The sequence below is a fragment of the Arvicanthis niloticus genome, chromosome 25 (assembly GCF_011762505.2).
Source record: "Arvicanthis niloticus isolate mArvNil1 chromosome 25, mArvNil1.pat.X, whole genome shotgun sequence".
Taxonomy (NCBI): domain Eukaryota; kingdom Metazoa; phylum Chordata; class Mammalia; order Rodentia; family Muridae; genus Arvicanthis; species Arvicanthis niloticus.
In genome coordinates, this window is record NC_133433.1 from 24,429,026 (window position 1) to 24,573,204 (window position 144,179).

Genomic DNA, 144,179 nt, shown 5'->3' on the forward strand with positions numbered 1-144,179 from the left:
CAAGAAAAAAAAAGCCAGTTTCAGAACTAAGTCTTTTATTTAGGAGAGATGACAGAGGTTCTGCTTCGTCAACAAAATGATGGACTGGGTATTAGGTCTATCTTGCACCTTACTGACACAAATTGGTATAGTTATGTTCTAACTTTATTTTGAGAGAAAAGTTTTATTTCAACAGGAAAGGTGACATGTAGGAGGAACTAAGATGGGAGGAGTAAGGAGAGGCGGAGAAGAAGGAGAGGAGGAGCTAGGTGATGAGAGAGAAAGAGAGGGGGGGCAGACATGGAGGCAGATGTTCACATGTCTCCGCCAGTCAAAGATAGTTGATATATCTAGGTTGGGTATTAGGTTACACTTCTGATTGATATTGAGCATTACCAAATTTATAAAGCCATTGGTTAACATTAAAAAAATTGTATAAAAGCAAAAAGGAGAAGCGGGTATGGGATAGGGGTTTTCTAGGGAGGGGAAATGGGGAAAGGGGATGGCATCTGAAATGTAAATAAAATATCCAATAAAAAAAAATAAACTCACATACTGAACTTAACCAGACTATACTTCTCAATGAACTTCTATAAAAGAGCTAGTCTAAAGCTGTGGCAATTCAGGTTGGATTTGATACTTTCACTATTAAATATATTTTATATACATATACATCAACAAAAATGAAAATCCACATGGTAGTTTGAATAGGTTTGACCCTTATGGGCTCGAGTGTTTGAATGCTTGGCCCATAGGGAGTGGCACTATTAGGAGGTGTGATCTTGTTAGAGTAGATATAATCTTGTTGGAGGAAGTGTGTCACTGTGGAGGCGGGCTTTGAGGTCTCCTATGCTCAAGCTCTGCTCAGTGTGGTACACAGTCTCCTTCTGCTGCTATGGCTCAAGATAAAGGACTTTCAGCTCTGTCTCCAGCATCATGTTGTCCTGTGTGCTGCTATACTTTCTTTCATGATGATAATGGACTAAACATCTGAAACTATAAGCCAGCCCCCCTGAAATGTTTTCCTTTATAAGAGTTTCCATGGTCATAGTGTCTCTTCACAGCAGTAAAATCCTAAAACAATTCATGAGACAGAATTAGAAAACAATTAGTCTTATAACTCCTGTCCATCGCTATATCCAGTCCTTTCTCATCCCCTAATATTTAGCCCATTTTGTTTTTTATTCTACATGTCATATGTGGTCACACTTAATATTATACATTACATTCAAAGTCCATTCATTTTCCAGTAAATTGAATAGTACTCGATATATGTGTGTGTATATATGTTGGGTTGTAGCCTGCATGGGTCCATTGTTGGGTTGAATTATGGGTCCCGCATCTGTCTTGCCATGCGGCTAGGGCCTCTCCTGGGGACAGAGGTGTGGAAATTTAACTGTGTTCACTCCATGCTGGCGCCAGGTGGACTTCGGGCTATGTGAAGCTGCAGGACTCTGCTAGGGGTGGAAGCTCACAGTCTGAGGTCCCACGGGGAGCCAGAGCTCTTGGGTTGGGGTCCCCCGGCCAAAAGGCAGCTGGAAACTGGCTGGTTCTCAGGCCCTTGAGCTCTCATGCCCATGGAAGCATTGAGACCAAAGTGGGGCATAAAAGCTAGATGGGCCCGCAGCCGAAGGGTGAGGGGGAGAAGCTCTGGTTGTGTCTGACAAGGATGAGAGTCTTGTCGCAGGGACTTGCTTGGCTGGGTCACAGCTGGCTCGGCTTGCTTGGGTTGCTGGGCCTCTATGGCTGGAAACAGAGAGGTTGTCTATGTGAGATTAGGCAGCAGCTAAAGAGAAATAGGCTACGGTCTTAAGATATTTATTGTCATGGCAGAAAATGGGTGAAAACTATACCCTGGTATTTTCAGGGTGGGCCTGAGGTTAAATACCTTTTGCAAGGAGGAGGGTCTGGGAAGGAATGTTTAATTGGCTATGCCCTCTGGCCTTTAGCTATCTCATTAATATGGAGATCTGTCTTGAGGCTGTGTGGCCTGTAGTCATGCCCTCTACCTGTGGAGAGGCTAGTGGGGATGTTGTCCTATGTGCCTGAAAGGCATGGATCAGGGTCTTTGGCCTTGTGTCAGGAGCCTGGAGTCTGGGAGTGTAGCGAAATGCATGCCATCCCTTGCAGGGAAACCTGTGGGGTCTCCAACCTGCAGGGTCTCTGGTGATTTCCAGCCGGTGCTCGACCAGCAACCCTGTTGTCCTTTCACCTCTAATTAGAGGAAGGGGCCAGGGTTTCAGTATCTATTCAAAGGCATTCCACCCTCCAGGACCCACCTTCTACGGGTTCCACCACTTCCCTATAGTTCCTTCAACCAAAGACCAAAGTTTTAGAGATATTTAATTTCTTAAACAACACACCCACAAATGCATATGCACACACGCCCACACACAGACACACACACACACACAGACAGAGAGAGAGAGAGAAAGAGAAAGAGAGAGAGAGAGAGAGAGAGAGAGAGAGAGAGACCCTAACTCTTAAATAGACTTACCCACATCTTGGAGATATTTACCCTAAGACAGAACAAACAGCTTAAGACTAGTAGACATTTCTGTCTCCAACACCCCTTCAATTTCTCCCTTACAGAACTGGTTAAGTTATCAGAGCATCAACGTTGTGAAACCCAGCAAGGGGGTGGGGTGGAGGCAGGCACAGGGACCCAGGAGCAGGGAGTAAGGTAGGAGAGAAGCAAGGAAACCCTGAGAGCTTAGAAGCAATGGGGTGAAACTCTCCAGTCAGAAGCAGTGCTGAACGCTGCTTTCATGTGCTGAAAGTGACCAGTGAATGTGAAGCTCAGATGGGGAGGCCTTGTAGAGGAGACGTGGTAATGGAAGTCCAATCAAAACAGACTGAACAGATTGCAAAGAGAAAAAAAATGGAGACAGCATGTGCAGATAAGTATGTCAAGGAGTCCTGTCAGGAATGAGATGCTAGAAGGAAGTACAAGATAAGGGAAAGCTTATTTCAATCCTTGGAGCTCAGGGAACCACACTGAAGAAGGCACAGGAAGAATGGAAGAACCAGTGGTGTTGGAGGAGACCAGGAAAATGAGGCTTTCTTGTAAAAGAAAAAAAAAAATAATGTGCTTTTCCTCTCATCTCCTGCTTTGGGAATGATAAGTCTAAGACTAATTACTTATTATTAAATGTCTAGGCCATAAGCTTTGGCTCATTCCCTGACTAGCTTGTAACTTATTTAACCCATTCAAACTCTTCTACGTCTTCCATATGGCTAGTTACTCCTTCAGTCCCAGCTTGCTTCTTCCTTCGAGTCTCCCCTCAGTGTTTCCCTTGAATCTCTCTCAAATCTCTCCCGCATCTCCTTTTATCTTCTCATTTCCCAGAATCCTTTGTTCCTGCCAGGGTCTCACCTCCTATTTCCTGCCTCAGCTCATTGGTCATAGCCTTTTTTTTTTTTTAAATCAACAAATGTTGCTTATAAGACATTCTCTCGGGCTGGAGAGATGGCTCAGTGGTTAAGAGCACTGACTGCTCTTCCAGAGGTCCTGAGTTCAATTCCCAGCAACCACATGGTGGCTCACAACCATCTGCAATTAGATCTGACGCCCTCTTCTGGCTTGCCTGAAGACAACTACAGTGTACTCATATATGTAAAATAAAAAAAAATAAAAAATAAAAAATAAAAAAAAAAAAAAAAAAGACATTCTCTCTACACCCAATGAATCAACTAAGCCCATATCAGCTCACAGAGACGGAAGCACCAAGTACAGGGCCTACCTGGGTCTACAATCAAGTCCTCTGTGTACATACTGTAGTTATTAGCTTGGTATTTTTATAGGCCTCTTGTCTATGAGAACAAGTGCGTCTCTGACTCTTGTGCCTGATCTTGGGCCTCGTTTCCTCCTGCTGTGTGGTTATGTCCAATTTGATATGATAATTTTTGCTTCATGTTATTATATTTTATTTTGTCCTCTTTGGTTATCTCTTAGCGGCTTGTTCTTCTCTAGGGAGAGACAGGAAGGGAGTGGATTGGGAGGGCATAGGGAGGGGGAGAGGAACCTGGAGGAGTAGAGGGAGGGAAGACTTTAATCAGAATATATTAGATGAAAAAAAAATCTTGTTTTCAGTAAAATGAAAAAAAAATCCCATTGTTACTCAGATGGGAAGAATCTAATAGTGAGAGAAGATAGATGGACTAAGAATGACAGAAGCAAGCATAATTTCAGATTTTCAGTTGCTGGGGGGGGAAGTTAGCCTTTGATAAAAGCAAATATAACTTTAAAATATACATATAATAAAAAACAGAACACAAGAGAAGAGAAGCCAGTGAGGTGGACATTAAGTGTCAGGAAAGTGAGAGACTGCCAGTTCTCAGTTCTCTTAAATTCTTGTCTCTAGCAAACATCGCTCTTCTAGGCTAATGTTGGAGAAAGACCCCTTGAAAAATATTTCTCCCTTCTTTTTGTCCAAGAAAAAGCCTAAAGTAGGAAGGACCACTTATAATCAGAAATGCGCTGCTACAGTAGATATGGGAGCCGAACTGAGCTTTGATTTGTGGGAAAGTGAAGTAAATGTGGGACTCAGGGGGGGCTCGTTGGCTGAAGAGAGCTGGGCTAATCCATACAAACACAGTTAGGCAGCTGTGTCTGCCTGCCGGCAGGCAATTACAAAAGTCAGAATTCTGTCTTCCCACACCCATTTCAGAAGATGGTTCTCAGGACCTTGGAAAAGATGCTTCTGAGTTGCAGGAGATACATATGCACCCCCAAAGGGACGAAGGAGTGATTAACAACTGCAGGCAGTTTGGGAGTTATGTGAGGTACGTGTGGCATAGGGAATGGAGGGTACTTACGGTTGTGTACTCCTGGGCAGCGTGCACTTGGGAGGCCAGAGGTCAGTGTCAGGGTCTCCACTATTGCTATTACACTTTTATTCTTATTTTCTTGGGAAAGGGTTTCTCGCTGAACCCAGCACCCACCAGATGTGCTAGCCAGTTAGTTACTATCTCAGTGTGCTGAGGTTACAGGCTGGATCTGCCATGCTTGATTTCTTTTTTATTTTTTATTATTATTTTATTTTTTATTATTTATTATTTATTTTTTTCTCACATGGATGCCCAGATGCTCACTGGATGCATACTCAGATCTCCATCCATATGTGGCAGATACATTGCTGGCAGCTATCTCCCCAGCCCCGCAAGGGTTCCAGTCTGTGTAGATAGTGGGCTAGAACAACAATAAGATAGATCTCTTGGCAGCTTTGAGCAGGTCCTAAAAGGGGCTTAGGGCCGTCTGGGGGAACCATTAGAAATAATGCCAGGACTTTAAGGCCCTTAATATGGAAAGGGTACAAGATGGAAGGCTACAGTTTCTCTAAGCTAAGATCAAGGCCTACTTAAGAGGACTCAGAAGAACCTGGATAGAATTTGACCAAGGAGAAACACTACGACTCAACCTCCCGGGACCATATATTATATAATATATAATATATATATTATATATATATATATATAATATATATATTATATATATAATATATATAATAGTTATATATAATAGTTATATTATGATCTATTTTCTCTTACTTTATTCTAGCCAAATTAATTTCTCTCCTCTGACTCCATAGCATCTACTATACAATTTCTCATACAGAAAATTTTCAGATGGTACCTTAGCCATTCTCATAATCGTATTTCATTGTGCACATGTGCACACAAACACTTTCCCAAGGACCATTGAGCCAGTTGCAGCATCTGTGCAGCACTGAGATACAAGGAAGAGCTATACCTATACAGGGTATTCAGGTCTCTCAGTTACGACCTCTCATCTTCCCCCCATATTCTGACAATGATGAAAGACAACTAAGAAGCACTGAAACTTCCACCGCCATTGTTTTTTTTTTTTTCAATGCTGCAGAACCTGCTTCTTAAGTCAACACTAGAAGTGTTTCAACAAACACACACAACTTAGAGGCTTGCTAACTGAGAGTCCCTTAAAGGTAAGCAATATCCAGCTCATTCTTAGGGTACTGAGAAAGCAAAACCCCTTTGAAACGAGTCATAGTTAGTAGGTAGGACAGAGTTAATACAAAAGATAGTAAGTATTGTTGAGGGTCAGAACCTGTCTTTACTGCTAGTGGGAGTTAAATAGTGCCGATACTTTGAAAGCACTGTAGCCGACTTTCAGAGTTCACAAATCCGAGTTATTAAGACAGTCTAGCAACTCCGCTCTTTGATTTCAACTTCACTCATCAGAAATGAAAGTATGCTCACACAAAAACGGGTACATGAATGCTTATAGCTGCGTTATTCTTAATAGCCAAGAGGTGGAAACACTGACATGTCTGGCAACTGTTGAATATATTAATGGAAATGCAGTGTGTAATACAATAGAATACACTTCAGTGATAAAAAGGAATAGAATGTTGACTTGTGCTTTACCTCAGAGGAACCTTGGAAGCATGAAAGTGAAATAAATGAAATAAAAATGAAATAAAGACCACATATTTTAAGGATGTTTTTATTCCAAATGTCCAGGCTAGGCAAATTCACAGACATAAAGTTAAGTAGTGTTTTCTAGGGCAAAGGTTTGTGGAGATGCAGTAGTGATTGCTAAAACGGATAAGTTTCTTTTTGACATGGTAAAAATATCCCAACACTGTGGTAATAGTTGCAACCTGTGAATATTACTAAGAACCACTGACTGCTGCACCATACATGGGCGAGAAGAAGAAGAAGAAGAAAAAATCCCACCTATTATTTATTTCAAAGACTGAAACTTGGGACTAAACATCCCAAACGTTGTTATTTCAAAGCCCCGCCGCCAACGAACTGGGGGGCTCCGGGGCAGGTCCTGGCTTTCACGTGTGAGGTGTCCTCGCCGCAGCAGCGCCGCAGAGGTTAGTCGGGGCAGTCAGTGTAGGACGCGGCTGCCGCGGCCTCAGGTCACTGCGCGCCCCTCCTCCGGCCTGAGTCACGGCGTCGCCGGAGTCCCCACGCGAGGATGCTGCGGTGAGCGCGGTCCGGACGCCGCGGGCCCTGGGGCGCAGCGTGGGGCTCTCGGCTGCCCGCCCGCCCGCCCGGCGGCGCCGCTCGCTCGGGACTGCTCGGGATTGTCGGCGGCCTGCGCGTCCCAGGCCTCCATGGCGTTCACCCGGAAGAGGCAGCGCGAGCAGCAGCTGCAGCTCTACTCCAAGGAGAGGTGCGCGGGGTGGGAGGCCGGGCCGGGCGGCAGCCAGGAGCTCTCCTGCAGGCCGCGGCCGACTCCGGGGCCGCAGAGCCGCGGGTGGGCCGGGCAAGCCCGGGGAGCTCGGGACGCGAAGGCAGGGCCGTCCCCGCGCCCGCCGGCACGCCGTCCCAGCCGGCTTCTCCCCGCCGACCCTCCGCGCCCCGCAGCCGGCCTGCGTGAGAGGCTGTTGGGGAAGCGCGGGCGGCGGGGCGGGCGCGGGCAGCCGCGGCCCAGGGAGGACGTTGGTAGAGCTCCGACCTCCCTCTGATCCCGTCCGCTCACGGGAAAGCAAACGCACTTCCGCCCCGAGTGTCCTTCCCAGGGCGTTTTTGTGACCCACGCGCCTGCGGGTGATCCAGATATGGTTCCAACGGGAATGCGGGCTACATTGGGGGTTTTTGGATACGGGGCTTGCTTGTGGGAGCCGGGATCGGACGGTCACGTTGTCTCTCAGTGGATCCGGCAAAGCAGGTTATGCCAGGAAATGCAGGTGCAGCTTTTTATTCTGGGTGGCTTTACCGAGTCTTCACCTGTAGCTATTAAATCAACCCTTACTCTCCCCCCCATCCGTGCATCTCTTTAATCTGTAGTGGGCTGACGAGGTGGCCCGTTCAGAAATTACCATTTCCCACCAGATTTTAAATGGATTTCTTTGTCTGGCACCGTGGACTTGTTAAGACTTGTTGGTGCTCAGTATTACATTGATGGCCATTCACATTAACATTTGAAATGCTTTAAAAGCTTGGCCTGGCCTGTTCTGGACTTACTCTTTTGTAACAACCCTGTGGACTTCAGCAAAATCGGGAAGGAGGTGTTTTGTCTTAGATTCTGACTCATTTTAATCATTTTACCCTGTTCTGTAATGTTAGGAGACACCCTCCCTCCCACCTCCCCTTGTGATTTCCAGCAAATGCTGTTTTGTTTACATATTAGGTTCACTGTACTCCAAGGTAAAGAGTTCTTCCAGCCCTTTATCAGCTGGCAGCATCAACTGTTCCCCACACGCAACACCAACAGCTGAATTCTACTTCCTAGTCAACCCAAATTTTTATTTCTCTGCTTAATAGCTTTGCAATCTTAGGGTACTGTTCATAGATATCTGTTTGCATTAGAGGAACGTTTCTGACTGAGATTTGGACGTAAACCAAGCAGATTCTTTATAAATCATAGAATTCATTTTTAAGAAAAGGAACTTTTAAAAGTTAACTTTGGAAAACCAACCTTACTGAGACCGAAATCTACCATTTCTGTTCATTTGTTTCTTGGCTTATCTATCATTTGGCAACACTGGTCACAAATGGACAAGATGATAAAGTTGACTGCCTTCAGCTATCTCAGAGAACTGTTCTTTCCTGGAGCTTCAGAGATAACCAGGGACCTCTCTGCTCCGTGTACTCACTGGCTCTTGTCATACTGAGTTAGGGATTTTAGATTTCTACAGCTACCAGACAATGACCCCAGAGAAAGAGAAACTGAAGTTAGCTTGTGTTTCTCTGATTGCTGATTCAGCTACAGTTAGAATAAGTTACATTTTCCGGAATCACAGGAAGCTCCTGACTGGGGGATTCTGCCATAGTGATGACAGAAGAAAGAATGGAGAAAAGTCAGTATATTCTAGATGTTTAATGAGCTGGAGATGAACAGTGCTGGTGTTGTATGTGGCTGGAGAAACAAATCTGCCTAGAAGTGTTAGGTACAATATGAGACTCTCAGTTTAATATTAATTTCAGATAATGTTTTAGCATATTTGGGTACTAAAACTGCAGTACATACTAAATATATTGTTTATCTAAACTTCAACTTCCATCTGGACATCCTGTACAGTTATTGGCTAAACCACACAGCCTTGCACTAAATAACCATGCACTGGTGCTGTTGGCTGAAGTTTATAAAAAAAAAAAAAAAATGCTTTATTAGTTTTTAGGACTAGAAAGCAGATAGTTTAATTAAATACTCTTGTATCCCTACAATTATGTCAGGAGTCATGTTAACTTTTACTGGTTATTTCAAAAGACCACGATTGGGTGTCAATGAAAGCAAATGAAAAAAGTCAGGAGACAGTTCCAGTATGTTCTCTGAAATAGTTGGGTGTGGTGGGACTGCCCAGTGGGTAAGCAAAGGAGGGTGTTCTACAAACTGCCACTGAAGATATTGCCACTTGTGAATATTTCTGTGTAAGTTTTGTCGTCTCAACTATTCTCATCTTAGGTGATGTAGATGTTTAGATAGCTGAGATACCATGAGCCTTCAGATAAGAGAGAGAGAGAGAGAGAGAGAGAGAGAGAGCTGTATTCTGATCCTGTAATAGAATGTACAGCTTTGTGGTGTGTAAGCTGTCGTTTCAGGCTCAAGCATTACTGATTCTTAAGTTTCTGTTGTATGGCTGTGTGTCACAGGCATTCCAGAGACTTCCACTTTGTTCTACATAGTCCAGGGATGTGCAGTTCCTTGGCTATGCTGATATTAAATTTCTTTTACTCAGCATATTTGCTTATCAATTGAGTTTGCATTTATTTACAATACTTTTTTAGGATACTAAGTGGTTTGTTATTCTCCTGTGTAATCATTTCTAATGCGGAACATTCTGATTTTTTTATTTTCCTTTGTAGATTATGCTAGGTATTAGAAATGGAGACAAGTTGCAGAATCACTACTCAGTCAATAAGGAATGCTTGTGGATCACAAAAATTGTGCCTTTAAGGCAATTGGCTCATTCTTTTTTTTTTTTTTTTTCCCACATATAAATCATTGAGTGAGAAAGTAAATACTGCAGATATTTAGTTAACTTAGAATTTACATTGGCTTTATCAAAAATCCTTAGTAGCCTGTCTCCTTATTCTGTTATTATCTCAAATTAACTTATTCCAAAATAAGAATCTACCCACAAATAGAATTTGAGGCTTTTTTGCTGTATGATTTGCATCAGCTATGTCTTTTAAGTGTAATATAAGTAGCAATAGGCATTAAGGATTCAGTACTTAATTTTAGTTTCTTTCCCTCCATACCTCCCCCCTCCCACTCTTCTTTCTTTTATGAGATAGGGTCCCATGTAGTTCATCCCAGACTTGAATTATTCACCTCCTGCCCACACTTCCCAAGAGCTGTGATTACAAGCATGCATTATGCCCAAGATTGTATTAATCAGAGAACAATATTTTCTTTTTTTGCTACTGTTGACATGCTGGGGATCTAACTCCAGGCCTTGTGCACAGTAGTTAAACACTTTACCTCTGAGCTATACTTTTGGCCTGGTTTCTTCTAAATACCGCTGCAGTCTCAATTTTTATCACCAGATTTTAGAAATTGTCCTAATATTTTTAACTCAAAAGATTTTGAAAATTGGTGTTTTGTTTTGTTTCTTTTTTTCCCCTAGTGCTGGGGATTGAACACAGTGACTTTCAGATGGCAGGCAACTATTCTAGCCAGCTCTGTTACTTACTATTAATTTACATTTTATGAGGAACTTTGAATTGTTATCTTTTTCTTAAGTAAATCTTTTAGGAACATATAATAACCTCACTGTTTCTAGTAATATTTTTGGTCTGATATTAATGTACTGGGAGTTTTAGGTGATTTTCATTATACAAAGTTTTCCACTCTTAATTATTTCTGTAACCTTGTCTTATATGTTTCTTGTGAATAATGTATTATCTAGATTTTAAACTTAAAACCATTACATTTTATTCATTCATTTTATGCATGTGTGTATGTGTGCATGTATGTATATGTATGTGTGTGCACGTGTGCATGGAGGTCAGTTGCAGGAGTCACTTTTCTGCTTCCACCATGTGGACCCAAGAGATCAAACAGGGTGTCAGGTGTGGCAGCAAATACTGAGCTGTTTGCTGGCTCCTTATTGTTGGACTTGTTAGCAGTTCATTTTGAGTCTTTGTCTTAGGCAAAGTTCATTTAAATTATCATGACAGATTTATTTCTTCTATATTCTTTGACTAAATTCCCTCCCCCAGATCCTTTCCCTTTGGATTAAGTGAAGTCCCTATTTGTTTTTCTATTTTTCTGCAGAGTATGGGGTTCTATATTCTAATTTTATCTATGCTTTGGTGCTTATACTTGACATTTTAATATGTAATTTAATATCATTCTCCCTACCTTGCTCTCAATCAATGCACAGGCCCCGGAATAATTACTCCTGTTGTCCCATACTAAATTATAGTCCACTGTTGTTCAGTTAAATCTACACATTAGGACTGCCTGATTAATAATTGCATAGTTTTATGTGCATACTTGCTACAGTCTTTGATGGGTTTTCCTTCTTGCCTGTCATGTCTTCCTTATGGAAATTTTCATTCTTAGTAATATCTTGTAAACATTCACTCTGATCAGGGTCTGATGATAGGAAGCGATCATAGTTTCTGCGTGTCTAAACATATCCTTATTTTGCTCTTGCTTTGAGAACAGACTTGCTGGCATGTATCATTTCTGTAGCATTTCTAAACAAAGGCAGATGGCCAGGAGATAGCCCAAGACTTGCTGGAGAAGCAATATAGGTCATGATACCACTAGCAGAGAAATGGCCGGTCACTGGTGTGCCCTGCTCTCAACTTTGCCACTTAAGATGGGGAGAAACTTGAACCCTGCAGAATGACCAGGAGGCTTTGCATTGTCCTTATCCCCACTGGTCTGAGGGGGACTGGCTAGATCTGTAAGATCTGGCAGGATCTGAGGTATCCCCGTCTATAGTTGGGGAAGTATGAACACATTCCCTAGCTTTACTGGGAGCTAGTAAGGTCCAAGCCTGTGGACAGCCAGAACTGATGGTCTTAAACATAGCTGGATTCTGGGCAGCTTCACCGGCCACCACTTTTTCATCAGTGACAGACCAGTACTGCTGCCATTGAACTGTTTATAAGTAGACTGTCTTCTCTGGAAGCTGTGGAGGCCTCCTCTCTGTGGTGTTTGCTGCCATTTATCCAGTCCAGTTGATTTCCTAGACTCAGGTTTATTTGGTCTGTGTTCTAAATAAGCTCACCTATTCAGTATCTCCACTATGTTTCAGAGTTGAACTTACGTAATTAAGGAAATGTTTGACAAAGTCACATAGCATGGCTGTGTGTGATAGTTGATTGTGTCACCTGAATTGCATTGGGAAGCACCTGTGAACACACCTCTAAGTATTTCTGAGGACATTTCCAGAGAAAGTCAACAGAGAACAAGACACGTCCAGAATGTGAATGTCCATTGTGGGTTGAAAGGGGAAGGAAGGAAATGTACTGGGACATTGATGTTAACTGCTGCCGACACCTCCCTGCCAGCATAGACTAAAACCTATGAAACTCTGAGCCACAAAGACAAAACTAACACACTGTGTCTGAGCATGAGTGAGCACTAGCACTAGGTCTTGGGCCCAAGTTCAGCCTTTGTCCCACCGTGACTTACTAATTCTGTTTTAAACACAAGGCATGTGAACTGCTGGGCAGTACTTGCTGTTATGGTCTCTGAAGTTTAAAATGAGTCTGGAGTGATGGAAGCCTAGTTTATATGGTACTGGAATCTTAGTCTCCCTGCGTCCCCTAAGTAGCAGAATGAGTATTCCTGGAGCTTGCAAGCCAGGTCCACATTAGAATCCAGCTTTAATGTGATTCCTGAGTGACTGTGAGCACCTGAGAGTGGAAAAAGCTCATGATACTGTCAGTCAGGCATCCAGGCTTTCTGTTTTGTTTGCTTGTTCTTTCCAAACACTAATTTATCTCCAACAGGTCCCCGAGGCTCCCAGGGCTATGGTTTTGTGTGTGTACTTAAGATTGTGTACAGGGCCCTGAAGGTGCTGGGTAAGCAGTCTGTGGTACAGCTTTATCACCCAGCACACTGGGCTATGAGCCTGGGTGAGTAGGAAAGATGAAAGACTCTTAAGAGCGTTGGTAATGTTTCTTCCTACCTTTATTCTCATAGGCTGTGGAGACTTGAAATTAGAAGCATCAGGCTTATGGGTAGTGTTAGTGGAAGGGGGTTTGTTAGCTGAGCTGGGTCAGGAAGTAATTATCTCACCCGTTGAGAAGAGTGTAATTTCTTAAAGTCGGGCTAAGTAATGGAGTGGTAGACTTGCTGTGGAGGGGAAGGACTTCAAAAGTCAGCCGAAGTAGTGAAATTGGTTTTGCTAGGGACCCACAGCTTCTGCAGAGGAAGAGGAACCAGAAATTTATATGAGCCAGTGAGTACCAGAACTAGAAACACTATTTAATCACTCAGACATTTCTATGCAAATATGACGACTATGGATAACTTGACACTAACTAGAGACACCTGGGGAGAGGGAGCCTCAATTGGGGAACTGCCTCCATCAGATTGCCTATAAGCTGTCTGTGGGGTTATTTTCTTGATGACTAATTGATGGGGGAGCACTTAGCCCCCTGTGGGCGATGGTACCCTAAACAGGTGGTTCTGGGCTGTACAAGAAAGGTAGTTTTACATGAACCTGGACACAAGTGAGGAAGCGGCGTTCCTCTGGGAGCTATCCTGAGTTCCTGCCTTCCGGTGTTTCTAGCTCAGTGGTTCTCAACCCTCCTAATGCTGTTTCCCTTTAATATAGCTCCTCATGTTATGGTGACCCCCAAGTGTAAACTTATTTTTGTTGCTTCTTTATAACTGTAATTTTTCTGCTGTTATGAATCATAATGTAAATGTCTGTTTTCTGATGGTCTAGGTGACCTTTGTGAAAAGGTCATTTATGACCCACAGGTTGAGAGCCACTTCTCTAAATGACACCTGTAACCTGTAAGCATAAATAAAGTCCTTTTCTCCCCAAGTTGTTTTTGGTCATGGTATTTATCACAGCAAGCAACAGAAATCAAATTAGAACAAAGGATAATGTGTGTTTAGGTGTCACTGAAGCTTGAGAAGGTGGGAGTTGGGATTAAAATTCAATGCTGAAAAGCTGCAGATTTATGTGAAAGTATCAACCTGCTACGGGAGGCAGTGAGGTCTTCATACTGAGAAGATGCCACATTCAGGACCAGAGTGGGTGGGGCCCCACAGTGAGGACCGTTTAGAAAGAAAAACAGAGATAACATATTTGTATTCATTCATTGCAGGCCGGGTTAGTGGACTGGAAAAAGTGACAGATGTGTACCTGGGGTAGACCAGAAAACAGGAAGTGGCAATAGTGACAAGTGCTGAGACGCTTAGTGGAGCTAAAGACAGCTCCTCACTTCCCTTCTGACGCTTCTAATTTATCTTAATACAGAGAACTTGGGAAGTTTACTGGATTCTGAACATTAAAGAGAAAACTAGCGAAACAAAGAACAGTGAAAATCTTCAGAAAAGCAGTGATGCAAGGTGACCCATTTGAGTCAAGGGTTCAAGGCTGCAGCCTTACCTGAAACCTAGATTTTTATTTTTTTATTTTTAAGAAAGCAGAATTGAAAGTATCAAGTAAAAAAAAAAAAAAAAAGAACTCCCCCAAAACGATATATATATATATATATATATATATATATATATATCTCAATATCATCATCATCATCAAAAATATAAATCAGAATTTCTAGTCCAGGTTTCCTTTCCTAAAGAGTTACAGAAAGGAAGGCAAGCAAACACAGAATGGCTGTATAATAGTGTCTGTCCCTCCAAGCTGTTTTCCAGATCTGAGTCTAGAAGTTATAACTGGCTTCAAGAAGGTTGGAGCCTCCCCTGAATGGAGGCTTTGAAAACGGCTGTAGGTTAAAAAAAATAGACAAAACCAAAATGTTTTGAAGTTGTGTTTGCAATGAGGAGTATGTAGCTACTTGGCAGGACCACGTGGACTTAGGACAAAGAAAGTGACTCTTCCTTTGTATTCTTCTCATGGCAGTGACCTTCCTCTAAAAGAGAATTTCGTTTTGTAAGATGCAGACAACGCAGGTGTCTGCCGACATAAAATAATGTAGAGAGCTTCCAAGTAGAATGCAGTTGTCTAGTGATGCAGGAACTTTGAGAGTCGTTGCAGGAGCATGCATGCACTAGCTGCAAGCAGTTCTAGATAGACAGATGGTTCACAGACCGTGGAAAAGGAAACAGGAAGTTGTCATCATTTACCACCAGGCATTACCAATGAAATCCCACCCTGGTACTCTAATCTCTGTTGGTGGAGTTCTGATTGGTAGGTAAAATACGAAGTAAATGTCAGTCCTCTTCACTTGGGCAGAGGATAAAGCATTTCTTTTTTGTTGTTGTTTGTTTTTAATTTGTGTGTGTGCACAAAATTAAGATGGGGGAGACTAATGTTCCTGTCGTTAGATGGAATCTAATCAAGTGACTGTTGAGAGTCTGAAAGGAATACTGCAGAGCGTGCTCTTAGCATGCTGAGTGCTTTGAACTAAAGAGCTGAGAAGGCTGGAAATTCTGACCTGCCTCTACGCCCTTCTAAAGTGAGTCACGAATCCAGAACTTACCTTCGGCATAATGCCCGTCTCCGTAAACCAGCCACAGAAACTAGAACGGTCAATTTCTGTTCCTCTCTTGAAGACCTCCACTGTGAGGGGTCCTGACCACACCCTGGAGGCCAAGAGGACTCTAAGCAGAACGGTTGTTGGGTTCCCTCCCATGTTGCACCCTTCTGTCCGGCATGGTTCTGTACAGCTGTCTGCTTTGTTTGTGTCTCAGGGACTTAAGCCTAAAAGGAAGACAGTTTCCCCTGGGTCTTTGGAAGGCTCTCATCATGCAAAACTTTGATTAACTAAATTTGTTGAGCCGGGCGGTGGTGGCGTACACCTTTAATCCCAGCACTTGGGAGGCAGAGGTAGGCGGATTTCTTGAGTTCAAGGCCAGCCTGGTCTACAGAGTGAGTTCCAGAACAGCCAGGGCTACACAGAGAAACCCTGTCTCAAAAAACCAGAAAAAAAAATTTGTTGAGTTTTTTTCTTGTGTGCCTGCCTTTGTTATAGGAGAGTTGGGAGTGACTTATGATGGACGAGGAGAGGTTTTGTTTTTCTGCCTCGAGTACTCGATTCAGACTTTGCTGTTTAGGGGTGGGCAGTGTTTCCTGTACAGATCACCAACTATAATCTTGCTTTGTGTGTGTGTGTGTCTACCTATTTTCTTAATATCTTCCTTATTTCAAAATCCAAGAAGGGTTTTTCTGTTTTGTTTTTTAAATTTTAAACAGCCAGTCTGTTTAACCACCTCTCTAGTGGAAGCACAATAGCCTGGCTTAATCTGAGGGTAAGTTTGAGTATTCAGGTTATGTGTCTGTGACAAACCGTGGACAGTATGGCTTTCCTGTGTCCGGTGCAGTGCCACCCAGGTGTCAAAGCACTTTTCCCATTGAGCTTGTGCTAGATTTACACATATAATGTAGGCACAGGCCTGACTGGTAAACACTGTGGACCTACTATCAGCACAATTGGGAATTACTGAGTTGCTGAGCATGTAGAGTTATCCTTCTGGCTGTCCTCAGTGGTCAGGTGTTAAGTATATCAGTGTGCTTCAAGTTTCCGATGATGGGAAGGTAGAACAATGTGTTTAATATAATGACTTACTAAATGAGAAAATGTATCTAGAAAATGACCACGCTCTATAAAGGTGGGTTACACAAGTCTTCTAAAGAAGTAATTCATGGTTTGCTGTAATACTAGTACATGAGAGCATAAAATTATGAAACTGCGGACTGGAGAGATGGCTCAGTGGTTAAGAGCACTGGCTGCTCTTCCAGAGGTCCTGAGTTCAATTCCCAGCAACCACATGGTGGCTCACAACCATCTGTAATGGGATCCGATGTCCTCTTCTGGTGTGTCTAAAGACAGCTACAGTGTACTCATATAAATAAAATAAATCTTTAAAAAATAATTATGAAACTACATAACAGTGACTTTAAGATTTTTTCAAGCATTAGGTTTTATACTCCATAGAATATTGTTTAGAAATTATTGTTGAAAGTTTACTGAAATATTTTTTTACATACAAAATATTTAAAGCAGATACCAGTAAACACTAAAGTGAAAACAAATTAAACAGCTTCTTAAACTGTTAACATTACTTGTTAAGATTTGGTCAGAGCCGTTCTCTGTAGGTTTGTATTTCTTGTCAAACTTAAGTATTGATAAATGAAAGAAACTACTATTAATTTATGATAGATTTGGTGCTAAAAAGTAGATCCACATATATCTTAATTCTTATGTGGAAGGTGCTCTGTATGTGCTAGCTGTGAGATCACACATGTGCCTTGCTGAAGAGCAGCTTAGTTTCTTCTCCCCTTTCTGTGGAGGCTATGGACATCAGGGAACAGAAGGAGGGAGTGCACAGCAGCCCGTTGGGAGCAGCCAGAATTAGGAGTGGGCGGTCAGTAGTGAGTAATTCCCAATTGGTCCCTTCCTGGACATCACTCAGGTTCCTGACCTGACACATCAAAGGAATGCCCCACACTCCCGAATCTGGTGACTACTGAATTCAGATGGACTGAGGAACATTTCAGGCCGTGCTCTGGCAAGTTTAGCTGATGACTAATTTTTTTTTTTTTTTTAAATAAACTGGAGACTAAATCGAATTTATGACTAATTCTTGTTCAGAAATTTTAAAGTGGAGGCTAGATCAATAAAACTTAGATGGTAAAACTGGTTCCTGTACTCATTAATTTTAATCTCGTGAGTCAGTCTTTTGGGTCAGGCTGGTTTTTTGAGTGAACAATCTCTCCTGTCACTCAGGACATTATTAGAACGTTACGATTGTTTCTGGTGTTCCTGTGTTGTCTCTCGTCCTTTGCAGATACTCTTCAGCTAGTTTGGTTGTCACCTTGCCACTTTTGTCTTTGAAGGATTTTAGTTAGTCTTTGACCTTCCTTCTTCGAATTGTCTCTGGTCCTTCGGTTTGTAAGTGTATGCTTGTTTGAGTCTTGTGCTTTCACGTTAGAAGCTGCCTATCTGGGAGTGACTTGCGCACATTAACACATGCAGGTTCTGGATTTGGGGAAGTCCTGCTCTTCCATTGGTTTTCTGATGAGTGATTCTGTCTCCGGAAACATTGACAATGATTTCGGTGTGTGACTAATTCTCCCATCTGCTTTCTGCCTCCCGCAGATTGGCTCACATCTCTTCTTGGCATAGATTTCTCTCTAGTTTGCTGTTGTCTTTAGGTCTTGTCATGTTAAAATATTTTATTCACACCTTAGTATTGTTCCAGGAGAAAGCAAATTACACAATATTCTGTGTAGCTCACATTTAATCTAGATATCTCCCTCCAGGACGGCAGATCCATCTGAAGTCTGACCCTGCCTGAAAGCTTTCTCAGGGACTCGAGATGCTGTTGGTGTTCCCTGCCCAGACTCCACAGCCTGTGACATGCTTCTTTTCATTTTTTGGCCTCATACTTATTTCTGTGACAGTGTGACTAAATTATTACTTTATTTTTTTAGTTGTGTGTGCATGTGCATGCGCCTTGGTGCAAGTGCAGAGGTCAGTGGGCAGGTCACCAGGCTGGAGCAGGAATTGCCTCCCCACTTTACATCTCTGTCCTGTCCTTTTTTTTTTTTTTTTAAAGTTCAAAGCACTTAAAACTCAAGGACCTATTCATCAGTCCATTTGTTTTGCTTATTAAGCACATGTGGTGTCTAAAACATCAGGTTGGTTATAACCATCTTCACACCTGTCTCCCAGGGCTTATTGTTTCATGGGAGTCACAAGAACTGAAGTCAGTATGGGACATATGTCAGGCAGGGAAGCTTAACTTGGGGCATCAGGGGACATTGACATGAAACTTTCATGGGGGACTGGGGAGAGCACAGTCTTCATAAACAATTTCACACAGTTGGGAACTTGTTTAAGGAGAGTGCAATTACCTTGAGAAAGACTCTATCTGGGGCATGGGAGAGAGGAGTGTGGACTTCCCAGAGTGCTGCCTGGGGATTTGGGAGCAGGCGTTTATGTGTAAAGCCTTTAATGCTTTCTGTAAACCAGATGCAACACAAAGCTGTCTTCCTCTTCCATGCTTAGGTTTTCCTTACTGCTGCTCAACTTGGAGGAGTACTACTTTGAGCAGCACACAGCTTTCCATGTCCAGCACCAGGGCAGCCACGAGGAAAGGTGAGTGAGCTCAGAGAGCTCTGGGCACTAGCGGACTCAGGTCTGACTGCTTTACCCTAAGCACAGGGCTGCATAGGGGCCCCTCTTCCCTCCTTGTAGCTAGGCAGTGAGATTGGGGCACAACTTACAATGGGTCTGGCTCCCATGAAGCTGCTGAGCAGGCCCCTGGTCTAGCACATCACTCTGCTTCTGCATCTCCTTGTCACACGGTACACGCTGCTCCCGGTTACTGGGTACAGTAAAGTCATGCTCATCAAGCATGGAGCAGTGAGAAAAGTCACCCTCTTCAGTATGAACTAAGAAATACTACAGTGTGGACTGGAGGGAAAGCTGCTTTCTCCATCACTTCTAATTGCTCCTGTGAAAACAGATCCAGTGGCTTTGACTCACGTTTTGAAAGCTGTGAACCAAAAGCATGTTTTTGTCTTTGAATTTCTGTTTTCCTTGTATAAATTGTACTTCAGTGTCTAAATTTCTGATTAGTATGAGCTTATTCTTAGCTAGAAAAGTCTAGCTAGTGAATATAATGGAGTGATAGAATTTAACCCCGGATGAAGCAATGGATCTGTATGAGGGGGCCAGCAGACTAGATAGAGCCTTTGGACGCAATAAAAAAAGCAGTCACCCGATTTTATTGGTTGTTTTGGAACAGCTACTGCCATTTGTTTCCCTGTGGCCCACGTTTGATCACCCTGTGACTATATGTTCTATAAAGATACCTCTGTCTTGCTCTTCATAGCGACTATACCATAATTATGGTGTATCATAATCTTCAAGGGCTGCTAAAACCATTAGTTGAGAGGTTACTGAGAACTTTTGTAGTGGGCATGTCAAGATTAATCTCACCTCAAGTCCCTTGTATCTGCTGTAGACACTGTTCCTCCCCTGAGGTATTGTCAGATTAGGGAAGAGAACTGATCTGTCTCATGGATAATGTGAAGAAGGACATGGCAGAGGGATATCACACAGATGTCGTGAGCAACACCATGGGGCTGGGAGGTGACCTGCTGCTATACCTTTTATCCCAGGTAGAGGCAGGCCGATAGATCTCTGTGAGTTCAAGGCCAGCCAGGTCTACAGAGTGAGTTCCAGAACAGCCAGGGTTCTTATAAAAAGAAACTCTGTCTCAAAAAACCAAAAACCAAAAATAAAATAAAATAAAATAAAATAAAATAAAATAAAAATAAAAAAATAAAAAAAAAAAAAAAAGAATAACAGCCCAGAGAGAAAGCCATTGAAGAATTGAAGAGAACTCATAAATTGTGATCAGGATGCTGAGGTGTAGCTCTCCAGAGTTGATGGCTTCTGACAGTGGCACTGGCGGGGAAGGACTCAGTTTTCTCTAAGGATCTGGCCACCATGTCAGACCATTCTCTAGTGAGTATGTGGGCAACAGAAACTGGGCTTGTTTGGTTTTGTTTTCCCCTTCCTTCTTCTTTTTGGGGAGAGGTCATTGTGTAGTAGTGGTGGGCAGACCTGGGAAGACTGGGAAATGAATGTGTGCTTGGGGTTCAAAATGCTTTTGGCCAATTAATTGTACTTGTTTAGTGTTGTCTTCTGGGTAGTTCTTCCAGGTTCAGAGAATGAAGTCATTACATATTTAGCATGAGTCAGTGCTTCTGAGCCTTCGCTTCTGTGTAGAGCACTTGTGAAGATTCAAAATAACAATAATGATAATGTTAATAATTAATGATAATTAATGGGGTCATGAGGGTGCACTCAACAAGCAAAGCTATAACTTCAGTCTGTGTGTATTTCTCCAGCCTCCTGAGAGTGGAGATAAAGGGACATGGTGACTTATCACCCACCCTGCTACACCCTTTCTCTCGTTGCCAAGCTTTTATTAGCTGACACCTTAGCAATCCATGTTCTAGTTAAAGAAATAACTATTGAGGTTGTCCTAGCTTATCAGATAATCTTTCTCTTCTCCTCTGGCTCCAGGAAAATCAGAGGCTCCTTAAAGATATGTTCAAAGTCAGTGATTTTTGAACCAGATGCAATATCTCAGCCCATTCTTAAGGTAAAGGTATTTTATATGTGAGCAGAAACATTACTAATTGTGTGTGTGTGTACTTTCATCTTTACTTTTATAATAATCTTTCTCAATTTTATCCAGATTCCTTTGAGAGACTGTTTAAAAATAGGAAAACACGGAGAAAATGGAGCCAATAAACACTTTACAAAGTATGTCAGTTTTCACCTTTAATTTTATTTCAACAAAAAAAATGTTATATGTCTGATGATTTTTATCTTCATTTCAGGGCAAAATCATGGGGTATTTCACTCATTTTCAGTCAGGTAAGAAGCATGTAGTAAAAATACTTACTAAAATGCTAGTATGTATTTTTCTAAACTTGTGTGAAGATTTTTGTGTATGAATGTGTATAAGTTTTTTGCATGATGAAATTATTCACTTATATAAATCTCAACTGAAAACACTTGTAATAGATGTTTAAGTGCCTTGAGAATTTAATCATTGAGAAATAAGCTTTTTAAAAAATAATATTTTTCCACAGGACCCTCTATATTTACTGTGCAGTTTGTCCTTAGGAGCTCACCTTAGGAGGTTGGAATGAAAACACAGCAGTTCCCTCCGTGGCCTCCCAGGGTAAAGGTGGGAAGCCAGGGCCAGGCCACCTAAGTGACCTCAGGCTTGTGCATGACAGCCCAGCATGCCTTAGGAATGGCCCGAGCAAACTGCTGTCTTTTGTCATTCTGGATACATGCTGTATTCACGTATGCATCCATGGTCGTACTCAAATCAGTATTGGCATCACATGACAAATTAAAATGTAGTTTTCTGTTGGCATATCATTAATTATTTTGTAGATTGAAAAAACTAAGTAAGGAAAGAGCAGAGTTCTTTCTTTGTTTCTTTGATTTGCAACTTCACCTTCTTTGTCTAAGGATGTGTTGTCTGGGTTGCTTCTGTGCACTTCTGAAGTGTCCAGAGCGACATCATTCTGTGATCAAATAAATGAGTGCAGGAAATCTGTGGGGAACATGACGGCTCTTGAGCACTTGGTTCAGAGGATCCATAGGCCAGTGCCTGGAGCATCTTGGGGAGCAGAGTGTTGGGTAGCAAGAACGACCCTAGCTGTCTGAGTCACTGAATCCTTCATTCCTAGAACACTGTTAAACATGTGCTGACATTTATCTTACGAAATCTGTTAGATTTTGGATTAAGTAACTTCTGTTAGTACCTTCTGTGATTCCAATTTTAAAAAAAGAAAAGATTCATGAGCTGACTTCAATTTCATATTTAATGCCCCAGGTGCAAATAGGTCCCATCATCTGGTGCTTTGTGGAGCGAGCGCTGTTATTAAGCCTAGCTCTGTGTGCACAGGTTGTATTTCTGACTACATCTTGAGCTTATTGCAGGCCTTGTATATCTTGGAAGGAAAGGGTACTTTTTTTTTAAGTTAAAAGTAACATTTCTTGAAGAGAACTACCCATCTTAATAAAGTTGTAATAATTTGGTTTTACAAATAAAGCTCAAAGGCCTTCCTCTTTTAATAGTTTTGGGAAGAAATTTCAGATCACACTAACTCAAAATCAGGGGTACCTAGATACAAGCTACTCCTTCAAGGATTGTTTTAAGTTTCATATGTAAAGACTTTTACCAAGTCTCAGAAACAGACTTTCACTTTCAGGTTTTTGGGGTTTTTTGTTTGTTTTTTTTTTTTTTGCTGTAGTTGCTGTTGGAATAACATGTTTGTGTGTGTGTTATGTGTGTTTGTGTAAATATTAGTTTTAAGCCGCATGTTCAATAGTAGAGGTAGATGGTAAGAAAAGAAATCTCTCCTCCGGTGTTAATGATGAATGTTATGAAGGAAATGAAAGCAGACAGATATGGGGGCAGGTTAGGGAACACTGCTGTGCTGTTTTAGATGAGTGGCTAGGAAAGGGTCACTGGGAAAGAGCCACTTGACAGGTGACAGCAAGGTGAGCTGGCAGTGATCATGAGATTGAGGAATTGATCGAAGTCAGAAGATTCAGAGCAGAGCAAGTACTACAGGAAAGCCGGAGTAGGAGCAAGGACATTGTTGTGGTGACCTCTGAACAATCAGAAGGCTTTAGAGTCAGAGCAAATAAGGAGAAAAAGACTGACTGACCTGAGTTATATGTATTTGCAGTTTTTCTGGTGAGGGTCCAGAGTGGAGCCAGGAGATTCTGAGGGTATTCAGAAACCCTGGTGTTTCGTTTGCATCAGGATATTGAGAGCTAGTCTATCTGGATATATTCTGCAGAAAAGCCTGGCAATGTGCTGATGACTTAGTTGCAGTGCATAAAAGAGGACAACCCAGAAAGACTTGCAACCAGCTGGATCATGCTACCCTTTACTGAAATAAAAGGCAAGGGTTGGGGGTAGATAGGGAGGAACAGCACGTTGGGGAGAGGGGAGTTGTTGCATTGTGAGGGAAAAGGCAGGAAATAACTGTCCAGGCAGTTGATGCACTCTGGAGATGGTAGTGTTGATTCTATACTGTTTTAAGATACAGATAGAATGATGGTAGTGTTGATTCTATACTGTTTTAAGATACAGATAGAATGATGGTAGTGTTGATTCTATACTGTTTTAAGATACAGATAGAATGATGGCCTCATGCAAACACTGTGTGCCAACTCTCAATGAGGGAGGAGACATCTCTTAATGTCTTTGAATGTATCATACCTCCATGCCTTTGCTTGTCCCATTTGTTAGGAAACTGTCACCTGGACTGACAACTTCCTGGCCTTATGTGATTGGGTACTTGATACAAATGATAACACTTACAAGATATCTTGTATCTACTTGTTGATGATTCACTTTTTAATATAACATTTGTAATTTCAATGTCAGTATTTTAAAACCATACTAATGTAAGTATGGGTGCCTTTGCAAATAGAGATTGTGTATCAACTATTTAAACATAGAATTCATAGTACCTTTATAGGAATTCTTTTTTGTTTGGTTGGTTTTTTGGTTTGGTTTTTGTTGTTGTTGTTGTTGTTGTTGTTGTTGTTGTTGTTTGAGACAGGTTTTCTCTGTGTAGCCCTGGCTGTCCTGGAACTCACCCTGTAGACCAGGCTGGCCTCGAACTCAGAAATCCACCTGCCTCTGCCTCCCACGTGCTAGGATTAAAGGCATGTGCCACCACTGCCCAACAGGAATTCTTTTAGTGAAAACTTTTGATTATTATTTCAATGTCGACTTGTCTTTCTCAGGTATATTTCATTAAAGAGCACAATATTGTGGCACCATATAAGATAGAACGGGTAAGTAAAGTTTCTCACATATTATTGAAATCTATGCAGTGATTTTGATCAATAAGATTTTTATGATTTTGTTAACATCTCTAGTCTAATATGGTAATACTGAGTACTTCAAAGTTTATTAATAGTGATTGCAAAAGTACCCCTGCAATCCACAAGCTTTAGTCCTAATAGAAAAAGTGTAGAAATGACATTAGAAGTGAAAGAAATGGAGAGATGGTTCAGGGGTTAAGATGGCTGCTCTTCCAGAGGACCAGGGTTTGTTACCTACCTGGCAGCTAAACAACATTGGTAACTCCAGTTCCTGTGGATCTCATGCCCTTTCTGGCTTCTGAATGCACTGCACACACATGATACATAGACATGTATGCAGGCAAAGTATCCACATGTACACAATAAAAATAAACACATCTTTAAAAAAAAAAACTGAAGCTTCAATGTACAAACTTGTAAGCATATTTACTATGTATTGCTAAAAAAAAATTTTGCCTAACAAAAAAGAGTATTTTTTAAGAGTATTGAAGAAATACTTACAGCTTACAGTGTACCCTATATTTGATCGCTCAGTCTTTTATTTGCAAGTCTTAACTTTGTAGAAGTTACAAGGGTTTATCAAGGAAGTGTAGGCACTTCTCAAGCTCTCCTGTTTTTATCCAGTGCACTGCAGCATACTGTGATGAGATTAGTCCTAAAGGCAATTTTACAGGACTAGGGGGCATATGCAGCTAGCTCCTTGTGATGACACTTCTGTGAACTGGAAATGCCATATTCTCTGTGCAAACCCAGGCTCACATGCTGAGTCAGATACAGTATCTTATCCAGCAGTGTATGAAACACAAACTGCTTATGCAGTTTTATAGACAAGAAAACTTGCATGTGCAGTTCACATCTACTGTGTGACTGTCCCTGCCTACATGCTGAGTATGTCTCACCCTGGACTGTTCTCTTGTTGTGACACTGCCTCTACACTTTGACAAAAACCCCTATGGGCAATAGACTACTCACCTTTCAAGTTGAAAGCATTCCTGGGTACCCTGCTTCAGGTAGCTCCACTGAGACCATCTGAAGTACAGAGCTGTATTTCAACTGCCAGCCACATAGCTATTAGATCATGGGAGGGTTCTCTGAGAACACAGATTATCAGGATATTACATTTATGTATGTATGAGCATGTGTGTGTATGTGTACATGTGCATATTTGTACACAGGTACACTCGTGCATATCTGTGTATACATAGTGGCATGGGGGAAATTGAGACAGAGTGTGTTATAAGGAATTTATTACAAGGAATGATGAGATGAGGTAGATATCCAACCTCTGGAGAGCCGACAGTGTAAGATCATTGTGTCTCAAGGGAAGATAAGCCAGAGTCCCAGCATGGAGAGCCACAAAGGTGGAGATTTTGGTCTTTTGTTCTCCTTGGACCTTGACAGACAAGACTCACTTACATAGAAGAGGTCACTGTGTTTCACTCAGTCTAGTGATTCTGGTGTCAATTCCACTTAGATACTCCTTCACAGACATTCGTAAGCAATATGTTTGCACTTTTGTGACTGACTTTACATGTCAATGTGATTGAGCCACAAAATATTGCAGAGATTGGCAGTTGCTGTGCAGACGCTCTTCACACGTCAGGTTGACATGTTGCTGCTTCTGTCCTCATCAGGGAAAAATGGAGTATGTCTTTGAACTGGAAGTTTCTGGGAAGGTGGAAGATGTTGTGGAGACGTTGTTACAGGTAAGCCAGCCTTCCACACTAGCACCTGCAGAGCACAGAGCAGACCGAGCCCGAAACCCGTGGTTTAGTTTTCACTTTTGTTTGTTGAGGCAGGAGAGCTCATATGGCTGACGCTGGCCTCCCTCCTGCCTCTCCCTTCCTTGTACTGAGATTAAAGGCATACTCAAGAAACCTTGCATTTCATAGCACACAGCTAATTGTCACTTTCCTACGCATGCTGCAGATTTACTTGAATATGTTGAATTTGAAAACTTAAGTAGGAAAATCTAGACATACCAGAATCTTCACTGTGACTAAGTGACAAAGTAATCAGTAGTTTTCCATTGCTTCTTAACAAATATTTGCAATGATCTTCTCCAAGGAAAACTGATTGTGTGTATCTGTAACATTGTAGCTGCACAGAGCATCCTGCCTTGATAAACTTGGAGACCAAATGGCCATGGTGAGTGTCCTGAGCAATTGCTGTGTTTGACTAGGAGTTGATATCTGTTTATCTCACTGAGACTCACATCCATATTTTTAAATGGTTTTCTCATAGATAACAGCTATCTTGCAGTCACGTTTGGCTAGGACATCATTTGACAAAAACAGGTAAGATTTGGAGATTTTGTTTTCTGATTAGAATGCAGTGACCAGGCAGGGCTGTGAGAGAGCACTTGCCTAAAACACAAACAGAGCCGCCTTCATCAGCATCTTACTCCGAACCTGCTCCTCTCGGGATGGGTCAGCCTGTGCATGAGAGATCTCGGAGCTTCCTCTGCTTTCTCCTTTATGACCTCTGTCACTATAAAGCCGAGCACTCCCGCTGTGGCTGTCTCTCCAGCCCATCCACATGTCCTCGATATGATTGCTCCAGTGCACTCAGTGCTCCTCAGCCCATCTTCTCAGTGCTCGGCATCCCTCCTCGCTTCCTCATCACCCCTGAACCCAGTGACATACTAAATCTTGTCCTGGGTAAAGAACACATTTCTCACTTGACTGTTGGAACTTGCAGTGTACAAGACGACCTGCTGGCATGGTCTCAGCCTCTTCCATGGTGGTGCTTGCTCGCTGCTCACAGCTCCAGATGGATGTTTGCTTTTGTGAGTTTCTGGGCTTTGGCTGCTTGCAAAGGGAGCAGATCCTGCTGGTCACACACTTCTTGTTCTCTTGTCCCCTCACGTTCTTTCCTCTGCTCCTTCATCTTAGCTACTTGTTTCTCATGCTTAGAACGTGTACCTGCCTCTTTTGCTCCTGGCTAGCTGGACTTCCTGATTGTAGCTTAGCTGTCAGTTCTTCAGGAGAGTCTTTCTTTGACCCTTCAAATTTCATCGAGTACTTTCCTATCATCCCCACGGGACTAAGAAAGTACACTTACTGTTCTAATGGCTTCCCATTGATTTTCTTGCCTTTATTAAGCATGCAATGCATTTTCTGAAAGTAATGGTGCTTTTTTTTAATTATCCTAGTCTCTTCTTTATTTCTTGCCTTATATTAATTAGATGTGGGCTACTTGCCTATAATTTTATGTCATATTCTTCTGTATTTCTTTATCTTTGCAATAACTGTTGATACCTGGTGGTATAAGCTGTCTCTAACTCTACTTGTAGGGGTTCTGACCTCCTAGGGTACCAGGTACACATGTGGTACACAGATACATGTGTGAGCAAGACTCATGAACACAACATGGAATGAATACATCTTAAGAAAATTAAAAAGTGGTTCACTTTGAAAGTTTTAATTTACTCTTCCAGAACCTAGAATATTATACTGAGGGATTTAGAGGGGAATCTTTGTAGTATAAAATGAAATATTCTAGTTATGTGCATAATTTCTTAAAAAGTGAGAGTAAACTTGTGAACATAATCTTTCCTCATATTTTTGAAGTAATGCCTTTTATTGAAGAAATAGGACTATAGTTTCCCTACTTTTTATGTAGAAAATTTCAAATTCTGACAGCCTTAAAGGACAATCTAGTGGACACAGGTCCTGTGACCTATGCGGGGTGTTTGTTAATGTACTTCAGTTCCCTTTGGATCTTGCTATGCTCATTGGCATATTCATGTCACTGCTCTGCTGTGTGAGTGTGCATTTTGTTCAAGCGTTTTTCTTGTCGTCATCCCTTCGGTAGTGCAACAAGGCACAAGGAGCCTAGGTGGCACTTGGAGGGGATTAGCTGTTCTCAGTCATCAGTTCAGCCTGCAGAGGAGGTGGCTATAGCTCATGCAAATACTGTGTCCTTGTAGATAAGGAACTTAAGTGCCACAGGTGTGTGTGTGTGTGTCCCTATACATTCCTATGTATTTGCTTGATTCCATTTCTTTCCCAAATATTTATAACTGGCTTAGAAATGTAATAAATTCCTTTTTTATATTGGTTGCGTACCCTCCCATTTCTAAATTCACGCATAAGAGAACCCTAGATGTTTTTTGTTTGTTTGCTTTTCTTAGTTTGGTTAGGTGTTTTTTTTTTTTTTTTTTTTTTTTTTTTTTTTTGTATTTGTTTTTTAATCATTTCTGGAGAAAGGCGGTTTCACAGAAATTTCTGATTACTTTCTACTTGCTGTCTCACAGTACAACCTTGTTAGTGGATATCTTGGAAGCAGATGTCCTGCCTTATTCTTGATATTGAGGAGGAGGCTCTATGACTTCTCACGGAGTGGTGCTGGCTGAAGACTTCCATAAGCACTCATTGTCACAGCGAGGACGCTCATTTTTAGTTTGGTGAAACTTTTTTCACTAAAAAGATACAAAATTTTGTAATTTTTTCTGTACTTATAGAGATCATTTCTTCTGTTAATATTGTAAATTATATTGATTTTTTTAGTGTTAAATGAACTATGTAAAACTATTATTTAGGAGCACAGTGTGTGACCCTCTCTGTTGCTTTGCTGGCATTTAGTCAAATGTGTTTGCATGTATCTACTTGGGGACATTGCTCTGTCATTCTCGAATATTTGTTTTGGTACAATGATCTCTTGACCTCACAGAATGGATTCCCATGTTTGCTGTGATCCTGTGTTTACAAGATACTTTTTCTTACAGTAGTTTTATAATTTGTAGGTAAAGCTGTGTAACTGTACTGTATTCTTAGAGATGGTACTTAATGCAGCTTGTTGGTTTGTTTTGAGAGGGGTCTTGCCATGTGGCTCAAACTGGCCTGAAACTCACAATTCTTTTCCTTCCGTCTCCTCAGCACTGTGGTGTAAGTCAGACCAGCACACCAGCTTTTCTTACTTCTTTATGCTTTGTTGTTGTTGTCTTTTGTTTGTTTTAAAATATCTATGACTGTTTTGCCTGCATGTGTGTCCGTTTACCATGTGCATTCCTGGTACCTTGGAGAGCCCAGGAGAGGGTTTTAGTTTCCCTAAAACTGCAGTTACAAATGAATGTGAGCAGCCATGTGGGTGCTGGGAATCCAACCCAGGTCCTCTGCAGCAGTGCCCTAACTGCTGAGCCATTTCTTCAGCCCTGGTCTTATTATTTAAATTAGATGCAGGACTATTAATTTGCAAGTTGCTTCTTATATCTGTTTTGATAAATTGCATATTTCAATAATGTGTACATTTTATCTGACCCATGGACCACGTGTGTTTCTTAGATACCTTTAACATTTGTAAAATAAAAAAATAAAATAAAAACCTATTTATGTATCTGGGGGTAGTCTGCATGTGAAAGTCAAAGGACAAGTCTCACAAGTCACTTCTCTCCTGCCACCATGTGGGAGAGAAGTTGAGCCATCCCATGGTAGCATGTCTTCTTAATGCTAGCAGACTGTAGTAGTGCCTCCTTGTCCCTTCCTTGTGGTGAGACTTTTTGTTCCCTCGTTTTCCTTTGTCAATGTTGCAAAGGGATTACCAGTCTTATCAACCTCAAGTAATGACTTTGTCTTAGTTTTCTAGTCTTTCACTTTATTTAAAGCTGACGTCTGCTCTTTTGATTTCTTTCTCCAGCTTATAGAGAGCAAAGGAGGCTTCCTGTAGCTGCTAGGAGCAAGGCCGCAGGAGCGGCCATCAGACTTTCTTTTGTTACAGTAGCACTTCATCTTAAAAGGTCCCTGCTAAAGAACTGCTCCAGGACCTGTTTCAATCACCCATTTTGTAGTTAGCGCTGCCAGTTCTTCTTTTGCCCATAGGCGATTAGAAGTATGTTGCTTAGTTTTCACACAGCTGGGAATTTTGTAGTTATCTTTCTGTTCCTGGTTATTAATATTACTTGATCAGAAAATGTTTTGTGTTTCACTCTTCTGGTGTTTTAATACATGTTCACTCAGTGACTATTTCCTGCTTCCTGGCAGGAAATGTATGTAGCTCTCCAGTCTCTGCCTGCATTAGTGGCTCCCTTTCATCTGGCTGAGGATCCTTCTGAGGGCGTAGAGCGTTGTTGTGCTTTGTTGACTCATTTGTCATTTGCTGGAGAGATACAATAAAGGTGACAGCGATGACTGTAGAATTACTGGAGCTGTCCAAGCCTGCAGACTGTCTCACCTGTGAAACTGCCGTCCTCCTGCCTCTGACCTGTTGGTCTGGTTCTTCCCTCTTGCAAGTGAAGGCCATTTAAATATGTTTGCACTCTCAGGTTTCTGATTGGTTCTAAGGACTCAGAAGGACTTCAGGGGTCTCTTCAAGTTTTCACATTTCCAGTTAGAGGAAAGTTTGTGCCAGCATCATGTCCTGGGATTAAGAGATTTCTTTCTTTACTTATCTCAGTGCCAGCATTGAGACAGGGCTCCTGCATGAAACGTGTGTGCTCTAGCACCGAGCTGCACTTCTCTGCTGAGATTTACTTTTAATCCAGTCATTCAATTAAGTAATCACCCTAAAATATTGATAATTTAGTTGTTTCCACACTGCTTTTTTAATTAATAAATCAGAAATGGAGGTTTTTTTTTTTTTTTTTTTTTTAGTTAAGCATTTTAGCAGTAGAAAAGGCATCCTTGAGTGGTTTTATATGGAGAAATGAAACTGACCTAAAAGCACCTATGTGTTCTAACCCTGATAAAATTAGTGTGCTAACAATAGGTTATTTCTCTGTAGCTCAAGCTCCTGCCTCAGCCTCCTCTTTAGTGCTGGTATAAGAGGTGTACACTGCGGCTCTCAGCTCTAAAGTAGGTCTTAACCATATGAAAGTAGGAAGTCACATGGATAGAGAACAAGCTTCAGGACTGATCATTTGGGAGATATTTGTTTCTGTGATATGTAAGCTCTTCAATTAATAAAAAAGCCAGGCCTTCATTATGCCATTTGAAAGCGTGTCAACTTTATTTAAGCAGCCACTTCATAATTGCAGTGTTTAGACAGATAAGCAAGCACATTTACATTGTGATTAAGCCTGGGCAGTACATCAGTTCTTACTTTTGCTGCAAACCATCTTTGCAGGTTCCAAAGCGTTTCTGAAAAGCTGCACATGGAGTGCAAAGCAGAGATGGTAACGCCTCTGGTGACAAATCCCGGGCATGTGTGCATTACAGACACCAACCTGTATTTCCAGCCTCTCAACGGGTACCCGGTACGTAGATCACAGGGCCATGTGCAATGCTTGCTTCTGTCTTTCAGCTAGATTTTCCAGGAACCTGACATGATAATTACTGTGCCCTCACATCTTGGGGCTGGTCAAAGTCATCTGGTAACTCTGTGTAGCAGTGTGACTTCCTAGTGCCCTGTGTAGTCGGAGTCAGGTGCACACTCACCTGAATTTCAGCCATTCTGCAGGACCTAGTATTATTAACATGTAAAGAAAGTCCATCCCTCCTGACTATGGATGAGTCAAGAGAGACTTATCCTTCTGTTAGGAAGCACAGGAAAAGACACCAAGGAAGTGCTGTGGTGAATGAGAAATTGATCCTCTATGTGCACTTGCCTGTGTGTAAGCATGGGTTGGGGGAGCTGCTTGTTACCCTGCATTGCAGACAGTGGCTCTCTGTCTTCCTTGAGTGATGGCGTAAGGTTCTCACAGCCGGTGTGGAGTCATGTAAGATGCCACAGTCTGGAGCTGTAGGACCCCTTCCACCATCTAGGAAACCATCTTCTCTTTGAAAAGAACGCTAGACCTAGAACTGTGCCAGGAAGTGAACATAAATCAGATCTCTACACTAACACTAGTCAGGACTTGATGCTTATCCAGAGACACTCTTTTTCTGAATGAGCCACGAGAGCAGGACAAGTCCCCTCCCTCTGGCCACACAGCTGTGCCATTTGCAGGGCACCTTAACCATAGGGGATGTGTTCTGTGGAAGAGTATGCTCTGGAAATAGTTCAGCCTGGTCATTGGCTATAAACCCCTCAGACATGGTGTCATAACAGTTCTGTCCACTAGGTGGTGGCACATACTGAGCAAAGACTGCAGTGACATGACAGGTGGCTGGCATGGTGTTCTCTGACACTGGCTACTACTGCTATGACTATTTTTGCTCAAGACCTTGCAGAAGCTGTATGTCACCACAGCCTCGGGGACATAGTGCACATATGTTTATTCCCAGCCCTGGCCAGGCTTCCTCACTCTTGCATAGCCTGGCCTTCCTGTCACCTGCGAGCAGGAATGTAGAAGCTTGGCCTTTATCTAAGCAGACAACATTTTCTAATTTTGATTCTCTCTTACTACTGTTTTCAAGTTCCAGAGAATCAAATTTTTTTCTTTAAAAAAGAAAGTTTCAATTTATGAGCTTTAATACTCTGTACTATTAAGGAAATGAAAAACATAATTCTTTAAAATAAAAAAAGATGTTAGGACAAAGCAAACCCTAGAGAAACTCAGGGCTGGAGCAATGGTTCAGTAGTTAAGAGCATGTGCTGCCCAGTCATCTGGACCAGAGCTAGAATCCTGGTACCCTCAGAACACATGGCATCCCACGCATACCAGTGACCACAGCTCAGAGACAGGTGGAGACAGGTTCAGGGAGAGACCCTGCCCCAAAAGATATGTGGAGAGAGAGCCGAGGGCACCTGATGATCCCTTCTGGCCTTACATATGAGTGACAATACATGTAGCCTTACATACATATGTGTATGTATGCACTTCAAGGTACACAGACAGACAGACAGACAGATGATGTTTTAAAAGAGCAAACTTTTTGAATTGTTACTTATGCTGATTCCTGAATGTTCCACACTATACAGTAACCGTTATGAAACTTGAAAGATGAAGGTACCATTAACATCTGAGATTACTGACAGTGTTAGGAACTTGTCCCTGCAGAATGTGAAGCCAGGTATGATTTGTCCAAGATCTCTTCTAGGTGTTTCCCTGCAGCACACTGGGAAGGCAAGAATTGTGGATATTTCCCTTCCTACTGTAACATAAAAATGAACAATTTTTAATTGAGTTACAATGGTGACACTTGACACCATCTTTGTACTTTTTAAAGAAACCTGTGGTCCAGATAACACTCCAGGATGTCCGACGCATTTACAAAAGGAGGCACGGCCTCATGCCTTTGGTGAGTTCAGTTGCCTGGGTGGGGGGGGGGGGGGGGGTCGAGCCTGCAGTGTAGCAGCTGATTGACTTATAGGCCCCTGCACAGGCCTGAAATCTCAAGTGCTGTATGTGAGCATGTGAAAGCTAGACTTGATAGAAGAATAACTTTTCTGGAAATAAAAGGTTCTGTTGCAGAAAATATTTTCTTTCAAAGATCAAAAAGACTAGAGGGTTCTTAAACGTCTTACTCCTGAAGTTTCAGAGCTTCTGGCCTGAGGCTAGAACAGTGTTTGCAGAGCAGTCCAGCATCCCTCTCACCTCGAGCCCACTGCAGCTGGGTCTCAGAGTGAGACTGGGAAGATCCTAAAGTCCTTTAGTACTACAAGAGAGCACAGATGTACAGCCACGGCATTTACTGTAGCCTCTGAGCTCAATGAAAGAGGAAAAGGAAAGACAACCATTGAAGCACTCAGCTCTTCTTCCCACCACTTCCCTCACTATGCACACACCACACGTACATTTGTCTCACAAATGCACCTTAGAAATTAATCACCACAGAGTAGATGATTCCAAGGTGTTTTGAAGTGACATCAATATAAATTCATTTTCTCTTGCAGAGTATAACTAGCTCATTTTTGTACCTTGTATTTGTGAACTTCAAGCACTTTGCTACGTATTTTCTGTCGATTTCTAATGTTGGTAGAAAATCAAGGAGAACAGATACTGTTAGAATCTTGTGCTCTTCCTATAGGAGAGCAGTCAGCAAAGTGGCGGAATTCCCATTGGTTCGTCTCCCTCACGTCCATCACAGCTGCTGTACAGACACAGAAAGCAGTTGTGAATCAGGATTAACTTCCTAACTTCCCTAGCTAATGCCAGTAGGCTGAACCCAGGACCACCTGGGCGCTCCTTGCTGTCTTATCCAGTCGTACGTTTCCAGCATAATGAAGCCCACGAAGCTTATTGTTTTCTTTTCTCTTGAGACTTGGCCTTACAGGACAGACCAGATGGCCCAGAGCTGATGGTCTGCATCAGCCTCCTAAGTGCTGAGAAAACATTGCTCATAGGGTTTTTTTTTTTAAATAACCATAATCGAATGGGCTATTTGCTTATTAATTTGATATGTTTCATAGTTATTTAATATGTACAAGAAAGCTAAACATTTATATCCAAGAAAGAGATGTGAGTGGATGGGTCATCTAATTTTAAACATTCATAGAAGAGATAATCAGTAACAGATTTGGTACCAAAGAGAATTACATAGTTTGCAAGAAGTTTTAAGATAACACGTATGAATATAGGGACACATATCCTTGAATCAAATTGTAAATGTAATCAAGGTCAAAAGTTCAAGTGTATAGATGCTTACCTGACTTTTAAGATTATGCACTTGTATGATTTCAGGATGAACATGGTGCTATTTGTTTTATTCTTTCTGGATCTTTAGGGTTTGGAAGTGTTTTGCACAGAAGACGACCTGTGTTCAGACATATACCTGAAGTTCTATGAGCCTCAGGACAGAGATGACCTCTACTTTTATATTGCCACGTACCTAGGTTTGCTGGCCTCTTTGTGTTTGTTTATTCATGGTAGTTATGCACCTAAGAAGCTGGGACAGCAAATAAGAGAACAGACATCACTTCACTATAGTTATTCTTGTTTGTTCTCTGATATAATATCTTAAAAACAAGAGAAGTGTGAATTTATTTTGGTAATAGTTCATGTGTGTGTTTTTAAAGCTCTTGATGAATGTGTTTAAATATGTCCGTATTTTAATGACCTCCAACTTGAGTGAGTTACAAAGAGTCTACTCTTGTGTTTTTATGTTCAGTCACGTCATGCTTTAATTTGTAAATACCCAAACCAGAGGGTTTTTTAAGGTGGGAGAGGATATTTGTGTGTAGGTGAATGCTAAGGTTTCTGCCAAAGCCACTCCCTCCCTCTGCTCTCCAGTCGCCACTCCCTTCAGAGTCTAAGCTTACTTCAGAGATTGTTCACGCTTTTCCCAAAGGATCCAAGAGCTAAAATAAATGTTTCATGTTTTAAAGCCTTTCCTGGTAGTTAATTAGAAACTTGGTAAAAAGTCAGGGTACATAAATAGCAAAACAGCATATGAGCTAAGTTGTTTGATACATCCAGGAAAGAGTTTAGATTCAGAAAAGCAGAATTTTCTAAACAAAATGGCAGATGCATTTCTTTGTGGGAAAGTTGAGTCATCCCAGCCTTTCTAAATCCAAAGTTTTCACTAAGAGGCCATTTTTCCAGGGACACTGGCCTTCTGGGTTGCTCTGGTTTGACACTTAGTCCTGCTGCAAAATCCCCCTCTTTCTTTAGAGTTTTGTCATTCTTAGAGCATAGAGAACATGTAGCTGATAAACTGGCAGTAGCCCACCTCTTCAGAACCTAAAAAAAATGTTAATTAACTCCATATGGCTTTGTTCTGGTTTCATAAAAAATGTGGGGGAAGTGTGTGCAAGTAGCCATGGTTCTTAAAACTGTCAAAACCCAGCACATTCGGTAGAACTGTTACTCACTGTGGACTTGTCATCTGTTGCAACATAATACTTGTATGTTACTCCATATTCTGTGTATTTGCAAAGTTATGTCATATCTGGGAGTGGCTTGGTAGTTCAGTATACTTAATAACTTCTTTACCTGGATCTCTGTGAAAACAAATGAACAATTCAGACGTTTGTGGAAGGGGCTACACTCAGGAGGCTTGTTCTGACACATTAGGTCAAAGCTAGCCAGTGCCTTGCGAAGGGCATTGACTGCCAAGTTCCCTCTCCCCTCAGAGCACCATGCTGCAGAACACACAGCGGAGAGCTACATGCTGCAGTGGCAGCGAGGGCACCTCTCCAATTACCAGTACCTGCTCCACCTCAACAATCTGGCCGACCGTAGCTGCAATGACCTGTCCCAGTACCCCGTGTTTCCATGGATAATCAGTGACTACTCCAGCTCAGAGCTAGGTGAGTGCTCTCATGCATGGGTTCCAGTGAGGAACTGCTTCTAAAGGGAAGGATGTTGTCTTAGTTAGGGTTTTACTGCTGTGAACAGATACCATGACCAAGGCAACTGTTATCAGAACAACATTTAATTGGGGCTGGCTTACAGGTTCAAAGATTCAGTCTATTATCATCAAGGCGGGAACATGGCAGCACCCAGGTAGGCATGGTGCAGAGTACTTCATCTTCATATGAAGGCTGATAGGAGGGCACTGGCTTCCAGGCAGCTAGGACGAGTGTCTTAAAGCCCACTCCCACAGTGATACACCTACTCTGACAAGGCCACACCTACTCTGACAAGGCCACACCTACTCCAACAAGGCCACATCTTCTAAATGGTGCCATTCCCTGGGCAGAGCATATATAAACCATCACAGATGTGATTCCTTTTATAGCATGTCTCATTATAGGACAAATTTGGACTCATTTCAGTTTTCTCACCAAAGATTGACAATTTCCATTTCAAAATATTGGACAAATGTTGTAGAGTATCTTATGTGTATTTACACATTCTTGAAGGTCATACATAGAAAATATATGCATAATTTTAATTCAGTCTTCTTGCTATTATGTGTAAGTGCCAAGTTTTAAAATATTTAAGTTTCTCACTGAAAATTTCAAGTTAGCACATTATTTTAAATTTACATTGAAATTTTATATACCAAAAAAAAAAAAAAAAAAAATCAGCCATCTACCATTGAACATTTAATCACAGGAGGAAATGGAAGTCATTTATAGGCATATTTTGAGAGGTGACTATACTCAGGCTTTGTGTAACTGTGATAAAATACCTGAGAAAAACAAGTTATAGGACAAAAGGTTGATTTCAGCCCGTGGTCTCAAAGGGTTCCATGCATCATATTAAGGAGGCATCAAGCAGAGCCAGGAAGCATGACAGCCAGGAAGCAGAGAAAGAAGATAGTACAGAGGGTCAAGAATGATACAGGCTGGAAGACATGTCCCTAGTGACCTTCTCCAAAGTCCCCCCCCCCCACTTCTCACTGCTCCCCAATAATGACATCAAATTATTAAATTAAAGGTCCAGTCCATTCATTAGGAAGGCAACCTCCTCATCCCCATCTGATGGTCTCAGGAAATGTCAGTGAGGACACATGGAGAAGCATGTTCCAGTGAGAGCACATGTAGACGTATGTTCCAGTGAGGACACATGTAGAAGCATATTCCAGTGAGGACACATGTAGAAGAAGCATGTTCCAGTGAGGACACATGTAGAAGCGTGTTCTCAGGCCACTGAAGCTGGCACTCAAGACTACCACAAGTAACACTGTCATATTTTATGGCATTAACACTTCTTTCTCATTCCCTTAAATAATGTTCCTAAAATTTGTTAATATTGTAATTTTATATCATAACATTTTTAAATTATGTATTATGAACAAAAAGGTCTTTTTAATGATTTAGTGAGTTGAACTTTATCATTTAAAGTGCTAACAAATTGTTTGGTAATATAAGGTGGTATTTCTTGGTTAATTTTCAAATCTTTGGTTTTCAAATGTTACTGATGGCACAAGATAATAGTCACTGTAATTCAGACATAGGGCATAAAACTCAGTAGAAGAATATGGGTTTAAAATTTATTTTTAAGTTTTATTTGGAATTGGGCTTCCTTTGTTTTTGATTAGAAAGTAACTTTAAATGACTTACTTTCCTTTTTTCTTTCTTTTTCTCTTTCTTTTTTCTTTCTTTCTTCTCTTTCTTTTCTTTTCTTTTATTCTTCCTTTCTTCCTTGTGTTTGGAGGTTGGGGTTGGTGTGTCCATGTGCCATGGAGGACCCATGTGGAGATCTAAGAACAACTTTATAGGAGTCAGTCTGCTCCTTCTACCATGTGGGTCCTAGGGATTGAACTCTTGTTGTCAGGCTCTGTGGCAGGTGTCTTTACCCACAGATTCATCTGGCCTGTTGCAAAAAATATCTATATTCCAGGTATCTCACACTGCAGATGTTACTTTTAAGTAAATGTAGTTTTGTTTCGAGATTTTTTTTGTCTTTGTTTGGGCCTTTTTTTTTTTTTTTTTTTTTTTTTGCTTTATTATTTTTGTTTTGTTTTTGTTTGTGTGTTAGTTTTTACAACTCTTTGTAGAAGAACTACTTTGTAGAAGCAGGTATGAACTTTGTTCATTTCAGGAGAGTTCTGGTATAATGCTACTGTGTTTGTATTCACAGATTTGTCAAATCCTGCAACCTTTCGAGATCTTAGTAAGCCGGTGGGAGCCCTAAATCAGGAGCGGCTGGAGAGACTGCTGGTATGTGTATGGCTCTTTGCTTCTAAGCAGCATTGCAGGTCATGGCCCATGCTTGCTCAGTAAATGAAGCTCAGTCCCTGGACTTAGGTACGCTGTGTCGGGATGTCCTCACCCCTTTGCTGCTGTGGCCACTGTTTCCGTGTGCTTTGCTTTAATTTGGGAAGTGGGAGGAGACCTACTTGAATTATTCTTGTGCTGATATTGTTTGATAAATTTCAAAAGAGGTGTACAAATGTAGTGTGTATTTTTATGCTCTACCCACCTTTAGCTCCAGAAGTGACCATGCTACCAGTCCCCTCCCAGCTTCCCTTGAATCCTCTGATAGAAGACACACACACAAATTTTCCTTTACAACTTGCTTTCTTAGCACAATTGTTGGGTGCTACTGTCTCCCACCTGGAAAAGCTTGCCCTTACCAATTTCTTGTCTCAGTCTCTCACCTACCCTACACTTTAGTCGCTAAACTCCTCTGACCACCCGCCTGTAGGAGCAGCCTGTGGCCACTCCATTTTGAGATCTTACATAGTTGCTATGGTTCTCCTCTCTCCAAAGCAAGGCGAACTCTGTCTCCTTCCTTGCATCTCCCTCCTGCCTCCAGGGACCCAGAAATCCCCCCTGTCCCTTCTGCCTAGCAATTGGCCCACAGCTTTCTTTACTGACAGAGCAAGAACCAATTGGGGAATAGGACCTTAGCGTCAGACCCTCTCCCTATACACAGAATCACATCTGTTTTGTTGGATGTCAGTACCATTGACACCCTAAACCTGGAACATGAGAGTGCACAGCATGAGTGCTGCTAGTCACAGCTGTGCCTGCTCACTGGCCCTCTGCTGTTCCTAAGACAGGAATGGGGAATGCAGTGTGTCCGGTTCTCTGCTAAAGGTTGACTCCTCAGGCAGCCACCTTCTCAGAGTCACACGGTGCTGTTTGTCTCATGTTGTAGACTCGATACCAGGAAATGCCTGAGCCGAAGTTCATGTATGGAAGCCACTACTCTTCTCCAGGCTATGTGCTCTTTTACCTCGTTAGGATCGGTAAGCGCTGGCATCAGCGGTATTTAACCACTGAGCCATCTCTAAAGCCCTAGTACATTGTTTCCTGTGGATTCTCAGATAACTCTACAGTCTGATTTAATCCTGATTTTTTTCCCCTCTAGCACCAGAATATATGCTGTGTCTACAAAATGGAAGATTTGATAATGCAGATAGGATGTTCAACAGGTTTGATCAAACACTTTACCATTTTTAAAACTTTCTGATTATATATGTGCAGTATGCTTTTTAAAAAAAAATTCTAGATATAAACAAAAGTGGTAAGAAACACAAAACCTGAATGGTCTGTAGCCATATACCTTTAAGCCTCAAGAGACAGAGGTAGGCAGATCTTTATGAGTTCTAGGCCAGTCTGGTTTTCGTACAGAGTTCTGTGACAGCCTGTGCTACCTAGTAAGACCCTGTCTTAGAAACAAGTTATTTCTTTCAAACTTTTCCATAATGTCTGTATATAGGAAAACATATGGTTTTAATTATTCTAATTGTATTTTATGCATATGAGTATTTGCTTGCGTTGTATGTATGTATACCATGTGTTTACTGTGTCCACAGGAGCCAGAAGATTTTTTTGGAACTAGATTTACAGATAGTTGTGATCCACCATGTGGGTGCTAGGAATCCAACCCAGGTCTTCTAGAGGATTAGCCAGTGTTCTTAACCACTGAGCTATCTCTAAAGCCCTGGGGACAGATTTCTGGTAGCCTTGTTTTGTTTTAAGACAAGGTTTCTCTGTGTAGCCCTGTTTTAGAACTCACTCCGTAGACCAGGCTGGCCTCCAATTCTGAGATCTGCCTGACTGCTGGGATGTGCCATCACCAGGTTAAGGAACAGATTTTTAAATGTACATTTTTCTCCTGACCTGTGTAGGCTGAGCAGGTTTTTCCCACACTATTTTGAAATAATGCTTTTAAAAATCACTGTGTCGTGTTTTAGCATATACCATAACTTACTTAAAATATTATTCTCTATTGGGCAATTAGATTTGTCTCCCTAAATTTTATTCTTCTTAATAATTCTGCTATGGTAAAAGCATTAAAATTGGCTTACACATTTATATGATTAACATTTCCCTACCAGAATACAAAAAGGGAACAAAATCTCTTTGTGTCTCACCATGGTTGTGGTTTGGTCTTTTCTGGAACCACAAAGCAGTTGCAATAGTGTCCTAAGGTGTACACCTCCCATGGCAGTGTACATGTGGTCATGTGGGGTGGATGGGCTTGGTTCACTCTCCTGTGGTCTAGTGAAGTGTCACCAACCCCCTGGGCCATACTCTTCTCTTTGGTCAAGGGTCCTTACACAGTGTCAATGAAAAAGCTAGAGAACCAGAGCCTGGAACAGTAGGGGTCAGTGGAAGGATGCAGAGCAGAGCCTGCTGCTGCTGCCTCCATAGCTCAGGTTGATCAGCACAACACTCTTTTTCATGTCTAGTATTGCAGAAACCTGGAAAAACTGTTTGGATGGTGCAACGGATTTTAAAGAGGTAAGTAGCCTAGGAAGCTGGTGATCCATGGGGCTTTGGTTTCTGAATGCTTTATAACATCTGTTGCGGGGGGGGGGGGGGGTGAGGGTGGGGGCTGGAGAGTTGGCTCAGTGGTTAAGAGCACTGTCTACTCTTAATGAGGTCCTGACTTCAACTCCCAGCAACCATATGGTAGCTCACAATCATCTGTAATGGGATCTGATGCCTTCTTCTGGTGTGTCTAAAGACAATGACAATGTACTCACATATATAAAATAAAAAATAAAATTAAAAAAATCTGTTGTATATACTTCCATGCAGTTGATTCCAGAATTCTATGATGAAGACGTTAGCTTTTTGGTCAACAGTCTGAAGTTGGATCTGGGAAAGAGACAAGGAGGGCAGATGGTTGACGACGTGGAGCTTCCAACATGGGCCTCAAGTGAGTGCCTCCTGAGGCATACTTTCCCCAGTAACGCAGTTGTGGTGTTATTTGTTGTATTGTATTGCTTGTGAGTTTTAAGTATACATACCTAATTTAGCTAGAATCCTTCTATCCCAGCCAGAAGTGTGCAGAGTTGACATTGTAGGGCGATTGATATATGTTTGACAGATCTAAATGTTGTAAAAATGGTTCCTGCCAATTTTTTCAGGAAAAAAATATGTAAGATGAAGAATAAAACTCATTAGAAATATGTATATCTTTAAGAGGAAAAAACATGTCTCTCCGAGAGGTTTTATGCACAAATGAATAGGTACAAGAAATGAAAATATAATAGAGATGCCTAAAATTCTGATGAAGTCTACTCTGATAGGTCCCCAAGACTTTCTCCAGAAGAACAAGGATGCCTTGGAAAGCAGTTACGTGTCTGAGCATCTTCACGAGTGGATTGACCTGATATTTGGATATAAGCAAAAAGGGAGCGAGGCTGTAGGTGCCCATAATGGTATGTGATATTGGCTGACATTTCACTTAGTGTCTTGTGAGAATGTGGGCAGATAAACAAGCTGGAGTCCCAGACCTCAGGAGGCTGAAGAAGGGAGAACATGAGCTCAAGACCAGTCTGGGCTCTACATCCAGACCCTGCAAACCAGATAGAATCTCTGATAAAACAGTGACATCGATGCTTGTGAAGGCCAAAGTTGGCCTTCAGTTACGCAGGAAGAAGCTAGCAGCAGTCCATGTGCCTCATCGGCCTCAGTGCTTACTGCCTCTATTTCTCTGTTAGTAACAAGGGGCTTGAGCTGAAATCCTGGAGTCCAGTACTCATGCTTCTCTAAAGGAGAAATAACGCTAATGAGGAAGACACGAGATAACAGCCCATCATGTCTACCAAGTACAGCTCTGCCCACAAAACACAATAACCCAAGCCAGTGTTTACTCAGTTTGAATATTAATCTGTTCACAAATGAAAATGAATTTTTTTGAACACAGTTTTAAGTTGAGTTGCTTACATTCTGGACAGAGCATATATAACTAAATGTACATTTTTTTTCAATAGTATTTATATCTCTCCTTCAGTGTTTCATCCCCTGACCTATGAAGGCGGTGTTGACTTGAACAGGTATGCACATGTTTACAAGGTTTTTCTGTTTCACTATAAAACAACAGTTCTATCTGAATTATTAATACATGTATTGAGAAGTTAAATTATGAAATTATTTATACTTTGCTTTCAAGGTGCTAAAACACAGATAGGGGCCAGAGAGATAGCTCAGCTGTTAACAGCCCTCGGTGCTGCTAGAAAGGATATGCATTTGATTCCTAAGCACCCATGTTTGCCAACGCAGAGCTCTCTGGAACTCCAGCCCTGCAGAATCTAGTGCTCTTTTCCCGCCTATTCAGATACCCATACATGTGAAGCATTCCCCGCCACACATACACACATACATAAAGATAATAGGAATCAATCCTTTAAGAAAGAACATATTGTGAAAGGTGTATGAAGAAGGCTAGCCCTTGCCTGCAGCAGCTTTGTGAGGTTTTGTCTCCCAGCTGACCTGCATCGTTTGAACCTGAACCTGGTGTTTTATGGCATCCTTTATATTTCTTCCTAAAGCATTGAGGATCCTGATGAGAAGGTAGCCATGCTGACCCAAATTTTGGAATTTGGGCAGACACCAAAACAGCTGTTTGTGACACCACATCCTCGAAGGATCACACCCAAGTTTAAAAGTTTGTCCCAAGCCTCCAGCTACAATGCTTCTATGACAGACTCTCCAGGTAAGTCTTGTAAAGAGTAAATGTCGAGACCCTTCATCTGTCTTTTGTGATTAACATGTTTGTGAAGATTCTGAAGCAGAGATGAAACATGAACTCCTGAGTTGCTCAGAGATGTTATGTTTGCCTTGTAGGAGGCCTTGGCTGCTCGAGTGGCAGAAGCTTGCCTTTGTAGTACATGCCCAACCTTGGGCTCAGCCCCAAGCACCACAAAGCAGACAAATACACTTATTTGTTCTACTCCTGTTTCTGTTCTAGGTTGTTTGTTGAAAGAAATGAAATCATTTATTTTCTGGTCATTTATTATGACTGTGATTGCCCTGCCTCCTTCCTTTTCCGTGGTTTGAAAGCTGCTGCTCCATGCTTAGCAGTGCTGTCGGGTATATACTTCCAGCCATGCATGCTTTAGCACTTACCTACACCACACTCTTCTAGGAAAGACTTGCTCTGGCCTTGACTCTGCCAAACCCACATACAGGTCTTGAATTCAGCTCAAACTGCTTTGCTTTTTAGCTTGGTGTTTCCTTCCTTCCTTCCTTCCTTCCTTCCTTCCTTCCTTCCTTCCTTCCTTCCCTCTCTCCCTCCCTTCCTTCCTTCTTTCCTTCCTTCCTTCCTTCCTTTCTCCCTCCCTCCCTCCCTCCCTCCCTCCCTCCCTCCCTTCCTCTCTCCCTTTCTTCCTTCTTCCTTCCTTCCTTCCTTCCTTCCTTCCTTCCTTCCTTTCTTTCTTCCTTCCACAATTTTCTGTTAGCATGTGGCAAATGTGTATAGAGTCTCTATCCAGGCCATAGTGGCCTCTAAGATAAACTTTAAGAAAGGAGGGGTCATGCACTGCCATCGGTGTAACCACATTTCTTATGTCATAGAGCCTCCCAGGAGGAGCCATGTGATGGCATGCAGACTGTCATTTCCTTTTCTTTCCAGCTTTGTCTCATGACACCCAGGCATGCTGAGCCTTTCAGGCATGGTGCTACAAGAGTAGCTAAACTCCCTCTCCAGCTTCTTACTGTGAGGCCTTGGTAAGGGGAGTCTAACATACACATGAAGACATATAGGGAAGTACACATGAAGACACACAGGGAAGTACACGTGAAGACATACAGGGAATACATGTGAAGACATACAGGGAAGTACATGTCAAGACATACAGGGTAAAGTCAGGTTACTGTCCTCCTCCTTTAGTTACCAACCCTAACCACCATCGTGGGCCCACCTTATACTAGTGACTACTCCAGCTTCTCTTCATGCAGAAATGAGAGCTTTACTTCTTCCCTTGAGGAACAAGAAGCCTTATTTGAGTTCTTGTTTTCTTTCTCCTTCTCAAAACCAAAATAAAGCATCAGTGTTCCTAGGCAACTATTGGGTTTTCCAAAGGAAGGGGCTGAGAAGGAAATGGCCACTCAGACTTTTATTTCCTGTGATGCCTAAGTCAAGTCAGGACTTTGCAAACACTGGGAAGCCTGGAGCTTTCAATGCAACTATCTATGTATAATTTTTTTCTTGGCTAATATTGGGCTCTTTGAAAGCATATTTTGCTGGGTGGCTCGTTTTCTTGGTTCCTTAACATCTAAAGAATATCCTGTGGATCTGAAACAGTTGGCTTTCTGTAGTTTACTGACTCACTTAATGCCGGTTTATGTAGTTTCTCCAGGGGAGGAGTCATTTGAAGACCTGACTGAGGAAAGCAAAACTCTGGCCTGGAACAATATCACCAAGTTGCAGCTACACGAGCAGTACAAGATCCACAAAGAGTAAGAGTACCTTGTATGGCTTCTAATCCAGCAGTTCTCAATCTGTGGGTCACAACCCCTTTGGGGGTCACATCGGATAGTTACATTACAGTTCATAACTATACCAAAAGTACAGTTATAAAATTGCTATAAAATAATAAAAATAATAAAATGATGCTACAGTGAGGATCACCACAACTTGATGAACTGTATTATAGGGTCACAGCATTAGGAAAGCTGAGAACCCCTAGTCTTGTGTAAACCCTGGGATTTGGCATGGGCGTGAACTACAAAAGACAAGTCACGTCGAAAAGTGTCCTACCAATGTTTCCTTCAATGGTTTCTAGCCTGCAAAATGTCTACAGGGATTTGTGATGTGAAGTCAATGGAGCAAAGGAAAATTAGTTTGGGCTACCATGCTGTCTGATACTGTCACTTCTGTCATATGTTGTTCTAGGATGAGATTGGGCTGCAGACAGCCTGTAGTTTTCTACTTCTAAGCTGTACATACCACTCCTCAAATCTTTAAAAGTAGGAAATTATGCAACAAGCATATTTGTCATCAAGCTTTGAATTTACTGAAAAAGTGTAGGAAAAAGTACCTCAAATAAAGTAATAATAATAATAATGGTAAGGCCATGCAGGTGTCAGGGCTGGAATTTAGGTCCCTAGAAGCCATGTGAAAGCCAGGAAGGTAGGGTAGCCATCTGTAATCTCAGAACTCAAGAAACCGAGATAGAGGGTCCCTGGGCAAGCTGGCTAGCTGCAGATTCAAGGAGAGACTCTGCCTCAATAAAGTGAGTGGAGAGCCATCAAGGGAGACATCTGGCATCAGCTGTGGGACTCTATGTGCACACCCCCACACAGACACATGCTAGCTTTTCTTCCCTTAATACCCCTCCAAAGGCATCTAGGAAGCGGCCGTGCAGTCCAAGACAATACAGTGAAGGTGTGAATAAACCTTTAGTGACTATAGAAGTAACAGTTAATGACTGACCTTGGATGTTCTTTAAAGGGGGATACTAGACACACATATGCACACCAGTGGCAGACATTAGGGACAGTGTGTTCTGAATGGATTGAAGCCAGCGATGGGAAAGAGTAAGTGCCACCACTTTGGGGATGGTCAGGTAAGGCGGGATTGTAGGAGAAGCAGTTTGCACTTGCCAGAAACATGTTCAGCACTGTCTGCTGCAGCGTGGAGAGCAAAGAGGGGGTGTTTTCTAGTAGCAGGGTATTGGCTGAGCAAAGGTGGGCATTGCTAAGGAATAGCTTGTAGTGGCAGAGACACGCAGCAAACAGTTCAGGTGAAGAAGTTACGCAGACAAAATGAAGGGAGCCTAGTAAAAGTGAAGCAGAACAGGTGTCCTGCACTTAGCTAACAGTGATTTATAAACTCTGGTTTTCAACAGGGCGGTTACAGGGATAGCAGTGTCTTGCAATGGGTCTTCAGTCTTTACCACCTCACAAGGTACGTCTTCCTGCCTGAAAAGCTGTTTAGCTGCAAGGAGAGTGTGAGCTAAACTTTACTGGTGTGTGCTGCCTCCACAGAAAATAGACTTTGGAAAACATTTGTTGTAGTTTGCCAAAAAAGGAAAAGCTCCCTGAAGCTGCCATGGTTTCCTGGATGAAGTCACAAGGCAGGAACTGTCTCTTGGCCATGGCCTTGCTTACTCCAGGCTATCTTACTGCAAGAGGTCACATGTCTGTTGTATGGTCTGCAGAGCTCAGAATGGTGTGGAGTAGTAGCCGAGGCTGAGGCAGTCCTGGCTGTTGTGCTGGTGCATGTTAGCTTGGGGAGTGCAGATTTGCTGCTACTTTTACCTTGATATATAGCTCTATTTTTTTTTTTTTTTTTTTTGCAGGATATAACATGGCATTGAATTCATATATTGATAATTTACCTGTGCCTTATTGATTGATAAGACTAAAATTATATCTTAATGATACATTAGACTTTGGCTATCCTGATCTATAAAACCATTAGCAATATTCATTTCTTAGAGCATGTGTATTTTCCTGGGGGTGTGTGTAGCACTGTCAACTGAAGTGTGTCCCAGTGAAAGGGGAATATAATTGCTCAGCTTCAGCATCCAAACAGCCAGTTCTGACAAAGCTAGTGATTGTTTTTCACAGAGCTACTCCTGTCAGCCCTGGATTCCTACAGGAAACTGTAGTCTCCATGCATGGAGCTTAGAAATGATACTATACAGCTAACCACATCCATGTGGATGAGTCACCACTACCACATTTTGTTACTGTGCTTTGTTATCTGTGGCATTTCATACTTTTCACATTCCACCTTGGATTCCGTAAACTAGAACACTGGGCAGGGTGTACAGACTGAATGTGTAGGATGCCACAGGGAGCACATCAGGGCACCTACAGTGCTGCTCTGGAAGGAGGGAGACTTCCTGCAGTGTGAAGATTTCCAGCCGCTGCGTTGACCATTAAGCAGCCAGCAGACACTTGTGTCCTTTAACAAAGGCTCTAGTGAAGTGGTTCTCAACCTTTGGGTTGGGACCCCTTTGGGGGTCAAATGATCTTTGCACGGGGATATCCTGAATATCAGATGTTTACATTACAAGTCATAGAGTAGCACAATTACATCTAAGAAGTAGCAATGAGAACGACTTATGGAAGGGGCTTTCGGCGACATGAGGAACTGCACTAAAGGGTCACAGCGTCAGGAAGGTGCAGAGCTAGTGGTTACCAGGCTTTCTCTGACATGGTCTGTCAAGTCTTTCAAATGTTTGTACTTCTGTGACCCTGTAAACCATGAGCTTTATGTTTATGACCATCACACTTCAGATCTCCCCCAGCTTATTAAGCATCCTACCACTGCTTTGTGAATTTGCTAGGTTAAAGGGCCAGATTCTTGTTAAAGTCGAAATTGTATTTTTGTTTCAGTTTCTGAAGTTTGGATTTCCAGAATTTATATTACTGGCTTATATGTTTACTGATATTTGCCTCAAGGTTAAGATTTCTTCCCCAGATGCACAGTATACTTAGGTTTTGTGAACGTCCATGGGACACACCACCTGTGAGATTAGCGTTTATGCTGTGTTTAACCTGGCAACTTCTAAGCAGAAGAGCATACTTGGTTTCAAGAAAAGTGTCGTGGCTGCTTTTTGGTTCTGTAAAATGGTCAAATTATCTTCAGTAGACTTTGTGGTGAGCACTCAGACTTGCCCAAAAGAATCAAAAGCAAATTGGGAGGATGCCCCAAGATTAATGCCACTCCTCAAGAAAGAATCATATGCTGTTGTGTTTTGTCTTCTGTGTTTGTTTTCAAGTTAGTGGTAAGGAAAGTCTCACTGAGGCTCCAGATTTATACATTTTCCCATGAATTCAGTTGCACAGATTAGGTTGAAATGTGAAGTTTTATTGTAGAGAAGAAATGTATTTAAATTTCATTCTGACAGTGTACCATGTTGAATAGATAGGAAGTAGGTTATGCATCATGGAATACCTGTGGCAACATTAAAGTAAGTTGTGAGTCTTGGGTCTGTTTGCAATAGGTTATTTCTGAGGCTTTTGCCCCATGGTAGGTGACTGCTCTGTCACTGAGCCTCTCTTCTGGATTCATAAGAGTTTGTATTGGTGAATTTGCACAGTATCTTAGTCAAGGAGAGTAAAATATTTGGGTATCTTAATTTCTGCATTATGATTCTTTTATAAGTTAGTGATTCTCCCAGCCAATGTACGCACTTGATTGGCATCTGATCTGCCACAGGGACTAAGAGCATCTGATAGACACATTTATGACTCTGTGTCTGCACCCTGCTCCCTTCCAGTTTAATCTTCAACCCTGCCTCTCTTTTCAAGTCCAACTCTACTGTGTCTGTAGCTTTATAAAACAGGAGCGTGTTAGGCTAAGCTCGGGTTTTCACTGCCTGCCTTAAGCACTATTCCTTATACAACAAAACATTTTTCTTCCTCAGTAGAAAGGAAAAATAAATAAAATAAAAGTACTTCTCATCTATAAGTAGTTCAGAACAAGAATGTCACTCTATAATTAGGGCATTCATTTTTAAAAATTACTTCTATTGCCAAGATCTTTGTTTTCTTAAAATAAAAATCAGGCCTGCAGAGATTGCTCAGTGGTTTAAACTATCAGCTACTCTTTAGAGAACATGGGTTTGGTTCCCAGCACACACATGCTAGTCTATAACCATGTAGAACTCCAGTTCTAAGGAATCCAACACTGTTTTTAGCCTTCACAGGCAGCAGGCACACATGACACAGGTAGTATTCACATACATGAATGCAAAGACAAAAGAAACACACACACACCTGTAAATCTTCCTTAAACTTAGTTTTAATATTAAGGTTTCTGCCTCCCTTTTTTGTAACTTGACACTCATTTATGTATGGGGCTTCACTGTGTGTGAAGAAGGCCTTTGGAAATGCCATGGTATACCTTGTCTGTGCTGCGATTGTGGGGTTTCAGCTGATCATGAAGTTACTGCTCATAGAATCTTAATGCTGGCAAGGTCTCAGACTATTTAGTCTATATATACTTAGTTCTCTGTGAAAAGACACTGATGTTGCCCTCCAACAGTAAGTAAGCAGGGGCAGCTATCCTTTGGCATTCTTTTATGTTTATGTTCTAACTCTTAGATTCCACATTGAAGATGTTTTCTAAGGAATCCAAAATGCTACAAAGAAGTATATCATTTTCAAATATGGTAAGTTCATTTATCAGCGTTATGGTAGAAGTCCACTGAGGATTTGAGCATTTGCCTAGCATGTGCAAGGCCTCGCCTGAGTCCTGGATACGGAAGGAGGGATGGCATAAGAGAGGGAGGGGAGGGAGCCTGGAAGGAGGAGGGCTAGTTTCTACTTGCTTCTTTTTAATACTAGTGTCATTTCATTTTAACCAAAAATCTTGAATACCCAGTAGACTTCTTCTTAATACGTCTATCCTTTCTTTTAGCTATCAGAAAAGAAATAGTTCTGTACTACTTAAATAATTTAAGCATTTCTAATTGCTCAGTGCTATAAACAAGTTACTAAAGAATGTGCCTTATTTTTAATGTCAGTCCTCCAGGAGATTTTGAAATTTCACTAGGAACCTTGTATAATTTCCATAGCCACATATCTGCCAGACAGAGAGGGGCATTTATTTCATTCTTAAGAATTACCCTTCCACCATGATCTATTCCAGATTAGCCACATTCCTCTGGCCCTGTGGGAGCAAAGAGGCATCAAGATGGGTCAGTGTATTCTGGCAAATCTGAGCATTTGGGAGAAAGCACTACATGGAGACTTTGCCAGCTCTGAGCCCTGGGTAGTTAGGAGGAAAGTCACTATAGGAAGACTCTCACATCAATCTTAGCATACCAATGATGGACCTACTAATTATTGCAAATGATTGAAATCAAACCTTTTCTATTTCAGGCTTTATCGTCTTGTTTACTTTTGCCAGGAGACACCACTGTCATAAGCTCTTCTTGGGATAACAACGTGTATGTATCCATGCCTGCTTCTTTGTAATAAATCTGCATACTTAGTGGCTGTCTCACATGTGGACATGAGGGATAAAGGGCCTTCCACTAGAAAATACACAGTAGGGATGAGGACAGTATTACTGGATTCAAATGCCACTATTTTAGTGTAAGAATTTCTCCAGTTAAAATCTATTTTTCTAGCTGAAAATTTTCTAGGTGAAATGTAGCTAAGACAGTTGGGAAATAATCTGATTTCAAATTCAAATGTTGAATATTTTTTACTTAATAATACAAGAAGAAGAAATTTGTAATAGCATCAAGCCTCAGTAGTTTACAATTTAAGAAACAATATTTGTTTCTTAAATGCATGTTTAAGAATCTTAAAATTAAGCTTGGATATTATTTTAATAGTTGTTGTTATCTTTTAGCTATTTTTATTCCATAGCATTTGGAAGACGCCAGGACACACTGATGGGACATGATGATGCTGTCAGTAAGATCTGTTGGCATAATGACAGGCTGTATTCTGCCTCGTGGGACTCTACTGTGAAGGTTTATATATACTTTTTAACTGATAATGTTTGACCATAAAATATTGCGAGCCATTCAGCTTCCTATCAATATATTCAATCACTTCAGTTTTTCAGAAAGTATGTAAATGATATACAAAGATATGTTATTATTACCTTTTCTTAAATATTTTTTTAAATTTTGATAGTTTTATACATGCAGATAATGTATCTTGATCACATCCAACACAAATCTCCTCTCCTTTTTACCCTGGACCTCCTAGTACTTCCCCCTCCCAACTTCAAATCCTCCTCTTCTTTTAAACCCAGATCCTAATTAGTGTTGCCTGCATGGAAAATGGATGTAGGCCATCCACAAGAGCTTGAGTAACCCATGAGATGCCACACCCTTGAAGGAAAATAGCACCTCCACCCAACAAGTTGCCAATAGTTTCTTAGCTAGGATTAGAGCCTCATGGGGCCCCTCCTATTCTTAATAGAATTCTGTGGAAGTCTCATACAGGCAGCCACCACTGCTGTGAGTTCATGAGAGCCATAGCCATGTCATATCCAGAGGACAGCATTTCATGACACTCCTGCCCATCCTGCAGACTCTTAGGACCTTCTTTGTACTTCAGGAAGCAGCTTCTCTGAATGAGGTTGCGGGCAGCACCTATCTATGGGTCTAACCATATATATTTAGACAGCAGATTGACAACTTGGCTCTAGCAAATCAGCAGTAATAGGCTTTCACCTAAGGCCTTGGACTTCCCCAGCTTTGGGCTTTTGACCAGATTAATAGGACAAGACATTAATTCCCCCTCTGGAGTAGGCATCAGATAGAGTTGGAAAGTAATTGTTGTACAAAGTAGACACATTCTGACTGGCAGACCAGTCTAATAGCTCACAGGGTCCACTGTTGAATAAATCTATTCACCTCTAGTGACCAATACTTAAAGCCAGCCAACAGGGAAGACGTTTCTAGGTTATTTCCAATTTGATTTCTTATATCCTTCAATACAAGTGTGTTGTCTCTTCAATAATAGGGTTTCACTATGCATTTCTGCACAGTGTGTTCACCTTGGTGTTGACAGGCCTATTGTTCAGAAACAGAATCAGGGCTCTTCTTGCTTGATGACTGGAACTACTAGTTGATTAGTTAATCTAATGGCACAAGTTAAGTTGAGGAATCACTGAAAGATCAGTGTGTTTAGGTATGAGGCAGGCATCCATGTACACATTCACCGTTTCTGGGTTGAGGATGCCACGGACCTTCTCTGGAGACTCTTATGTAGTTTTCTCATACAAGCTGCTCCAGTGCTCCTTACCTTAGGTTTCCAGTTTGATTTTGTCTACAAGACAAAATAAAACAAATATTATGTTCTTTGCAGAGCTTGTCAGAATTTTTTCTCCAACCTTATAGATATGTTTCCTGTATATAATTTTAGTAACATGGAGGTTCAGGTTACTTACTTCTTGAAACATTGTTAGGCACCACCACACTTCTGCATCCACATTCTCTTGATTCACACAGTGCTGCAACTGTACAGAGCAGCACATTCAGGGGATGGACATAGGTGTGTACTAGGAGGAAAGAGGTCCCTGGGGAGAAACTGGACCTGTCCCGGCACCCATTGGCAGGCAGGCTGGATGGGAGGTTTTTTTTTTTTTTTTTTTTTTTTTTTTTCAAATGTGTTGAGAATTTTGTATCAAGGTTTAAAAACACCTTCACATGTGCTCTGTCCTAGGTGTGGTCCGGTGTTCCTGCAGAAATGCCAGGCACAAAAAGACACCAGTTTGACTTAGTGGCTGAGCTTGAACATGATGTCAGTGTGAGTCAACAGCAGAGCTCTAGGTCCGGAGGGTGGGTGGGGAGTAAGTACTTGGATTTGTGTACGGGGTTTCCCCCTCACTTTCTTTGGCATATTACGGATTATAGGCAAGCTCTCTGGATGACCCTGTTAGCTATCTGAGTCTGCCTTTCTTTCCCTCTCTAATTTGTTCTTTTGTACATTTCCCTGAGAATTAGCTTCTGTTTCCAATTTATTTTCAAAATGTCAGTTCTAAGGTGGGACTCAGTATCTTCATGCTTTCTGACCTAGAAGGTGAAGGGACCATCTGTTCAGGAGGTACCTGTCCCAAAGCTGAGAACAGTGACAAGCCGTCTGGGCTGGCCAGCAATGCACAGCCTAGTGGCAAAGCCAAAGTAATGTTTGTACCTGTTGTGTTTGCTTTTCTGAGTCATTCTGCGGTGTCCTAGGCTGTAGTGTGCTACAGTACTGCTTTTCTTCAGCAGCTGTGAACTGATGCTAAGTCTTCAGTCTTCAGATTATGAGGTTAAAGATACACAGTATTCAATTCAAGATGGCATTCAAATGGAGAGATCTCTCATTCCAAAAGGCCTTCAAACAGTCATGGATCAGCCCTGCTTCAAGCAGTTCAGCACCACCGTATGATTTATTATTTAGAGTTAACTTTTTAAAATGTTTTTAATTGAAACAGAATCCCATCATTTTGTACCCTCCCTTTCCTTCCTTGCATCCCTCTCACCTAAACTCCCTTAAGTTCCTACCAAGCCCGCCTTTCAAGTTGATAGCCTCTTTTTAAAAATTGTTACATACACGTATGTATACGGTTCCTTTCTGCTTCTCTGTTTCTGTGTTATATACTCACATCTGAAGATTTTGAGCTAGGAACTAAAAATGAAAAGGAACATGTGGTATCATCTTTCTGGGTCTTGGTTTCCTCACTCAATATAATTTTTTCTAGGTCCATTGATTTACCTGCAAATTTCATTTTTCTTTATAGGTGAATAGTATTCTATTATATAAATACCACATAAGTGCCATGTTTTCATTATCCAGTTATCTGTTGAAGGACATTTAGGTTATTTACATTTCCTAGCTTTTGTGAATAGGGCAGTAATGGACATGGCTAGGCATATATCTGTGGAATGGGATGCGGGAGGCCTTTGGGCATATACCAAGAAGCGTGGTCATTTAGTAGATTCATTTCACTTTCCTGAGGATTCGCCACGCTGAGTTTCAGAGTGGCTGCGCAGCTGCATTCCCACCAACAGTGATGCAGGCTCCTTTGTCAGTTGCTTTGTTGTCTCAGATGTTCAGGTTGTGGTGAGGTGAAATCTCAAAGTTGTTTTAAATTTCCATTTCCCTAATTGCTAAGGATGACATACACTTTTTTGAAGTTTTTTTAGCCATGTTTGTTTATTCTTTCTCATTTAGATCCTTAGTCCATTGTTCAATCAAGTCATTTGTTTCCTTGACTCCATTTTTTACTTCCTTTTATATTCTGAATGTTAATTCAAATATTAATCTGAATATTACTTTACCCAGTTGACTGTTTCCTTAGCTGTATGGAAGCTTTTTGATTTTATGCAGTCCTGCTTTTCAATTGCTGGCCTTAATCTCTTGGCTAATGAAGTCATGTTCGGAAATTTCTAGCACCTGTATCTCTAGGGGACTTGCCTATGTTTTCTAGAAGTTTTAGCATTTCAGATTTAAAATTGAGGTCTTTGATCCAGTTGGATCTAATTTTTGTGCAACAGGATAGATACAGGTGTAATTTCATGAGTAGACATCTAGTTTTACCAGCACTTGGAGAAGATGCTGTCTTTCTGCAGAGTGTTTCTTGTCTTTTGTGAAATAATCAGATGACAGTAGATATGAATACTAATATTTATATTTGTGACTTTTCTTTGATTCCTTTGATCTACATGTCTGTTTTTGTACCAGTACCAAGTTTTATTACAAGTCTAGAATAACAGTCTCTCCCTTCTTCTTTTTGTTCAGAATTGTTTTGGCTATCTGGGGTTTTTTCTAGTTCCTCTTGAATTTGAGGGTTTTTTTTTGTTTTTTGTTTTTTGGTTTTTTTTTGTTTTCTTTTTCTGTGAAGGATGTTGTGGATATTTTCGTTGGGATTAAATTGAATATGTAAAGTACTTTGGTGAGATGGTCATTTTCATAACACTGATCATGAACATGGGATGTCTTTTCATTTTTCTAATGTCTTTCTCAAATTTTCCTCAGAGACTTAAAGTTTTCATTGTAGAGGTCTTTTACCTCCTTGGTTGGGTTTATTCAAAGATATCTTATTGTGTTTGATGCTACTCTAAGGGGAAGTACTCAGTGTTTGTTGATGTATAGAAAGGCTACTGATTTTTGTAAGTTGATTATACACACTGCTACTTTGCTGAAATTGTTTTATGGTAGAAAATTTTGAGATCTCTTATGTACAGTATCAAACCATCTGCACACAGATATAATTTAACAACTTTTCATATTTGTACCCTTTACATTTTCTTCTCTTACCTTACTTTTCAGCTAGCGCTTCTAGCATTATATTGGGTAGTAGACAGCCCTATCTTGTTCCTCATTAGGAGACTGCTTTAAATTTTTCTCCATTTAGGATAATGTTGGCTGGAAACTAGTCATATAGAGCCTTTAGTATGTTGAGGTGTATTCTCTCCAGCCCACTATGCTAGGAATTTTATCCTGAAAGCATGTTGGATTTTGACAAAGGATGTTTCTGTGGCTGTTACAGTTAATATTTAATAAATGGGGCTGCGCGGGTCAACCATCTAAGCAGCAGCGGCTCTGCCTAGCTCAGGCCGCCATGCTCCGTGGCCTGAAGCCAAGCACTCCACAGATGGAAGCGGCAGGCCACAGGAGCGCCACAGCTAGAAACAGCCAGCCAAAAACACTGGCCCTGGTACCAATAAGACACCAGTGTGGAAGATAGTTCTGCCTATCTACCACACTGTCTCTACAAGGCTAGGCTGAGCCAAGACCATCCTGCCATCCAATGCGGTACCCAGTAGAAATGAGACTCTAATGTTTAAAGATTATCCAATAGGTTTATATATTTGGTAATGCTCAAATAACAAGATGCCCACACAATTAGAAGTGTTAACCAATTAAACCTAAATATAAGTTGTTACCCAGGACTGCTCTCAAGACTTGCGTGGCTCTCCATGGCTTCTACATCTCTCCCTAGCTCCTCCTCTTCCTTCTCCTCTTCCTCTCATCACTCCACCTACCTGTCATACAGCCCAATCTCTGAGCTTTATACAAATGTAGTGGGATGGTATCCCACTACATGTGGCCATTGAGATGGTACGTTTTTTGTCTTTAAGTCTATTTATATGACTTATGTTTACTTAAACGTGTTGAACTAACTGCATTTTCAAGACAACACCAACTTGATATCTTGGATATGTGCTTGTATTCAGTTTACCAGTATGCTATTGAGGATGTTTTATTTTATGTTCAAACGGGATATTGGTATGTAGTTTTTTTGTTGTTGTTGTGTCTTTACCTGGTTTGGGTGGTAGAGTAATACTGGTTTCACAGAAAAGAGTTTGGGAGTGATCCTTTATTTTTATGAAGAATTTAAAAAGTATTGGTTGTGGTTCTTTGAAAATCTGGTAGTTCTGCTGTGAATCCATCTGAGCTTGAACATTTTTAGTTAGAATGATGGCTTTTTATTACTGTTTCAATTTACGCCCGTTTATGTGTGTGTTTAGGTTTTGATCTCCTCTTAGTTTAACTTTGATAGTTTAGATGAGTCAAGAAATTCATTTTTTTTAGATTTTCCAACTTAATGTTTTTAAATTATTAAAATAATTAAATAATTATTTTAAATTATTGCCTTATAATCTGTATTTTGATTGTCTGTTGTAATTTTTCCTTCATATTCTTGATTCTGTTAATATGGGTCATCTTTGTTTTGTTAATTGGACAAAGGGCCTGTCAATCTCACAGAACCATTAGATTCATTGATTCTTTGTATTGTTTCTATGTCGTTAGTTTCTGTTTTGATTTTTATCATTTCTTACAAGCCACTTGGTTTGTTCTTGTTTTTCTAAATTCTTGAATTGAAGCATTACGTTATCTACGATTTTTGATTTTTGTTTGTTTTTGCTTTTTAAGAGTTTTTCTGTGTAGGCTTGGTTGTCCTAGAACTTACTCTGTAGACCAGACTCACAGAGATCTACCCTCCTTTGTCTCCAGAGTGCTGGGAGTAAAGGCATGCACCAGCACTGCCCAGCTGCCTTCTGATATTTAATGTAGACACCAAAATACAAAGTTCTACTTTCAGTGTGCCCCACGGGCTGTGCCTTCATCCTCACTTGATCTCAAGAATACTTCCTTTTATGGTTTCTTCTTTGACCCATACGTCACTGAATACTGAGTTGTTGAATGTCCATGAGTTTATGCACTTAGTTTTGTTTGCTGTTGATTTTATGTTTTATTACATAAAGGTTGCATAGGATACATTGGATTAAAGGTTTGCTTTATGTGCCAGCATGTTGTCTATTTTAGAGAACTTCCTTTGTGCTGCTGAGATAATGTATATTAATTGGTATTTTGGTAGTATATTCTATAGATGTTAGGACCATGTGAAGTCAGATAACATCCTGATGTTTCTGGGTTTTTTGTTTTGTCTTGTTTGTCCAGATAACTTATCTATTGAGGAAGGTGGGTTGTTAAAAATATCTACTATGATCGTGACTGTGTTAATCTGTCTTTAATTCTATTAGTATGTTTGTTACTAAATTGGGTACACCAAATTTTGGTGTATATATGTTTGGTATTGTGATATTTTTTTAATTGATGCCTTTATTAGAATGAAGTAAGCACTCTTCATTGTCTCTTTGATTAATTTAATCTTATTTTTTCTTATATTAGAATGGCAAACCATTTTTCCATTCTTTCCAGGTGGTACCTATCTTTAAAGCTGAGGTTATTTGTAAACAACATATAATGGATTTTGTTTGTTAATCCACTAATATTTAATTATTGAAATGAATGTGTAGACTGTAGTCAGTTTGATTTTGTCTTTCTAGTTTGTGTTTAGTTGCTTTTTTTTATTAAATCGGCTTCATTTCTTTTTTATGTAGAGTGACTTGGCTATGCTTAGTCACTCCTCTCCTCTGTTCAGTTTTGCTTCTAGTATTGTTTAATGGTTTTGTTTTTTAACTTGGATATGTTTTTCCCCCAAGATATTTAGACCATGGAAAGTTTTTCTTTCTCCTTCAACTATGGCAGACTTTTGCTGGATACAGTAAAAAGTGGACAGTTGGTCTTTTCAAACGTGGACTGCATTGTTCCAAGTTCTTCAAGCTTTCAGAGTTTCCATTGCAGAATTAGGAATTACTCTGATTTGTTCTCCTCTGCATGTGACTTGTTTTTTCTCTTGCAGTTTATTTTCTATGTTCAGTACATTTAGTGTTTTGACTGATACACTGTGTTTCTTTTTGGTCCTGCCTAGTTGAGGTTCTGTGTGCTTTTTGTGCCCATAACTTCTTATATGGGTATATCTTTCCTTAGTTTGAGGAAGTTTCCTTCCATGACCTGATCGGTGCTTCCTTTATATCATTTGAAGATTCGGTCTTTTGATGGAGTTCTGTATTTCCTGTAAATTCCTTTCATGTATGTTTTAAAAAGTTTCATTTTCTTTGCTTTTTAAATCAAGATCCTCTATCTTCAAGTCCTGATACTCTGTCTTCTGCTTGGAAGATTTTCCTCTGAATTTTCTCGAGTTATAGAATTTTTCAGTCCAGCTTGGCTTGTGTTTTTCTTCACTGTTTCCATCTCTATTAAATTCAGTTTGAAATCTTAAATTATCTTTATTGAAGGTTCTTGGATGTCTCTCAGGTGTTTGTTATGTTCATGGACTTTTATGAAGTGTTTGTGCCTTCATTAAATTTTTAAACGAATTATTTGATAAAAATTTATGATTGTTCTTTTAAATTGTATTCTAAGGTTCATCTAGGAAGTTCAGAGTAGAGAACACTTCTCTAGGACTAGTAAGTGAGAAGACATGGTGCTGCAATCTTTCATTGTTTATTTTTGCAATTTGACCTGAGCATGTGGACTTCTTTGGTTGTGTCTGGTTTGTTAGTCTGGCCTTCCTTAGACTGAGCCAATGCAGGAGATATACCACCTGAGCTAGGTCAGGTAAAGCTGAATGAGCTATTTAATTGGAACAAAAAAAAGAATTCTTCCAAACCACAGTTCTTGATGTAGGCCAGGAAAGGGATTCACAGATGAACTTATCGCTGCAAATCTACAATCAGGATGATGAATTTGATGAATTTGCAGACAGCAGGTTGGAGGGAAGATGTTAACTTTTTAAAGATTTTGTGTGTGTGTGTGTGTGTGTGAGAGAGAGAGAGAGAGAGAGAGAGAGAGAGAGAGAGAGAGAGAGACAGACAGACAGACAGACAGACAGACAGAGACAGAGAGAGACAGAATATTCCTGTAAGACAACAGCACAATAGATCTGCTGGTGATGGAGCTACAACCTGTTGTGAACCACTTTATTTGGGTGCTTGGAACCTACCTCTGGTTCTCTTACAAGAGCTGTGCATGTTAGTAACCATTGAGCCATCTCTATACTCCCACAGACTTAATTTTTTCTTTTAGACTATTCTAGGCCATTTGAGAACAGCACTAAAACTGAATTATTTCATATACTTTTAATTTTTCTAGCATCCTTAGAACTTTACTTCAGTTTAAAACAAATAGCCATTTGACAAAATGCTACTAAAATGTAATACACTCACATTAGCTGGACCAGCACATTGCACAGTGGTTTAATTTTTATCATTGTGGGTGGATAATGAGCCTGGGATACATATAGTTAATGAGAAATCTGACTCAATTATCACTATTTTTTTTTTTTTAAGGTCAATACTATCAATTTAAATGCTGTAAGCACACTGTTAGTTTCTGGCACCAAAGAAGGCATGGTGAATATTTGGGACCTCACTACGGCCACCTTATTACACCAGATCTCATGCCATTCAGGGACAGTATGTGATGCTGCTTTTAGCCCAGGTAGGTGTTATCCTTTCCAATACGAACGACAGTTCATTTGAACTCTGAAAATTAAGTTCAATAGAACAACATTCCTTGTTTTGCCTGGATACATACACTTTGGCACTGGTAATTTATAAACTGGATACTGCTTTTAATTCTCACCTGGAGGAATCAATGTGGATGATGGAAATGAACTCATTATCAAAGGGTCATCTCATTATAGCAACTAAGAAACTGAAAACAAAACAAACCATTTCAAGAATACAAGGAGCTCAAGGAAAATCAAACAGGGAATAGATTCAGAAATAAAGCCACTTTCTGAAGCAGTTCCATGTGTGTCTTTATGACAGATAGTCGCCACATCCTCAGCACAGGAGTAGACGGCAGTCTAAATGTGATTGATGTGCAGACAGGCATGCTCATCTCCTCCATGGCCTCAGAGGAACCACAGAGGTACAGTTGCCAAGTGGCAGCGATAACATTTACAATATGTATGTGATCATTTCATTTGGTCATGCTTGGCCAGGGTCACATACTTCTTTTATGATGGACTGTCTCCTGATCATGCTTGCAGGTGCTTTGTCTGGGATGGAAATTCTGTCTTATCTGGAAGTCGGTCTGGTGAGCTGCTTGTTTGGGACCTCCTTGGAGCAAAAGTCAGTGAGCGGATACAGGGCCACACAGGTGAGTGGAGTTCAGCTATTTTCATCTGCTGATGGGCCCTTTGACACAGGCCCTCATTTCTGACAGGAAAGACTCTTAGGCAGATACCACCCCATGTGTTCTCTGCGTTAACATTTCCACTGCACATTCTGACTAGCCAGTGGTTATGTATTTTAGTTTCCTTAAGGTTTATATTTGTTTTAGCCTCTGAAAGAAGTCTTTACTTCCACATAGAGAATTAAAAACTATGGCAAAGCTGGGTAACTGATTTTTAAAAATAATGCAGTTGCCAAAGGACAATACAGAAACCAAGTACCATGGAAAACTAAGGTCTCCTACCTACTGGTGTCAGGCTGCAACTTCTACAGTCCCAGGCTTGAGGGGGTTTGGCAGTGAATCCCATCTGGATCTTACTGAAAGCACTGTGTTGCTAGAACTGCACATGCACAGTGTTATGTAAAGCTCTTCTGCTCCCTTTTCCTTCTCTGTTGCATACTCCTGGAGGTCCAGTGTAGTGTGCTTACACTGCACGCTCTCCTGGGGATCCAGGATAGTATGCTTACACTGCATGCTCTCCTGGAGATCCAGGGTAGTATGCTTACACTGCATACTCTCCTGGTCATCTGGAGGACTGTTTTAACTGAGACATAAATGCCTACTAACTCTCTCTTCTCATACAATTTTCATGTGCCTTATTTTTTCTTAAACCTGTATCTTAAAATTATGTAGCTATGCTTTCCCCTTCAGTTTAGTGGGGTTTTTTTTAGCAGCTACAATTTTTATGTGAACCTTTCAATGGAAAAGGCATAAAATCACAAGGCTGGCTACAGGCTGCCCACTTCCCATTAGATAAATTTCTTGATGTTTCTTCTTATACCATTTGCCAAGGTGTGTTTCCATCAACCATTTACTTTTAGATTCATAGTAAAATGGTTCACTCCTTGTAAGTTCTTTGTAGAAGCAAGTGTTTTTAAACTTTACATAGTGTATGTGTATATGTATGGTGATTACTTCCTGTGTCAGGGCTCAGAAGTCAGCATGGCAGGCACCATGTCTGCCTTTGGTTGCACTCCTTTCTAACGGAAATCTCTTTCAGGTGCCGTGACATGCATATGGATGAATGAACAGTGTAGCAGTATCATCACAGGAGGGGAAGACAGACAAATTATGTTCTGGAAATTGCAGTATTAAGTGCCTTTTCCTCTCTATCAAGTTCAATTCTAATGTATTTTTAAACCAAACTTTTAACTGGTGAATGTGCAATGATAGTAATTAGAAGTTTTACCACATGAAGAATTTGTGGTTTCAACTTCCTAAATCATGATGACTTCACTCAAAGCCATTTGTTGTTGTCATCCATTAAGCAGATAAAACATGGCCATGTTAGAGCAAAGAACATTCTAAGACAGAGGACTGTCACACAGAACAACAGTTAGAAGACTACTGGGTATTCAGGACAAGAAAAATACCCAGATGGACTGAAGAACATCAGACAGCATTGGCCAGCCTAGTCCTCAAGAGGTATAGGAGCCTCTGATCCAAGCTGCCCAGGTTCTGATGGTAACACAGTTCCTTGATGTGTTTTCATGGACTGGTTCCTTTCTGCAATGAATGCTGTGTGCCCAGATTCTAAGAATCTGGGGGAGGAATAGCTGTTCTTATTACAGTAAGTCTATTACTGTGTATAGCAATGGTTTATATTTCATTATGCTACTAAATGTTCATCTTTTCTACATTAAAAATATTTTTCTGTAATGAAAGCACTTTTCCCCTTGTCTTAATAATTTAAGAATCACAAGTATTAGTCCTTCTATAAAACCATACTTACGGACACAAATACAATTTCATTTCTTTGGGACCTACATTCAGAACCAAGTTCAGAAAGCAAGGTAGATAATCAAACTGGGAATTATAAATTTCCAACAATGTAGCCTCTATAGAAACGTCAATGGTTTTCTTTTACATTCAGTCTCTGAACAGCAACTACAAGATTACAAATTTCTGTGCCATTGAAGCATGGTTAACAGTGAAAAGGAAAAATTCTTGAACCAGACTAAAGTAGTAGAACCTTGAGTGTCAGTTTTAAGTGTCACCTATACATGTGGATGGTCTCTCGTTTCACTAGAGACAAAGCAGCCTTTCCAGGTTCCTTTGTACCGATGTCAAATGTGCAGGGTGAAGGAAGCCACGGGCTGGGCATCTAAGCCTCCCAGGACGTGAAGTGTGCAGGGTGAGGGGGCCACATGCTGGCCAATAAGGGTACCCAGCAAGTGTATTTCCAGGCAGTCTTAGCTCTAAGACTGTTCTTAGAGACCCTGGGTGTCAGCCTCACAGTAAGAAGACTGATGCAATCACAGACTAAAATTTACCATTTTTATACATTTAATAGGATAATATCACATAAAATAATAGGAGAGGCACAAACTAAGAAGGAAAAACAATCAGGATAAAGTGTCATTGTCATTTTTGTTTACAGGATGGAGTCAGAAAATGGAACAAATTAAGATGACTAGGGAGACATTCTAAAACCACCCCAACATAGCTAAGGTTACACAATGTTAGAACTCAAATGCCAAATTAGATATTACCCACTTAATCTACAAGTGAAAAAGAGACTCCAAAATTTATTCTATTTAGTATAACAACTTTTACATGAAATATATAGCAATTTGTTTCTCAGAAAGCAATAACGGCAACTCTTAGGCGTTTCCTTTATGCAGTGACTAGAAAATCTTGATACAACTAGGCAGTTCTGCTTTACCAGGAAGCTGCTCAGGGCTAGCACAGAACAGCTTAATAGAGAGCTAACATCTCAGGTTTCAGAAGGCAGCAATAATTCTATTTTGGCTTTTATTCTAAATGCTTACTGTAGTTAAGGCGACAATTGAAGCATATTAAGTGAAGGTAGTTAAAATTTAGTGACAATCATTACAGTCTCTTGCAACCTACACGCAACTGTATAATGCTTTTGTGGAATGAAAACAGTGTTGATTAATGCAATTTTACACACTCACACAAAGAAAACTTAAAATAACTATCAACTGCAATCATCCTAAATGTACTATGCCGATGTACTAAAATCCACGTGTGCCACAGAACCGAAGCACATGACTAACACTGTGCTTTGTTCTAGGAGAAAGCTGACCAGTTCTCAGACACAGCTAAGCCTACACCAGTCATCCTAATCACAATGGCTTATATAAAAACATCAGGTTCCCAGTAAAGAACCAAGTCGAGGAAAATCAGTAAATCTTTTGAGTTTCACATCTGTAAAGCCAGGCTAAGGCTACACCTATCTTAAATCTGAAGACGGCATCAGATAGAGTGCGGTTCCCAGCTAGGACGGAAGAAAGGTCTCCATGCAGCATATGCTCCCTGGCTCCGGGAAAGCTTCATGTGCGAAATAGACAAGTTGCCAAAGAGGAAAACTGGAAACATTCAGCTGTGATGCACTGTACGAGGGTTTTAAACTTCAGGAATGGTGTGATCCATCAGGCTTTTCATAATGCTGGGAGCCATCCTGCAAGAGAGCCACTCATTATATAATTGATGTCTTAGTTTCAAAAATACCATGTTAATCCAAGATAAGTCCATTCCAGTTTAGCACCTGTTGTCATCGATACATTTGAGGAAGGAGGGAATGTCTTTAAATGAGCTCAGGTCTCAGAAACTGTCAGGAAGAATGGCTATGTACGCCAAGGACAGACATGTTAGAGAAGGGGTGAGTCCTTTACATTAAGACTGGCTGTTTAACTGAAACAGCAAGGCTGGGATGAAAGACAGGGATAAGGAACCTACCAGTAGTTAAAAAGAAAAAAGACTGTAGACCAATCAACTCTTTTTCCCTGCTCTGAGGGTAGCCAGCTGCATTCTACCCAAAACCAAAAAATATAGACAAAAATTCCATTACAAAGGCTATGTCTATGTCTATTCCAAATCTCACTTCCATGTGCTATGTCAGGACTCTGGAAGAAGTGTTTCCAAGATAGCATGGTAACAGCTATGAGTTGAAAAGCTCTGGATAGAATCGCCCCTTGCTGGCCTTTGTCAGCTCTCATGGACTCCACACTCCTCAGTTCCTACAGAGATAGCAAGCACCATGCATCTCTCTATGTCCTGAAACACGGAAAAGAATAACAACAGCCACCTGTAATACCTCACAGGCAAGCAATCCATCATGAACCACCATGACTAGATTTCTAATAAGCAGATGACCTGCAAGCCGAAAGTAGTGTTCACATTTATGTCAGGTGCTGGTGACCATTAAAGTTGAAGAGCTATCCACTTACCGTTTAATAATATGTTCGAAGATAAAAGCAGGCATGATTGTGATGGTAACCACAGTCCCAGCTGTTGACAGTATATCTGCAATCTGAGCATCCTAATGAAACATAATAGAATTACATTTCACTAAGGCTTTATTTAATAAACATAAAATCATTACTGTTAGGTAAGAAACACACTATAATTTGATGTTGTCTTGCTGATGTCTCTGGAGTCCCAGTCCCTGGTATGTCTGAATTTTAATTTTAATCTTACAGATGTAATTTTCTTAAGCTAGTAACAAAGTTTAAGGCACTGATCAAAACTGTTTCCTTACTTGAGAACAGCTTGCACCATAAACAGTTAACTGTATTCTAGAATTTATGGTCTAAAATCTTAATCAAAATCTATAGAACAAAAAACAAAAAACAAAGTATTATTATATACCAATACTTATTCCATTTGTAGACTGAAAATACTGGACAGGCACCCATTCAGAATGTCTAAGTATCTCCCTGCTCATATCTCCATAGAATTCTAGCTTAAGGGATGCCAGGAACCACAGTCTAGCCACCTCAGTATGGGAACGATAATTCAAGTAACAGCCCAGAGTTATTTCTGTGATGGCCTAAGCCAGAGCCAGAGCCCCAGCTCCTGCACTTAATTCTCACCAAGTATCAGTGGTTGGGGGTCATCACAAAAGCCCCACCACCTATATGATATTTTCTATAAAGAAATGACAGGGAAACCAAGGTCATGTGAGTCCCTTACCTTCAAGCCAATGACGTTCTGTCCGTTGATCTCACAGATGTGGTGATCAGTGAGAAGGCCGTTTCTGGCAGCAGAACTATCTTTCACTATGGATGTGATTTTTCCACTTTTGAAGATAAAGCCAACATGCCCGCTGCTGTCCTTATGCATAGTAACTGTCCGTTCAAAGGGCCTGAAGCATTAAGGATTGGGTTAGACTGAAACGTCAATTTCATATTTCAATAGACATACCTACAAACTCTGCCACATGGGATATTTTGTTATAATAAGTTCTAAGTGTTTCTAGTAATTTACTATGGCTGACACTGTATATATGGAACATCTTAGTATTAGCCTTTTTCAGTTGCATGATTTAACTGACTCACCACCAAGATATCCTCCTGCTAAATATGAGAGAAAAGCGCACAGTGCTCCATGGAGCTATCAATATGCTCTTCCTCCACCACGGCCCACCATACCTACTTGCATTAGCAGTGAGATGTTAATGAGATGAGTGCTTTCCACTGAGCCACTGAACCCTTGAGCGCTTCTGGGAGCCAGATGAGCTTAGGACATGGAAATCTTAAAACTTCACTGGATTTTTCACATCTCAATTTTAAAACTTTTTAATGGATTTTCGTTTGTTTCATTTATTATGTGTGCATATGCATAAAGTGTAAGTTGCAGGAATAAGCTCTCTCCACCATGTGACCCAGAGACCCGACCTAGGCTGTCAGGCCTGGTTCTGGCCTCGCCCACTATTCTGCCGGCTCTATTGGTTTATAAGACATACATTATGTGTAGTCTGATTTTCTTGAGCGCTGGGATTACAGGCAAAAACTCTGCTCTCATTTGAAAGACCCACCAGAGAAGCACTGAGAAGGAGGGTCCTCAAGCCTAACCGGACAGGGAGGCACAAGCTACAGTTAAAAAGGCTGTCTGCCTCAAAGCTCATGCCACTTAATACTTGCTGACCTTCTGAAACCCTGCCCCTGGTCTTCCTGTAAGATTTTAAGGCCACCTGCTTTGTTTACAATATGAAAGTCTGTAGCTGTACCTTCTTATTGGTCCAACTCTTTTAAAAAGAATTACCAAAAAAATTCATTCAAAATAACTTAAGAATATATCTAGCCAAAGCTATGAAAGACCTGTCTGTTCCATGACAGACTCTCCCAATGCAAAAGGTACTGAAAAAGGAAATCACAGAAGACAGTTGGTGATGGAAAGTCCATGCAACTGGATTGGCAGAATTATTATAAAAATACCTATACTACAACAAAATTAATTTATAGATTTAATGAAAAGTTCTAATACTAGATTTTACAGGTTTACAAAAACACAAACCAAGAATTCCTTTGGAACCTGAAAAGACCACAAACAGCCAAAGTAACGCTAAGGAGCAACAACACTGCTGGGGTTTCCAATGCTCAGCAGCAGGGCATCCACTGCTACAGTCCTGAAGAAAGCCTGGTGCTGGAATAAAGACAGGACCACTGCAACAGAGCAGAGTGCCCGGAAAGACCGCAATGCTACAGCCACGGAATTTTTGGCAATGAAAGCAAAATCATACAATGGAGAAAAAAAACAATTCAGGAAATAACACTGGCAACTCTTGAGTTTCTACCTATGGATGAATGAAATCAGATTCACTCTATACAAAAATAAAATGAAAATGGACCAGAATTCTAAAATCTACATGGCTCCAACTTCTAGAAGAAATCAGAGAGATCCCCTTCAAGTAATTGGGGGTCAACAACTCTCTGAGTAGAGCAGCTACATACAGTAAAGGAACCATCCCCAGGAATTAACAGATGGGACCACATGAAAACAAAGTATTTCTGTACACCAGGCAAACAATCAGCAAAGCAAAAGGCCCCAGCATGGACAGCCTTTACTACACTTCAGACAAGCTGCTAATACCCAGAATTTATAAATAATTGCAGTAATTAAATACTAAGAAAATAAAACCACCAATCAACAGATGGCCAAATGAACTAATAGTTTTTTTAAATAACTTAAAATGTTCAATAACTATTTTTAAAAGTTCAGCAGGGAGGTAGTGGCACACGCCTTTAATCTACCCTCTAATCCCAGCCCTTGAAAGGCAGAGGCAGGCAGATCTTTAAGTTCAGGGACAGCACAATCTACAAAGTGAGTTCCAGAACAACCAGGGTCACACAGAGAAACTGTCTCAACCCCTCAGCCCACAAAAAAGTTCAATATTACTAGCCATCAAGAAAATGTAAATTAAAACTACCTTGAGATACTACCCCCCCTCATCAAAATTGCTATTATCAAAAATACCAAAGGATACAAATTAATACATCCACTGTGGAAATAAGTTTACAAGTTTCTCAAAAAAAAAAAAAAAAAAAAAAAAAACCACTAAAAAACAGAATTAGCACATGACTTTACTACTTCACCCTCAGCAATCCACTGCACACAGAGAACTCCACTGCAGAGATACTGCACTGAGACTCTCCACTGCAGAGAAGCCTGCTGCAGAGATGCCTGTGCCCCTCCACTGAGTCCTGCTTTAGTCACTAGAGCAATGAACTGGAGTTATACTAGCTGTATGGATAATGAAAATTCGATAGATATATATTAGCATACTACTCAGCTCTAAAGAAAAATACATTCATAAAATTTGCACAAAAAATGGATATATAATGTATAGAACTACTCAGTCCCCATCTTAGGAAATAATCACTTTCTTCTTATTTGGAACCTAGCCAATAGTTTACACATATAGACAAAGGTACACAGGATACAGCATGGGAAAGGACTAAAAGCACATGTCAACATGAGTTATAAAAGAAGATAAAGTGATTCCATTTTCTTTTTCTCTCATGAATTTGCTTATAGTGGTGAATAACTCAAAAAATATATTCTATAGTGAAAATATAAAATCCAAGCTTCTGTTTCAAATAGCTACATTATCTGTATAGAGATTTACTGAGATCTATAGTCTTTGGGTCTGGTTAATTTCAATGTGTGATATTTGCAATGTTACTATTTTTTAAATATATGACGCAAGTGGGCCTATGAACATGAGTGCAGGTGCCTATGAAGAAGGAAACAGATACTGGGCCCTGGAGCTGGAATTACTGACAGCTGTGCCCAGGCCTACTTGGGTGTGGGAACCTAGCTTGGGTCATCTGGAAGAATAGTGTGTACTCTTAACAAAAGATAGCTTGCCAGACCTGGTCCAACTTTTATGAAATTCTGCTTTACACATTAAAAAAAATTATAGACTTTTTCATTTTTTATTATACTTAGGAATTTAATAAACATTTTTAGATCAATGTCATTTTTAGTTCAAGAAACTCCCCCTCCCTGCCCAGGTTTGCTCTAACAGTGTGATATTGGTCCTAACACTTGTGAGGGCTGGGAAGACAAGAGGCCCATCATTCTTGTAGACCACCCACCATGCAGAATGATTCATCCTCTTTTACTTAACTGCAACAATCACCTCAGAGACCAGATTTGGTTCCAAAACTGATTCCTTAGGAACTCTGTGACTTTCAGTCCTCATGACAAGGGGCTCTGGCACTGGATGCCTAAGCAGTGTGCTGCAGAGTGGGCCCACAGCCGCCTTACTACCTCAACTACTCCTCTAGCATATACAACCTGTCCAGAGGTAGACAGGGAAACCCTTGCTAGGACAGATTCCCATAAAGGGTGGTAAAATGTATATGCAAAACTAGAATTCTATGAAAAGAACCTAACTATGTAGAAAAACACATAACTGCAAGACTGTAATAAATCAACACTTTCCTTAAAAACTAAAAAGTAGAAAACTGTATTTACAGAACCCTGAAAGGAAATGTCCAGGAAACTGGACATTTCGACTCGCACTTCAGCGTCACTGGTGGGCGGCAGCTCACCTGTCACGAATGGTCATGGTAATCTTCTCTCCGAATGCCTGCTTGAGCACCTTGTGCGCCTTATCAGAGCTCCAGCCTGCACAGTTCTCACCATTGATCTGGAGCACCTGGTCCCCAAATCTCAGCCCAACCAAGGAGGCTGGGGAGTTCGCCTGGACTAGTTGAACAAATATACCCTAGAGAACAAGAAAAGAATTTCTCATTTATCACTGCTATGGGTAACTACAGTTCCTGGGAATCTGGCATCATTTTCTGACCTCGAAGGACACCAGGCATGCATGTGGTGCACATGCATATATGCAGGCCAACACTCAATACAAACAAGTAAATACATTATAAAAACAATTAAATGATAGTTTGGGGTAACAATTCCTTGTATTTTAGCTCAAAGACTACTTTACTCATCTCTTAATAAAACTGGGATTAAACAACAACAACAAAAGTACCTCCAACAACAAACTCACAGGATATTCACATTTATGTAAATTCAATCAGATTTTGAACCAAGCACAAATACAAATGAGGAAGGCTAGGGAACCTTTCCTACAGTAGTCTATGGTGGAGCAGACATGAGCTCTGCAATGAATCAGTATGAACAGCAGCGGCACCCCCTGACTTCTGCCAAGCAGAATGGTGCTAACGGACCCCAAGGCAACTCTACTGAAATATACTGCACTCAAGCTTCAGTGAGGTCAGGACTTTACCACAAGCACAATGATGTGTCTCAAACATGTGTAGAGGGCTGCACACAACCATGCCTCAGCCTTGAGTGGAAAGTAGTGTTGGCTTTTCCTGCCAGCATCAGCCTCACTCAGTTAAACAGTGTGATGCACTTGTTTTCTATGTGGAAAGCTGGACTCAGTAAGCTAAGAACACTTAGACTGAAACAAAGTCCAGGAAGATAACGTCGAAGGAGGAGGAAGAAGAGGAAGAAAACAAAAAAGAAAAAAAAAGAAAATGGTAAATTGAGGTAAAGACCCACCATGTCCTTAACATTTTAAAATGTATCTGAGGAACCTGGTTTCATGTCTTTAGTGTGATAAGGGATTCACGGACTCAATTACAAAGAACTGTTCACAATTTAAGTTCAAATTTTATGAACAAAAATAACAAACTTGCAGAACCATCTCATAAATAATTATCACTTAGTTTAAAAATGTACACCCAATTCTCCCTGGTCCATCTTTCCTTTACTGTCACCTATGTTGCCCTGTGTGAAGCCCAGAACTGTATCACACACACTCTTTCATATGGTTCTATAAACCCAGTGACATCATTCATTTCAGTAGAGTACCAAAAGAAAAGCTTGTGGTCTGCTTGTAAGTTCCAGCCTGGCTTCTTCAGTCAGGTGTATTCTCCATTTTAGATAGGTTGTTACAGCTAGGCAAACTATTTTCATTTCAATGATTTGATAGTAACATTCTGTGACCTATTTGAACAAATTTCAAACTATAATACTTACATTATCTATTGACTTAAGTCTGAGCCCAATTTTCCCATCTTGATCCTTACACAAAATGACTTCACGAATCCCTTGCTTAATTTCTGCTCTCCGAATTCCAGCGTCATTGCCTGTCACAGGTGCTACCATATAGTTCACACTGGATGGCCTTGCCGCCAACTGCTAAGAAAAAGACAAAATTTGACAGGATTTAGAAACACGGCAGTTAACTGGAATACACACAGTTATACTTCTTACAAATATTGCTCCATTAATAAAGTTCCCTCAGGTGAAGTCTGATTTCCACAATAATGACAGTGGTTTTATTTCCTCCTTCTGAGAATTTACTCCCCCATTATCCTTGGATAGAGAAGACCCAGTGACTTAAGTCAACTGGCATCTCTGTGTATGGGATCATCATCTGCGGCTGGACTGCCTCAGCTTGAGACCACATAAGTGACATCAGCTGTCTCAAGAGACTGCATTGCCCAACGAGGTCATGCAACCTCAGACTGTGTACGTGCACTTCCATCAAGTCGGTGCAGCACTCAAAGCAATGGATGAATCACTGCTCAGAAGATATTCTGTCTCCAACAACTACACTGGGGTTTGCCTTTATTTCAAACATATTTTCCTAGAACTTGACGTCACACTAGACTTTTGCAACATTCTTTTTCCAGAGATTTTCTGTGGTATAATCATAAAATTACCAATTTAAAAATAAATTCAGTATGAAAAGGGCCTTAAGTCTGGAATGAAATAAAGAGACAACATAAAAACATATTAAACTACTCTTGACAAAGTCTCTGAGTGTACACAATGGGATTAGGAAAACTGAGGCGCCGAGAGCAGGGCAGTGGAACTGTGGTTGATCTTATACTGAAGGTAAGCAAGCTCCAAACGGACTCCAAAGCCGGACTGTGGAGATGTGCCGAAAACAGAAAACTAGGAGAAAACACACGACAAATCTCCTTGATACTAATCTTGGCAATGATTTTTGTAGTAAGGAGAGCTCCATCAGACTCACAGATTCTTCCCAGCTGGGCTGGGGCAAGACAGCACACACCCAGAGGTAGGTGGGTCAAGTCTGAGGCCAGTCTCAAAACCTATCTCAAAACAAACTAAAAAGTTCTTCACAACAAAAGCAGCATGCACCAAACTGAGAGCAACCCTTGGAATGGGAGAAGTCACTTGAAAATCATCATGTAGTAAGGGGCATAATAACTCAAAACTCTACAGCAAGAAAAGCAAACAACTCAATTTACAAGTAGGCAAAATTCCTCCATACAACCTTCTCCCAACGATAACAAATGGGTGTGTGACAGATCCTTTATCACTAGAAAAATCAAAGCCAAAAACGACATCACCACCTCATGTGTCAGTATGCTGGGAACAAGCAGAAGAAACTTACTCTAGGTACTACCACTTGGTTTTCAGACTCCATTTAATCACAGTGAGAAACTAAATTCAAGGTCCTGGGCCCTAGGGGAGCTGGGGACTTCCCACTAGTAGAAAAGCTTCTGTTGTAAGGAAGCAGCTGAATGAGTCTGGACAGCTCCAGGACAATTCTCCATCTTTCTGGCAGGATCAAACTAAATTCATGTTTCCAGACTCAGGAACCTCCTCCAATTGGTGAAAACTCCCTTGCTCAACCCCTGGTGTGTCTGAAGACAGCTACAGTAGATATAGATATAGATATAGATATTATTAAAAAAGAAAGAATTTTATAATCTTAGGAGAGGTCAACCCTAAAGTTATAAATATGTCAGTTTACTACAAATGAGAATTTACACCTATATATAAAGTACATTTTATAGGATTCAAGATTATACTGTACATACCCCTTGACTTGTGGCTCCAGAGACCATGGGCATGTTTTCACATATTTCAGCTTCATTTAAAGACAGCCCCATGTATTGAGAGAGCTCTGGATACAGTTTAGGATACAGATCTAATGTAAACAAAGAAAAAGGCATTGGCAGAATATTCATAATAACAACTTAGTATGAACTTACTGTGTTTAATTTTTAAAAAAAAAATAAGGTACTAAGATTTAGAGGCATAAAATGGAAGGCCATCTTTCCATCTCTGCCACAATTAGAGTGAAAAAAAATCCATAACCATTTAATGTGAAAGTTCTAAAATATAATTAAACAGTCTTAGCTTTCTAACCCAGTGAGTCATCCGTTTGTGGCCATGAGCACTTCAGGACCCACCAGAGACCACGGTCTGCAGGTATTCGAGTCCCACATCTAGAGTGGTCTAAAGCTGCCATGGTGGCATCACTGCTTTATGCCCACAGCTTCACCTGTGTGGCAGAAGCAGGAGGATTGCCACAAATCTGAGAGTAGCCAGAGCTAGATAACCACACCTGAAAAGTTGAAGGTCATCTAGCCAACAGCAGACATGAGCAAGTCATCCTGTCTGCCTGTGACCCCTGCTGCAGATTCACCATATACAATACCACCCAACATTTCTCTTAAGAAAAAGAAGAAAGAAAGTGTATATGTTCACAGTACAAGTAGTGACAAAAATAAAAGACAGTAACTACTCAAAGGTAAAAATAATTTTCCAAATAAATGACCTTGCCCTTCTGTCTTTTAACATAACCCTAATGCACTAAAAATTTGGGGATTATGGCACAAGTTCTTCAGTTCAGAATACCTGAAGTGTTTACTGTCTCAGCTGCTTAACTCACTGCATAAACAGCAATGGGAATTGGATGGTTCCTCTCAAGTAATAGGAGACAATGTCAAAGCTTGTGAATTTATTCTTTTCTACCACTTTAAGAATGACAGGCTTATTCCGATGAAGTGAGACAAACAGAACTTTTAAACATTAACAATAGTTAACTTTTTTTTGAAGTGAGCTACTTCCAAAATCTTTTTCTATGATCTGACTTCAGAGTAGACTCATTATAAAGAATAACGTTAAGAGATGGCAATTCAGAAGATGAAAAGCCACAGAAACTTAAGTTAATCATTTACTTTGTATCTTAGTATCTTACAGAGAGGCTCTGTCCTGAAGCCTTCTGATTCAGGATGGAAAAGGGAGAGATTATGGCTTACGGAGTTTGAACAAGAGCTTAGTTTTGAAGAAAATCCCCAAAAGAAGACAATTGGAAACTTCCTGAGTTCCCTGGCAAAGTAAGAAAGAGGCAGTTCAGGATGAGTGAGAGAGCGGCAGTGAGAAAAACTGTACTCCCCTGGAAGAGTGTTTCCCAGTGATGAACAGACTTGTTAGAGATGATGAAGCAAACTAAGAATTTTATTATGCCCTAGGACTCATCTTCATACTTACAGATCACTCTTGATTAAACAAGTTAGTTCTTTTTAATAAACCATAAGATGTCAAAACAAAATTCTAGATTCTGAATTTCAGGGGAGAAGAAAGCCTTTCTATGTATTTCTGTCCCCCTCGCCCCCAAATAAAGAGTTCAAAGTATAAACCTACTTCCATCTGGAGGGAAAGAAGCAGAAACATCCACCAAAACAAACGCTTGGTTGGCAGGATTGGCAGGATTGGCAGGATTGGCAGAATAGGCAGTTTGAGCCTGGAAAAGAAAAGAAAATTTTAACAAATAACAAAAAATTCCTACATCTTCCTTATACTATTTACATGTTAAATCTAGTACTTCCCAAACCAAACTAACAACTGAAGTTTTACCCAAAGTTTCACTTTAAACGCTTCAGCAATCCTTTTCCCCAAAGGAAATGTATAAATTAAAAATTTGGAGTACCTTAAAAACTGATCGACACCACATTCTACACCTTACAGTCAGTGCCTAACAGTGCACCTGCAAATACAGCAACTGCACACTTTCTCCTGTGGTATTTGAGACAGGCCTCAAACTTGCCATTTAGCTGAGTGTTACATTATCATCAACTCTTGATGCCCTGGCCTCCACCTCCCACATAGAGGGATGAGGGGCATGTGACACTATGCTCAGTTTATTTAATGCTGGGGATGGACTGGATCCAAGGCTTCATACACAGCAGACAAGCACAGGCTGTTAAGAGTTTGGAACTGAAAGAAGTTCTACAATTATGTGGTGCTGAACGCAACAGCATAATGGCCTCTGTAAAATACTTGACACAATATGAACTGCCAGTTCGCTGCTGTGGTGGAAGGGCCGGACAACAAGAAGGAATGTTACACTCCTCTATAACTGCTTGCCAGGGCATCTCAAGATCAAACGCACACATGTCATCCATCCTAGGATATGAGGCAGAACAACTAGCTGAGTGGCTGGACCAGAAGTATTTTAAAATCTAGCAGGAACAGAAGAGCCACCCCACTTCCTGCCCCTTCTCCACTCCATCTCCCAGCACCTAGCTCTCTGCTGGAACATCAAAGGTCCTGTGAAGGAAATCTTCTCTTAGAGAGGTCAGCTGACATACTTTACAGTCTCCCCTTGAGCTTTTGAAAAGCAGCACTTACCTCATGGCTTCTGTCCATTTATCCTCAGAGAGGAGGCATATTTATTCTACGACTCGACTCATCACACATAAAGACCTCAAAAAAAAAAGCTCCAACAAAACTACCACTACCTAAAGGGCTGGTGTGCATATTATACACTCCAACTTACACGTGTCTTCTGTAATTTAAACTGTGCTAAGAAAATTAAGCTATCTTTGAAGATTGTCAAACAAATTTAGGAAAATACTATCTGGGGCTAGAGAAAAGATTTAATGGTTAGGAGTACTGATTGCTCTTCCAGAGGACCCAGGTTCAATTCCTAGCACCCACAAGGTAGCTCACAAGTATACATAACTAGTTTTAGGGGATTTGACACTCTCACACAGACATACATGCAGACAAAACAAACAAAGAGGGAGGGAGAGAGGAGGGGAGGGGAGAGGAAGGGAGGGGAGGGGAGGAGAAAAAAGGAAATTGAAATACTACCTGGAGGAGAGGTGGCTCAGTGGTTAGGATGAAGACGGTGGCATGCTCTTGAGCAGACCCAAGTTCAGTTTCCAGCACTGAGCCTAGCAGCTCACAATATGCATAACTCCACTACCACAGATCTGATGCCCTGACTTCCAAGGTGACTTCCAAGAATACTTGTACTCAGGTACATGTATACACACACACACACACACACACACACACACACACACACTTACTTTTGTTTATCTAAGAAAGAAATTCTATCCCAGGGCTAATAGATATAGAGAAATGAAAACGAATTTCTAGGCAATGTTTTAGTCTACAGGAGACCTAAGCAGACTGAGGAATACATCGACAAGTGCATACTTTCTGTTTCAATTCCTGTTTCATTTAACAAATGAAAACATTATGAAACTTTTTTTTTAATTAAAAGCAAACATACCTGAATTACTTTGTCTACCTTCAAATCTTCAAGAGATGGATAAAGAGACATTTTTGCAGGTATTTTCTAAAAAAAAAAAAAAAAAGTATCACACAGTATATACAGCCAACAATATGCATATAAACATTTAACAACTGTTTAATACAATAAATAAACTGAAAAAAAAAACAACGAAAAAAACAAAAACAAAAAAAACCAATGGCCTTTTTAAGGCATATCATAGTTAACAGAATTTAACAGTGGTTAACAAACGGTCTCTCTGCTCCCATAGCTATGAAACTACATTCATCTTGGATTTTAAACATCAAGAAAAGCTCCCTTCATTTCACAAGTTGTGAAAATCAAAGAAGCATGTAGCTTCCCCTTAGCTGACACAGTGCCCCTCAGCTAACCCAGGGCCAGGAGATGACCTTTCACAGACACTGTTGGGCATGGACAGATAACCTTCTAACAACAAGAGTCAAGAGAAATAGTATGCATGTAAACATGTAAAACAGCACTGGAAAGATACTCATAGTATATGGAAAACTTAACGTACACTACCTATTTTTTATCAATAGTTTTATCTAGAGGAAAGGGATGTAAGAAGGAAATTATTGCCTTTCACTGTTAACATTCTCTACAGTTCACTGTTAGGTTACCATAAACTGCTTCTTGCAACAGTTTAAAATAAGAGTATCTGAAATATTACCCAGACACATATTTTAAATTTTGTTTAGCTATTCTGAGGTAAATACCTGAGACATCCACTTAGCCAAATAAAACAACGTATCCTAATTGCTAATAGGTTTGGTAAACTACTGAGCCATCTCCATCAACCTACCACTTCCAAATCTATTCTTTATTTCCTGCTCTCCCAAACCAGAGCTGGAACCTTTTAAATACTGCCCTGCTGGCAGGAGGAGGAGGAGGAGGAGCACTCAGCAAGGGCAGCCAGCGATGCAGGAGCTGGGACTCTCCCAACCAGGCTCCTACAGAAGCCGCTTCTCTAGCAGTTCCACCATAGGGAGAAGATTCAACAAGTTTAGACCAGCTATACTGAGCAGAAAAGCAGGAGAAAGCCATTAAGTTCTCTCTGAAGGAAAAGTTCACTCGGAAACCCTTTCATATGGGTGTCTAGTAAATCCTAAAATGTGACCCGCTAGAGTAAAACCTCGCTGTAAGTTCAACCATGTCTACTAAGGAGCATCCTACAAGACCTGGAACAAAACTCTCAGCAGGCCATTTGTTCCTTCTGTGCACAGTCCTAGTTGCGGTTACTTAACTAAAACAAAATCCTCAAAAAAGACATGAGAAGCCCTCTTCTGAATTGTTGGCCAGGGCTGTCTTAAGAGACTCCCAAAACATACATCCTATGGCTACTGCCCCAGAGATGGAAGGTGAGGACACCATACATTTCATAAGCCTAGCTAACTACTCAGTGCTAGTGAAGTTGTGGATACTGAAGAGAACCTACAACCACAACTTTACTAAACCAGCAGAATCCTAACTACATTCTAAATCTCTATCCTCAGAAAGTATACTTTCACCTCTCATCGAGAAAACTTCTCTTTGCAACAGATAGAGACCAATACAGAAAACCACAACCCATCAAAATTCGGTGTTATGAGGCCCAGTCCCAATGGATACATCTACAAAACACTTCTGCACCCAAGGCTCAGGGAACACTGCAGAAGAGGGGCTGAGAAAGCTACAGGCGTCAGACACCAGGGAGTTCTGTAACACTATGTATCCTAGTAATGTCGAAAATAAGCCATAAAAGTCTCACCAACACGACTGCCTATCCATGAGCTGAATAAGGACAATAACATACACGTCAATGCAGACAGGGAAAGATCAAAGATCACAAGGCCTCTCAACCCTACACAAAGAAATACAGATAGTTAAAAATGCTGGTGGGTGGGGGGAGTCTTCTCCAGGGAAGAACATACTAATTGGTTATTCATTTCAAATGGTTAGCCCTGGAAAGCATACATACAAGTAACATACAGACTGTGCAGGTTATATTTAGGAATATAAATATCAATACATATACATATATGCATATGATAAAAATGAAAAAAGACACTATAAATCTGAAAGACAGCATGGGGGTATATTGGAGGACTTGGAGGGGAGAAAGGGAAGGGAGAAATGTTGTAATTACTTTATAATCTCAAAAATAAAAAGCTGGATGTGGTGGTACACGCCTTTAATACCAGCACTTGAGAAGCAAAGGAAAGCAGATCTCTGAGTTCCACACCAGCCTGATCTACACAGCAAGTTCCAGGACTACACAGAAAGAACCCGTCTCGAACAACAAAAGTAAAATAAAACTCTACCCTTCCTAGATTCTCCACAGGACTCTTTCCTGCTCACTAACCAATCACCATTTACTCACTCATGCTATAGGTACTAATTCTGTACATTAAACTTTATTAAAAATCATTATTGGCTGGGCAGCAATTGACATTTTACTACCACTCATACATAGAAAAATCAAATTCTTTTAAAGAATGTATTTTTCATATCAACACAAGCTGTATATGATCTCACTTCTAATACTGGAATTCTATTATGCACTCAACTGACACTTCTGCGCCCCCCCCCCCCCTCATGCCATCCTAGATGGCATCCTCCTGCCTCTGGATTTACCTACTGTGGGCATTTTAACTAGGACTAATGGCATGCATGCCTTTTGCTGGCTTCCTGTCTACCATATGGCATGCTAAAGTTCATCAGTGTTGTATCATTCATCTATCAGTATTTTATCCTTCTAAAGTTGAATACGTTAGATTGCTTATATACCACTTTATGTTTATTCATTCTCATCTGAACCTTGGAGCCATAATAAGTAATGTTCTTGATACTCTAACATTCTTTTTTATTACTGGTAAATAATATATATGCTTTAGAAATATTTTCATAAAGATATGCCTTTTATACTGTTGATATATAGCTAAAAACATAACTTCTAAATCAATGTAGTAGCATACATTTAACTTTTGTAAATGTTCAAACTGTTTCTAAAAGAATTACACATTTTTTTATATTTTTTAAATTTATTTTTATTGAATATTTTATTTACATTTCAGATGCCATCCCCTTTCCCCATTTCCCCTCCCTAGAAAACCCTTATCCCATTCTCCCTTCTCCTTTTTGATTTTATACAATTTTTTAAATGTCAATCAAAGGCTTTATAAGTTTGGTAATGATCAATAACAAGATGCCCATACAATCAGAAGTGTAACCCAATACCCAACCTATATATACCAACTATCTTTGACTGGAGGAGACACGCGAACATCCACCTCCATGTTCTGCCCCCTTCCTCCCTCTCTCTCTCTCTCTCTCTCTCTCTCTCTCTCTCTCTCTCTCTTTCTCTCTCTGTCTTTCTGTCTATCTCTCTCTCAGCTCCTCTTCTCCTCCTCCTCCTCTCCTTACTCCTTCCCCCTTAGCTCCTCCTACAAATCACCCTGTTAAAATAAACCTTTTCTCTCAAACTACAATTAGAGCATAACTATACCAGTTTGTGTTGTTTTTGGTTTTTCGAGACAGGGTTCTAAATTCATTCAGGTTTCGAAATCAGTGAAACTGACTAGTTTATAAATACAAATGTAATTCTCAAAGTTCTGCACACTAGAAAGTCCAAGAACAAAGAGAAGCGTCATGTCCTGTGCCACAGACAGCAACTTCTCATTGCGCCTTCACAAGGCAGATGGGACAAGGCAGGTCTATGGTGTCTCTACTGTAAGGATTCTAGCTCTAGTTGTGAGAGCAAAGCCCTCTGAATCTCACTACCCAAAACCCACCTGCACCTTCATGCTTGCAGAACTTAAACAATGAGTTTTGAAAGCGGGTATACATGCAAACATGTCACATACTCCTATCTGACAGATTTTCAGATACTCTCATTCTTTAGATTGCTTTCATTTTGAGTGTTCTTTGTAGCTCATTGTTTTCAGTATGACTTTTCCCACACCCCTCCTTTTAAAGATTCTAATGGTTATTCTATACACATTTTAGTTTAGTGTGAATTTTAGAATTTACTCTCCTCACTCCTGACCTTTTAATAAATTTTAAGTATAGAATTGGCATTTGTAAGCATATACTTAGATCCGGAGGCTGGAGAGCGAGCTGAGTGACCGGTTAAGAGCATGCACTGCTCCTGCAGACGATGTAAGTTCAGTGGCCAGCACCAATGCTGGGCAGGTGACAACTGCCTGTAACTGCTCCTTAAGCACCAATGCTGGGCAGGTGACAACTGCCTATAACCGCTCCTTAAGTTTAAATACATTCTGTTTTATTTTTGTCTCTGATATTTTCTAGTTTCTCCTTTGATTTCTTCTTTTACCCCACAAAAGTGAGAAAGAGTGTATTTTGATTTCTACTTTTACTGTGGTCATAAAGATGCTTGATATTTCGGTATTTTTTAAATTGTTAAAACAAAATGACCTGCATGAAACACTTGAGAAGAAAATGTCTTCTGTGAAATGGACGGAACGTCCTATTGATGGCTTAGGGCCGTTTGGTCTGCAGTACTACTCGAGTCCTCCACTGCTTGCTAATGCTCCAACTGGATACCCTCTCCACTAGGAGAGCTCTGATAAGGAAATTATTATGCTATTATCTGCTTCTCCTTTGTCCTAATTTACTCAATGTATTTTAAGGAGCTGAGGTCACATGTGCACATAACTGTTTACCTCCTGAGTGGGTGCTTTTACCATTATAGCACCACACCTTTGTTTTTAGTGTCCTAAGCCAGTGGTTCTCAACCTTCCTAATGCTGTGATCCCTTTATTCAGTTCCTCATATTGTGGTGACCCAAACCCCACCGCCCAAAACCATAAAATTATTTTCGTTGCTACTTCATAACTGTAATTTTACTACCGCCGTGAATCATAATGTAAATATCTGTGTTTTTCAATGGTCTTAGGCAACCCCTGTGAAAGGGCTAGTCCACTCTAAAGGGTCAGAACCCACAGGTTGAGAACCACTGGTCCTATGCTTACACAGGAAACATGCTCAGCCCATCCTATGATAATAACATATTAAGAAACTGGGAAGGATAAGTGCTATTTTGCTGAAGTTTGAGTTCTGTCAAATGAACTTAGAGGAAGAGGTCAGAAGGGCGGGCTATACACGGTTGATACAGAGAGCAGATAGAAGATCAAAGACTGAAGAGCAGTGCTTCTCAACCTGGATGTCACAACCCCACCCATTAGGGGCTGCATGACCCTTTCAGAGAGTTCACATACCACATATCCTGCATATGAAATATTTACACTATGATCTAGAAAACAAAAATGCCTCTAACTGTAAGCCCCACTTGCCCAAGAATAGATAACTTCCTGGAATGCTGGGGGTTGTTGTTCATAGGATAAGAAGTGAAGTATTCTCACTTTTTTAAACAAGGCTGGTTGCCCCAACTACACAGGATACACTTGATGATATATAAGCAGGAAGTATATCAGGATGTGTTGAATTCAACAATAAGAACCTTGGTTGTCCTGAGGGACAAAAGACTTTCCTTGTCATTCATATAATATGCCAAAGAACATATACCTAAATCAGTCCTATCAGACATTCTGTGACCACAAGGAATACACACACACACAGAGTGACAGAGAACACACCTAGAACAGGTCCTAAGAAGTATCTGACTTTAGCTAATCTTCAGATAAAAACTACCTCAAGCATTAAAAAAAAAAAAAAAGAAAAAAAGAAAAAGTTCCCAGGAGAGGGGCAACAACTGGACTGTATAAAAATAAAAGAAGAAAATTTAAAAAAAAAAAAAAAAGTCGTTCCCAAGGTCCCTAGACTGATAAGAGTCCATGAGAGGCCTTGAGAACTGTTCTTTTAAACAAGTATCCAAGGGCATTCTGACGATCAGCCACTGAGAACTGTGCCCATATGTCACAGACTAATAAAAGATACCACAGGGTCTATAGAAGGGAAGCGAAAATGAGTGACCCTTCATGACAGCTCTAAGAAGAGCTGGAGCTGCTATGATGTGACAGGAGTCCTGCAGGGGGAGAGAGCCCTCAGCTCGGAAACATAGAAGGAGTTTCTGCTTATTCTCCATTAGAAGTGGGGTCCAGGAAGATGCAGAACATACACACTAGCAGGGGATGCTAAGAAGGTGATAAAGTTAATAACTTCCTCAGGGGCCTAGCTTTGCTGGCAGTTCTGTGTGTGGCAATTCGAGGAAGCTGTGCCTTTCAGTTCCCAGCACCCATTCTTTGGGCAGCTGACAAAACCCCTAACTCCAATTCCACAGGGATCTGTTGACTCTGGCCTCCACACACCCTCCACTCCCCCCTCCCCGCTTACATGTACATACCCACACACAAACAACACTTTTTAAAATGACTAGCAAAAAGGAGGGAAAAAAACTGTCACTTTTTTTTTAACATACTTGTTCAAAACCTTTCACAGCTTTGAGAGAGTCAAAGTAGGAGTAACTTGTACAATTTATAGATATTGGCTCCAATTATAAATCCAAGCACAGTAAGACCATTCCATGTCTTTAGTTGACACATATTTGCAAAGGGCGACAATCATACCTATTAGCTTAGTCACTCTGACACTAGTGGAAAAACAGCTGAACTTAACCATAACTGAAAGTTACAATACAAATATTATCACCAACTGGAAAAACAGACTCACACAACAGAAAATCATGCCACCCTCCAGTGTTAAACTGAGGGAAACATATTTTGCATGTCTGTCCATAAAGAAACTACCTGAATGAGTACCTAAGATCTTAAAAGAACTAGCTTGCCAGAGCAAATATGGCTGGCTGGTGGGCACAACCAAAGCCTATACCAAGCACAGGGGAGATTTTACACTGTACTTTGTACACTTTTTAAATGCTGAAATTTTGAGCCATATGGTTATGAATTACATCCTTAAAGGTAAAATTTTCAGTAAGTGTCACAACACTTGGCAATCAATAAATACAAAGAGAAATATTACTAAATGTGTAAGTATTTTAAAGTGTGTGGGTGTCTTTTAAAGTCTCTTGATGTTTACTATCTAAGAGAAAGTGGCAAAAGTGGGGGGGGGGGGGGGAGAATTGATGAGTCCTGCTCATATTAAAGGGCTGCTTAATTAAAAAGTGCATCAACATGTTTAATCGGCCCCTTCTTGTTCATGGTTTTTAAATCCTCTTTAATAGTTCCAGCACAACTAAAATCTGCTTCCAAAGTTAAGTAACGTACCGTCGGCTATAATGGAGTAACTGTTTACTGAACCTTTAGTCATTCCACTTCCCTATTTCCTGGTGCAAATCATGGTCAGTAATACTTATGTACCACGTAAGACCTACAAGTTTAAGGAACTAAGTTGTTAACAGGATGGAAAGGCACATTTTTAGTTTGTCCTCATCCTTAGATCGGGAAAATGAGACCACAAATCTGTTTAACGATATCACCTTGACATTTAAAAAGCAAGACAATTGACCAGGGCAGCAGCTGTTTTCAGTGTAACTTTCGTTCTTAAAAACATTTGTTCTCGGTGTAAGGGGTGCGTGTTAAGAATTTCTGTCCCTACATTTTCTAAGTAATTTACCTAATGGAAACAAAACAAAACAGAAAAAAAAAAAAAAAAAAAAAAAAGCTGCGTGTCTGAAGATAGGACGGATCCGGCAGACGATCCTACACACTCCACGGCTGCACTTCTGAAACTGGAAACTTTCCACGTCCCTACGCCTCCCTCCGCCCGGTATTAGAAGGAAGTCCTCAAAGGAGATCTGAGTCACCAGACCTCCGGGAACCGTTCCTTGTGCACACACCCCGCTGCAAGCCCAGGCTCTCCCCGCCCCCTCCAAGAGCAGCGGCTCGGCCGCTAACCGTTGTCACCTCCGATCCGTCGCGCCCGGCCGTCCTGACGCCGCCGAGGACGCGACCCAGTGCGGGTGAGGACCCGGCGACACCCACCCGGTGGCACGAGCACAGCGCCCGACCAGTTTCCGAGACCCGCCGGGGCCCGGGACCCCCGCGAGCGCTCACCTGCCCCGAGGACCGCGCTGTTCCTGCCGCTCGCTCCGGCTCCACACAAGCGAACCTCAGGGCCCGCCCTGCGCGTCATCACCGCCCCCTCCTTCCGCCGCGCAGGCGCACGCGCAGGCGCCGTCCCCATGACAACGCGGCGCAGCCCGCGCGACCTCCGGCCCACCCGCTCTCCGCAAAATCCGCCCAAGACCCTGCTCCAGCCTCGTTTCCCTGGCAGCCCCCGCCGCCTTTTACTACCCTTTGTTCCCAGAACGAATGCTCATTGGCTGCTGACTGTTTTGCTCTCTGTATTGAACACACAAAGAATAAATAAATAAAAGGCACATTATAGTCTTGAAAAACACAGACTATGGTTTCTGAGAGTTGATGGTGCTGATACGAGAACTCAGATGTTTGAGGTCTACATTAAAATGCAAAACTGACAATAATCTACAGCATTCCAGGGCTGAGGCCATTACCTGACCGTTTATAACGGAATATGACATCATTGGCATGCAAGCAATTTTCTACCTAAATTATTCCCCATTACAGTAACTTGAAAGTTTATCTCTGGTAACTAGTAAAACAATAAGCATTATATGACAAGTAGAATAAAATTTTGATGCTCCGGGTTGCTTATGGCTTAACTGATGAAAAACTTGTAAAACGAGTTACAGGATTGAAGAGGAAGAAATACAGTTCTGTTCGGAGTTGGCATGGTTATCTGTGTAAACAAAGACAAAATAAACACCAATAAGCAGCTACAGCAAGGTTGCTGGGATACAAGGTTAATATACATGAGTCAATTACTTACCTATCTTCCCGAAATAAGGAATCGGAATTGAATATTAAAAATATATCAAGATAAAATACTTATATCTCTGTGAAGGAAAACTCCTGATTAGAATTTCATACTGTGGAAATACGTTGGAATGTTGCAAGTCCAGAGGAAAATCACTTTATCTTGGTTTAAATCCTGGCCCTCCAGAAGAGCCATTCCTTGTCCCTCTGTGTCAAAACTAACATTTTGTGACAAGAGATAAAAGTTGTTTAGAATCTATTGAATTAGCAGGCAACTGGCTTCTACCAATCCAAAAGCTTAGAATGTCATCAGAAAATACCTTTGGTCTCACAGCAAGGCTCCCGGAACCTCACCCCTATTTCCATGTACATGCCTCTGATGTACTCACCTACGAACTGTAAACTTGCCTTGATTGATGACTTCCTCTGTTCTATAAAACTATGAGAACTACGTTGGAACATGGAATTTGAGGTAACCTAAATCTGTGTTCCCAGGCCATGCTCATTCAAAGTGACTCCAAAATAAATTATCACTTATCCCCTTGAAGATGAGAGCTGCAGTTTCTTTGTGTTGACAAGGAGTTCTAAAGAAAATTAAAGATCTGAGTTAATTGGAAGATGCCCTACCTTTATAAATAGGAAGAAACATTTTGTGGAGATGTCAGTTCTGTCTATCATCTATAGATTTCATTCAATCTCAGTCAAAAGCCTATCAAGTCATAGATATCAACAAACTGATTCCACAGTTTAAAAAAAAAAAAAAAAAAAAAAAAAAAAAAAGATCAAGGCTGGCAAGATGGCTTAGCAAGGTAAAAGCATTTGATGAAAACAAAACAAAACAGAAAATTCAAATCAAAGCAAACCAAATCAAAAACCAAAACTGTCAACCTGGAAAGAGAGAGCCAACTCAACATGTCCTCTGGCTTTACACTTGTGCTGTGTGACATGAAAACTGTATACAATTCCTGTGCTCACACATAAACAATAAATAAACTAATTTTAAATGATACTCAAGAAGATAAAATACACAGCTTGTTTATGTTTTACTTTGGCTACAAGAACAGATTACTAAAGGCTAGGTGGTTGGACAACAAAAACTTTTCCCTCCCAACTGTTGGGACAGGGAATACCTGTCCTATCTTGAGTCCGGATAAAGACTTTGGATCTAACAAGGACCCACCTCCTACTTTACAGATAGCCATCTTCTCGTTGCATCTGAAAGACAAGAGAGAAAAACAAGAGGTGATGAGGAAAGAAGAGAAGAGGAAGGGAAGAGGGGGGAGAGTTCATGAATCACACTACAGACTAGGCTTCCATGTAGGAATTGGAATTAGAGACACAAACATTCTGTTCATAGCAGTACTCAATACAAAACTCCACTGACGTTGTAGTAATCGAGAGAGAGAGAGAGAGAGAGAGAGAGAGAGAGAGAGAGAGAGAGAGAGAGTAGATTTGACAGGCAAAAGAAGCAGAGAAATAAAATCAACAAATGCACCAAACAGATCTTTGACAAAGAAGCAAAATTTTGCTTCAAAAGCACATAGCTCTGAGTTCAACCCCCAGTATCATGGAAGAGAAGATGAAGAAGAGAGAACCCTGACAAGAGCCATTTGACTTGGCTATGGGCCAGCAGTTGGTGTGGGAGTGGAGACAGGGAGAGAAAAAGAGGGAGGCGGGTGAAGGAGGGGTAGGTCCTTAACAAGTGGATGTCCTCAGGTTAAAATGGACCTAGTTATGGACTTTAGACATTTATAATAATCACTTTCAGCCTGGTGGTGGCAGTGCATGTCTTTAATCCCAGCTCTTAGGAGGCAGAGGCAAGAGGATCTCTGTGAGTTCCAGGACAGCCTGGTCTAGAGCAAGTTCCAGCATAGCCAAGGCTACACAGAGAAAGACTATCTTAAAAACAGAACATAAACAAACACAAAAGCAAAAAAAAAAAAAAAAAAAAAAAAAAAAAAAACAAAAAAAAAACTCTCTTTGGTAAATTTTAAAATGCAAAACTATAGAAGTTCTAGAACATAATGTAGGAATCCATGGGAAGTTTAGGGGGAAAGCTTTTAGCTGCACATTCCAAAAAAGAAACACTTGACAAGCTGACCTTAAAGAGAAAAATGTGTGTGTTGTAAAAGAGAGCCCCGAGAAAACAGGGTACAGGTCATGAGGAAAAAACAAGAGAACACATCTGAGAAAAGATGCATATTCCCTAGACACCAGTAACATTTAAATCTCAACAGTAAGAAATTCAATGAGGCAAGTGTGAATGGCAAGAACCTTTAATCCCAGAACTCAGGAGGCAGAGGCAGGAAGATCTGTGTGTTCAAGGCCAACCTGGTCTATAAGCAAGATCCTGGACAGCCAAGGGTTACATAGAAAAAGAGAAACCCTGTCTGAAAATAAATGAAAACTGGGATAATGGTCTGAAAGAAGATATAGATGGAGAGCAATTCGAAGAGAAATTCAGAATCCTGTAAAACTAGGAGATTGCGAATTTAAAAATGAAACCATAATACACATCCATCACAGAGCTAAAATCCCAAGCACTGATAACACTGAATGCCAACTAGAAATGGGAATCACTCATGAGCCCAGCCACTGGACAGCAACCTAGAACTTCCTTACACATCTAACTGTGATTTCGTCATATGAATCAATCTTAAGAAGCATTAGCCATGCTTCTGGGCACTTAGCTGAAAAGTTATGTCTACAAAACAACTGCTCGTGAATATTTATATCAGAGTTATTTATTATTACCAAATCTGGTCACAAGATGTTCTTCAAGAAGGTAGAGAAACAGTTGGGCAAGAATTCCATCAGTAAAGTGCTGCCTTGTAAGACCCGAGTCTCAGCCTTAGAACTCACATAAAAACAAAAACAAAAAAAAACTTGGGGTTGTTGGACTCTAAGATTCAAAACCAGGGGACGCACTCCCCCAGAGACACGCGCGGATGGGATTCACTGCAATAACATGAGGTTTATTGATAAATTGATAAAAAAAAAAAACAACAACAAAAAAACTAGTGCACTGGGGTTCCCTTGCATGCCAGCAAGCAGAACCCCGAATTAAAGCTGAGGGTAGCTTATATACTATTTTTACAGAATTTACGAGGGCAGTTATACAATTACCTCTTAAACGATAACCACAAAGGCCAAACTCCAACAGCCAGTTCCCAGGCCTGGTTTCTGTTCCCAGGCCTGGTTGCTAAGTAATTCAAATTTACACCTTATCTTTTACAACAAACAGGGTCAATTTAAGTAACTTCCGTTTACCCAGTTTTTACTGTGTTAAGGCTTCATAAACTCCTATCTTGGGTCTTTCTTCCTGGAGTGTTTGTTTGAGTCTTTGGAATGTGCTCTTCCCGGGATGTGTGTGTGTGTGTGTGTGTGGGGGGGGGGGGGGGGAGACAGCTAATTGACTCAAATTTAAGGATCTTTTAATTTTAAGTTCAAGCTGAGACCTGAAATTCTTACATTTGGTTCTTACAGGGCGGTGGTGCAAGCTTGTAATCTCAGCAAGAGGGAGGCCGAGACAGTTGTGTTCTTGAGGTTCACTAGCCAGTCAGCTTAGCCTAGTCAGTGAGTTGCAAACATTAAGAGATACTATCTCCAAAAACCAGGGTGGACAGTTGCCAGGCTGCGTGTCTGGCTCGCCGCTAGGGTCCCCGGAGAGCTGCCTGCGTGCTGCTCAGGGTAAGCAGATACAGTCTGTAATGGGGATCCTCGGTTCATGTGTTTCCCCAATGGGAAATAGCAGAGTCTGCGACAATTGCTGTGGCTCCCAATCTCCTCTGTGCCCAGGAGCCGCTGGCTGGCATGCTGCTGAGAGCTGGGAACAGGAATCCCTGTCTTTCCCTCAGGGGGGTTCATGCTCCAGGCAGGAAGGGGAAGGCAGAACCCTGTTCGGGGCTGAACCCAATTTCTATGGAGGGGCTGGAAGAGAAAAGATCTTCTCCGGGAGATTTAGGCACTGCTCTTTACTTCAAAGTCCTCCCGCGATGCAATCCTTGATGAAGAGACTGTCCTTGCTTGTCCAAACTGCTTTATTTGATGGCAGATGTGAAAGCTTACATCTTACTACGGAGGAAACAGGGGATTAAATACTTTTTTGCAGGAGGGCTGCCTAGGAATGGAAGCTCCTTAGCTGAACACTGTTTAAATACCTCATTGGCATAGGGATCTCCAGGTTCTTATGCTAAGTGACTTTCCTCAGGTAGAGGCCAATGTGGGGGACAAGATCAGAAAAGGAGGAAACCTGCTAAATAGGGAGTCTCCCATTTTGCCCCAAACTCAGAGACTTGGTGGTCATGGTGGACTTAGAAATTAATTAGCAGAGTTTCCCCACAAACGGTACCTGAGGAAGGATATGTTACCCACGGTTGACCTTTGAGCTTCTCGTGCATGGATGCAAATGAGCATGTGCACCTGCATACACAGGTGCATGTGTGCACTCCTGTGTACATGTGCAAATTCATGCACACGCACACACGCCAGTAGATATGCATGTACATACCTAATGAGCTATAAAGCCACAAAGAGACATGAGAAAGGTCACTGTGGCAGTATGTGGCTTCAATGCCCCACTAAGAATACAAGAATAAAAGGACTATAAGTTTGAGGCCAGATTGGCCTACCTAATAAGTTCTTGTTAGAAAGAAAGATATTTAAATGCACTTTAGAAACTAACCTAAAAATGACTACAATGCTGTGGGATTCCAACAATATTTAATTCCAGAAACAGCAAAATTATAGATGGCAAAAATACCAAGAGGTTGAGGAAGACAGAAAAATGGTTAAGTATGTGCATTACAAGAGATTTGTAGGTGTAGAGTGAAAAATTATAAAGGCCATTTTATGGAATATGTGTAGATTTTTCACCTTAGACCTAAGCAGGGAAAGTGCAGATTCCAGAACGAGGAACTGAAAATAAGATTTCAGGCCTTCACATTCTGGTGAAGGACACTTGCTGGATTACATTCCTCAAACCACACTGTGTGTGTGTGGGGGGGGGGGGGGGCGCGAAGCAGGAAGACACATTCCTGACCATAAAAAATACAGGCCGTCTAGGTGGGGCTGTGACCAGAGGAAGTGAGAAATATTTTGTAATGACGGTATAAGGGACAGTGACTTGGTAAGACTACATTTTTTAGAAAAATGATTGTACTGAGTAATTTCCATGGCTATTAACCTTTCAGGGTGGGTTTCTCTGGAATGTTTCATTATTCTTATGTTATGTATCCTTGGCAACCCCTCACCCCCTGCCCCACTCCCCTGGTTTGTGGTTTTTCTCTTTAAAACGCTCCACGGACTGGATGTTGGGGTCGAACCCCACTCCTGCGGGAGTGCGTGGTGAGACCGCTGGCTGCCAGGCTTCTTCCCTAATAAACCTCTGCTGATTGCATTCAGGTATGGGTTCTTGTGATCTTTGGGTGGTCGTGATCTCCTGAGACTTGAGGAAGGGTCTCCCGAGTATGGGGGTCTTCATAGGCATTTATCTGATACCATAATAGTAGATACACAATATTAAGCATTTGTCAAAGAATATAGGACAGAACATTATTTTATATGTGTTGCATGCATTTGTATTATCTGTTTATTTATATGATATGTGCTTTTTTGTCCCCAGCTCCTATCACAAATCTTCCAAAACCCTTAAATTGTAGCTTTCTGAGTAGCAAGGGTCTTTGTTACCCAAATGAGGTGGTTTATGGCTGGGCTGAGGTGAAGAGCTTCTGGCTGGAGGTAGTCAACAAGAGGCCAAGTGCATGGTTAGGCCTGAAGCTTTCGGCCACAACCACTGACATCCAAAGAGGAGAAGTCTGAAGTCTGAGTTCCTGCACATGACCAAACCATGAAATCCCAAATAAAACATCTCTGCATGACAGCTCCTGGAGCCTTTGGTGGATAGTGCTTCCCGCAGGCCAGTCCTACGAGGGTAGGGGCCTTTGCTAGTTTGATCTCCAGATCTTAACTTTTGTACTGTTTCATCTGTCCAGCTGTATCCTCTATAATAAAACTACTCTCACAAGAACAGTCCTCTGGGTAACTTCGGTGGTGAGTCATCCTAGCTAATTATTGAGCCTGGGGGTAGGGGAAGGTGAGTACTTTCAAATATTTGCCCTAGTTAGAGAGCTCTGTGAGCAGCATGAGGAAGATAGGGCAGTTTTGTTGGAGATCTCTACTGAGCTGGGGTCTGTTATGAACTGGAAGCACTCTGAATCAAAGCTGAATTAAATACTAGAACACCCAGTGTCAGAGAATTGTTGACAGAATAGAACATACTGTATAACACACAGAGGGCTCTGATGAAAACTGTGGTTTTTTTTTTTTCAGTTAAAATTATATCCATCCTGACTCATGCGCTATACTAAAAAGTATTACTGCATAAACATACATTTACTATGGAAAGCTGTGTTCAGAGTAGAGGAAGTGTATGTGAACTCTCCACACTATTAACCGAAGTTTCCTGTAAACACAAAAGACTGTTGTTTGTTTGTTTGTCTTTCTGAAGCAGGGTTTTTCTATATCGCCCTCCTTGTCATGTAACTCACTCTGTAGACCAGGCTAGCTTCAAATAGATCAAACCAGCCTCAAACGCGGAAATCCACCTGTCTCTGCCTCCTGAGTGCTGGGATTAAAGGCATGTTCCCCTACATCTGCCTCAAAGTACTGCTTTAAAGAATAAAGGTAATTTGAAACTAAAATAACTATACAAAGCTCTGACAGACATTTGATAAAGATGGAAACCTCAAGCACTACAAAATGACACTACGATGGAATCGATATTAGCCTAGGAGTTCACTAATGCCTCCTTGGAGATGTAGCTTTTAGCCCGAAGGGTAGGAATTAGCCAAATGACTAATGGAGGAACAGTGTCCCAGGCAAAGGGGGAAGCTCTGGGAAAGCTTTGCAGTTGATGAACAGAACCTCAATGCACTTGGCAGCTGAAAGGCCATTGTGCTTAAAACACCAGGATAGAGGACAAATGGCTAAGATGAGGCTGGGCAGTAGGAAATGCTTCCTGAACACTGAGAGCATGACTATAGGCTGCCGCCCCGACTCGGCTGGTCAAGATGGCGCTGGCTTCCGGAATGATCTACTGGTAAACAAGTGCACTGCGCATGCGATCACCCTTGGGCCAACTCAGTTTGGTACCAACCCCTCCCGAGTGGGATATGCTAATGAAACACTGCAATTCTGACCAATCGCACACCTCCACGTGCATTTCCCCGCCCCCCCATCCCCGCCCAGGGCTAAGTATATAAGCAGCTCGCTCCGGGTGTTCAAGGTTCCCCGGTAAATGATGAATGAAGTGCTTCAATAAAGGTGTTGAGAAGGATCCAGTTGCTCGTGTCTTTCCTTGCTGGTCGAGTGGGGGCGTGACACATGACCAGGTCGCATTAAAGGCACTGCTCCAGCTGATGCATGGAGGACAGATTACAGGCAAGGACAAGTCTACATTACAACTTTCATGTGGTCTGGTCCCCAAAGGCTCATTGCTGATCACTGTGGCAGGATTTTTCCTGCCCATTGTATTTGCAGTGGAGCTCAGTGATTGGGCAATAGAAGAGGTAGGTGGAGCTAGGAGTTGGGAGGAGGAAGGAAGAAGGAAGAGGAGAGGAGAGAAGATGTCCAAGGATGTACACGTGTCTCTAGCAGTCTAAGGCAGTTATTCTTATCAAGGTTAGGTTATTGGGTTAACAATTCTAATTGTGTGGGCATCTTGTGTACTGATTACTTGCTGATAAATAAATCTATTTGGTTAATCTTTAAGCATTTAGAGTCTTATTTCTACCAGGTACCGTGAGGATGGCAGTTATTGTCTGGGGTTGAGCCAAGTACTATGAGGGTGGTGGAATTGGCCCAGCGGCCAATTCCATGCTTAGAGCCATGGAGTCCATGGAGCTGATCAGCAGAGGCAACAGTCACGCCAACATCTTGTGGGTCCCGGGCCAGAACTGCTGGCCAGTGGGGGGCTCCGTTAGTGCAGGAAGTTAGAGTGGGAACATGGTGGCCAGGCCCACAGCTAGCTGAGCTGCTTGCCTCATCTAATACCTCCCGCTACAGATCACCAATATGGTGGGATTAAGAAGTGTTTGGAACCCTTAACAGATGGGGACTAGTTAAAGGGTATGGACCATCCATCAGTGACATACTCCTGGGAAAAAAACCCATACCCAGCTTGTGAAATTAGTTAGCTAACATAAAAGACTAATTCTCATAATCGTGCTCTGGCTTCCTCTTTGTCCATGTGGTCTTCCTCTTCAGAAGTTGGTGACCTCTTTATATTTAGACTAAATTGTGACACAGCCAAGTAGATTCTCACCAGAGCCTGAACAGATGGGACCGTCTGATATCTTGGACTTTCAGCCTTCAAAGTCAATAAAGTTCTAAATGCCCAGCTTTAGGTATTTTGACATAGCAACTGAAAGATGAACTAATACAGGAGACCTCTACCGAAACAGTTACGATCTGATTGCTGAGGGTCAAGATGTAGAAAATTCAAAATTTAAATAACTTTAAGGGGTTAGACTTCATGATTGGTCAGATTTGGATTAATTACAGGGAGATAACTAGACTATCGCCAGTGTTTTGACATAAGCATGCTGTTCACAGTGGCAGACTTTCTGGAGTACACGAAAATGAACACATAGAGGAGACAAGATGATTGGAAGTTTGTAGGATTGATTAGATCTGAAGGAGCATGAGCATTAACAGTTGGGAGTTTACTAATGGCATCTCTGAAAGATGCTTGGAAAGATGGCTCAAAGGTTAAAGTATTTGATGCTTTTACAGAGGACATTGGATTAGTCCCTAGCACTCAGGAGTTTGAGGGAAGTGGATCAGGAGTCCAATTCTAGCCTGTGTCACATAGTGAGACTCTGTCTTCAAATTTTTACTATACAGGACTCTTGCACTTGAATAATCTTTATGCAAACATAGTAAAATTAAAGTATTCTTACTTTAGGCTCAAACATGAAAACATTAGAATATCAATGAAGGGCCATCAATGGAACACTCCTTTGGTCAAGAGACTAGAGTCTTTGGCCAGAATGGAGAGTCAGTTGCCTAGCCAAGGGGCCACCACTTAGGAAGGTAGAATACTTCTTAAGAAAGTAGGTTTACCTTAAGCCACGCTAAAGAGACAGGGAAAATCATTCTCCTTTAATTTCTACAATTCCTTCCCCAGCACAAACTCTCCCAGAGCATAGCCATGTTGTTTAAATCTGCCTGCTTTTCTGAATTATTCAGAAGAGTGTAGGTTTTTCTTTTCTTCCTTCTATCCCTAGCACTGTATGGACTTCACTCTTTCTCCACAACACCCCATCTCCATCATGAGTCTGACCGTCCCATATTGCTGACACCTTGCTAGCTAAGAAGCATAGCAATTTCCTTCCCTCTTCCACTCCCCTCCTTTGAGTAGCTCCTGAAGTCTATAGCTTTCTGACTAAGTGAAAGAAAAAGAAATAAAAAAGAAGGAAATGGCTGTCCCTATGTATAGTGGAGAACAAAAGTTTGTGATAGATACATGGGAGAACATAGCCAGAGACAGGGACATCTCAGAATCCAGAATAGACATGATCCTGAGCCAGGTGAGAAAGGGAGAGAGGAAGGAAGAGAGAAGAACCAGGTACAGCGTCTATGAGTCCCAAAAGAGAAAGTGTAACCAAAATGGCTGGATTATATAGGGAAGAGTAGCTGGGGGGCAGAGAAGCCCAGCCTCTTGTGCTGGAGAAGTTTAGGGTAAGGTATGCCAGTCAGGAGGGCCTTGTGACAGGATGGCCCTGAGGGATGCAAAGAGAAGCTAAGGACCAGGTTTGCTCTGATACGTTAAGTAGGCAGAGTCTGTAAAACTAACTCCTAATCTGTGTCATTTTCTTTTAAACTCTAATAAAATTGTCTCAAGTTTCTCTTTGATTCCATTTTTAAATTATTTTATTATTTTATTTATTCTTATTATTTAATGTGCATTGGTGTTTTACATGTGTGTCTGCCTGTTTGAGTGTGTCAGATCTGATGAAAGTAGAGTTACAAACAGTTATGAGCTGCTACTTGAGTACTGGGAATTGAACTCAGATTTTCTGGAAGAGCGGCCAGTGCTCTTAACCACTGGGCCATCCCTGTAGCCTCCTAAAATTATTTTATTAATGGGATTAAGAGGTGGCTCTGGTTTCCTTGGTATCATCTGGTGACCCTAAAGGGATCCCTCTAAAATCCAGTATCAACCACAGTTTGTCTACAGATGGGATTTTCAGTAACTTGGTGTAAAAGTAGATCTGTAAGTGTGTATATCCTCTAGCTATCATTCTGGTAGAACATGACCAACCAAGCACATAGCTGCTTATAAAAATCACCTTGGTGTTTCACGCTATGCCTACAGTACAGTACTATCTCCTTAGTATCTCATGTTATACTTACAATACAGCGTTACTTATTTGAAGGGAGTAAAACTTCAAGTAATTATCAGAAAAATCAATCTTCAGAACTGAGAATTTCCTCAGTTCAAGCTGCCTGGAGCTACTAAAATTAGTGTGGTTTCTCTCCAAAGGTTTCCTTTTACCAGAAAGCACAGAGGAGTTGATCACGGGTAGGTCACATGCTCTGCTGAGTGATGTGACTTCCTCTTGCAAAAGTCTCAGTCAGATGCCAAAGCAGCTTCCTGAAAGTCCTTAGGGCGGCCTTTGTTCTAGAAAAAAGTCCTGAAAGCACTAGTTACTGCAGCAAGATTGTAAACATTTTGTTAAACAATAGTCTGCCTAAAACAACCCAGCTACCTTCCTCTGGGGGGCAGTTGGGGGGGAAACTGTTGCTGTGTTTTGCTCTGATTGCTGTGTTTTCATATTTTTATTTATTCTGTGAGAATTTTATACATGAATACAAAGTATTTTGATTATAAACCCCTCCAACTCCTCTCAGATTCCCCCCACCGATCCCCCTGCTAACTTCAAGTTCTCTTCCTATTCTTTTATAACCCAATGAGCCCGATGAGATGAGGACTTTGAGCAGGTTTCAGTCAAACCCGGTCCTTGCCATTTACTCAAGTTCTCCACCCAAACAGGGTTTCCTTCCAGAACATCCAGACCTCTGTAACGTTGCAGCAGTTAGAGCTCACAGCAGTGTGAATACTGCACTAAGATTGTAGAACCTGTGCGTTCCACCTGTTAAATCCCCAAACTTAAGTGCGTGGGTCCAGGGCCACCCACCTAAGCAAGGGCAACTTCCTTTAAGAACACTGATGTTTCTCTCCCAGGTAGTCATTAACTACCAATAGTTAGCAAACATGGGCAGGGTCTCCCCCATTCATCCTGAGGTTATGACTGACTAGATCTTGTACAGGTCTTATGCAAGCAACTGCAGCTGCTGCTGTACATCCTAGAGAATCTTACGGAGAAGAGACTATGGCTCCGAAAAGAACTACATTATGATGTCCTTTGCATGGCATTCCAAATGCACAAGGGAGGCACCATATTTAAAAAGAACATTGAAGATTGGTAGTGCTGCTCAGTGGTACAGCGCTTGAGAGTCTGTGGGTTTTCAATAACTAGAAAAATAAACAGCACAGAGAACATCGGAATAAATCAGTGTGTGAAGCCTAGGTATTTAGGAAGATGAGTAACAAAGATGGATTTAGCAGAGATGGTACCCATGTAAGTTATTAAGTCCCCATTGCTAAGCTAAACATTACAAGGCTATTTTTAAAGTTGTACTATCATAGCATATGTTTTCATTGTGAAACATCTATACTATAGAGTCACATGACCCATACCTCTTAGAGGTGGTAAAAACAGTGTTAATTAATGGAAGGCATGTTAAACACAACTTGTACAATATAAGTTAATTTGTACAACACTTTTAATCAAAACCTTTTAAGAAGTAGTGTATTGGCTTCTGTCACCCCTTGTACCCTGCCCCTCCCACCTCCTACCAGGGATTGACTAAAAAGGTCTCAGGCATGGGAGGCAAGCACTTTATCACTGAACCTCCAGTCTGGCTTCTGCTTTTCTAAGAAACTAAACTTAAATTGACTTAATTTTGAAATATCTTACCTCTAATAAAAAATATTTTTAAATACATTTTAAAAAGTTTAAGTAACTTGTAACTTTCTCTAAAAAGAAAGTTTCAGTCATTGCATGGGTTGATGGTGACTCAGTCACTGGGTTTCAAAAGTCTGTCTTGCCTAGTTGGCTGTCGTGAATGATACTTATGGGGAAAGAAAGTTCAGGAAGTATTAGCTCATTTGAAACAAGATTCCTGTAACAGAAAGTAGAAAGAAGCAATCAATAACATGCAAAAATATATTATAGTAGCTTTGATACTGACTGTTAGTTAGAAGGATGTAACACACCAATGTTGAGGGCAATTTTTACAGGAATACTACAATACTGGGCAGCGATTTATACTCAGCTTAAAATTTAATAATCTGGAGACTATTTAAGAACACTGAATAAAGTCATTAACAAACCTGAGCACGTCTGTCCTTTGCCAAGTGTGTGCCATGGTGACATTAGTGCCATCATTTATTGATCGGTCCCTTCCTAGGACATGGCCAGAACTCCTTCAGTGTGCTAATGTTTTTTGCTTCCAACTCTGAAACTCTCTCCAGGACTCTGCTCTAATCTGTGACTATACACACCCTTAGGGAAGGTGCCAAAGGCTCATTTCCAAGTTATTCAGAGCAGATGTTCCAGATGCGCAGACTCAGCCATGCATTTATTTCCACATCCAGGGGAGTACAAGCTCTCCAGTCATATTCCTATAGAAAATCATATAGTTCCTTTATTTTCCCATGTGTGGAAAACTGAGCAACTACACGAATCCAACCGTTGAATCTTAGCCTTTAGCTCTTGCTATACATTTTACATTTTAGCAGGCGTTGTCTTTTCTTCCCTGCTGTCTCTTGAGTATTAATCATCCATTCATCTGACTGGGAGCCACCCGAGAGCTGAACTGGCTTTGCTTTTTGTTATCTTTGATCCTGGAGCAAGGCCTGAGGAATTGAAAAGGTTCCTGTCTGTAATAACCATATTTCCTGCTCCCCCGCCCCCAAGTCTATACTACGTTTTCACGTCCTAACATTTTAGACCTTAAGGTTTCTGTGGTCATGGTGTCTGGAACAAAGTAAGTTGAAATGCTTCTCTTTGCCTGTTCGAGTTCAATCACATGCTATAGTTGTCCCAGAAGAAGACAACCATCTCTCCTACAACATTTGCAGTGACAACATCTAACTGTTACATTTTTAAGTTAAGTTAATTTCTTTGTTGCCAATAAAGATGGTTTTTAAAAGATTATAGGAGGAGGTAGCTCCATATAACCACCAAAGGCTAAAAACGGAAGCCAGAGAGCCCCGTGCTTCTGGCTCTTGTATAAGAAGCTCATTCCTCATTAAGGGTTTTGAGCTCTTCTCTGATAATTGGCCCTGTGAAGAAGCCCTAAATCTCTGTGCACATAATTGATCCAATGCACAGACATCTATGAAAGGGTCCTAGAGAGTCAACAAGTGGATCTTGGGAGGAAAAGCTATGTGGGATTCCAGGTACTGGAAGAGTTCGACCAGCATTTAAAGCTAGAGTCTACATGAAAGTTCCTAGTAAAAGCAATGTGGATGAAACACAAGCAGAGCTGTCACTGTGCTTTCTAGGAGAGAATACAAAGATGGGGTCCCAACTATGTTTTGGGAAGGTAGATTGGTCAGCTAATCTGGGTCACTGGCATAAAAATGAGATTGTATACTATGTTTAGCATAAATAAAACCTATTCTAAGTATAAGCCTGCGAGCTGGAGTCAAATGCCTGTAAAGCATGAAGAGATGAGTTTGGCGCCCATAACTGGTGAGGTCGATACAGGAGAATGCCTGATGCTTGCCTCTCAGCTAGCTTAGCCTGACTAGAAAACTCTAAGTCAACCAATGAGAAACCCCTTCTCAAAAAACAAACAAATAACAACAACAACAGCAAAATCACACGGTGGCTGGTTCCTGAGAACGAATGACACCCAAGGTTGTCTTCTGGCCTGCACACATGTGTGTGCAGATGGGCACACACACACACACACACACACACACACACGTACTCTGCACATACGTACACAGAGCATTATTCTTATTATTTAAATCCCATAATCCATTCTACATAGTGAGGAGATACAAATACCCTCAACTGTTTTTAATGTTTGTTTGTTTGTTTTGTTTTGTTTTGTTGTCTTTTTTGTTTTTTTGCAAGTCAAATTAGAACTAGCTGTTCATATCCTCACATATTATTTATCTTAGTGTCTACCCAAAAGTTAGGTGTCACTTTTCTTACACTCAAAACTATCCAGACACATTATTCCCTCCTGTATTGTGGTTTGTGGTTCCTTCAATTTTAGTTTCGGATAGTAATAGTAAAAATGTACACAGAAATGTCTAGACATAAATAAGTCACGAATTCTAAATAGTTCTTTTGGGTATGAGATGAAATCTCAGACCATCTGCTTCCTCCCATTCTGCTTCATCTAAGGCGTGACTTGCCCTTGTTCCAGTGTGTCTACGCCCCGTGTCCACTCTGCATATCCCACTTAACTACTAGTCCTTTTAGTCATGTTGGCTACTAGACTGACTGTGAGATACGGCAAAGCAGATGCATTGGTCACCCTTACACAGTAGCAAGTAGACATCACAATGTCTACAGCATTTACCTCGCCTCTCGTCTTATCCCAGCCTAAACAACATGGCATTGGTGTTGGGATCCATGCGGTGGCTCCTTCATATCCAGGGAACCAAGAGTAATCAGAAAATGGAGCTCTTATGCAACTTATTATGTAACCAGCTCTGGCAAGATGCCACTTTCGTGTGATTCTCTATAAAATGTCTCTATCAAATGCCACTAAAAGGCGCATGCTCACACCTGCCAGTGGCTCTGCTGGTAGCATCATCCACACATCGTTTTTAATCTCCCAGCTCCTCATGACCCCTTGACCCCCTGAACTCTGTCTCAGCATTTGAGATAGGCAGCATTATAGGGTAGGACCCCAGAAATAAATGAACCATCTTCCACAGTGGTTGAAGGAGGCATGAAGGAGATGTGCCCAAAGACAGCATTTGATATCCTTTGGTAGCTTTTTCTGCCTACTGGGCTCCCAGCAGAAAGCTGGAATGAGGTGGACAGACTGTCCACATCCTGGGAAAAGTCTCTCTCTGGAGGTCCTGGTAGATGCCCTGACTGGATATACAATAACAAAACAACAACAACAAACCAGATAGCAGCAGAAAAGATATGCTGACTGGCCATAAAGATGCCCTGCAGTAGGAAGCCAGTGAATGAGCTAAGAGCTTCAGAGAGGCTAGAATCCTGGGAATGTGATTTAGAACACTAGCTAGCTGGGGCCCACCATCTAAGTTGAGGCGAAGTATGAAGAAATACGGCACCTACTGTTGTAAGCTCCACTGGCAAAAAGCTGAAGACAGAGCAGCCCCTGGGTCAGTGTAGTCAGGCCCAAGGCACATGACAGCCACAAACACATGATCCACATTTCCTATAATCTCACAGAACTGCAGCAACTCAGAAAGCAGGACAGAGTCCAGGGGAGCCAGTCTCTCCCTGCTTGCTGTACCTCTACAAGGTAGGTCCATGCAGTGAACTGCAGAGGGATAGAGAAATTGACCTCCATCACCACCCATCAATCGTTAAGGAAATGCTTGCTTGTCTTGAGACCACAGAATCTGGGAGGACACTTGATAATGAGCTGGATAACAGCTGGAACTGGTCTGATGCTGACAAGTTGCCAGGGACTATGCATACATGGACTTTGTACACTGTCTTTATTCAAGATAGTAGGGGCTATGCTTGATGTGATCTCCCAGGGGCCTGATACAAGGCATTTTTACCACCAGAATGAGTGGTTTGATTTTTGCTACTGCTTTGGAGGTACATTTGGGTCTTTGGCTGCAGTACTATGTGGGCCAGTGTATACAAAAGTCACCACACCCCTGGGCACATGGAAGGTCAGAAAAGGGGGCAGAGCACTATGAGCTATACAGATGACCCCCAAGGAGGAAGAGCATGGGCTAAGTCACCCTCCAGGTAGAAGTCAGGAGCACAAATATGGGTAAAACTCATTCTAGCTGGGATAGAAAAGGGGATAGATCACCAGCCAAAAGAGGTCCTGTTAGTGTTATGAAACCAGCTAAACCCCACCCCCTTGGTTCCCTCCCTCCCCCCACCCCCCCACCCCTGTGGTTTTCAGAGGTTACTTAAGAACATGGAAATGAAGTCTGGACCAGCAGAAATATGAAAGCTATTTCTCCAGGGTTTTCTAGCACTACTTCAGTTGGGTTACTTTGCCTCCTGGCGCTAGGGGTGTGGCTGAAGTGCTACACTAGGGGGACTCTGAAGCCCAAAGGTCTCATGTTCAATTGTCCGCCAAGGTATGAAGAGTGTTAGCCCTTATTGATACTGGAATTGACTGCATTTTAATTCATGGGAGCCTTGCTCTGTTTCCTAGGCTGACTGCATACTTAGATGGCTATGGTGGCTCCCCAATCAAAATCACCATGGCTTCCTGGCCATACACAATATATGTGTCTCTAGTGGCTAAATATATGCTGGGAGAGGATATCTTCTGAGTGCTGGCAACCCTCCAGATGATAGCCAGTGAGTTTACAATGTAAATAAGGGCTGTGAGCCCGTGGTATGAGGTCATCCACAGCACTACCCACAAAGTCTCCCTGCCAGTCTCCCAAGCAGGGTTCAGGTAGGCAGGTATCAGTGACCTAAGGAGCATGAAGGGATTTCTCAGACTATTCAGTGATTAGAAGGAGCTGGTATAATAATACAGACAGCACGGTCTCTTAAACTCCCCTATGTGGCCACTGCAGAAGGCAATGGAACCTGGAGAATGATTGTAGGCTAATGGGAACTGAAAGAGGCACCCCCACTCATGTGTGCTGTAGTGCCACTATCATGGACTTGATGGATCAACTGATTTGTCCTTGGGTTGATACCACCATGTGGCAGATCAGGCAAAGGCTCTACTCTCCACTGGCATGGTCCCAGAGAGTAAAGAAAAATTTGCCTTCACCTGGGAGGGTGATTCAGGCTCACAGTTACTGATTCCAAATCTACCAGAGAATCAGAAGTTGGCATAGTATCATCATTATAACCACACAAAGTGCTTGTTTTGGGCTGTTTTCAGAACTCCAAGTCCCAAGCTACCAAACCATGGCAAATACATCACTCAAAATGATGGAGGTTCACTGTAGGGCCACCCCAGGTGGGAAGACCTTCAACATCTTGAAGACCCCCAAATTAGGGAGACCCTTACTCAAGTCTCAGGAAATCGCGGCCACCCAAGAACTCTCGCAAGACACCGTACCTGGATGCAAATGGCAGAAGCTTTATTAGGGAAATAGGCCGGCGGTCAAACGGCAAGCTCTCTCGCAAGAGCAAGCAAGGTTTGGCACTGAGTGATGGGTACCGGGTCTTTTAAAGAGCAAAACCACAAACCAGGGGAGTGGGGAGGGGGTGAGAGGTTGCCAAGGATACATAACATAAGAATAGTGATACATTCCAAAGAAACCCACCCTAAAAGGTTAATGGCCATGGAAATTACCCAGTACAATCATTTTCTCAAAAATGTGGTTTCACCAAGTCACTGCCCTACCTTGTATTCTCGCTAGCTCCAGCTGTAAAGCCACAGCCCTGTCATTGTGTTTTTACCACCTGAATGACTTTCACTCCTTACAGCCAGATCCTGGAACTGGCCTGGCTTGTTTCAGAGAAAAATTTCCATGTCCCTAAAAGAACTTAAAAGGCATCTATATATGTATATATTCTATAAAAATGATTTTTATAATTTTTCATTCTTCAATCAAGGGAAACAAACAGGAGTCTCTCACAGTCTTTCACGTGACTGGCCGTAAAGCTTTACTCAGTGCAGACATATGAGAGGATGATAAGGGTTAGCCAGTATTCTGTGGATACAATGGCCAGGGACAGAAGAGTCTGCCGTAGGGCTGTACTGGTGACTAGGACATACAGGAAGCAAGGCCATGGCATAGATAAATGCCCAATGGAAAATAGGTCTCCTGAAGGAAGGAGTGTGGAATACCTTTCAGCAATGTTTCATACCCTCCTCCCAGCCTTGAGAAGGCCAAAAGACCTTGTTTACAACAATAGACCTAGTGATAGGCCCTAGGTGGAGTTACCCACCTTGCCTGCACTTACAACTTCCTATAGGAACTTAGAAGAATAGACTGCCCGCTGAGCTTGCCTTGTGACGTAATCCATCTGAAACAAAGGATGGGTTAGGTGGGGCTTTCCCTTTAAATAGAAGAGCTGACTATTGAACTTTGAGCCTTGATCAGAAAATTTTGTCTTGGCAACATGTTTCTCTCACCCCTCTGTCTCCTTTTTTCATTTCCAGTCTCCCTTTCAGGTGAACCCAGTTTGTCCATGGCCATAGGTGGCTACAATGTTTTATGTGTGTCCAGGCAATTCCCAAACAGTAGTAACTGGCAATAGAGCCTAGTTGAATCAAGGGCAAGAAGCACCCCTCAACACATAGCAAGTTGACTACATCAGGTGCCTTCCTGCGTCTGAAGTGTGTGCTTATGCCTTTGCAGGTACTGATAGGGTGGCAGGTCTCTTGTTTGCTGATTCTATTGCCCATGCTGACCAGAAGGCAACCAGAGTATCTCCACTAGCCTAAATTGAACCATCCTAAACTTAGGATGCAGAGTCTATTTACAGGTCAAATGTTGTTCTTCTCTAGTGTTGCTGTGGACGATGGGTCCTAGAACTCCTTCTGTAGGCAGTTCTAATAAGGTGCCTGGGGTATGTGGAATGAAGGGAATAAAGACTGTAAGGTCAAGATAAAAGTTTAGACATGGCGCCAGTGTGGACATCCAGAGTCACTTGGTTAAGATGGCTGCTACTAAATGTCTGTGGAATCATAAGTAAGCAATAAATGCCACTGGTATATAATTCTTTAAATATAACCCATTATATATTAATGGGTTATATAACCCATTCTGGAAAGAAGCCACTTTGGAGTGATTATGTATAAAATGTCCTTGGGAACAAGGGCATATGATCCCGCTCTGCATAAATTATGTCACATCTTCCAGTAGCTGCACACATCACCTTTAATTATCTGACTCTTTACTAACCTTCACCCTTGGCACTCAAGATGGGCTTGTCAACATTGTTTTATCTGCCAGCATCACAGGAAGATGGTAAGTAGTCGATAGTTCAGGAGAGGGGAAAGAACTGTTCCCTAACTGTTAACTCCAGTCAATGGTGTTTACCCTACCCTATTATTAGCATCTTACTTACGCTCACTATGTCTAGTATATAAAATAATTTCTGTTATAGGCCTGTATGGATTGAAAATGCATAGTATATAAAAAGGTTAATGCTGCCCTAAATTTTAGAACATTGCAGTATCCTGGAGTGTATCCTATACATAAGGGGGGACTGCTGCGATCCCTCAGTTCTTAGCTCTAGCTTCCATCTTCCTCCTGGCAGCTATCTCTCGGATCAGGGGACAGATGGACAGGTTGCATTCTAGGAGGCCATATGGCCATCTGCCTTTGACTTTGCTGTGCATCATCCTGAGCTTCTCCCCTTCTTGTGTTGAGTTGGAGAGTCCCAAGCCTTTCCTTTGGTTTCTGTGTAGGCAATGGACTGTCTAGCAGCTTCTTGAGAAAGAGACGACAAAGAGACATGCTTAAGGCTTTGTGTTTATAAAGATCTGAGTCTAGACATTAAATAAGACAAAGCCATGGAAGGAGGCAGGGAGGGAAGCCGGCTAGAAAGCCAACCTTGGCTGAAGAGTGGTGTTAAGATGTGAACGGGGAATGTTGTATTGGTTCTAGTTTTCTTCCTTTTTCATTGTAAGTTCTTTATAAAACCTCATGGGTTTAACAAAATGCTTTCTACAAAAATACATGCTATAAACAACATGGCAGATGGCATACACAGGCTGGAAGACAGAACACAGCGCTTAGTGTTCAAATAGGAGCAGCAAGCAAAAGCTAGGCAGCTATTTAAAAGCATGCCTTAAAAAATAAAATAAAATGAAAAGAGCATGTCCCCTTCCCAGTCTTACTCTGAGATGGCTTTGAAGGCAGAGGCTTGTCTCCACATTTTTAAGGTGTGTGTGTGTGTGTGTGTGTGTGTGTGTGTGTGTGTGTATGTGTTAACATTCCAGTTTTATAAAAGTTAAAAGCTTGAGTAATGGGCTATCACCATTTAGTGAAATCAAAAGGGATTCTTTTCTTTTTTCTTCCCCCCTCTCTCCCTCCTTCTCCTCTCTAACCTTTCTTTGTTTTCTGGCAGCTTCTTTATCTGTCATCACACCTTACTGATCATACAACCATCAAGAGACTCATAGCAACTCTTGAAAACACCAAAGGAAGGTGCCACTTTTAAGGTTTTCTTACAGGCTTGTGTATTGTTGAAGCTTGTTCTGTAATTGGGGAGAAAGACTGTCACTGGTTACATGGGGGTGATGCACTGGGGACATCCCATGCATAGGACTCAAACTGTGTTGATATTATTACATTGCATCAATTCCTCATTTTAAAATTTCATGTGAGGCAATTCACATGACTTAAACACATGATGTTCTGTGATGGTTTCCACTTGCCATAAAGAGGGTTGCTTTGAAAGAGGGTTGCTGTCTGGGAGAGAGGGATTTATCCTCTCTCAGAGGTGAGCCCTCTTATTGTTTATCCAATACAAAGTGGCCAGCCCTGAAAGCATATATAAGCAAGCAACAAAACCAGACTTAGCAAGTTGTATTTATGTATTTCTGCATCTATATTTGTACACACACACACACACACACACACACACACACACACACACACACACATGAATATAAAAGAAAAAGAGGCTATCGATTTATCAATTTTGGGAGACACCTGAGAGGAATTGGAAGGAGGATTCCTGGGTGGGCTTGGAGGGAGGAAAGGGAGAGAAAGTGGTATAATTCTGTTTTAAACAGATGGTAATCAACTAAACAGATGAAAATCTGCAAACTATATTCTGGGTGAGGCACTCTGCCATGACCGAATCCTTGCTGTGGCTCTCTGTTCATTCTTACATGTTTGTGTACATGTGTAACATATGTAATCATGTGTAATCATGGATACATGTGACTATATGAAACAGGATGAATGTAAGATTTTTTTTTAAATAATGCTTTTTAAATACTAGCAAAATCTGTGGTTGAATCTAATGGCTGGCACATAATATAAAAAAATAAACTTAACAATTATCTCTATGTCTATCTAGTTTCCAGGTGCTAAGGATGGGGAAATTCACATCCTGTTCTGCTTATTTCATATCAAAGAATGATTTTAAAGGGCATAGGTCATGTCCAATGTTGCTAGAAGGGTATAAACTAAAAGCATTCGTCAATGATGTGAATATATCATAAAGCCAGGGGTGGTGGCTCACACTTCTAATTCCAGCTCTCCGGGGATTGAAGAAGGAGGATTGCCAAGAGTTCAAGGCCAACCCAAAGAACAAAGTCCATAGTATCACGTAAGCTGTGGCTTCAGGAGAGAACATGTTCGCCAAATCAGAATGAATATGAGTCTAGCCATCGTATTTGTTTCTTTCCTATCATGGTGAGAAAGCACCATGCCCAAAGCAACTTAAAGAAACAAAGGTTTGTTTTGGCCTGAGGTTCCAGAGCTGTAAGAATCCCTCATGACATTGAGGCTTGTCAGCAGGCAAGAAGGCAGCCAGAGCAGGAAGCTGAATGCTCACATCTTAACTGCAAGCATGAAAAACAGAGAGAGACTAGAAGAAGAGAGGCTTTTCCACACCCCAGTGATATAGTTCCCCCAGCAAGATTAGACTTCCTACACTTCCCCACATAACACCCTCAACTGCAGACCCCATGTATAGATGCCCAAGACTGTGGGACACATTTCCTGTTCAAATCACTATGACCCCTATAAAAAAAAAATCTCATTTTAAAGATTTATAGCACCTATGTCACAGATTAAAAATGAAATAGGAATTGGAATTCCCCAATCCAACACAGTCAGGAAGAAACAAAACACAGCAGTGGTTATTGGGAAACAAACAAACCAGATGAGCAGGTGTGAACATGAGAATAACATTTTCTTTCTTTTTTTCCTTTTTTCCCCCTAGACAGAACTTCTCTGTATAGCCTCAGCTGTCCTGGAACTAGCTCTGTAGACCAGGCTGGGCTTGAACTCACAGTGCTCTGTGCTGGGATTAAAGGAGTGTACATCACCACCTGGCTAAAAAGAATAACATTATGTTAAAAGGCAGAAACTCCACCACAACATTAAGAACAAACTGAAGCTCTTTGCCTCTAAAATATTTAAAATCTAAGACAAACAAAATGAAAATATTTGAGGCAAACACAAATAAGAACAAATGTAAAATAGTACAAAATAAACAAATTCAGGTATAAGGCAAAAATATTTGATTATCGATAGACATTGTGATTCCATAATAACAAACATATACCTTCAAAACAGATCCAAATATAAAGTGACCAAAAGTTGAAAGGTTTACGGGAAGAAAAATAAACAAGTCTCCAAACATAGTGGAAGAGGACATTAACACTTAAATTTGAACACCAAAGAAAAAGCTCTAAAGGTGCTGACAGCTTAAATACAAGCAGTAATTCCACCTCAACACGGGAGTGGAGATCTACACATCTGGCTCAGAGAAATAACTTACTTTAAAATAACCACAAATCATCCTCAAAATATAAATGTGGCCTACTAGACTATATTGAATAAAAAACAAACCAGTAAAAAGCAAAATCAACACAACATCATGCTTTCTGGTGACCATGTAGTAAGTGGGAATTCACAGAAAAATATCTAAGTCAAAACCAAACAAACCCTTTTAATTTGAAAATCTCTAACAGTTCTTTGGATGAAGATACTATGTAAGCAAAGTCTGATGTTAACTGCCTTAGGTTATTATTATTTTGTATTATATTATCTATATTATATAGAAAAGCAAAACATACCAAATAGAGGGACATCTTCACCATTTTTGACAAGAGTGGACTTGATTTTATTCATCCACCAGTTGGATGAGATCAAACTTTTCATTTGTCCACTTTGCTTTTATGAATTTCTATATACACAAGCTAGGAAAACAATTCAATAGTAATTTACTGAATAAACCAGGATAAGAACTTAACAGCTTTTTTTAAATGTGCCCCATCTTAATAAGGAAAGCTGACTTTATTCAAACGCACTACTCAGGAGCTAAACTACAGACCAGAGCCTTGATGGCAGAGTGGTCTAGACCCACAGGTGAAGGATGTGGGGTTCTAGTTCTGTGCTCACCAAGTTGATCCTTTCACGTTTCTTTTTAAATATGCTTATCCAACCCCCACCCCAACAGTATCTATGCTTCAAATTTTTAACATCAAAAGAGTATTTGGAATGATATTCTCTTTTCTCTGCTGATAAGTAACAGGACTGAAAACTATCTGATAAATCCTTACACTTAGGAAAGGCTTACTGTGTGTTACTCCTCCTCTACATGTTAGCCTGGATGTTGCAACACATCCCAAAACTCTAAATAAAAATTTGTCCAGAGTGTAGCTCAGTGATAGAGTATATACTTAGCATAAATGGGACTAGGTTCAATTCCCAGCATGCGCACACTCGGGCACACACACACACACACACACACACACACACACACACACACACACACAGTTTCACACACTATCTAGATAGATAGCAAACACCAGAGGGACACTTGGGAAAAATAAGTCAAAATAAGAGCTAAATGGGATTCAAAAGAAATAGAGCCTGTGATGGTTCAAACTTGACCCTGAGTAGTTTATTCCAGGCATATTTGAGCACAACACAATTTGGTGAAAACTATTTTGGTGATGACCGACTCAATACCTCATGCACAAGAAAGCATGCATACATTTCTCTGAGAAGTCAAGTGTTGAGCACTCAAATGTCCTCATACCCAGAGAACACTACAGAAGCATGACTGTTAAACATGCAGACGCCTGTCCTCAGAGGAGAAAATAAAATACTAGTTCTCCTTCCCAGAAGACTGGCAGTGAATATTGTTAATGACCTGGTGACCTCTTTGCTATCTTTGGCAGCAGGCCTCACCTACTGTTTGCTAGCCTTCTAGGTATTGCATTCCTTTCCTTGAAGAAACAGCACTGTGTGTTTATCATTCCAGGCTCACCTAGTGCCAGACTGTGAGCACAAAGACCTTCATGACCCCTGGAGAAAAGACAGGTTCCATTGTGAAGATAAAGGAGAGCCTGAGGAACTGACTGAGGAGACAGCTCAGCTTTAAGGGAAAAAAACCCAGAAGAAAAGCTTCTGAGAGCCACAAACACAGCCCAGGCCCCTGTCCCAGACCCTACGCAGGAGGCACCAAAGCTATCATCTTGTTCTGGCTCTTGCCCATTCTCTTCCTCTCCATCACTTCTTCCTCCACCTTTTTATTGTCTTTCATTTATGACTGGTTCTTTCTCTTTCTCCATTCCCATTCCTACTCTTTTATTTATCTATTATGGTTACTACATTAAATTTTAGCCAGTAGTTTTTTTTTTTTTTTATATTATCTTTTGTGATTTTCTTTTCTACAGTTGATGGGTATAGTACTTGCCTATAAATGTGTTTCTATGTTTGGCTTGCTTTGGCTGTAATGTGCTAATTTGTTTTTTCCTTTCTGAGTGGCACTTGGGATTGAATCTTCACGAGAGGGCTGTTCAACAAGACACTGCAAATAAAACCAGAAGTGCTATTCATCCCAATAGTTGTCCAAATTGAAATTCAGAAACAAAAGGAATATGAAAGGCAAAGCAATACAACTTATCTAAATGTTCTCAGGTTTTCAATACTTGGAACTCAAATGTTTAAAATGTTTGAAATAGCAAAGAATTCATAAGTCTGACAGAAAAAAATATGGGCAAAAAGTCCTTTAAAATATAGGTATATGTCTTAGGGTTTCCATTGCTGTGAAGAGACACCATGATCAAGGAAACTCTTATAAGGGAAAATATTTCATTGGAACTGGCTTATAGGTTCAGTTCATTATCATCATGGTGGAAAGCATGGCAGAATCCAGGTAGACATAGTGCTGGAAGAAGAGCTGAGAGGTCTGCGTCTAAGGAAGTCTTCCACAGGCAGACAGGAAGCTCTCTTCTGCACTGAGTGGAGCTTGAACACTAGGAGCCCTCATAGCCCACATACACAATGACACACTTCCTCCAAAAAGGCCACATTTACTTCAAGAAGGAAACACCTCCACTTCCCACGGGCTAAGCATATTCAAACCAACACAGTAATCTAGGTAAGGACTTTCTGAAAAACAAAAACACCAACAATAGCACAAAAAGTAATTCCAAGACTTGACAGTTGGGCTTGTATAAAACTAAAAGGCTGCACAGCAAAAGACACTATAACAGCCTATAGGATTGGAAGTAGCTTTGCCAATTATGTATTAGACAGGGGATTGGTATCTGATTTATATAAAGAAATGAGAATTTAAAACACTGACATCATCATGCAATCAATAAACAAGCTACTGAACGGAAGAGGCTGTTTGGAAGAAAATCAGAAGTGACCTATACATACCTCTGAAAATAACCAATAGCTTTAACCAGCATGGAAATTCAAATTAAAACGGCTTTCTTATTCCTCCTTACTTTAGTCAGAGTGACTTTTGTCAAGGAAATAAATGGCAGCAAATACCGGTGAGGTCCTGGAGGAAGATTCCCTGACTTACTGCTAGGGGAAGAGAAAATAGTACAGTCGCTAGTGTGGAGGTTCCTCAAAAAACTAAAAATGCAATTACCACATGACAAAGTTACATAACTCAAGGGAATGATATAGCACTTTCCAGTCAGCACACCCCAGCACCACTTGCACATACATGCTTAGTGCCACACTATACTGCTGTTCACAAGAGCTAAGAAGTAGAACTAGCCTACATAGTCACCAACTGACTAACGAATAAAGAAAGATAGAACTTACAGTGCAATGAGATTGTACTATAAAATAAAACTATAAAAAAGAACGAGACCATGGCATTAGAAGATTAGAAGAATGGAACATTAACTGAAATGAAACAGACTCAGACTGATAATGTGTTTTCTCTTATGTGCATACTCTAGGGTGTGTGTGTGTATGTGTGTGTGTATGTGTGTGTGTATGCACGTGCACACATGCTGCTGTGAGCATGTGGAGGTCAGAGTACAAACTCTGGGGAGTCAGTTCTCTCTTTATGCCATGTGGGGCCCAGGGATCAAGCTATCTCTTTCTCAATGCTTTTCTCACCAGTTATCCCACCATCTCCTTCCCAGTTCCTGATAATCTGCTCACAGCCCCTGCAGCAATATGTAATTGTATATCAAGCCATTTTCTTTCTAAGCAAACTGCAACCAAGTATACTGTCTGAAGTTCTGAATACTGTGAAGACTTTTCTTCACCAGTTCCTTCAGGGTTGTCTTAGAATGGGGCTGCGATGCTGCAACTGTCATCTTCTGCATGGTACCTGATGAACTATCCATAAACCAGGCCCTAATCCCTTCCCCAGTCAGTTGATCACACAGCACAACCATGAGGCTATAGGTATATGCTTAGAGACAGAAAGCAAGAGTAGGAACTTTCTGAAACACACACATGTCATCTCCACCTGCTCAGGCCTGATCTCAGTATGTCTATGTGATGATGGATTGCTACTGTATACGCTACAGAGTGGTTGCTATGCCTTGATGGTCCAGATAACACTGCTCAGGATGGGCAGCTCAGGTTTCATGATACTCAATAGCCCATTGTCAATTGTTGAGTTTCTACTAAGATTCAATATCTAGCTGTCTCTCAAAGAGAGAATAGCTGTCTGCAGATGACAATAGGAACTTCCTCTAAAAATCCAAGGGCCCCCACTATGATTCATGAATAGGAGCATGCCAAAGGCTCGAAACAGCATCCCTATCTGCCACTGCCACTTCAAGTACCATTGGACATGTGGATCATAAGCCCCAAATGGCAAAGCAGCCTGCACTAAAGCTTAAACCTGTTGAAAAGCCTTCTCCCTCCCATTCCAGACCACACTCAAAATTAGAAGCTTTCTCTGTCTCTTAGTATGTAGGCTTGAGCAACACACCCAAGTCAGGAATGTACAGCCTCGAAAATCCAAAGAGGCCCACTACACACTGTGATTCTTTTGTGGTGGTAGGAAGAGTCACAGGCACTATCCTTATACTCGAAGGAATATTTCTCTATCTTCTACACCACTGGGTTCCAAGAAATTTCAATGAAGAAAAAGGTCCTTGGATTCTGGTTGTATTCAATTCCAGTCCTCTGATATGCATATATTTTATCACTTGTCCAGAGTGGTTGCTACCTTTCGCTCACTTGCTCCAGTTACGGTAATGTCATCAATGTCATGGTCCAGTGTGATATCTTGTGGAAGAGAACTAAATTATGACATTTGACTGAAGCACTAACAAACCTTTGAAACCTAACAGTAAATGTATACTTCTGGCTTTGCCAGCTGAAAGCAAACTTTTTGGGGTTTCTCATGGACAGGTATAAAGCTAAAAGCACTTTCACAATCAATAGCTGTGTGTCATATTATAGGAGAACCCTTACTCTGCTCAAGTAAGGACAGCACATCTGGTATAGAAGCAGTAGTTAAAGTAATTATTTGATTAGGTTTGTAATAATCAGTTGCCATTATCTGTGATTCATCTGTTTCCTGTACAGATCTGTTTAGAAGAGATAGAATGAGATATTATGGGAACTGCACCCTTGTAATTTTGAAATATTTGATAGGGGCACTAAATTCTGTAATCTAATTATAAAATACAAAAGGAATGCAATATTGTTTTTGATTCCCTATTTTCTTTGATAGACACAACTCTAATAGATTCCAGTTTTGCCTCTCCAACCATAATAGGTCTCACCCCACAGGTCAGAAAACCACTGTGAGTTGGACTTTGGCTAAAATGTCATCAATTACCAGCCTATACCTTCATTAGAGGACAACAATGCCTTATCTATAGCAATTTAGAGCCAGTATCTAGTAGGTTACAACAGATCTATTTCCTTTCCCCCTATCTACAGTTGTTCTAGGAAAAGGCTATAAGTCCCTTTGGGGAAGGATGGAGAAAGGATTAATATTAGCTTTTTTCATATTGCAGCAAGGTTTTTCTTCAAGAGGGCACGCATGACTTCCTTCATTCAAGGGTTCTAGATGTGTAAACTAACTCAACTCTGGAATCTGACAGGCTGTGATTTCCTATTGCTATGGTTTGGAGTATTCTTTCTTTAAATTGCTCAGTTGTTTTTTTTTTTTTTTAACAACATAGAATATTATAGAATTCAAGCACAAATCTAGTAACTTAGCATTTACGGCACTCCTTGAGAACACCATGATTGGGTAGCCAGAGCCAAAGCTCTACCAGATTCAGGTCATTACAGACATTGCTTTACCCATGCTGTAATGTAAGTATATTGGCAGCTCAGAAGCTGGGTAGTGGTGGTGCACGACTTTAATCCCAGCACTTGGAAGGCAGAGACAGGTGGATTTCTGAGTTCAAGGCCAGCTTTGTCTACAGAGTAAGTTCCAGGACAACCAGGGCTACACAGAAAAACCCTGTCTGGAAAAACAAAAAACAAAAACAAAACAAAAAATTGGCAACTCAGGGTTGACCCTTGGTCCCTGCTGCTCCAGGATCTAATTAGGCCCAATGCTTTTTAATTCATCCAATTAACAACTGCTTCTCTCATTAGAAGCTCTGGCACAAGGAGGAGGCCATTACAAATGTCTTCAAATTATGTGTGTGCGCCTCTCGCAAATGTGTGTCTTACAGTACTAGTGACAGGCATGTCTTCTGGGCCCTCTCAATGCGGAGGATAAAATTTTAAACAGTAAACCCTCTGAAACATTCTAATTTCCCTGAGCCTTTGAATCCCTTCACTCATTCTTAGTCATCTTTTGATGATAAATACTTCAGTCATCTAGTCAGATAAACTCTTGGAATCTGAAAATTGTGCAAGATGCAATGTAAAACTTATAATCTCTGCTCAGTAGGACTATTATATGCATTAGGGGAAACATCAGACAGGTGTGTTATAGCCAAGCCTAAGTCACTTTGTTGTTAGAGTACTTTATCACAGCAATAGAAATGAAAGTATAACCGTCTCTACAGGAAGGGAGGATGGAGGAAGAAGAAAGTAGGACGAAGACAAGTGTCACCTACTTTCTCCACTATATAACTAAGATTCCAATATATGTGCAGATACCTGACACAGAGGTAAATGGACTTTTTCTATGGAGTAACTGTACCATGGGGACAGGAAGGGACTAAGACAGCACTAGAAGTGGCAGCATTTGGAAAATAACTCTTGTACACTGTTGTTGGGAATGTAAAATTGTCCAGTCACCATGAAACTCAGTGTGGGAGTTTCAAAGCAAAATCAAACCCATAAAACAACAACAAAACCCTAAAAATAGGGCTAAAATGTGGTCAGCAGCTATATTGCTTCTGGGTATATATATCAGACAGAGTCTATGTGAGCATATAACAAACATCTGCATACACACATCTACTGTGGTGTGAGTCACAAGGCATGCAGCTAGCCTAGCTTCTCATCAACAGATGGATAGAGAGAGGAAAACACAGCAACTGTGCCATAGCGAAAAGTGAAACTATGTCACCTGCAGGAAAATGGATGGAATCGTAGACCATCATCTTAGACCAAAGACACCATATCCTGAAAAACAAATGCTACATTTACTGTGATTTTCTTGTGGACAGTGTTTTGCCTGTATGCATTAGGTTACAAAGAGGGTCCCACCTGGGCTGGGGTTTGCTAGAAGGTAGAAACGGAAAGCGTTTCTCAGAAGCTGGTAAAGGCTGGCTGAGTAGTCTTAAACATAAACCTATCTGAGAGCCCCCTCACTAACTACCTGGCTATTTTAGCTTTCAAGCTGCTGCCCACCCTCCACATACCATCTAACAAGGTCTTGTAGCTGTCTCTGTCTCACACTATCCAGGGGAGTTGGCAGGGTTTCTTGTTTGTTTGTTTGTTTTCTTTGAATAAACTGCTTCTCTCCTTCACTGAGTAACGTTGTTTGGTAGCTTTTTGCGTGCACCATATGCGTTTGTACAGTGACTACAATGGCCAAAAGAAGGCTTCAGATTCCTTGGAACTGGTGTTAGAGATGTCATGTAGGTGTGTGGTGGTTTGAATACGATTGGCCCAGGGAGTGGCACTATTTGGAGGTGTGGCCTTGTTGGAGGAAGTGTCTCACTCTGGGTGTGGGGTTTAAGACCCTCACCCTAGCTGCCTGGAATCCAGTCTTCTAGCTGCCTTTGGAACAAGAGGTGCAATTCTAGCTCCTCCAGCCCCATGTCTGCCTGGACGTTGCCATGCTTCACTTTGATGATAATGGACTCAACCTCTGAACCTGTACACCAGCCCCAATTCAATATTGTCCTTTTAAAGAGTTGCCTTGGTCATGGTGTCTCTTCATGGCAGCAAAACCCTAACTAAGACAAGGTACTAGGACTCAAACCCAGGTCCTATGTAACAGCAATTCTTAGCTGCTGAGCCTTCTTTTCAAGCCTGGATTTTTAAGAAAGATATGAAAGTAGAAGTGGCAGCATTTGGAAAGATAAAAGGACCAGCCAGCAGGAGTGGGAGAATGCAAATGAGGGGAGAATGCAAATAAGGAGAAATGCAAATGAGGAGAGAAGCTGAAAGCCTCTCAAGTACATTATACACATGTCAAAATGTCACAACAAAGTTCAGTCCATTATTTTGAAGTTGTATACACTAATAAAAAGGAGAAAATATAATAAAATATTAAAGATAAATGATAAGTAGAATTTACGAGGCACGCAAAATAAACACTAGAAAAAAATAGTAGAAATAATCTTTCCAAATAACCTCAGAGAAAGGGATCGATAAATATAAGAGAAGTTATTAAAATAGAAAAAATAAAACCAGAGAATAAAAAGGCGGGCCAGTGAGAGGGCCAAACAGGTGAAGGCACTTGCTGCCAAGTCTGATAACCTGAGTTCGTTCAATCTCTAGGACTGGAAGGGTAGAAAGGTAAAACCAACTTTCACAGTCTGTCATCTGACTTCCACACATGTACCCTGGCATGTATGATCCCACACACATACTGACTGGAAAAAAATACAAAAACTAAAAAAAGCATAGATGTGGCAGACATGATCAGAAGCTTGTCTGTGGGAAAGCTCCCTGAAATGAATGACTAGTCTAAATTAGATCTATTTTCTTTTTGTTTTAAAATATCTCATTATCTGATAAAGATTAATTATATTAAAGGTGGGCAGCATAAAGCCTTCAAGTTTGACTATACTGTGTGACAGTTACCATGATGTTCAAATGCTCCTACCATGATTCAACATAAACGATTTTCTCTGAGGGTGTCCTGGGACTTGCTGTCTGGGAGAGCCTCTCCTCCTTGTCTGTTACCCTGGCTGCAGTAGGCAGATCAGCTGTGGTGTCAAGTGTCCTCAAGAGGCACAAGAAGGCTCCTGGGGGGTTTCTCTGGAAACCCCTCTTTTCATTTGAAGAGAAGAGCCCTTCTAGTGTCTGGAATCACCGAGCACACTGACAATACCTTGAGAGGCTCCACTGTTCACTTCCCTGACAGACTGCCTCACCTCTCCTCACAGGCCCTTCAGGTCTGCATCAGTCTAACCTTTCATGGGTTTCCCACCTTCTCAGCCTGCAGTGTGCAGAACATCTGCTGTTACTCTGCTAAACACTTGATGCCAAGCATGGCAAGCTGAATTCTATTCCTAGGACCCACATGACAGATGGAGAGCACACACTCTTGCAAATTGTCCTTTGTCCTCCATTTGGTACACGCATACCATCCCCAACTCTCTCTCTCTCACATGTACAATCACATGTGATTTCAAAATCTTGAGATTGTAAAGGTGCCAGTTACGATCTTTATAAAAACAAATGAAATTCACTCCGAGGTTAAAAATCCAAAGAGACCAAGTAAAAAGATTTTTCCCTAGCAGAGTAACAAAATCTGACAGTTTCCATGCAAATTTCATAATTAAAATTTAAAATTAAAACATCATCATTAAAATCTCTAAAGTACTGAATGCCCTGGATACCTCCTGACCTACATATTTAGATAAAGCTAGTAGAAAAAGATACTATCAAGAAAATTATAACCATAAAAGATGAAAGTCTATAAAATGTTAACAAATCAAATCTGATATTTTAAGCTGTGATCACAGAGCCCTAGCTTAGCATTCAGGAGACCCTGGGTTCATCCTTATCATAAATAAACCTGTATTTTCAAGAATGATGTATCTTGGGAAGGCAGATATGCTTGGAAGTTAAAAAGCCCATTAATATAATTCAAACTGTAAATTTCTTGTGAGATTGTAGGCTAAATAAAAAAAAAAAATCTCACATTCCACTCAAATACTAGGTAACATAGAATGATGATCTTTTTAAGGCTTTAACTGGGTAAATTCTTCTTGTCTAGCCTTTCTCTTGAAGGCCCGAGGTCTTTATAGACACAGAGGACTCTAGTTCCAGCCACTGCCCTGCAACTCGAAACTAAGCGCTCACCCCAGACCCTGGCCACTTTGTTGACAGTTTCACATTGCGGTTGACGGTTGACTCTCTATATAGATCAGCAGTAGTTAAATCAGACCAAAATCATGGATGCAGAAGTAAGTACAGAGAAATACGCCTTGTTACCAGACTATGCTGCTGAGTTTTTATCCATTTGGCATAACTAGAGATTCCTGGGGAGAGGGGAGCCATCAGTTGCAGGTCCCCAGTCTGTGCGTGTATTTACATGACTAATAACTGATGTGGAAGGCCTAGCCATTATGGGTGTTACAGGTGGTACCACCCCTGAGCAGGTGATCCTGGTGTATATAAGAAAACAAACCAAGCAAGCCATGGAGAACAGCCTGTAAGCAGTGGCATGGCCCCTGCTGCAGTTACTGCCTGAGTTCCCACTGTGACGGACGGTAAAGCATAAGATGAAACATATCCTTTCCTCCCAAGTTGCTTTTGGTTGTCACTACAAGGAAAAGCAAACTAGATTCACACATTTATTTAAGCAGGTTGTAAAAGGTAGGTATTATTTTTCAAAGATTTAAATATTTTCAAATATCTGGCCATATTAAAATACTTGTACATTAAGCAGTCTCCATAGAAACCAAATGAAAAACATGCCTCAGATTAGGTGACACAGGAGTATCAGAAAGGCTGTGGCCGTAGGCAGGTAGCCCAGTAGAAAACTCAAAGACTGAATTAGCAGTTCACTGAGGATGACCTTCTTGTGATCAACAAGTACAAAATGATTCTAAGCATTCCTGGTAACCAGTGACAAGCATGTGTGCCGAAGTGAGGCAGCCTCCAGCAATCAAGAGAGTCTGGAATTATGTGTTTGTGCCAGGCAAAGCTTTAGTTCTTCGGTTTTTTTGGTTTTTTGGTGTGTGTGTGTGTGTGTGTGTGTGTGTGTGTGTGTATGTGGGGAGGGGGGAAGTTTTGACAAGAATAAAACTTTCTGCAGACCATAAGGGCACTCACTCATTTGCTTCCACTCTGGAGAATAGTGTAGCTCTTCTGAAGAGGCCTTGAGAGAATGCCTACAAATTAGCATTCCGCTCCTGGTTGTCTACCCTATAAATGTTTTTCAAAGTGTGAGACTTGCTTGGCACATGAGAAATGGGGTGGAATTAATTTATTTGGGAGTAGAACCGTATTTGTGTTTCTTATGAATGGGGGTGGGATAAGATGCTATAGTTAAGAATAAATTTTAATAGAAAAAAGACCAGAATAGCAATAAGTAAAATCAACTATTATTTGAATGAACTTTCTTATTCTTTGTGTGTGCATGTTTGTATTGTTTTCTCTGAGACAGGATCTCATTATATAGGCCAGGCTTGTCTTTAACTCACAATGTCTTTTTTCCTGTCTTAGATGCTGAGGTAACAGCCAGTAATAGAGTAACCAGTGCTCATTTCTCACTGTGTTTTAAATAAAATTCTTGCAGGAGTAATGTTTGTGACATATGCTGAAAACTGTTATTTCTGTGAGACTCAAATTTGACTTTATTTCTTGTATTGTCCACTAAATACAACAACCCTAAACTACATATCAACCGAAAACAATTTACAATAGTGAAACAGGCAAAAAGTAGTGTTGGCAACATGACCAACCGTCCCCAGTAGGTGGATAGAACATTTGTGTAGTCATCCAGTAAACATTAAGTTGTGGTTAAAATAGACTAATACACATTTTGGACAAAGTGGAACCCCAAAGAACCAATGTTGAATGAAGAAGAATAATGTATGGAGCTACACATACAATGTAAAAATCTTACAGAATGTGCTACGTATGAACAATATTATATATCTTATGGGAAAATATGCATGTGATCAAAAATGCAAGCAATGTCAGGACAGGCAAAAGTCAAACTCAGGTTAGGAGGTGGAGCAAAATGTCAGGGAAGAGGACTGAGAAAGGTTACACAGAGGCTTCTGTTATATGTGCTAACTCTTACATAAGTAGTAACTGGGTTTGCTATTTCTTTAAATATAATATATCCACTCCAAAACTCAGGTTGAAGATGAATTCCCATTGGGAGGTACTGAGTAAATCATCTATGTGTAAGCTAAAATAATCTTCTTTGTTTCAAATATACCCAGTCCAATATCCTGTAATACTAGCACAGAAAACACAGGGGCAGAAATTATATATGTTTTCCTTTTCAATAATACTAAATTTGAAATTAAAATACTATAGGGACAACTTAATATATTCTGAAAAAACACAATAAAAATAAAATGAAGTATTGGTTTTAAAATTCGTAGTAATAGTAAGAAATAAAAACTTTCATAATGTAAGCACACATAAAATAATGCACTTAAAATATTTACAGATATTTAATTGTACTTTATAAAATATACAATTTCATTGGTGCTCACACCACAACCATCACTATAATCTATTCTAATCAGTTTCTATTGTGTACCAGCAAAAAAAAAAATTAAGCTCAGTTTTGTCTAAAAAAAATTTGTGTAATTTCACTTCTATTGTGTTGATTTTTTGAAAAAAATTGTCATGAATTACCTACCTAATTGGAAAACTAAATACAAGTATATGAACACTACAACAAGTATACAAACAATACAAATACAATATACAAACACTCCCTAGAGGAGGAAGGACGTTCCTAAGACCCAGGAACTAAACAACCCACAATCATAAAACTTGGAAATGTTAAAGATTCCCAAGCCCCTTACCCAATGTTGTAGAAACAGTATGCAATTGCTAGCGAGTGAAGATATCTGATCAGCTTAAATGCCTGGAGACTTTCCTACCCGTCAAGCACCCTACAAGTCTTGCAGAGAGCTCTGTAGATACAGCGTCTGTGATTCATCCATGCTGGGGTGGGCTTTCTGCTGTTGCAGCTGCTTTTGAGTCGTCCATTCTATAAATAAGCCCTTAACTATCTTCCTGTAAGTAACCCCAATATGATGAACTCATGGGCTCAACACATTGGACAATGACAATAATCATTATTGTGGTCTGTTGTTCATTTATGGTCTGGGGTGAGTATTTGCTCATTCCTCCCCATAAAACTCAACAAAAATAATTATAGATTATAGAAAAGATCTAATAAGTAGATTAAAATCTAAAAAAATTCCATTATAAGAAGAATCCGGTTAGGGGATAAAATCTGAAATGTAAATATAATATCCAATAAAAAAAAAAAAAAAAAAAACAAGAAGAATCTTACTTAATGGCTACCAGCACTTGAGAATGGTTATTTGGGAGCCTCAAAGCCAGTTAAGTTTTTGAAGGTATTATATTGTCAAACCAATCACAAATCCGTTAATTGCTATTAACTGAGCACCTCCAAAGCTACCTAGCTTGAAAAGTCTGTACAATTGTCACTAAGGTCCACTTTAAGTGTTGATGCAGAAGATCACGGGTAAGCAATACCTGGAAACAGAAGCTCACAGACTAAGTCATTAAGTTTAGATAGCTCTGGAATTGGTATATCCCACCAGTAGCATTTGCTAATAGTAACATACTGGTTGCTATGTTCTACCCTTTTCAAATTCTATTGCAGTTATCCTAGTGCTATTCTTTTTTTCTTTTTTCTTTTTTCTTTGTTTGTTTGTTTGTTTGTTTGTTTTGGTTTTTTGTTTTTCGAGACAGGGTTTACTCTGTGTAGCTCTGGCTGTCCTGGAACTCACTCTGTAGACCAGGCTGGCCTCGAACTCAGAAATCCTCCTGCCTCTGCCTCCCAAGTGCTGGGATTAAAGGCGTGTGCCACCACCGGCCAGCTCCTAGTGCTATTCTGTAGGAACACAATTCAAGAATAAAGTCATGTGAGGAGAATTAAATTAATTCAGAATTCTGAAGCCTTGTGGGTAAACTCCAAAAAACACAAGAAGAGTCTTGTGACCTCGGTTCCTTCAGAACACAGAATTGTTCTTGAAATGTGTTTTCGTGCTCCTCCATGGTATAGTGGATTGGAGTGAGTTTTCTTCAGCTGTTGTTATTCATATATCTCTATGGATAAACATGTTTTTGTCATGTGAGGCATGCCCTTGTGATTGTATACTTTACTCAAGTGACTGTTCTTAACTCTCAGAGTATAAATTGTCTGATGCTCTGAATAAAGTTGGTTGTTGCATGAGACTTTAGTCCACCTCATTTTTAGGTCCGTTGCCAACTAGAGTAGTATACACTATTCAACTTTGCATGTAGGACTGTAATACACTGAGTGAATAACTTGTTTTAAACTAATATGCTAGTTGACCTGAAGAAGCCACACCTGAACACAATGGGAATGACAGTTAATGACCCAGTGAGGTCAGATTTTGAGTAGAAGGCAGTAACTGGATGAGACTGGATTGTTTCCCTTAATGGTGGTGGTGATGGTAGGTATGTGTCCTCTGTGGTGGAAAAAAATGTTGCAGTGGAAAGTCTTAGTGAAACCATCTTAAGCACATCATTAAAATGGAAATAGTGGTAGAGGGATTGAAATCATACCCTTTAAGTGATGTATGATGAGATAAAATATCTTGCCAGAAAGCAACTTACAAAACAAAGATTTTATTCAGCTTACAATTTGAGGTTATAGTCTATCATTGCAGAGACATCAAAGGCAGGAATTTAAAGTAGCTACTTACACCCACAGTAATGGGCACATAGAGAATGAATGCATGCATGCCTATTAAGGCTCAAATCTTCTCAATATGTAATAGTTCACTGTCCTATACCAGGGAATGGGCATATAGAGAATGAATGCATACATGCCTATCAAGGCTCAAATCTTCTCTATACGTATATAGTTCACTGTCCTATACAAGGGAATGATGCTGCCGAAAGTAGGCTGGGTCTTACTATATCAGTTAAGAATCAAGTCAACTGCCTATGAAGATGCCCACAGGTCAGCCTGATCTAGATAATCTCTATAAATACTCTCTTCCCAAGTGCTTTAGGTTGTGTCAACTTGACAATTAGAATAGAATTAATCATTGCAAGTACAGATACACATGCCTGTAGAAAACTGGCTAACTGAATATATATATATGTCATATACATCAGAATTCTAATAAGTGAAAAATGTGCATAAACTGTCATCATCTTTTTATTATATAATTGAGGCTATTATTCCAACCATAGATTATCACTCCATATATATATATATATAAAACAATATACCTACATATGTTTTGAATATAGGAAAGTTTATATTGATAATATGGCATATTATTTTTCTATTGCTGTGGTAAAAATACAGTGGCTAAGGCACCTTACAGAGGGAAAAGTTTATTTAGGCTCATGGTTCCAGCTTATAATGGAGGAGACAGCACAGCATCATTGTCAGATACAGCAGTTAGAACTGGAAGCTAAGAGCTAACAGCTCATATCTCAAAACACAAACAAAAGTCAGATAGCAAACTGAGGATGGTTTCTGACTTTTGAAACCTCAACACCCACCCAAAAGGTGTTGAGAGACACACTTCTTCCAGCAAGGCTGTGTCTCCTAAACTTACCCAGTTTTGCCAACTGGGGAAAAAGTATTCAAGGCATCTGGGCCTATGGGGGATGTTCTCATTTAAAGCACCACAGCCAACATTAACAATCATCCCTCAGGATTACATGGACAAATGTTTGTAGATGCAGGAGATGTGATGCATTGCCAATAAGAAAATTACTTGAAAATGTTACTCAAGGAGTATCAGACAGAGACCTACCTGAATCATGGCATGGTGGAATCTAAGAAATACTGTGGGTAGACATGACCCATGACATATTCAGGCATTGTTACTGAAACACACAAGGAACTCAAAGTAACATCTGACGCCTTCTGCAAACCATTGGCAAATACACAGATTCAATTTTGTTCACTACACAGAGTACTTTCGTGCAAACTTAACTGCGTGGGCATAAATGCAAAACACACATTCATCTAATTGACAAACCTTCCAAGGGACACAAACTGCATCTAGGTTCGTGTCCTGCTTCATACAAAAAGAGGACTATGTGATTTGTCTTGCTAAAGAGCTACTTAGCTTCTACTCTTAGGAATCAGAGTGTACAGAGGGGAATAGGTGGGTTATCTCTCCATTTTGTAAAACAACATTGATCTAAGTTTCTCCGCTTTGAGTTTAAGTGCTAGAGGAGAGCGACTCTACATATTGTTGATACAAGCAAATAACCACCATTTGTCAACACATAGGGAGGTACAGATTGATAATAATTTTACACCAATAAATAATGGTACCTGAAAAATACCAGAAATAGCAGTCAGGGGAGCTTACCAATCATACCAGCTAGAACTCCCTTACCTGGGACTATAAAAGAATGGTCATCCAAAGGTCAAAATATGATGGGCATGCTGACTTCTCACCTGGTCACTCATTACAAGCCTTGTCCAAAAGGGATTGCCACAGGGGGGAACATCTGTCCTGGGGTCCAGCACTTTCTTTGATTGTGACATTCAGCCTACTTAAAATTAACGCTCAAAATGGCTGAGATCCAAATGTGCATCTGAACACCCTATGGCTGGAAAAGTTGGACCTATGGTTTGCAAGATTTCATATCTGGTTCCTTACAGAATTTTCTTGTACTGGTATCAGTTGTCTGCCTTCAACTTCAAGAAAGCCTCCTTCAGTTCTGCAGCTTCCGTTAAAAACAGTATTTATTCTTCTCTCATACATCATGACCACAGCTTCCCTTCCTCTTACTTATCTCACTTTCTCTCCACCTCTGCTCTCCATCAGATCCTCTCTCCCCATGTCTCCCCATCTCTTCTCCCCCCTCCAAAAACAGCAAGACTCCTGGGACATCGACTGACATTGACCAAACACTGCACAAAAAGATTCAATAAGACCAGGCACAAACTCTCACATCAAGGCCACATCAAGGCTGGGCAAGGCAACCTAGTAAGAGAAAGGGGTCTTAAAAGCAGGCAAAGGAGACAGAGACGTCCCCCCCCCCCACTCCCATTGTCAGGAGTCTCCCCCAAACACCAAGCCAACAACCATAGCATATATGCAGACGACCTAGCACAAACCCACACAGGCTCTGTAATTGCCACTTGAGTCTCTGTGAGCCCCCCATGAGTACTACTTAATTGATTCAACAGCTGTGGTCTTTTAGTATCTTCAACCCCTTTGGCCCTCACAGTTCCTCCTACCTCACTTCTGTGCAGTTCCCTGAGCTCCAAGCAGAGGGATCTGATGGAGACCTCCAACCTGGTCTCTCTCTGCCTAATGTTTAGCTGTGGGTCAGGCATTGATCTATGACTATAGCAGAACATCACTAGGAATCATTTTATTGATTTTTTTCTTTCTTTCTTTTTCTTTTTCTTTTTTTTTGGCCAGTCACACTCAGTTCTACCCCAGGTCACTGGGGTATCCAGCCTCTGGTTCTTTTTGTGGTGTGGGCCTCAAATTAGACCAGTCATTGGTTGGCTACTTGTAAAAGTTTTATGCCACCATTGCCCTAGCAAATTGTAAGTTGAAGGTTTTGTGGCTGGGTTGGTGACCCACTCCTACCGTGGGAAGCCCTACCTGGTCCCAGAACATGACTGTTTAGGCTCCTTATCCTCCAATACCAGGAGTCACCCCCATACATTTGAGAGACTTTCCACTGCAGTAGGGTTTTCACATCACTGTCCGAATGCTCTCCAATTCCAGCTGGCTTTCCCCAAATTCTTTCCATCTATCTCACCCCCAACATGATGCCTCCCATCCCCAGTCCACCACAGAATCTATTCTATTTCCCCTTACCAGGAAAACCCACATATTCCCAGCTAGAACCCTCCTTGTTACTTAGCCTTTCTGAGTCTGTAGATTGTTGCATGACTATCATTTACTTAAGAGCTAATATCTACTTATTATTGAGTACATATCATGTATTATTCAGCCAAAAATATTTTTTTCTAGTTTCATCTGTTTTGCTGCAAATTTTATGATGTCATTTTTGGCTGAATAATATTCCATTGTATAAATGTACCACATTTTCTTCATCTATTCTTTGATTGAGGGACATCTAGGTTATTTCCAGTTTCTGGGTATTATGAATAAAGCCACCATGAATATAGCTGAGCAAGTGTTCTTATAGTAGGATGGTAGAGCTGGGTCTGAGGAACTGTCATATTGATTTCCAAATTAACTGTACAAGTTTGCACTCCACCAGCAATGGAGGAGTCACCCTTGCCCCATATCCTTGCCATCATGAGCTGCCAATCATAGGTATTTTGACAGGTATAAGGTGAAATATTAAAGTAGTTTTGATTTGCATTTCCCTGATGGTTAAGGGTGTTTAACATTTCTCTAAGTGTTTCTCAGCCATTTTTGACTGCTCTATTGAGAATTTTCTGTTTAGATCTGTACCTTATTTATTTATTTATTTATTTATTTATTTATTTATTTATTTATTTATTTGTGATTGCATTTCTCTGATTAACCCTGGATGTCTTGGAACTCACTCTGTACGCAAGGCTGGCCTTGAATTTAGAGATCTGCCTGCCTCTGCCTCCCTAGTGCTGGGCTAACAGTGTGCACACCACCACCCAGCTTCCCATTTTTAAATTAGAATGTTTGATTTGTCATCTAGTTTCTTGATGTTTTTGTATATTCTAGATATTAACCCTTCATCAGATGTGGTGAGAAACTTTTCCCATTCTGTAGGCTGCAGTTTTGTCCCATTGACAGTGTGTTTTGCCTTATATAAACTTTTCAGTTTCATGAGGTCTCACGTATTGATTGTTGACTTTAGTGCCTGCACTTACTGGTGCTCTTTTCTGAAAGTTGTCACCAATGCCTTCAAGGCTATTCCCCACTTTTTCTTCTATCCAGTTCAGTGTATCAGGTTTTATGTTGAGGTCTTTAATCCACTTGGACTTGAATTTTGTGCAGGGTGATAGATGTGGATCTCTTTGCATTCTTTTATAAGCAGACATCCAGTTAGACCAACATCATTTGTTGAAGATGATCCCCCCCCCCATTTTGTATATCTGTCTTCTTTATTAAATAATAAAAAAAAATCAGGTGTCCATAGGTATGTGGATTTATGTCTGGGTCTGTGGGACCATGATAGGATAGCTTGGGTTTTGGTAGATGCACTGGCTGGAATTAGCCCGGAGACCCAACAGGTGTCCATTGCCTGTGAGGAATGGGCATCTATTCCACCGTGCTTCCAGAATCCAGGCTCCTGACACGTGATGAAGATCTCCATTAACCTGCACCATTCAGTCACATAGAACAATGCAGCCCCTCCCAAAGAGCACAGGTAGAGGGCATGACTACAGGCCTCAGCCTCAAGAGATTTACATACTAATGAGATACCTGAAGGCCAGACCAATTAAACATTCTTCCCCAGACCCTTCCCCCTTCCCTCTCCCTATTTAACTCAGGTCTGCCCTGAGTTTCCTGGGGGTGCACATCCAGATTCAACTATCATCCACTATGGAAATAAAGCTTTGGAAACCCATGGACTTTCACGTGTCATTGGGGCCCTGCCGTGAAGAACCGTGGAGAAGGCCTTTAATGAGTCCTGTAGCTGCAGTCACCATGCTTACCTGAGAGCTTCTCTGCATTCCCCACAGAGGCCTACCTCTTCAAGCAAGCTAACTGGGCCACCCAAGTCTGCTAAGCGAGTATGTTAACCGGATCTCTTCTGGAAGGCGTTTCCAGGGCCTCTTCTCTTCCTTCTCTCTCCCTGGCTTCTCTTGGGGCTGGTACTACCCATGCGCCCACAGTCTCAACTCTCTCGTGGCTTCCAACAGCACCTGGGGGCCCTGGGGGCCCAAGAGCTTGAGACCAGTCGGTCCCAGCTGCCTCCTGGCCTGGGGATCCCCAACTCGAGAGCCCTGTCCCCCCCCCCCCCCGCCCCCAACCCCGTGGAACTTTAGACTGAGTGAGAACTCCCCCCATCCAGGGCCCGTAGTGCCCACCCAGTGAGGCACTGAACCAACTCAATCAAAGATCCTGCACTTCTGCTTCTGCCACGCTGAGCTACAGTTCCAGCTGACTGAGCCATGGCAGACATTCAGGACCCACAAGTGCCCAACAAAAACCCATGCCCACGCGCCCACGTGCCCACGTGCCAAGCTAATCATTCCTCACATGGGTCTGCAATTAGATTTCACTGATCAATGTATCTGTTTTTATGTCAATGCCAGGCAGGTTTTATAGCTCCATAGTATAACTTGAAATCAGTGATAATTATAACTCTGGAAGTTCTATTGTATTTTAAGATTGTTTTAGCCATCTTTGGTTTTTTGTTTTCCATATTGCCTTTTCAAGAAGTTTGTACCATACAGGTCTTTCACTTGCTTGGTTAGATTTATGCCAAGATATTTTATAATATTTGTGGATATTATGAAGGGTGATGCTTTCCAGATTTCTTTTTCAGTTTGTCATTTGTATCTAAGAGGGCTATTGATTTTTTTTTTTTTTAGTTAATCTTCTATCCATTCATTTCACCGAAGGTGTTTATCAGCTGTAGAAGTTCCTTGGTAGAATTTGAGGGTTCCTTAGGTGTACTATCATCTCATCTACAAATAATAAAACTTTGATTTCTTTTTTTCCAATATGAGTCCCTTAATCTCCTACAATTGTCTTATTACTCTAGCTAGAACTTCAAGTACTATATTGAATAGATATGAAGAACATATCTATTATAAGTAAGACTTGTCTTATTCCTGATTTTAGTGGAATTGCTTTGTGTTTCTCTCCATTTAATTTGATGTTGGCTTTGGCTTGCTGTATATTGCTTTTACTTGATCATGGTGGGTGATCTTTTGATGTATTCTAGGATTTGGTTTTCAAGTATTTTATTGAATATTTTTGCATCTATGTTCATAAGGGAAATCGGTCTGTAATTCTTTTTCTTTGTTGACTCTGTGTGGTTTGGGTATAAGGGTGACTGTGGTCTCATAAAATGAATTTAGCAATGTACGTTCTGTTTCTATTTTATGGAATAATTTAAGGAGCATTAGTATTAGCTCTTTGCTGAATGTGTGGTAGAATTCTGCACTGAAACCATCTTGCTTTGAGCTTGTTTTGGTTGAGATACTTTTAATGACTTTTATTTCCTTAGGGGTTATAGATTTATTTTAAAATGCTTATCTGGTCTTGATTTAACTTTGGTAAGTAATAGCTATCAAAAAATCATCAGTTTCTATTGCATTTTCTAAACTTTTTGGAGTACAGGTTTCTCAAGTATGACCTAATGATTCCTTGGATTTTCTTGGTATCTGTTGTTATGTCTCTCATTTGTTTCTGATTTTGTTAATTTGGATATTCTCTCTTTGTCTTTTGGTTTGGATAAGGGATTGTCTAGCTTGTTGATTTTCCTAAAGAACCAACTCTTTGTTTCGTTGATTTTTTGTGTTGTTCTGTTTTTATTTTACTGAATTCTGCCCTCAGTTTGATTATTATCTGCTATCTGCTTCTCTTGGTTGAGTGTACTTCTTTTTGTTCTAGAGCTTTAAGGTGTTCTGTTGAGTTGCTAATACGAGATATTTCCAAATTTTTTTAAATGTAAGCTCTTAGTGCTATGAACTTTCCTCTTAGTACTGCTTTTTATTGTTGCCATAAGTTTGGATATGTTGTGAATTCATTGTTATTGAATTCTAGCTCTTCAATTTTTTTTTTATTTCTGTCTTATCCTAGTGGTCATCGGTAGAAAGTTGTTTGCTTTCCATGAGTTTGTGGGCTTTCTGTTATTTCTGTTGTTTTTAAAATCCAGCCTTAATCTGTGGTGGTCTGATAGGATGCAGGGGGTTATTTCAATTTTTCTTTGTTTGTTGAGACTTGCTTTATGACCAAGTATGCTATCAGTTTTGAAGAATGTTCCATGAGGTGCAGAGAAGATGGTCTATTTTTTGTGTTTGAGTGAAATGTTCTGTAGATATTGGTTATGTCCTTCTTGCTTATGACATCTATTAGCTCTATTATTTCTCCGTTTAGTTTTTGTCTAGATGATCTGTCTGTTGGTGAGAGTAGGGTGTTGAAGTCTTCCACTACTAATATGTGAGGGTCAGTTTGTGATTTAAGCTTTAGTAATGTTTTCTTTACAAATGTGGGTACCCTTGCATTTGGGTCATATATATTAAGGATTGACACATCGTCTAGGTGGATTTTCCTTTGATAAGTATGAAATGTCCTTCCCTTGTTTCTTTTGATTAATTTTGGTTTGATTAATTAATTAAGTTTATTTTGTTGGATATTAGAATTGTTATACAATCTTGCTTCTTAGGTTCATCTTCTTGAAAAATCTTTTTCTAGTCCTTTACTCTGAGGTATATCTTTGATGTTGAGATGTGTTTCTTGTATGTAGCAGAAGGGTGGAACCTTTTTTTAAAATCCATTATGTTAGTTTGTGTCTTTTTATCAGGGAATTGAATCTATCGATATTGAGAGATTTCAATGACCAATGATTGTTAATACCTGTTTTGGTTTGTTTTTTTGTGGTGGTGGTGGTAATGGTATGTGTCTGTTTCCTTTCTTTTGGCTTTGTTATGTGACATTTTTTATTTCCTGTGTTTTCATTGGTGTTGTTAACCTCCTTGGGTTGGAGTTTTCCTTCTAGTACCTTTTGTAGGACTGTATTTGTAGCTTGTGTAGTTTGGGTTGTCATTTGTGATCTTTTATAGTCTTTAGGACACCTGCCTAGGCCCTTCTGGTTTTTAAAGTCTTCATTGAGAAATTGGGTATAATTCTAATAGATCTGCCTATATATGTGATTTGCTCTTTTTTTTTCTTGTAGCTTTTAATATTCTTTCTTTGTTATGTATATTTAGGGTTTTAATTATTATGTGGCAAGGGCACTTTATTTTCTGGTTCAATCCATTTGGTGTTCTGTGTGATTCTTGAACTTTTATAAATATCTACTTTTTTGGTTAGAACATTGTTTTCTATGATTTTGTTGAAAATATTTTCTGGAGCTTTGAGCTGAAATTCCTGTTATTCATAGGTTTGTTTTTTGTGTTTTGTGTCAGAAATTTTTTAGATTTAACATTTTCTCTGACAGATGTATCTCTATCTCTTCTTACATTGTTTCCTGAGAGTTTTCTTTTGTATTTTGCTGGTAAAATTTCCTTCTTTAGTTTCTGGTCACTTATGTAAAAAATTTTCAGTTTTAGAAATTTCCATAACTTAAAAATAATGTTCTTTCAACTCTTTTTTTTGGGGGGGGGTGGCGGGACTTATTAATTTTTCCAAGTTTTTATTTGTCTTTTTCTTGATTTTTTTTTTAAAAAAAAATGTATTCATTTCTTCCTTAAAGACCTTTATCATCTTTGTAAATTTGATTTTAAGGTCTTGATTCTTATGCTTCAGCTGTGTTTGGATATTCAAGGTTTGCTGATGTAGACCAATTTGGCTGGTAGTAACATATTGCTTTGGTTGTTGTTGATTGTGGTCTCATGTTGGCATCTAGGTTTGTGATGATTTTCAGTCTAGGTGCTGATTTCTGAGTTTGTCTTTGTTGGAGGGATGTTTTGTTCCTTGGGTTTCTGTTTCCTCTCTGGTCTTCTGGCTGGTGTGACGAGTGATTGAAGATGAGTTCTCCATCTTGTGGGCTAGAATTCTGGTGTTTGGTATGGTGTCTGGTTGATCAGGAGGTCTTCACCCAAACTGAAGGTTGAAACATGGTGATGAGGGGAGGGTCAGGGGTATGGTAGTGGGGGGACCAAGAGAATGGGGGAGGTCTGTTGGCAGGCAGCATACCTGGACTTCTGGTGGCTGGTTGTCCTCTGGCTAAGCATGTAGTTTCTGTTCAAGGTGGGTGCTGGGAAACAGTAATGGGGGGAGGTTGGAGATAGTAGGGAGGCATCAAAAGAGTTGGCAGTAGCACTTGGGAGGCAGAGGCAGGCAGATTTCTGAGTTCGAGGCCAGCCTGGTCTACAGAGTGAATTCCACGACAGCCAGGGCTACACAGAGAAACCCTGTCTCAAAAAAACAAAAACAAAACCAAACCAAAACAAAACAAAACAACAAAAAAAAGAGTTGGCAGGTGGGTAGGTGGGCATCCTACCTGGACATCTCTTCTACAGCTTTTGTAACTCCTCTTCTGCACACAGTCCCATCAAATATAACAACATTTCTCTACAAATGTTAAAATTATTGACCTTATGTCTTATCTATCACTTACAGATGCTTATAAATGAAGATACTCTAAGAGCAACAACATTACAATCCTGAAAATTATAATTTATACTAATTCTTAGATTCCAGTAACCCTTTGTCAAATGTCTTCAAATTGGCCCTTAAAAACTAAAAGCCTGAACTCTACATCTCCTCAATAGCTAGTTTTTACAATCATTTGGCCTCTTCGTCTGGAGTCCTTACTCTTCCTTTGACTTCTGTTGCTTTGGTTGGTTGAAGACTGTAGATCAGTTACTCTGTGAATTGTCCTTGTATTTAACATTTCTAAACGTTCTTCCAGATTTGTGTTTGGGAAGAATTATCACCCAGTAACACATTGTTTTTGGCAGTATGTCCTGCCAATGCAGAAGGTAGCACTCTGTTGGTGGCAAGGGGAAAAGGCCCATGGTCGAAAGCGCAGGCAGCTCACAAGTGTTACAGTAAGAACAGAGGCTGGAGTAAGAGGAAGATTAAGAGTTAATATGGGAGAGTCAGCAGAACCAAGGCAGGTGACCCTGGAAGATGGGCATGAGCTATCCAAGCTAAATAAGTCAGGGAAAGGACAAGGCTTTTGTAACAGGAGGCTTGCAGGTCCTTCCAAAGCCTTTAAGGAATAAATGTAAGGCAGGATGATCTTTTGTATAACCTTGCTTCTAATGCAGTTAAATGTAACCAATTTAATTGTAAGTAAGGATATTTACTCACAAGATATCTCAATCCATCCTATAGACAAGAGCTAATATGAAATGACCAAAAAAGAGTGTGGCTACATCTTGGTGATGAGGATGAAGTTAACTCTCTGCTACAATAAAGCTATGAACTGTTTGCAGGAGTGTGAGAATAAAGAGAATTTAGAACAATTAACACACTTGAGATAATTGTGACATCAGAGGGTCAAAGACACTAACAACCAACAAATAGTCATGGTCAAAGACAGACTTTGGAGCTAGAGTTGGGAAGAGTGGGGTTTCATCTACCCCCAACTGGATGAGAAACACATAAACAATGCATGAATATATCCTTCTTTTAACAGGTGGAGAGGCAGAGAATGTGTGAATTTTCCATTGGCTCAGGTCATGATAATGCAGAAAATAAACCAGTTTCAATAGAGATTATCTCAAGTCTTTGCCCATTTCTGCCATGGCCCTATAAAATCCTAGAAAAAGAAATTTTAATGTCATTTAACCTCCCTTGAAAACCCCTCTAAAAACAAAAACAAAAAAACAAACCTTTTTAGAGATTCTTTGTGAATTTCATATCATGTACCCCAATCCCACTCATCTCTCTTTCCCTTCATATCCCGCCCTCCACACTTGCAAGCTCCCCCAAAAGAAAACAAAAATAAAAATAAGTAATAAATAATAGAAATAAAATAAATAGCCGGGCGGCGGTGGCGCACGCCTTTAATCCCAGCCCTTGGGAGGCAGAGGCAGGCGGATTTCTGAGTTCGAGGCCAGCCTGGTCTACAGAGTGAGTTCCAGGACAGCCAGGGCTACACAGAGAAACCCTGTCTCGAAAAAACAAACAACAACAACAACAACAAAAATAATAATAAAAATAAAAAAAATAAAAACAACTAAACACTTCTCACTGTAGAAGCTGTCCTGGCTGTGTCACACAGTATAACCTTCTGGCCAAACAGCATTACTTGCAAATGCAGTGAGTCCTTGGGGCTGCTGTGAGGCCTCCACATTTTGCTATAATGTCAATACTGGATCCTCATTGGGACTCCTCTCTGGCATCCTGTTGCTGCCTTCTGTCATGGAGACCCTGCAGTTTTAGATTTGCAGGACGTTCCCCTTCACCTGCTTTAGCAGTTCATAGATAGGATGGGTAAACTCAGAGGTCTAGATCTGGGCCTGGGTGGAGTTGTTCAGCCCACCAGTTCTCCTGCTCCCACACCACCAGAGCCATCTTTCCTGCTTTACCCAGGGAGAGGCCAGGGACAGCTCTCCTGTTCTCAGGCTTTTGGGGCTGGCTCTTCCACTCCCACACCAGCAGGGGCCAGCAGATCTACTGTGCTTCCTGGATGAAGTGTGGGACGCACTCTCTAAAGTGCTTCAGCTGTCGAGGGGTGAGGGTGTCCTCTCACCTGCTCCCGTGCACTTGGGGCGTCTGTCCTTTATCCATGCCCACTCCACAGTAAGGCAGATAAGGGGTGGGGCCAGATCTCTAGAGTGCTACAACCAGAGCCATCTCTCTCATGTGGCTCAAGCTCTCCTGAATGTAGTAGTGGCAGCAGTCAAGGGCCAGGGCCAGGTAGGTGCAGCGCTTGGGCATCAAAATGACCTCAGGAGGCAGCCCAGACCAGAGGCATCCATGTGGCCTTTGGATAACATGGGCCTCAAACAACAACACAGACCCTGGCTGTGATAGAACTGTGAATGAACCCAGAAATCACTCCTGGCAGCAGCATACACCTGGATGTCATAGTGTCCTCCTCAGGTAGCAGCACAGGGCACTCAGATCAGCATGTCTCCCAGTGGCAGCATGTCCCTCAGACATACATACACACACATGGTTTCAGGTGGCAGCCCAGACCATGGACATCTGCATGGACTTTGGTGGTAACTTGGGCCATGGACATAAACACAGACTCCAACTTCAGCAGGAGCATGGAACAAGACATGGCCCTCAGCAGCAGCCAGGGTCAGGATGTCACCATGCTCTCAGGGGCAGCACATGAACATAAACACAGACTCCAGCTGCAGTAGGATCATGGACCAAGACTTGGCCCTCAGCGGCAGCCAGGGTCAGGATGACAGGCTACTCAGATCATTTTGGCTCCCAGCATCAGTACAGACCCTGGACATCAACATGGTCTCAGGCAACAGCCCAGACAACTGACATTGGGATGGCCTTCTGTGACAGCATGGGCCACAGATATCAGCACAGACCCCAGCTGCCATAGGGCTATGGGCACACAGACATGGATGTGGTCAGCAGTCCATTCCTGGATATCACCACGGTGTCAGGTGGTTTCTCAGGCTTCTCATATCTACCTGTTCCTCACTACTGTGGTATCTCCAGTTCCACCTCTCTCTGCAATGCAGATACCTCTTGACTTTGCTTTCTCCCCCACTTCTCTCCTGTGAACTCCCCACTTCCCATCTCTCCATCTGAACAGCAGACATTCACTACTCAGGAGTCCATTCAGTCTGGGATTCCTTCTTTCCCCACAACAAATAACTGGAGGCCATTGAAAACATACTCATTTTTGTTTAGAGATCTCCATGGGATCCCATAGGACAGAGGGTTGCTCTCCGACAAGCAACTGTGGAGCCCCATTGCCGAGGACAACGTCCACACAGCACATTGCACACAGAGGTCCAGCTGACACCTGCGTGGAGCCATTACCCCCACATCCTAGTCTCTTTAGTGTAAAAAGGTACTCTGAAGGCTACAGAAATTGAAACCTGTACCCCAAACCAGCCACAACACCCTACAATCTGTCATGTCAGCAAGATGTGCTGGGGCAATGTTGTCACAGAACTTTTGAGAGTAGCCAACCAATATATGATTTAATTGGAGGCTATGCCACAAGAGGGAGCCCATGCCTTACAATGCCGTCATTGCCAGGAACTGGAGACTAGATAGCCCCGAGATTTGGGTAGAACCAAATGCAACTGAGGAAAAAAAAGAGTCAGTGAAATGATTCCTAACGCTATTCTGCTAAACTCACAAGTCAGTGCCTTGTTGAATTATCACTGCTTCATCCAGCAGTAGATGAAAGAGGGCACATGTACCTACAGATATCTTGTGGGGAGAATTGAAACTGTAGATCTCTTACAACTCCTCCCAGATTCTTCTCACATCCCTATGTTCCAACTTCACGTTCTTCTTCTCCCATACCCCCAAACCCTATAAAAACAACAACAACAAAAACAAAAATAAAGACAGAGAAACTAAAGAAAAGAAAAATAAGATAAAAGACCAAACCAAACCAAAACAATAGGATTCCCTCCCCTCAGAGATCAGGGAATCCTATGGAAGAGGAAGAGAAAAGAATTAAGAAATCAGAGGAGATAGAGGATGCCAGAAGAACATGTCCCACTGAATCAACTAAGCAGGAATCATAGACACACAGACTGGATTTGCAAGCATGGGTCCGCACTATATTTTCTGTATATAGTCGCTAGCTTGGTGTTTTTGTGGGACTCCTCTGACAGTGGGAGTGGGTGTGTCTCTGACTCTGTTACCTGATCTTGGGACACTTTTGCTTGTTGGGTTGCCTTGCCCAGCCCCAATATCAGGGCTTTTTTTGGACTTTTCTTATTATGTCCTGTTTTGTCATGTTTGGATGTTGCCTCTTAGAGGTCTGATTTTTTCTGAAGGGTGGTGGAAGGAAAATTGATCTGGGAGACAGGGGAGGTTCAGGGAAGCTGGAAGGAGTAGAGGGATGAGTAACTGTGGTCAGGATGTATTTTATGAGAGAAGAACTATGTTTTTCTTTTTAAAATGACACAATCACTTCTTTTCCCCTCTATATTTTAATTGATTATTTTTGTGTGTATGAGTGTTTGCCTGACACATGTCTATGTACTGCATGCATGACTGGTACCTAAGGAGATGGTAAGCCTCTCTGTGGATTCTGGGAACTGAACTCCAGTCCTTTGCAAGAACAAGTGCTCTTAACCACTGAGCTAACCCTCCAACCCTGAGAAAAATCTATTTTCAATAAAAATATTACTTTTTCATATAATATAATTCTATCATATTCCTTCCTCTTCCCTCAACTCATCCCAGATTCTTCCCACCTCCCTATGCTCCCAACTTCATGTTCTTCTTCTCCCATACCCCCAAACCCAATGAAAAACAACAACAACAACAAAAACCAAAAATAAAGACAGAGAAACTAAAGAAAATAAAATAAAAGACCAAAACAAAATAAAACAAAACAGAAAGCACACAAGAAACATGGAGTCTATTTTTTGTTGGCCAACTATTCCTGGGCATAGAGTGTGCCTTAATTTATGGTTAATATACCCAGTGACAATCCAGTGGAAAAAATGATTTCCTGTTACCCAGTAGCTATCAATTGCAACTAGCTTAAGAGTAAGATTTTGGATCTACGTCCCTTTCTCAGTGCTGGGGTTTTGTTTGGTTTGAACTTGTATAGGTCTTTTGCATGCTGTCTCAGTCTCTGTGAGTGCATATATGATCAGTCCTTTGAGTCTGGAACACACTTTTTCCTCGGAGCTATTCACATTTGACTCTTTTTTTTTTTTTTTTAGATTTATTTATTTATTTTATGTATCTGAGTACACTGTCGCTATCTTCAGATACACCAGAAGAGGGCATCGGATCCCCACTATAGATGGTTGTGAGCCACCATGTGGTTGCTGGGAATTGAACTTGGAACCTCTGGAAGAGCAGTCAATGCTCTTAACCACTGAGCCATCTCTTCAGTCCCACATTTGACTCTTACAATCTTTCCTCCTCTTCTTTTGCACAGATCATGAGAGATCTGATAAAAAAAAAAAAATCCCATTTAGGGCTGAATGTTCCAAAGTCTCTGACTCTTTACAAATTGCCCAGTTATGAGTTTTTCACCTACTGGCAGAAGAAGCTTCTTCATTGAGGACAGAGTGAGGTGCTGATCTATGAGTACTATATCAGTATCTATAGCATACTGTCATTGGGAGTCTTCTTATTGCTATGCTCCTTTAGCAGAATAATGGTTTTATGTTTCCTCCTAGGCCCATGACCTATCTAGTCTCATATACCCGACCACTTTAGCAGTATGACTTCCACATCATAGAGTAGGTAGGCCTTGAATCCAATGATAATATTTAAAAAGTGGTTAGTTCTTCCCATAGGTGAAACTGATGACTACTTTTCTCCTCTGGTAGCATGCAAAGCACCTTCCAGCAACATAAATACTAGTCAGTAGAGGTGAAGTTTGTAGTTAGATAGCAGTTCAATTTTTCCATGCCTCATGATAAAAGAAAGTTGTGCCTTCATCAAAAGAGTCTTACCATCAGGTTTTAGAGAGTAATCAATAGCCTTGGTGCTATCTTGTAATATTTGGGAGGAGGGTCTGTGGGACTCCTTTGGCCAGCTATTCCGCATGATATAATGACCCATTCTTGTCAGCTGGAGGTTTTTTTTAACCTGGTGACATAAGATGTCAAATAAGGGCATGGTCTCCCATGATTATGCTGTGACTCCATTTAGATTCCTTTCATATAGGTAAACAACTAGCGGGCTTTTACGGTAGTGAGTTTCCACAGGACTCTTTAAAAAGGCTTTTAGCATTAATTTTCCCTCCCCATTGTTCCCCCTTCATCCCATTTCCTGTCCTACCCCACGTTTAATTTGCCTAGTCTAGTCTCCTCTTTATGTCTTCATACCACTATTTCTTCTTTCTTAAAAGATACCCCCTCCTTACTGGTTCCTTACTAGCTACCTAACCTATGAAACACGTACCTAGAGTTTAAAAGTTAATATCCACATGTAAAGAAAGCATAGATTTGGGATCTGAATTACCTCATTCAGAATGATTATTTACAGCTTTATTCACTTACATGCAGATTTCACTTCATTTTTCTTAACATTTGAATAATAATCATGTGTAAATGTAGTACATTGTCATTATGCATTTATCAGTTCATGGACATATAGGGTATTTCCAGGTTTTGGCTGTTATGATTAGAGCAGCAAAGTACATGGATGAACAAGGATCTTTGAAGTCAGCTGTAGAGTTCTTTGGCCGTATGCCAAGAGTGATATAGCTGGATCTTGTAGTACACACATTTTCAGCATTTTGAGGAACCCTCACACTGTTTTCCATAGAGACTACTTTTCCTTGCACTCCCACTAGCAATGGATATGTGTTTTCTTACAAGCATGATGTGCTGTCATTTGTTAATTTTTGCCATTCCGACTGGAGTACAATGAAATTTCAAACTGGTTTTAATTTACATTTCCCTGATGGCTAAAATTGTTGAACATTTTCTTTGTTTCTCAGATTCTGAGAATTCTCTGTTTAGTTCTATAATTGGGTTATTTGTTTTCTTGGTGTTCAGGTTTTTTGGGTTTTATTTTTAGTTTTTTTTTTTTTCTTCTTAAATGTAGTCTAGATCTATCAGATGTATAATTGGTAAGGAACTTTCTCCATTCTGTGAGCTGTCGCGTTGATGGAATGATGGTGTTCTTTGCCACACAGAAGCTTCTCTTCCACTTAAGATCTCATTTGTTAATCGTTAGTTCTTCTATTCTATTTAGAAAATCCTTTTTATTTTTTATTTTATTTTATTTTTTTTTTGCCAAGTTCAAGCCTATTCTCTACTTTCCCTTTTATTATGTTTAGAATATCTGGTGTTTTCTTAATCTCCAAGATTTATTTGGAGCTGAGTTTCATTCAGGGTCACAGATATGGATCCATTTTTTTCTACTACATAAAACTATCCAGTTTGACCAGCTCTGTTTGTTGAAGATACTGTCTTTCCCCCAGTGTGTCTTTGTCTTAAATCACTTATCCATTGGTGTGTAGAATTATGTTTCAGTCTTTAATTTGATGCCTTTGGTTCACATGTATGTTCTTATGCCAATACCATGCTGTTTTATTATTATAGTTCTATAATACTGTTTGAAACTAGAATGTGATATTTCTAGCAGATCTTTTATTATTCAGGATTGTAAAAAGCTGTCCTGGGGTTTTTGAGTTTTTATATAAAGTTGAAGATTGCCTTTTCAGTTTTTGTCAAAAATTGTATTGGAATTTTGACAGAGATTGATTGATTCTGTACATTACTCTTTGGTAGGATGGCCACTTTCACGATATTAATACAAACCCAACAAATCCATGAGCATGGGAGACCTTCAGAATCTTCATTGTAAAGTTAGGTCTTATTATAATTGATCTGATTTTAGGTATAATTTGGTCTTTTCCCCTTGTAGCTTTTAGTGTAATTCTTTTATTCCTTTAAAGTTTTAATTATTATGTGCCATAAGCGGTTTCTTTTCTGGTGTCATTTGGTTGGTATTTTGTATGCTTTTTAGTACCTTGGTAGACAACATATTCTTTAGATTGGGCAAATTTTCTCCTATGATTTTGTTAAAAATACTTCCTGTGCCTTTGAATTAAAATTATTTTCCTTCCTATTTACTGTTGTTTTTTTTTTTTTTTTCAAACTGCCTCAGATTTCCTGGATGTTTTGTGTTTTTCTTGTTGATGCTTATCTCTGAAGTCTCTGTTTGACAACTGAGTTTTTAATTTTCTGTTTTATTTCCATTTTGGTTTCTTTGTTAAATTCTACTTTCATGCCTTGAATTGTTTTCATTATTTCATTCCTCTCTTTGTGTTTTCACAGACTTCATTAAGGCATCCATTCATATCCTATCCAAGGTATTTGAACATAGTATTAATTGCTATTTTAAAGTTGTGTCTTGTGCTTCATCTAAATGTCTTTTGTAAGGGTCTAACAAAATAGGGTTTTGGCATCTTGAGGAGGCATATAGTATAGGTTATTTATGATTTTTATTTTATTTTTTGCATTGGGATCTGGAGCTATGATGTTTGAAGTGTTTCTTAGTGTAGGTATCTAGTCTCATCTTTTGGGGATGGTTATTCTGTTCTTTGGTTGCCGTTTTTCATTCTTTGGTCTAGCCACATGTGGCAGCTTTAGGGTTTCCAAGTCTCATCCAAGTGTGGACTGTTTGGGTTACCTGACGAAGAGCTGTTTTGGAGGCCAGTGGGGGAGTCAGAAAAATTGTGATGGATTAGAAGCAAAGACTGAAAGGGGAAGCAGGGAAGAACTAAGGGACTTTGTCAGTACCAAGAGACCAAATCCCTGGGGAATGGAGATGAGGTGGGAAGAGGAGCTCAGGCAGGTGGACTGCAGTGACCTAAGGGCAAATCAGGAGAGACTGGAGTAGAGGACAGGAAGGAGGAAAAAATGTCCCCTACTTAATTCCAGCTTATTGTGGTGCTATTATAGCTCCTTGGAAGAGAGGGATTCTGTAGGTTGGTTGGGTCACAAAGGAATGGAAATGGTCTAGAAAGAAAGAATTACATGGGCCGCCAGGAATAACTAGGGAGGTCCACACCAAATGCCCACATCCCTAAGAGATTAGCAGCCACTTTTAACCTTCCCAGAATCCATTCTTAGAGTCAGTTTAATGGAATTATAGAGATGAATGGAAAGAGATTAACTTTTTATGGAAGGTATTGAACTCTTAAGATCAAGTGGCGTGGAAAGCACAAATTATGTATGTGGCTAAGTCAATGGTATTAGGATAGAACAGGAGGAGAGTGAGAAGCCTCTTGGAAAGAATTCCTAAGAGAAAAGTTTCATATATTCAGCGAACAAGCAAAGTGTTACTGAGCTTACTGAAAGCGTGTTCTAAATAGGCACTGCACTATCTCATATCATCAGGAGAAGAGGAGTGAAGACAACAAAACAAGATAGCTTGAGAGAGCCAGGCAGTGGTGGTGCACGCCTTTAATCCCAGCACTTGGGAGGCAGAGGCAGGTGGATTTCTGAGTTTGAGGCCAGCCTGGTCTACAGAGTGAGTTCCAGGACAGCGAAGGCTATACAGAGAAACCCTGTCTCGAAAAAAACCAAAACCAAAACAAACAAACAAACAAACAAACAAAAAAGATAGCTTGAGAGACAATATGTATTTATTTTCTCATTGCTTTTACATATTGCCTGACAGAAGCAACTTAAGGGAGAAGGGTATATCTGGCTTCAGGGTTTCAGAACGTTTCAGTGCATGGTATCAGGGAAGGCATGATGGTAGGAGTAGCTTAGTCTTTGTCAGTGGTGCTCTGAGGTAGGTGCTTTTACACCTTGGTGTAATAGGAAGCAAAGCATTTGAAGCAAAGCCTGAAGCAGATGTAATCTTTAAGGCTTGCCTGCAGTGACTGATACTATAGAGGCCATATCATCTATTGCATTTATCAAATCCCAAGACAGCACCATCAATATAAGACCAAGTTTCAAACATGAGCATATAGAATACGCTTCTCATTTAAACTGAAACAGAGTGAGGAAGTCTAAATTTACATGATTCTGATTACAGTATTGCAAGGAACAAAATGTGAAATAATATCATGGATGAATGTAACCATGGAAACCAAGCCTAAGTGTGTGTGTGTGTGAGTGTGATAAAATTGAAGTGAGATAAACGCCCGTTGAAGTAATGTGTGAATACCTTGTGATTGGCTAAGAGGTAACCATGGAAACAGTCCGTGTGTGTGTGTGTGTGTGTGTGTGTGTGTGTGTGTGTCTGTGTGTGTGTGTGTCTGTGTGTGTGTGTCTGTGTGTCTGTGTAAGTGTGACAAGGTAAACACCTTAATTGTGACTGGCTAAGAGTAGCTTAAATACCCCGGTCTAGCCACCACAACTAACTCACTCCTGGAGTCCCACAGAGATGCCACCTCGCTAAGAGATCGAGTCCACCGACCTGGCTGCCCATTGCTGAATGAGACGAGCCTGCAGCTGAACCCAAAAGCAGGACACATCGTGAACCTTCCCTGACATGCTGCTCTCAAGCCAGGCTACGATATTGGGCCAGACTGGAGGTTAGTGAAGTGTGTGTGTGTGTGTGTGTGTGTGTGTGTGTGTGTGCATGCAATCACATTTCACTATTCATTTGCTTGTTACTACTTATGAACTAACAAGCTATTATAACCTTTCCTTTGAGTCTGAGGCTCCCTTTTTGCCTCTGTCCCCAATCTTGATTCACGACAAGAATGTTACAATTTCTATTCAGTATATAGTGGCTACAATTTTTCTTTATATATTAGTTAAATTTCATTGCAAGTATGCACAAATATGAAAAAACACAGTATAGGGATGATATTTTCTTTCTTTTTTTTTTATTAGATATTTTATTTACACTTCAGATGGCATCCCCTTTCCCCATTTCCCCCCCCACCCCCTTAGGAAACCCCTATCCCATGCCCCCTTTCCCTTTTTGCATTTATACATTTTTTAAAAATAATGTTAATCATAGGCTTTATAAGTTTGGAATTGTTCAATCAGAGGTGTAACCCACCGACCAACCTAGATATAACAACTATCTTTGACTGGTGGAAATACATGAATATCTGCCTCCCTGTCTCCCCCCTCTTTCTCTCTTTCACCACCTATCTTCTCCTCTCCTTCTTCTTCTCCTCTTCTTACTCCTTTTCTTCCTCTCAGTACTCCTCCTACCTTAGCTCCTCCTACACATCACCCTTCCTGTTAAAATGAAACTTTTCTCTCAAAATACAATTAGAGCATAATTATGCCAATTTGTACTAGTGAGGTACAGGATAGTCCTAATACCCAGTCCATACTTTTGTTGACTAACCAGCTCCTCTGTCATCTATTCTAACTAAAACATTTAGTTCTGAACCTGGCTTTAGGATGAATGTCAGCTGACGACCATCCACTCAAATCTTTTCTCTTAAGGTCAATAGCTATATGTTTTCAACCCCATCAGAAATCCAGAATGACTGAGTTAACTATAATTGTGGGAAGCACAAATCATAGCTTCTAAAACTTAGCCAATTTATAGAGACCTCTGAACACCTGGACACTCACTCTACTTCAAAACGTTGGAGTATCTGTTCTTCTGCCTTCTGGCCCAGGATCATCTGACAGACCTTAGTGCTACAGAATTATTAAGGGCTGATTACTCTGTCTAGGCAGATATAATCAGTCAACTATTCTGCAAGTGTGTCCTTTTCTGGACAGTAATTTGTCTGTAGAAGGAAAGTGGCAATTCTTGCCTAGTGGCTGTCTCACCACAACTGGAGTAACTCCAAGGATGCTCAATTTCTTCTTAGAATTCAATATAGGAAGCTGTCCGGAGCAGACAGGTCTCTAATGAAAATGAACATTAATACTGAAATGTTTGTCATGTCAATTCTAAGGATTTCTGATGTTTTGAAAACCAGCTATCCATGTAAGGTAATCTGGACTGTTGCCTGTTAACTCCACTCAGCTATTTCTAGATAAAACATAGAGAACACCCTTATAATAAACTCCAAGTAATGAATTTTCTATAGTCCCTTAACTCACAGGCTGACCATTTCAAATCAGTTAAAAAAAGTTAAAGAAGGACTGGGTCTAAGCTTTGTATTCCTAAATGTGTTATACTGGTACAATGCCTATGAGAGTAACAATATTCATCTCACTCTTATATCAATAAGAAGCTCATGCCAATGAAAACCTTAAAATTTGTAAAGAAAGTAAACTGGAGCCATTTAAAAATTTATATCTTCATCTTGATATTAATTATACAGATTTCTACTAATAGGTTATGGCTATGCAATAAACCCTAGCTAATCC

At 40.8% G+C, this 144,179-nt stretch overlaps 2 protein-coding genes across 5 annotated transcripts; one reads left to right on the top strand and one right to left on the bottom strand.

Annotated features, from left to right (window-relative positions):
- Window positions 1-6,792: 6,792 nt before the first annotated feature.
- Nsmaf (neutral sphingomyelinase activation associated factor) lies at window positions 6,793-62,528 on the top strand. Of its 3 annotated transcripts, XM_076924240.1 has the most exons (32): window positions 7,068-7,148; window positions 7,579-7,661; window positions 19,090-19,179; window positions 21,121-21,199; window positions 21,296-21,363; window positions 21,441-21,477; window positions 24,388-24,438; window positions 26,103-26,174; window positions 26,569-26,616; window positions 26,713-26,765; window positions 31,531-31,660; window positions 33,516-33,587; window positions 35,013-35,121; window positions 36,361-36,537; window positions 38,759-38,838; window positions 39,782-39,872; window positions 39,995-40,058; window positions 41,322-41,373; window positions 41,674-41,794; window positions 42,168-42,299; window positions 42,875-42,917; window positions 43,413-43,576; window positions 45,213-45,321; window positions 46,713-46,771; window positions 49,924-49,991; window positions 50,704-50,771; window positions 51,182-51,305; window positions 53,011-53,094; window positions 59,973-60,123; window positions 60,456-60,558; window positions 60,680-60,789; window positions 61,865-62,106. In XM_076924240.1, the coding sequence occupies exons 1-32, from the start codon at window positions 7,086-7,088 to the stop codon at window positions 61,957-61,959; spliced, it is 2,850 nt and encodes a 949-aa protein (XP_076780355.1). In that variant the 5' UTR covers window positions 7,068-7,085; the 3' UTR covers window positions 61,960-62,106. The 3 variants fall into 3 exon arrangements, with proteins under 3 accessions (XP_076780353.1, XP_076780355.1, XP_076780354.1); XM_076924238.1 differs by lacking the exon at window positions 7,579-7,661 and having other exon boundaries at window positions 6,793-7,144; window positions 61,865-62,528; XM_076924239.1 differs by lacking the exon at window positions 7,068-7,148 and having other exon boundaries at window positions 7,513-7,661; window positions 61,865-62,528.
- A 604-nt stretch (window positions 62,529-63,132) lies between these two features.
- Sdcbp (syndecan binding protein) lies at window positions 63,133-84,568 on the bottom strand. 2 transcript variants are annotated; one of them, XM_076924242.1, is made up of 9 exons: window positions 84,433-84,568; window positions 76,442-76,507; window positions 74,563-74,662; window positions 72,951-73,060; window positions 71,131-71,289; window positions 69,669-69,844; window positions 65,803-65,974; window positions 65,058-65,149; window positions 63,133-64,288 (listed from the first exon to the last, which is right to left on the bottom strand). In XM_076924242.1, exons 2-9 carry the CDS (start codon window positions 76,490-76,492, stop codon window positions 64,234-64,236), a joined length of 915 nt encoding a protein of 304 aa, XP_076780357.1. In that variant the 5' UTR covers window positions 76,493-76,507; window positions 84,433-84,568; the 3' UTR covers window positions 63,133-64,233. The 2 variants fall into 2 exon arrangements, with proteins under 2 accessions (XP_076780357.1, XP_076780356.1); XM_076924241.1 differs by having other exon boundaries at window positions 71,131-71,292.
- Window positions 84,569-144,179: the final 59,611 nt, after the last annotated feature.

Bases quoted from the DNA above. Each gene is read 5' to 3' on its own strand.
- Nsmaf (XM_076924240.1), top strand. From the start codon at position 7,086: ATGGCGTTCACCCGGAAGAGGCAGCGCGAGCAGCAGCTGCAGCTCTAC. The intron at 41,374-41,673 runs GTAAGTAGCCTA...ACTTCCATGCAG, and splicing joins GTGCAACGGATTTTAAAGAG to TTGATTCCAGAATTCTATGA. The intron at 49,992-50,703 runs GTAAGTTCATTT...TTTCTATTTCAG, and splicing joins GTATATCATTTTCAAATATG to GCTTTATCGTCTTGTTTACT.
- Sdcbp (XM_076924241.1), bottom strand. From the start codon at position 76,492: ATGTCTCTTTATCCATCTCTTGAAGATTTGAAGGTAGACAAAGTAATT. The intron at 71,293-72,950 runs GTATGTACAGTA...TCTTTTTCTTAG, and splicing joins CTGGAGCCACAAGTCAAGGG to CAGTTGGCGGCAAGGCCATC. The intron at 64,289-65,057 runs GTAAGTGGATAG...GCTCTCTTGCAG, and splicing joins TTCGAACATATTATTAAACG to GATGGCTCCCAGCATTATGA.